Raw genomic sequence first — 144,179 nt, forward strand, 5'->3', positions numbered from 1 at the left:
TTTGAACAGTGCGGTCTTCTAAATCACCGATTAAGCAACGACCAAATGTCTATGTTAGCTAGCTCTGTCTCATCTGCTTTTTATTAACGCTGATTTGCAAGGCATGCAAGAACAGCTAGCTAGATGACGAAAACACAGACTGTAGCCATGTAAACTAGTTTACCTTGCTGATGAGCACCTCCCCGTCTCCAGTTCTTTCAATAGATAATCTAGACAGGTGTTAATAGGCAAGACTGCTATTCGTTTTCTGGCAATTTTTTCTTAAGCTTCCCCTCTCATGCTGACTAACAGCTAGTCTAGTTGAGTCCTTTGCTAAGTAAGGTATGTTTATGTGTATTTGAAACATATTTAGCATTCTACCTATGCTAGATACAGGAGATTTTAGCATTGCTAATAACTGTTAGCGACAAAATCATACTTACGGTGCGTTTACACTGCTGCGACGCGATGCGAGCGACAACATGTTTTCCATTCATTTTCAATGGAGCCAGGCGAATCGCTTGCGTGGTGCATTGTGGGTAGCGACGCGATCGAGTTTTTCTCAACTTTATGGTAAACATTTTTAGCTTTCATTTTTTAAGATGGAGGAGAAACTGATCGCCTTTGTGGCTGCATATCCAGTCCTGTACGATACGTCTCTGTATTTGTGCAAATACATTAATAAAAAGAATGAGGCCTGGCGCAGGGTTGCCGACCTTGCTCCTGGTGTTTTCTTTGTACATTCAAATTCAGTCTCTCGTCACATTACATAACTTTGTACTGTGGTAATTAGCTTGTTAGCCCGGCTGGAACCTATTCGTATCGACAGATTAGACTTAGAGTAATATAATTTAAAAAAAATTACACATGTCAACGTGTATGTCTATTAAACAGTTTAGTATTTTGTATACAAGTTGTATTTTGATCGATGTTGCGAGTACGTAAACCCAAGTTTGCACACTTGGCCATGACAACTACAACAGTGGACTTAAGAGAACTACGATTCTACACTAATCTGTTTGACACGCCCCCGAGCGTGGTGAACTGTGGGAAGGTGAGCGATGGCAAGCGATTCGCGTTGCTGCAGTGTAAACGTACTGTTACAGTTTCAGTTTGCGTTTGTGAAGAGCATACGGTCGGAACAGCACCTCTTTTCAGCAACAGCGACTAAGCAAATTCCTCTTTAAATTGTCCATTGTGTTTAAATCTTTCTTTTCAACTTCCAAACTTTCTTTGTAATTCCCGTGGAAGTACACAGCAGCGCGCAGATAAACTAGTGTCTGAGATCTAAATTCTGGGGCGTGACAAAAGTAGGCCTACAGACAGTGCCGCCGCTCCCATGATGCGCACTACGATCTGTGCGTAGGGCACCAAGCAAGCCCCCACCCCTCGACTCTCGGTTTGAGGCAACAGCCCCGGTGGATGTAGGTGGTATTGCATTTCCGATTTTCTACCCGACTCGTCCGGTCGTTTTTATTCTATTAACTCCAGTCAACATATCTAAAACTATCTCCCACAAATAAAATTGTTCGATTCTGGCTCATCCTTCTAGCTTTTTCTTAGAATAATTTTTCCTAAGATTGAAACCAATCCGAAATGGGTAAACTAGCAGCCCATTTATTTGCTTACGTCAAGAAAAGTTGCCTGGAAACGTGCTCGCGGATACGAACAATGAACGAGCACAAAAGGGAGCATCAGCAAATCGCTGATTAACCTGAGCTGAATGAGAACAAGGAGAAAGGATTTGATAATCTACAGCTGCCTGCCTTTATTGTAGCACGTTTTACAAATGGTTGCACATACATGACGGTTCCCAGCTAACACATGACGTTGCGGCAACGTTGCCAGTAAGTGCTCAGTTGGTAACCCGCGACGTTACCTTCTGGCAACGTCGTGGCAACGTCGTAGCAACGTTATAAAGGGAATGTTGCCAGTTGGTCCCATGGGCAACGTTGCCACGACGTCGTTCCTTGGTCGGCTGGTTACGTTATTTTTAGACCAGTGGGCAACGTTGCCGCGACGTCGTACCTTGGTCCGCTGGTAACGTCATTTCTAGGTCCGTGGGCAACGTTGCCGCGACGTTGTACCTTGGTCGGCTGGTTACGTTATTTTTTGGTCCCATGGACAACGTTGCCGCGACGTCGTACCTTGGTCGGCTGGTAACGTCATTTTTAGGTCCGTGGGCAACGTTGCCGCGACGTTGTACCTTGGTCAGCTGGTTACCTTATTTTTTGGTCCCATGGACAACGTTGCCGCAACGTTGTACCTTGGTCGGCTGGTTACGTTAATTTTGGTCCCGTGGACAACGTTGCCGCGACGTTGTACCTTGGTCGGCTGGTTACCTTATTTTTAGACCCGTGGACAACGTTGCCGCGACGTCGTCCCTTGGTCGGCTGGTTACCTTATTTTTGTCGCAGGACAACGGATCTTGAGTGCAATATAGTGGTTTATATATATAAATGTAGACACTGCATGTAATTCATGTGCTGCTCAGCCCCAGCAGGTCATTGGTCATCAATGTTCTCATATGCAGACACATCGTAAATTAAAAAAGACAGAATGTGGAATATAATTTAGTCTTTCATTCTTTACTATAAACATGTACAAAAGCAATCAATGTGTGATGAGTAACATGATTAAGCAAACATTATTTGTAGGCTATAGCACACCAAAGCTGTATGACATGCAAATTTGTGCTCCAATAGTTTTGTAATAGGCCTACAAAATTGTTAAATGTGACCAAAAGGTAAGCGACTCTTAAGAGTTTCATTTTCAAAGACAAGTCATCACAGAATATTACAATTCTTCCTTAGCAAACCTGCCCCTCAGTCTGCCCCTGAGCAACAACTTTGCGCATGCCCATTTCAAGGCATAGCTGAAACTGGGCTTCCTAAACAGTTTTTGCCGGGGTCCTACCGTCTTTCACACAATGGATTTTACCTGGAAATAAGTTACTTCAAAGGTGAGTTTCTTTACAGACATAGTTTTAAATATATAAACATATTTTTAGAAATTGGATGGGGCATATAGGTTTGAAATTGAGTTGTTTATAGCGTTATATCAGATTCACATCGTTTACTAGTAGGCCTACGTTAGAATTTCGCTAGCTAGGTTAAACCCTCCAGAAAGTTGTTTTGAAATACTGAAAATGCATACATGTTATCAAAGTTTAGAGTCTCAAAAATCACCCTCAAAAGAATCAGTGAAAATAAAAGTTCAGAACTGTTAGAAAACCTTGTCCCAAAATAGTTTATTTAGTTAGCTAGCCCTGAATTTTCAAAGACGCTAGCGCGTGGCTGATCACGTTCACAGTCGGTCATGGCATGCACAGCAATGGCGTCTGTAAAAGTATCATGTCACTAATTCTTCCAATTTGTACATGACATTTGTTTTTGGATAAGTGTATTCGTTTTAACCTTTAGATGCGTGAGTTCTAAATATTTCAGACACTTTCACCAGAGTACGTGAGTTATTTTTCCAAAACGGAAGGTATGTAGCTTTAATTAGCTTCCGTTACCTAGCAACCTAAGATAATACTCGTACCAATGCTACTACTTGCTAGTGTTACTTGTTAGCCTACTAATTGTACATTTTGAAGCCATACTGTAGTGTTTATCATATAGTTTCTGCCCATCGGAAAATAGTTGGTTGGAATGTTCAGAATCACACATGTGCGATGCTACGCTGTGGGGCCCTGCTTTCGAACGATCACATATGTGCGATGCTTCTTCAATATCAATATACAAATAGGCTACTATGTACGTAAACTACATTCCACTTTCATTTCTGTACAGGTGATCCGACCACCATCACAAGTACTGTGTCCCTTGGAAATTATGGTAAAGTAATGAATGACCGTTTATAACAGTGACAATAATTGTATGAGCCATGGCAACCCTAAAGGCTATGCTTTGAAGCAAAAGTATGACTTAAAACGTTTGCATCACCAGATGCCATACCTCTAGGTGTCAACTCTGGTCTGGTGGAGGAGAACCCATAGGGTGCCCCGGAAAACAGCTGGCAGCCAGGCAAGTGCAAATATAAGACACTCAAAAAAATACTCATACCATTGCCATTGTAAGGCATACCTAATTGTAAGGCATACTTAAGTTGTTCTGATCGTGGGGGAAACATATTTGTCAAAACAACAAATGTTGTCTTACTAATGCTTTGTACACCCCATTCAGCTGTACCATCTTGGGCAAAGACCAATCAAGGTAACATTTGTTATGTACATCAATGTTACAGCTAATCTAGAAGAACCACAGTGTATGCCAATCATGCAAACTCTTGTAAACTTGTTTTACTTGTCTTTAATTACAGACACATTACAGGTTATGCTCCGGAAGATGGAGACATTGGAAGAGAACCAGCGAGAGGCTCTCCTGTTCAGGCGACCACAGGGCAGACACACTGAAGAGGTGCCAGTGATGGACCTACAGGTGGCCCAAACACAGGCTGAACTTCAAGACCTTGAGGAGCGCCTTAAGGTGCTGGAGTTGCGAAAGAGAGCGGTAAGTGTTTGGAGATCCCACAAACTATGGCTTACACGCATTCAACGTTCACATTGGTGCTGACAATAAGTTCATGACTTCTAATTCCAGACGCTGTGATGAAGTAGAAGACGGGACTGGGAGAGAAAGCTGTGGAGCTCCGCATAGAGGAAACACTCAAACACACCCCGGCAGCCCATTCAAAACCAGCCAGGTGAATGAATCATGTTTTCAACTTCCATATCCAATCTTTCACATGGCTATGACACAAATCTAGAATCACATAATATTTTAATTGATGACGTATATTATTTTAGATGTGATTTTTTTAATGACTTGTATAGCCCCTTTTCACACGTGCGATTATGTTAATCGAACACTAACTTATTTTGTGCTTCCTTGTCAGGGCCAACAGACAGAACTCATAGCGGGGACTGGAAGAAGATTTTAATTCATTTTTTGCACTTTGTTTGTTTGGCACTTTTGTTTTGCAGTGTTTGTTTTGCAGTGTTTTTTTCTTTGCAGTGTTTGTTTTGCAGTGTTTGTTTTGCAGTGGCACTTTTTATCACGTATGTATATATTTTGGCCATTTTAGTTTTTTAATTGTAAATGTTACATGCATACTTTGTGCATTGTCATTTTAGCAGATGCTCTTATTTACAGTAAGTACAGGGATATTCCCTGGAGGAAAGTAAGGTGAAGTGCCTTGCCCAAGGACACATCATTTGGCAACCTTCTGATTTAATAGCCTGATTTCCCAACCGATCAGCCATCTGACTCCCCTTTAGTATAGGTAGACCACATATTTAGGATTCCTATATGGTGAATGTATATACCTTCCTGCCAAAGTAAATTCCTTGTCTGTGCAAACTTTCATGGCGATTAAAACACTTTATGATTCTGAAATGCTGCCTCGTTTATGATTTAGCTTGAGTCAGGCTACACATCACACAAACATATTCCTCCTAACGTTGGCTATCTATTATACCAAAACAAGTAGCCTTCTGGGCAAATGAGGTCTGCATATGAAATATAGGTTACTTCATAATTAAGTAAATTGTTGACGTTGCAGTTACGGACTAGCAACGTCACAAAATTACGTTGCTAGGAGGTCGCCGTTACGGACTGGCAACGTCACAAAACAACGTTGCTAGGAGGTCGCGGTTACCGACTGGCAACGTCGGAAAATAACGTTGCCACGCGTCGCGGTTACGGATTGGCAACGTCCCAAAACAACGTTGCTAGGAGGTTGCGGTTACTGACTGGCAACGTCGGAAAATAACGTTGCGACGACGTCGCGGTTACGGACTGGCAACGTCAGAAAATTACGTTGCTAGGAGGTTGCGGTTACGGACTGGCAACGTCGGAAAATAACGTTGCCACGACGTTGCGGTTACGGACTGGCAACGTTGGAAAATTAACGTTGCCACGACGTCGCGGTTACGGACTGGCAACGTCACAAGATGACGTTGCGGCAATCTACTGGCGCCCCACAGATGCACGGTCCCGCAACGTCGCCAAAGACGTTGCGGCAACGTATGTTTGGTCATCGCGTGACGTTGCGACAACGTCAGGGCAACGTAAATGTGTTAGCTGGGTTGTTTGTAGAGTTAATTTCAGTTATTTTAAAGCAGATTTAACCATTTTGTAATGAACGCTATTATGCTCACGGCATGACAAACGTAATTATAGCCCTAATATAATTAGTTATAATATCGTGGCATGTTACGGCGTCATTATATATTGTTGACATGTTATTCTGAGGCAAAGACAAAGATGAATAAATCATGTCTGATAACGTCAATATTGTTATGGTCATTATATTGTTAGAACTTTAAGTCAGTTAACACCACAACGATGGCATTAACAATAAGCTAGTAATAGTAAACAACACTCATCATCATTATCATAGTAACAAAGGTATAGGCTTAATTTGCTTTGCAAAGCTAGAACAACGACGGAGCCAGATATTCAGGTTTACAGTTTATTTATCCGACACAATACATAACCAGTTAAACTAAAATCACAAAGCAAAAAGAACAACGTATAGGCCCTGCACGTATAATACTACAGTACTAACAGTATTGATTTTCGTAAAGTTCACATGTAGGCTATCTTCTTCTTGATCGGACTTGTACCACATTCTGACAGTTTTCTGCAATGCCTTAGCTCTAGCTCACAAGCTCGCGACTGGTTGTCGCAAAGTATGACGTATACAGCTAGTTGCAAGCATGCACGAGTTTGGGAGCTAGGAACAAGCTTCTGCGCAAGACCGGACATGTCGGTCTGGAAAGATGGCGCGGTCCGTTAGGAGCTCTCGCTTGCCTCACTGCGCCACTGAGCACTTTTCATAGAAATGAATGTGGACGCCATCTTGGAAGACAGAAGTAGCTGTCTCTAGTTATATTAACTCTATGGCACCAAGTCCTGAGGGGGCAACAAAAAATAGCCAACTGAAAAATCATCATAGTTATAATAGTTATAATGCCGATATTATTTTAGTATATAAATATTAGGCGCCTTTTAGGCATGTATATCACAAAACTGGCAGAACAAGAGATTAAGAGAAAAAAAAGTTATGGTGGTGCCCCCCCCCCCCCCCCCCCCCCAAAAAAAAAAAACAACAAACAAAAACAAATACACACTCAACTTCGCAAGCTCGCATGGGTGCCATTTCCTATCTCAGGGGCCTGACGAAGTTTGACAGTAGGCTAGGTCAACCTTTTGAAAATGGCCTCAAAAAGACAATAGGAGTCAGGGGCAGAAAAAAGAGAAAGAAACTGCAAGATGATGCCAGTGAATCACTTTCAGAAAAGTCCATGTTTAATCATTGTTAAATACGGGAAATGTGCTGCTAATTTAATGGTTAGCCTATGCATTGACCTCGAAGAAGCTGACGTTATTGCTAATGTTAGCACACAAATATGTTAGGTGCATCATTGTTAAATACGGGAAATGTGCTGCTAATTTAATGGTTAGCCTATGCATTGACCTCGAAGAAGCTGACGTTATTGCTAATGTTAGCACACAAATATGTTAGGTGCAAGCTAAAGTGAGATTTTACTGTTAAACATTATCTATGCATTTTATAAGTAACTGACGCCAGCTAGCTGTTACTTTACTTTACATTCTATGTTACTTTTATATTCGATTTATCAAATAGTTTTTAAATGAATAATAAAGGAGGAGAGCTCCTTGGCTGCATGCTTTAGTTTTAACTGTTTATAATTTGGCAAACCAGGCTAAGAAACGTAAGGGTGGGGCTGAGAAATTAAGAGGCAAAAAGACCACCTTCACTAGATAAGGTTTTACCAATTGAAAAACTGCTGTTTTTTTTTACATGAAGCTCAAAAAACTATTTTGCGCTCCAATAAAGGCCTTTTTTTTTGCTTGGGGCAGGTTCTGGTGGGCCGGTCTGGATCAAAGTCCAGGGCCTAGGATGTTAATGGAATTATGCTTAGGGCACCAAAATGGGTAGCAGCGGCACTGCCTGCAGACCAGAGCCAAAAAAGGTGGAGCCCCCGTTGAGACGTTTTGTAGAAATTTTAGTCATATGTACAATGAATGTGTTTTAAGAGAAGTTTAAGAAGCTTGATACAATGACTATTGATTCAACTCCATTTGGTAGAGATACCATTTGGAGACGTGAAGTCTAGAGACGGGAAGTAAGGGTGACCTGATAGAGTTTTGACACCTGGGGGGAAGAGCGAGTCAGGGAGTCAGGTGGCTGAGCGGTTAGGGAAGCGGGCTAGTAATCAGAAGGTTGCCAGTTCGATTCCCGGCCGTGCCAAATGATGTTGTGTCCTTGGGCAAGGCACTTCAGCCTACTTGCCTCGGGGAGAATGTCCCTGTACTTACTGTAAAGGTCGATTTATGCTTCTGCGTTTTTCGAAAAACGGACACATGGGAACGCCCTCTACAACCTCTCCGTCAGCCCTCGTAGAGCCTCGGACAGCTTGACGTGCACATCCTTAATTTTGTAACTCTCCGTCGTAGCTACGGAGAGCTACGGAGAGCTACGGAGAGCTACGGAGACCCCCTTGGCTGTGATTGTTCAGTATTAAGTACCGCTTGCGTCAGGGGTAGGGGCGGGGTTGCCGTGATAGCAGGACGAACAGAATCCTTTGACCGCCATTGCGTGTAAAGTTTTTACAATTCATATTTCAGCTAAACGGTACATGTAAATCAGAATCTGAATGAAAATGTGATGAGAAATGGGCAGTGTAGTTGCTGAAAATGTGCGTATTTTATTGATGGAACGGCTAATTTGTAAATTTGCTCCGACTTTTCGGTAACCTAGGTAAATAAACACTCAACGACGTCTAAACAAAAAACCGTTGCGCCACCTACTCTTCTGGCAGTGAATTGTTTCCAGCACCCACAGCCTACGGAGAACCATAAACGCAGCCTATCCGTCCGTATCCGTGCGCCCGCCCATCCGTAAACGGAGACGCAGAAGCATATTTCGGCCTTTAGTCGCTCTGGATAAAAGTGTCTGCTAAATGACTAAATGTAAGAGACAGTTGGTCTAAGGACAATGTGGGTTCAGCTGTATTGTTCTTGTGACCTGGGGGAAGATAGATAAATGGATCAAGCTGCTCTGACCCTTCCTGTTTCATAGGTAATGTTAATTAAATTCTGGTTTGAAGATGGTCAAACAAAGGACAGTTGACCATTTGACTGGTCAACTCCCGTTGCTCTATTACCTATTGGTTTGGGGAGATATGCCACATCAAAGAACAGTGAGACAATTGGTATGGAGATGTATTGTTTCAAACTGTCACTAAGTTGAGTGAGCCAATCACAGAGTTTGCTACATTGATTGATTTACCTTATAGAATGCCATTTTATCTAAAGTGTATATGACGTTGTGATTTTTGGATGTTCGGGATCACTCTTGCGAACGATTTGTGACTAGCGCACCGTTCGTAATGACTGATCAGCAAAGCTTTGTTTAATCATATGTAATTGTATAATCTAAATAAATTATATTGAAACCGCCATCTTTGACTATTCAAATCTACACAGTCCAGCTAGAATTTTCTTGCACAGACGTCCCGATGTTTTTGTTTTTTTTAACCGTCGTGTGCTGACGTTGTGACGAAGGCTAGCACACAAAGTTCCCTTTGTTGACACAAGGCACTTTTTGCCATAGACATATATACATAGACGCCCCATTGTCTGCGTCAGAACGTTGCTGCGACGTGCCAACTAGCCGCTATCTTGGGGAGGTAATGACTCGCCTGTAAACAAACGCAAGTGAACGGTGGAGCTGCGGCTTTTCTGGTTAAAAAGCACTTTAGCGTTTACATTTCTTAAACAATTCCGTTGAGTCGTTTATATATTTAAGGGTTTATGATCTACGTGGAGTCCCTAAAAAAGTTTTGTGTCCATGTAACTTGGAATCTCGATAGTTAGATATTTTCCTGCAGTAGTAATATTGTACGATTACGGCTCAGAACAAGATGAACTAGAATCAGAGTGTAAGTAGCTAGTGCTAATGTGAATCGCGTATGGTTATGTTTAAAACAATTCTGGAGTCTTGAATTGGACAATAAAGTTAATGTTAGCTAGCTAACTTCAACTTTGTCTCTGGACCATGTCATACAACTTTATCATCTACTACTAATACCTTTATTATCAACCACTTAAGTAATACTAATTAATGTAAACTACTTGGTTAGTGTAACTGATATTTATACTCACCTGGAAGCAATATTGTCTGTACTATTTCAGTGAAGTGGAGGAGTTTGATAGGGGGATATCTAAACAATTGTGCACAAAAGGGAAACCATTCAACTAGTAAGTAGTGCTGTTACCAAGTTCACAATCTGGGGTTTGAATATTGAAGGGCCAGGAAAAGTCAAATATCCATAGTTTTTTATATTAGTTTTTTTTGCTTCTGTCTCATTGAAGGATGAAGTTATATGTAGGTCGATATGGAGGTCTAGATGGAGTGATATGGAGGGGTGATTGTCATTGTGACAATTGTCCAAAATAAACAATGTATATCTTGAATCTGCCCTGAGAGTCAACCTTGTGTCTCGCCTCTCTTTGTCAAGTTGTTTTTAGTCTGACTCTGGTAGCCAACTAACTGTCACTTAGCTCTCAACATCGATCATGTTATAATGGCAAAATACAACCAGAAACTATTGTTCAGACTTACTTGTGAAAGGTTATTCCACAAATTCTTGTCGTTATTGTTCTGCTGTTTGTACAGCCCCAAGCTGCACAATACTGAGGCATCTTGACTTCATGAGTTTCCGAATGTAGCGAAAATGTAACTCTACCGAGTACAGTAACGGTTTTGTGAGTGAGTTGAGTTTGTTTGCCTTTCTTTTTAAATTACCGGTCTCGCGAAATGACAGTTAGAGTTCAGATTCATAAAATGACATGAGAACACATCAAGAAGTGCACGAACCATAACTGAAACACTGTAGAACCATGAAATACCAACTTATTGCCATGTATCTTTTCCCATCCAGACACATTGTAACAAAAAAATGATTTTCCGATTGGCTATTGTGTAGACCCTTTCTTTTTTAGATTGGCTGATAAGTAGCAGGTTCGACTAAGAACTCCAGGGGAGACGTGCTTGATTCCTGCCGGTTCCATAGTGAGAGTGGCGTGGCCAGAGGAATTTAGGTTGGGTGCTGCGGCATATTAAATGTGTTTATATGTGTATGTGTGGCGGGAGGGCATGACAAAAGACCAACATTTGTGACTGTCACGCTCAATGCGTGACACTTGAGAGCCCTGTAGAAATACTGGCCCTACTGAGGACGGGATATTCTGACGAAATGCTTATCCAGAATGATGATAAGGTCTGTCTACATTTCAATGTCAAATTGCATGAAATTGCACATCGTACTACTTCAGAATGATGTCATCTCAAAGCCAATAAGGTTTGAAAAACCATCAGTCAAAAGGACATTTGATTTATTAACACAATGATATTGAGGCAATGTGGACATTTACATGAATACAACCCTTTCAGCCATTTTGAATTGCATTTCTTATTCCATTTCACCCTATATAAAGACATCTGCCCACACACAACTTCCATCCATGCTGTTTCCCTCTCTCCCAGCACAGGTCATGCCAAAGGAGAAATGCTGCGGCAGCCACATGAGGTTTAGGGGTAGTCAAAAACATGCCTCCCACAATTGACACATTTTCCCAAAGATGGCTGAAAAACAGCAGATATTTTTACTCTTCTTGAGTTGATCTCTTTCCAGAATCTCGGTCAATGCACAATTAACATTAGTCATGTGGGCAACCGGGCGAGGGCAGAGCTCATGTTTAGCTCCTAACGAGAATAGATTATGGCACTATAGCACCCGCCTCTTTGGTCCTATTAAAATACACAACATGCACAATCAGGGTGACCAACAAGATTATATTAACTGATTAACAATAACATTACAATCATCTAACTGAACAAACAACAACTGAAATCCCTCGCACGGCTGTTGTAACCGCACAATTTCTGTTCTATAGTCTTTGCCTTTTTGACATACCGCACTGCATGCTGGGTACCCAAGGGGCGCTGACGCTGATTATCTAGCTGTGCTCCGACTGTGACTTGAGTATTAGCTTTGGTCAGCTTTGGGACAAAGGTTAAGAAACGGTTGACATTTCAAGGTGAACTTGCACATGGTATATCAGAATGATGTCATCCTGTTTAACTAAACAGATAATCAAAATTATGACATGCCAAAAGACTACAGCTGGATTTGAACCTGTGACCTTGCTCCTTGCAGTGCACTGTCTTAGCCTACTGAGCTATTCTCAGTGTTGAGAACCATTGTGGTCAGTTACTGCATAGAAAAGTAAGCTATTTGTCCTGTGGCAAGCATCATAAGATTTTGCTGAAGTTTAAACAGTTGTAATTCAGTGATCTTTTGAGATATCAAGGCAGGGGCAGGCAAGCAGGGCAGACCAGCTGGATGAAGCTGTCTTGGGGGCAGGGCTGAAGAGAAGCTGTCCAGGTAGAGAGGGGTAGTCGAGCATCCTCTGTTGCATCCTCTGTTACACTCAGCATCCTCTCTTGTTGCTTTCAGCATGGTCTGTTGCACTCTGTTGAGCAGGCCTCTGCATGACCTTTAAAAGTGAAGAAAGGGTCCATGTCTGTGGTGAAAAATGAAGCTTTTTCCATCTACACTTGATACAGACTTCCGTTTTGACTGTGAAATGCAGTGGCAATACTTGAATCCAAATGTGTTGGAAACCCATGCAAAGTCACTCAAAACACAGGCACTAACTAAAGTATTTAGCTCTAAACTGGTCAATATATACACATCTGACAAAAGACCAACTCGACCTTTGCCTGTAAACAGTGATTCTGACTTCAGAGACCTTTATATAGGCTGACCGAGTGAAACTAGCCTGGCTAACGTAGGTCGCTTTATCAGGCAAATGACGAATGAAATAGGCTTGTTTTGAAAGATCCTATATACTGGCTATCTTCAGCAGGCTCTTGTCTACAAAAAGCAGCCCTCCCTGATGTTTTAAGAGTAGATTGAGTAAACTACAATATTGTTTACACACTGCCAGTGAGCGAGCCAAGTCTGTCTCTGAGGGAGGCTAAGTCAAAACAATGTACCCAGTCTCAGACGCAGTCTCACTCCACTTATAAGTTTTCCACAAATCACTAAAATAATCGGAGCATCTGGCTAAAAGCAGAATTCCCACATCTCCTAAAGGCTGCCCTCCTCGAGGTTTGGTAATAAACACATTTTTGGTGTCGGCCAAACTGTAAAATGGTGAACTTATGAACATTACGCGACCAAAACATGGCTGCCGCCTAAGCCTATGCGGTCTCCCTGGTGCATAGGCTTATTATAAAGACTTTCACGACCCAAATCAATATTCTGAGCCGACAGGTCTTTGGGGAATCGCTTGTTCTCCTAAAAGCTGCCCTCCTCTACCTTTTTGATGAATTCGCTGAGATGCTGCATGATTCACTACTTACACAGAGGGAAAAAGCTAGCAACTTTTCGTGTTCGGTTTTCCCTCACTTCAAACTCATGATCTAAAGGTCTCAAAGTGCTCAAACCTTCACCATAATTCAAGAGTAGTGTACTTTCACAAACCCAATCATTGATTCTAGCTTAAAATGTGTAAAAATGGGACTTACCGCACGTGGCTGCCTCCAACACGGCTATCAGGCAATTCCAGTTGAAAACAACAATGGCCGCCGAAAAATTATTTATATTCATAACGGCGAGCTGCGAATGGAAGCGAAATGAAACAGGAGCTAAAAACCGAGGGTGGGGGCTGTCAAGTAGGGTGACCACCTGTCCCGCTTTGCGCTGTATCGCAAAGCATTTTCAATATGCGACGTGCGGGGAAAGGAGTGATAATGCTGGGCGACACAACGCAAAGCGTGACAGGTGGTCTGTAGGGGGGTCCGGGGGCATGCTCCCCCGGAAGAACATTTCTTAAAATTTTAAGTAAAACGCATCATTAGGTGCGTTCGACATGACCCGACTTCATGCGGCGCCGCAGCCGGCTGCAGGCGGCTGACTTGAAACTGTGAATTCTGGTTAGACTTTTTGTCCGACTTGAGACGGCGCCGAAGATATGTCACTGTGACGTCGCCATCAATGTACCGTGAGATCGATTCGAGAACTGCCGACTGTGTAGCCGAGCGCATTTTCTCAAGAGCAACTGCACGGGTTCAAGTGACGACACAGCTATTTAATTGGCCAGACTCACACACGACAACTTTCGCGCGTGTTTTGTAATATTCAGACACCTTCAGTTTCGCCAACGCTCAAAAAAGTTTAATTGAAAAAAAAATGCGTTGAAGAAAAGGTTTTAGTCAGCCTCTTCACTAACGGAAAGACCAAGTTAAATTACAAATAAGTGAAGTAAGCAAACAGCGCTTGATCGGCCATGACTGACATCAACGCAGCAAACCACAAGAAGCTGGAATGTCTGACTTCACAGAGCCATTTTCAACTCCTCCCCGACTGCAAGCGGCCACTCTCGCCGGTCGTTTCATGCAGCCGAAGTCCATGTGGAACGCACCTAGTCTTAGTGCACTTTGAGAGCAAAATTAAGAGGCTAGATCAATGTAGAATCTGTGCTCTTCTTAACAATATCATGTTATTTTAACCCGCGCCTGATTGGCTGTGAGGTTTAGGCATTAGGAGTGACGATTGGTCCAACCCCCCCCCAAAAGTGAGGAGTTTGCATGCATGCAACATATTATTGATGTATAGTATAGCAATAGTCCATATTTAATTTCAATTTTTCAAAACAAAGAAGTAGACATTCTCAGTTTCAAATTTAAATATAACGTAACTCATTTGAACCAGACCAGCGATATTTACCTTCACAAATTCTTCTTCACGTCCTCCGCCTCAGCGGGTCGCCTGGCTAACTAGCTGTTGCTAGTGCCATATTTTCTGATTCTAAATCTCCAACTATTTGTAGTTTTTTGGTGGTAAAACCGAAACTTGTCAGGGCCAAATATTAATTCGACGCAGGGGGCCTTTTTTCGGTGGCACAACTGACGTATCCGGTTTGCTCACACAGAGCCTAGTGGTGGGGTGGTGAAGTGCAGTCATGCTGCGTTCATGAGCGTAGGCTCAGGTCTAGTACATCCCGTAGTATCCTATATTTTAATTTAACGTCTTTAATGGTAAGAAACTGCGGCGCACAGGGATGGATATTGAGCGTTGATCAAAATTACAATGCTACATATGATAGACACCTTAGAAATGAGAGACTCCCTCAGATTTTTGACTTTGTTGCTTTCAGATTGTTCAGTTCAGATTGTTCAGAAGGATTTTTATTCACCATGAATGTTTGCATAAACAAGGAATTTACTTTTGCAGGGAGGTGCATACATTAAACATATAGGAATATTGAAACTTAAATATGTGGACTGACTATACAAAAGGAGCAAAGTCTAGCTAATACTAAGGGGGGTCTAGCTAATACTAAGGGGAATAAAAAATAAAATATAAGTAGTAGTAATTTACAATCTAACCTAAAAATACAGATAGTGCAAACGATACAATAGTGCAAATTGAAATGTGCAGGGTGTCATTGTGCAGATTGTGATTTAAAGTCAGTGTGAGTCCTTGGCCAAGAGGCCAACAGCGGATGGGAAGAAACTGTTCTTGTGGCGTGAGGTTTTGGTCTTGATGGACCGCAGCCTTCTGCCGGAGGGGAGTAGCTGGAACAGGGAGTGTCCAGGGTGGGAGGGGTCGGCCACAATCTTCCTCGCTCGCCTCAGGGACCTCGAGGTGTGCAGATCCTCAAGGGAAGGCAGATTGCAGCCAGTCACCTTCTCAGCAGTGCGGATGATACGCTGCAGTCTGCTGTGGCAGCAGCGTACCAGATGGTGATAGAAGAAGTGAGGATGGACTCAATGATGGCTGTGAAGAAGTGCACCATCATTGTCTTTGGCAGGTTGAATTTCTTCAGCTGCCGTAGGAAGTACATCCTCTGTTGCGCTTTTTTGGTGAGGGAGTTGATGTTCAGTTCCCACTTGAGGTCCTGGGAGAGGATGGCGCCCAGGAAGCGGAAGGACTCCACAGTGCTGACTGGGGAGTCACTCAGGGTGATGGGTGTGAGTGGGGCTGTGTTCTTCCTGAAGTCCACAACCATCTCCACTGTCTTAAGAGCATTGAGCTCTAAGTTGTTCTGGCTACACCAGGTCACCAGGTTGTCCGCTTCCCACCTGTAGTCAGACTCGTCCCCGTCAGAGATGAGCCCAATAAGGGTGGTGTCGTCCGCAAACTTCAAGAGTTTGACAGACTGATGACTCGAGGTGCAGCTGTTGGTGTACAGGGAGAAGAGCAGAGGAGAAAGGACGCACCCCTGAGGAGATCCGTTGCTGATGGACCGGGAGTCAGAGACTTGTGTTTCCAGCTTAACGCACTGCTTCCTGTCAGACAGGAAGTCTGTGATCCACCTGCAGGTCGAGTCGGGCACGTTCAGCTGGGAGAGCGTCCTTGAGCAGGGCGGGGATGATGGTGTTGAAGGCAGAGCTGAAGTCAACAAACAGGATCCTGGCGTAGGATGCTGGGGAGTCCAGATGCTGTAGGGTGAAGTGGAGGGCCATGTTAACGGCATCATCCACCGACCTGTTGGCTCTGTAGGCAAACTGCAGTGGGTCCAGAAAGGGGTCTGTTGGATTTGAGGTGTGCCAGCACAAGGCGCTCAAAAGACTTCATTACCACAGAGGTCAGGGCGACGGGTCTGTAGTCATTAAGTCCTGTTGGCCTTGGCTTTTTGGGCACAGGGATGATGGTGGAGGACTTGAGACAGGCTGGCACATGGCATGTCTCCAGGAAGGTGTTGAAGATGTTTGTAAACACAGGAGACAGCTGGTCAGCGCAGTGCTTGAGGGTGGCAGGAGAGACAGAGTCTGGCCCAGCTGCTTAGCGGGGGCTCTGCCTCTTGAAAAGTCTGTTAACTTCACCCTCCTGAATGGAGAGGGTTGTCACTGTGGGGGTGGGGGAGGGGTGAGGCCTCACGGGTGGAAAGGGGTTGTTCAGGACTGTCCAATTGTCTTTCAAATCTACAGTAGAACTCATTCAGGTCGTTGGCCAGGTTTGGAGTCGTTAGTGGAGTGGGGGGCTCTGGGCTTGAAGTTGGTGATCTGCCTGAGGCCTCTCCAGACAGAAGCAGAGTCGTTAGCAGAGAACTGACGTTCCAGTCTCTGCGAGTACACTCGTTTAGCCTCTCTCACCGCCTTGCTAAACCTGTTCTTCGACTCCTTGAATCTGTCCCTGTCCCCACTCCTAAACGCGGCCGCCTTGTCCAGCCTCAGCCTTCTGAGTTTAGCTCTAAACCAGGGTTTGTCGTTGTTGTAGCTCACCCTGGTGCGTGTTGGTATACAGCAGTCCTCACAGAAGCTGATGTATGATGTCACAGCCTCCGTAAGCTCATCCAGACTATTGGTAGCAGTCATGAACATGTCCCAGTCAGTACAGTCCAAGCACGCCCGCAGTTCCTCCATAGCTTCACTGGTCCACTGTTTTGGTGTCCTCACAGCAGGCTTACAGCGTTTAAGCTTCTGCCTGTAAGCAGGAATCAGGTGGACCATGGCGTGGTCTGAGTGACCCAGTGCTGCTCGAGGAACCGCATGGTATGCTTTACTGATAGTAGAGTAGCAGTGATCCAAAGTGTTCTCTTCTCTGGTAGGGCATTTGATTAATTGTCTGTAATTAGGGAGTTTTTGAGTGAGATTGCCTTTGTTAAAGTCGCCTAGCACATTAACCAAGGAATCTGGATTTTCATGCTCCACGCACAATATCTGGTTGGCGAGGACACGTTGAGCCTCGTTGGCGCTAGCCTGAGGGGGCATATAGACGCCGACCAGCCTGAATGAAGCAAACTCACGTGGCGAGTAAAAAGGTTTACAGTTCATTAAAAAAAATTCCAGATCAGGAGAACAATGCAGCAGAATCACTGTCACATCTTCACACCAGCCTCTGTTAATAAAAAAACAAATATCACCGCCTTTCGTTTTGCCAGAAAGCAGGGAGTAACAATCCGCTCTCAGCGGTTTGAAAGTCTCTGTTTTTCCATACCAGTAGCTGAAGTTTGTCCAGTTTGTTGCTCAGCGAACGGTAAAGCTGTGCGCACTCCGCGCCGACGAAGTCGCACCAAAGCACCGGCCCGTTTACCTCGATTCTTCGCTGCTAGGACAAAGCCACGGGTGGCTTTGACTATAATTCCCACAAAATCTGCCGCTGGGAGCAGAAAATTAAGCAATAAGGCCCAAGAGGCCGTGGTTTACGCTGATTTTAGAACAGGGAAGGGGAGTTGTTAGGCACGACGCGAAGCGCCGAAACCCCCTTTTCTAAAACTGTTACTACAAATATTTGATATGATTTCATCAATAAAAACAATTAGAAACAAAATAGTTTAATAATAAACCATCATTCTTCCGCTACTACAAAGTATAGTTCCTACATAAATCGTTGCCACGCAACAGCCAGATGGACATCTTTGCCGTCTTTTTCTATTTGAAATATTCGATGCGCAGTAATATGGAATGTTAAAGAATGTTATGAGGAGAACCTGTGAGGTTATGCTGGATTTTACAACGGCATGGAATGCGACATAGCCAATCACAATCAAGGATGGGAACAACCAGTTTTAGAAGTGGGAAATAAATCCACAGGATTTGTAGTCCTGATGTTAAGAAGTGCTTCTCTTGTTAAAGAACCCCGGAAATCTTGGCAGAACACTGAATTAACAGACAAAACAAGACAAAACAGAGCACACTAAGCTACCGCGGCTGCCATCGTCGGCGCCATCTTTGTCTGTCATGGGAGCCAGTCCTCACTCTATGGGAGGTCGGCTTCCTCTGGCTCCCACGTAATTCGAGCACTGAATGAAAGGCAGCGAGCCAAACATTACAAATTTAAGCAGCCAAACGAACGGGCCTACTAACGTCATCTCCATGACAACCAGAAAGACGCCAAACCTAAAAGCACAAACGCCGGCTCCAAAAATACTTTAAATAAGCATAATGCACTTTTTCTTTTCAAGTGTTGTAGTACTTTTGTGTGGCCAAAGTTACACATGCTAACATCGCCTAATCAGCTGTGCAGTTATAACTGATGCTTGTCGCCTTACGTAGGGAGAGTGGTGGGGACGGATCGGGGTCGCTAGAAATCTAAGGGGGGACATGTCCCCCCCGTCCCCAGTGCAATCTGCGCGCATGCGCGGTTAGGGTTAGCCCTAACCCTAACTTTAACGTTTTGTTTGGTCTAGTAGTAGGCTAGTCAACGTAATTTCTTCTAGGAACGATAGGTCCTAGCTATAAAAACCAGAATAATGATATGGATATGACACTAAATTAAAATGAGCTTCTTAAATTAATTTGCTGAATTCATATATTTCATTGATAACTTAGCACTAGTTGTGTAGCTATGTAGCCTACTGTAACGTTGTAGTTAATGTGTAGAGCTAGTGTTAGTGCTACCTCCTGGGAAACGGTCTAACGTTAGGCTATTATAACGTTATATGAACTCATCACTTTATTCGTGTCACACTTACCCCAATGTAGAGGGTAATACAACTTATAAAATCCTTGAACTTCCCTGTCAATATAAGTTATTTGGATCACCTAGCGCTGCAGATGTGTACAGAAGTGAGAAGCGGAAACGATTACATCTGTTTTCCGGTTCGAACGCTTAGCGCTCCGCATAACCCCTATTGCCGGCTGTGTAGCCGAGCGCATTTTCTCAAGAGCAACTGCACGGGTTCAAGTGACGACACAGCTATTTCATGATTAGCCAGACTCACACACGACAACTTTCACGCGTGTTTGGTAATATTCGGACACCTTCAATGTCGCCAATGCTTAAATCTGGACCAAACAGTTGAATTGAAATACAAATGTATGGAAGAAAGGGTTTTACTCCGCCTTTTCACTAACGGAAAGACTACGTTTAATTATAAATAGAGTAAAGTAAGCAAACAGCGCTTAATCGGCCGTGACTGACGTCAACGCAGCAAACCACGAGAAGCTGAAATGTCCGACTTCACAGAGCCGTTTTCAACTCCTCCCCGACTGCAAGCGGCCACTCTCGCCGGTCGTTTCATGCAGCCGCAGTCCATGTCGAATGCACCTATTATTTTTACCAGTCACGTCACGTAACGTCATATCCGTAAACAAAGAAGTCCGAACAGCATGCGGAGCAGTGGACTCTGTTGGTAGAGGTGGGGAAGATGTTTCGTAATTTTTCAAAATTCCATTGACATACTACACTATTTATACTCTACTTTAAGACTGTTGCAATATTAAGGTGTATTAACAGGAATATATCAGTTTTAAATTGTAATTTTTATTATATGTGAAAACATACTTTCCCTTTGGAACATACATACTCCCCTTCTTAGAAATGGTCTAGCCCAGCTGCTCATACAGTGAAGAGTGTGTGTGTTTGTGTGTGTGTGTTAGGATCTTTAAACAGAACCTAAGCGAACTGTGATCCAGACGTACCAGTAAACACACGAACAAAATAGTTATTTCGCCAATCACCAAGTCTCCTTGGACAGAGATTTAATCAAGGTAAAGCATTTAGCTAGCTAGTGACTTTTCAACATTTCATACTTTTTTGGGGGAGAACAAAACTATGCTGTAGGCGCTTGGTGCAGTAGTACTAGTCACCAAACAACATGGAGGTAAAACTCGCTTTATATTTGGGGTTAGAAAATGCAGTTATCCATGAACATGTAGATAGCCTCCATTCGCTTTGTCCACTTAATTGCTAGCAAATCTTGATATACTTAATACCTGGATGTGCAAACGTTAACCAGCAGTACCCCAAACCACTCAAAATTTTATTTAATTGGTTCAGAGGTAAATTGTTTGGTCTGTGCTAGGTAGACTAGTTGTACTAATTGTCCTCTTAGGATGCAATTGCTTTAGCAAGCCGAGCGATATTCGATTAGTTGTTTGATCATTGCCGAGGCACGAGTGTATGACGTCATAATTTATGAACATTAAAATTCACACAATGCAACAGTGTTAGTTTTTTAATGTTGATGCGATCTGCAGTATTCTCAGATAGACTCCGAGCAGAGCTCATCATGTCTTGTTTTGGTTCTGTAATTGCTTGGGTCACGTGTACTGATCAGTGACGCGTGTGTGGATTTGTTTTTGTCCTTGTGCACAGCTGAGATCGTCTTCCCGTTATAACAAGCCTTGTAGGGAAGGCCGGGGACACACATCAGCCAATACAGAATGTTACCATGGAAAGCTATGAAGCTAACGACAGCCCAGTATCTAAATGTACATATTATTTCTCTTTAATATTTAGGCTACGGAACGGCCATTATAGTGAGCACTAATGTGAACACTAACGAACCAATTCATATATTATAGTACAATTAATTCTGTGGACTTGAATGTCAAGTCAAAATGTTTAATGTGCTGCTGCATTACACTGCTTCTTAATCTGTTTAATAAGAGACAGGACATGTCACCAGAGATTAGGCTATAACCATGGCATGCTGTCTAATAGGAACCCCATCTGTCAAGTCCCACGAGTGATACAATGACACAAATGTGACTGTAAAGGGTGGGGGTTTGGGTGGCTGTCAGTGGTGCCATTATTAGAACTTACTATGGTAAACCAGCACCACCCAATAAAGTAGTAAGGCCCATAACTCCATGCCAAATAGGTCTGTTTTGCTGCAGTCTACTCCCCATTTCAGTTGAATGCCCCTTAAGGCATAAAAGTATTTATATTAGTGATTGCAAATGTTAGGAACCGAGGTGAGTGTGACCCACCATTTGTTGGTCTAAGCCAGGAGGTCTTGTAAACCGATCTGTGTAATGTTATCAGGTTACCTAGGTGACTCATTTGATCCAAGCATAGAACAAGGTCTTTATTGTCCTATTTGTGAAAGTCAACAGGCTTCTAGGCCTAGGACTGAGCTGATTTGCTGATGGGTCTCCCCTCTCAGGTTAACTGAACTGAACCTAGATGGGTATATACCCATTATCATTTGTTTCCATGGTCACTGGCTCACCAACTGTTAATAGCCTGCAATGTTTTGTTGTATCTTGTGACTCCCTTAGCAACCGCAAAAAGACCCCCCCCCACACACACACACACAAAATGTTAACAGCAAGTTTCAGTTTAAAGAGCCATATGTGCTGCAAGGAGCTAATGTTGTTAAACACATAATTTTTGGGAAAAGCCTGATTAATATGCCTGATATCTGTTGGTGTTCTGGTTTTCAACTCAGGTATTGTGAAATTATGTGAGGGTATCAATTAAAAGAGGGGCATAAGGCTATATTATTCAGAAGTTGAGGCTAAAGTAATTTGGTTATTAAATTACTAAAACACACATACACTGAGTAGCAGATCCACACAAAAAATATTCTCTACTCAAATATACCGCTACACAAACAATTATAAACACAAGCTCCACAAACTCTCATGGCTAATCATTACATTGTGTAGTGGGTTTTAACATATGACTAGCAATGTAACAGTAAGTCACACAATGAAGTGTGAGACCCATCAAGCAAAGACTTTGTCCAGGAACTCCAGTCTTTATTATATGAGAGGTGGGGGCAGGGGTGTCTCCTTGCCTATGCTAGAAACCATTTCAAAACAATCTGGAAAGGTGCATGTTAAAGGTGGTTGATTTGTTTGCCCCAGACCATGTATTTAGCATACTGTAAGTAGGCTAGGCCTAGTCCTAAATATTAGGTACTAGAGTTGGACCAAAACAACTCTGGCTCTGCTAGTTTGGCTTCAGAAGCCTCCTTTTTGTCCTTGCTAAAGGGTACAAAGAAATGCAGAGAAAAACACATCTCTACTGTTCCCATGTCTCTGATTTGCCGTATTTTTCGGAAAATAAGCCGCATTGTGTAGAAACTGCACCTCCCCAGAATGAGCACTTTGTGTTTGTAAGTCGCACACGAAAATAGCACACCTTACCACTGACAAAAAGCAGCAATATTTTTATAAGATAGTTAGTTCAGGTTTTGATCCTTATTTACTGACAAGTGAACTGCTTACTCCACTAACGTATGGTAAAAACCTGGCAAATTGGACGTTTGCTGACATCTATACTTACCTCGTCCACAATCCCTCTCCATACACCGGGGAAGCCCTTAAGGCATTTAAAAGCACCGAAGCCTACCGCTACTTCTCATCAGGATGGGTTAAGGATCCCAAAATGTATCATTCTGGAGAAAATGTTCTTCATCATAGGAAGGGTCAGTGGCAGTCTGTTAATCAAACAATATTAACATTACACAAACAGCGTTTATATCACTGAACTGAATTTCCATCAGATTCTGTTGTAATATCAGTCACATCAGGATGTAACCGGTGTGAACTGGTGAAACTCACTCGTCAGGTATGTAATGGCCCACTGAGGAGCTAGTTTTTCTTTGGCGTAGCTGGTAGTGGTTGCGTTTGGAAGTCGAGAGGCGGCAGGTTCGACTTAGCCTGGCTGCCAGCCCAACTTCTCCCCGCCCAAAAAATAATTTGGTCGGGAAGTTGGGTCTGGAGGGTCTCGTATTGGGGACCAACTACAGAAAACCAGAATCTGGGCGAACCAATTAAATTGCCGGGCGGGCTTTATAGGATCATGGACAGATGATCAACAGTAACGTAATCACCCACGTCACAAAAGAGCGTTTAAATTGAATTCGTTTTGAACAAACATGGCTACCGCTGGAGATCTGGGATGTTATGATTCTGCAATCGAGTCTGTTTTAGAAGACATTTGACAATGCATTAATTTTGAAAGAGGAACAGAGAGACGCAATCAAGGCATTTGTCAATGGAAAATATGTTTTTGCCGTCCTTCCTACGGGATTTGGTAAAAGTTTAATTTATCAGCTGGCCCGGATGGAGTTGTAATCCTAAACGGAGAACTTGTTCGTATATGCATTGCCCTTTATTGTTTCGCTCAAAAAGGTTAACCGTGTGAACAAGTACTCTCCCTACCCTACCCTTAAATTAATTTTACAACACCGGCAAAAATCGTTTGTATTCATTCTTCAAGCATACTTCAAGTCTGCTTGTAGTTTAGTTCTGTTTAGTTCTGTTAACTATGCGGTGCTTAACATACGTCACATACTCTGTTGCTCTGATTGGTTGTAGATCTATCCAATTGAGCGAAGAGGCATTTGTTTTCCAGGCTCGTTTGAAACACGCCCTGTAGTCAAAGCCCAACGGAGAGTTCTCAGACTCATATTCTAGCCTGACGAGTATGACAACGTCAGGCTAGGTTCGACTCCCCGTGGGAGTGAACATTGGCCAGATATCTCTGACAAAGCTTGCAAGACCACGTCCGTTATATACCCGTTACAAGGACACCAAATGAAAAGTAGTTTAGCATACTAACGCCACTCCAACAAGTAGCAACATAACATAATTCAACCATATAACTGTAGCTGAGGGTTTTATGCTAAACTTAGGTTTGGGCTTTAAAAGAAGGACACAGGCTTCCAATGCCGGTGTTATCGCCCAACTGGTTTCCACGCTAACTGGTTCCCCAACTGTGCGTTCACCTATCAGTCTTCCTCTATCACCTGATTCGTCACAAATTCACAAACATTTTACTGGCGATTATCAAGTTGGATCTAATATTTGCTGCCTCGAATATGAAAGTATAGGCTACGTGCGCACTACATTACATCCATTCACAATGAAATAAATAGAGACAAAATAAAACATTTGCATGCTCGATGAAGTGGGATTCGATCGCACAACAGCAAAAACGCAACCTGCCATGTAGTCCACTACTTTACTATTCAAGCTATTTGACGGCAAAGACGGCACTGCATGTCTCACTTTATTTAACTCACTCCGCCAGACAGTCAGAACAATGACTCCCCTTGTGGTAACCACAGCCGGTGGTGGGGCTTGTATCTCCGGGAGGGGTCTGAAGTGTGCTTTGTGTGCTTCTGTTTCCACTACATACGAGCAGGGAGTGTCTTTTTTTCTCAGCACAGTGGCAGATTCTTTTGTGTTTGTGATCCAGGCTCGTTGACCTGCTTTTAGTTCAGGGGGGTATTCCAGGTAGTGGGTTTAACAAACTCTGAGATTAACCCTGAACTCTGAGTTGAGTTACTCTAACTAGGGATGCACCGATCTGACTTTTTCAGTCCTGATACCGATACTGATGCCTGGGCTTTGTGTATCTGTCGATACCCGATACCAATCCAATACCGTTGTTGAATTAATAATAAACTGTATACCTCCCACCTTATACCTTCCTTCCACCATGTGGAAAAGACTAAAGGCACCAGACTTACCTAACTGAGACAAAATAACAGGCGTAATCTACTGCATTCTTATTTATTTGTTATTTAAAAAACAATTGTGCATTCAAAATGCAAAAATAGAATGTAATCAAACATAGGGCCTATTAAAATAAATAAAATGTAGCAGTAGAAACTAAATAGTGTATTGGTCAAACATACAATAGTAATCAAACAGCAACCAAACATTGTAAACAATGTTTGTAAAAATATTTGAATTCTTATTTATTTGTAGTCGCTGGTGTGTAAACCATGGAAGTTTTTAGCTTAAAGCATTGCACCGTGCAGTGTAGGCCAACAGCTCATATCCAACCAGTGGACAGAAACTTAAAAGCAACATGGAGTGAGCCAAAGAATTGGCTGTGTGGAGATATTTCACGCTTGCAACGCCAACGAGTTTGTCGGCTGTTTGCAATGTCTGCAAAGTAAATGTTTTGAGGGGTGGTGGTAGTACTGCAAAGTACAATAATACCAATTTAATCAAGCACATCCAAAAGCACAATGCTAGGAGCACGCCAATTTCCTACAGCTCAACGACTCTACTATACTGTAGAATCTACAGTGTAGAATGAGTAGCGTTGCACATATGTGATCGTCCGAATGCGGGTCTCACAGCGTAACGTTGCATATGTGATTTCGAAAATTCCAACGGAATATTTTCCGATAGACAAAATCTATGCGACAAACGCTGTATGGCTTCAACATGTACCAATGAGAAGGCTAACAGGTAACACTAGCATGCTAGTAGCATTGCTTCGAGTATTATGCTTGCTGTGGGCACCGTCGGAAATATTTAGAACTCACGCATCTAAAGGTTGCATGGATCGGCCAGTGGATCGGCTACATTTTCCGATCCCCGATCCAGCTATTTTGTCAATATTGGGGCCGATATCCGATCTTTGTATCGGATCGGTGCACCCCTAACTCTAACATGGGAAACTCCCAAAATTTGGTTGCAAAAAAGCTGATATGAATTTGTTAACTCAACTCGGAGTACGGCAACTCTGACCCAGCTAACAAAATGACGTCCCCAGGACGTCCCCTGAACGTCCCCGAATGTTATCAGGATGACGCAAGGGAACGTCCCCAGGACGTTTTTTTGTAGGGTCCCCTGAACGTCCCGGGGACGCCGCAGACAAACGTCCCCGGGACGTCCATGTAACGTCCTCATAACATTTAGGGGACGTTCAGAGGCCGTTTGTCTGCGACGTCATGGGGACGTTCCCTAGCGACGTCCTGATAACTTTCGCATACCAAATGCATAATCAATTTCTCAACCTTAATTTACAGTCACATTTATGCATTTAATGAATATTTGTTGTATACATAGTATAAAATGCATATTAGCCTATAGTGCAAAACTAAACTGAATGTGTTCACTTAAACTCAACAAGGTAATTTGACATCTTTATTTTTTAAATCAACTTTAAGTATAACAGGCTGCTGCTAAGTATTGTGTATTGTAACTTATTATGTGTATTTACATTTACATTTACATTTATTCATTTAGCAGACGCTTTTGTCCAAAGCGACTTCCAAGAGAGAGCTTCACAAAGTGCATAGGTCACTGATAATAACAACAAGATAGCCCCACAGCATTGCGGGTAGTCAAAAACAAGAAGTACATATTGTGGACAACCAAAAAATAGTGCTAAAGGGAAGAAACCATAAGAGCATGTAGTTAAACAAGTTAAAATTACACAACATTGATCTCTAAGTGCAGGTGTACCTGTAGGAAAGCAATAAAAATAGGATTAACTAAAAAAAAAAGAAGAATACAACAGTTTAAATCAGCTACCACTAACCAACAAGAGCAACAGTCTAAGTGTACAGTAGTGTATGCTTGTAGAAGAAAAAACACGATTTATAGTATAAACAAACACTTTATTCAAATACATGTCAATAGGCTGAATTAATTTTCTTATATTTGTATTGTATCAACCCTTCCTCATTCCTTCCCTACTCCTCCTAATCGTCCTCCACCAATTCGTCCGGAATCAACACCTGCAACATGAATTAGCTACAATTAGACAGCAGATCAAATGCAAAGAACATTAAGTGGAAGTGTATTTTATCCATATGCTCCTGGAGTTATTTTTAGGACCGTACCAAGTGAAACGGAAAGCTTCCCTGACCTTCAGTATCCAGATATGTACAACCATCTAGCTAGTGCTAATCAACTTTCCTTCATCTAGCTACTCATCGTGAACATTTGTCCGACGTAGCATATCATTATGCTACTTTTCTTACAAAACGTCTTGGTTTATTGTAGCTCTAGTCTAACTGTCCAAAACGAGCTACTCTATAGTACAGTAGAGCTAACGCTACTTGAATAGCTAGAGCTGTAGCCTTCACCTGTCCAAAAGTAGCTTCAGCTGTTTTGTATTTTCTGTATCCTTAAACAGACGACACCACTAGTGTGTAGGCATCCGATTTAAAGCTAGCTAGTTAGTGCTATCGAGAACATTGTTAACTACTGTACAAATTAAGATGATACTGTACGACGTCTCAATTTAGCCGACTTAGAAAACTTTCTTAGTGCCAACTCAAATTGGCTAGTAATTAATACACATTAATTTTCGATATGGCTATTTCACGTTGGATAAACATACAAATACATAGATAGTAGAGCTAAAGTTTGTATTAAAACATATTTAACGCTACCTCAAATTCTGTCCTTCGGGTGGCCCACGTTCACAGGAGTGCGCTAAATTACTCTAAACTAGCCAACTACACAAAAAACACTATTAAAAACACAAAAACAAAGAACTAAACTATCAACACTAAAACTTAAGTTGAAGATATATCTACACGAAATGATTATCAAACGGTATTATAGCTATAAATGAAGGATGCGGGATCAAAAAGTTTAGCTGTCTCTCAACGACTTCGACTTCACTCAACAACAGGGTTCACGTCACGAGCGGTGACGTCCGCAAGGAACATTTCTAGAGACACAGCTGTTGCTTGGATAGGCTGGATCCAGCTTAGATGTTTTGTTTCAGGACATCCCCAAATTATTTGACTATAATGTGTTACTTCGCTCAAATGCAAGTTATTGGTACCATACATAAACAATTGATTTAATACTGTACAGTTTCCAGAGTGACAGTAGGCTATAGCTCGAGCAATTTCACATTACAGAATGACACACAAACGAAAATATCAGTTCGGAATTTAGATGGTTACGTTATGACCAACGAATGACGTTCTGGAACCCAGCGCTAGTTTCCTCAAGGATCACAATGACTCTTGCTTAGACTGTTGCTCTTGTTGGTTAGTGGTAGCTGATTTAAACTGTTGTATTATATTTAATCCTATTTATATTGCTTTCCTACAGGTACACTTGCACTTAGAGATTCATGTTGTGTAATTGTAATTTGCTTAACTACATGTTCTTATGGTTTCTTCCCTTTAGCACTTATTTTTGGTTGTTCACAATGTGTACTTCTGTTTTTGGCTACCTGCAATGCTTTGGGGCTATCTTGTTGTTATTATCAGTGACCTATGCACTTTGTAAAGCTCTCTCTTGGAAGTCGCTTTGGATAAAAGCGTCTGCTAAATGAATAAATGTAACCCCCCAAAAGTTTTAAACATAATGTCATATCATAACCAACCAGGGACGTTCCTGGAATGTCCCCTGAAAGTTAAAAAAATAAATGTCTAAATTGTGACCTTTTAGGAACTTTAATAACGTCCTAAGGACGTCGTCCTAGGGACGTCCTAAGGATAACGTCACGGTATGACCTATAGGGGACCAAATAGGAACGTCACCGAACGTCCCCAGGACGTCCCTTGTTAGCTGGGGAGTTTAGCGCGTGCATGAATATTACCAAAAGCCAACATCTATGGAGCTCCGATACTAGGATTCACCATGGCAACCGACGACAAAAAATGTCATACTTCACCACACTTTACATTTTCGTGTTCATGGTCAATCTGAGCACATATTCCGGAAAAAAGCAACACAGCTGTAGCAGCGTAGCCTATAGCTGGGGACAATTGCTGCCGAGTCAATGCATTACTATTTGAATGCAATAGCCAGTCCATACATTGAACATTTAACCCCACTGTCCGTTAATATTACAGGAGAAAAAGTGGTGGACTTAATAAAATAGCATGTTCAATGTTATAATACATTTAAAAACATACTACGAACAGGTAATGCATATTTTGCGTATAGGCTACGCTTGTGATTGTAGCCTCAACGTCACCATGGTTTTAATCATATTCGACATGATACAAAGTTTAAATATCAATTGGTGCCTATTTCAACTTGTAGTAGCAGTTTCCCTCTACAGAATGCTTTTTATCAAAGGATTATTATGATGATTACGTAAGATGACGAAGAGACATTAATGACTGCTGCCGCAGAAATGGATTTAGAGAATTATGTATGGTAGCTACTGGTAGTTATCTCTCCATGTACTTTTATTTACAGGCTTTGTTTGTAATTGTCAGTTACACTGATATTATGAGAATAATAAATATAAAAACGATTTGCACATTCTGACAACAGGGCATGCTGTATACAGTAAGATGTTCATTTAATGGCAGGTGAATTTTGCATGTGGAACAGTGAAATGTAGCTAATGTAATCTCATGTATACCCAGTTACAATTAAATTAGTTGTACAAACTGCACCTCGTGAAGAAAGTGCCAAAAACTGACCAAGAGATGGTGTAGGCCTACTAAGGGTAGAAGAAATAAAGGCTAATCTCGAAAATGATTTACTGGAACACCACTTACGAGAGGATGCATGGTCACAGGTCATGTTAATTGTAGGAACAATAACCTATATGAATATTAATAGTTACATTTTTTGAATTTCTATTTTGACCAAGAGATGGTGTAGGCCTACTTGGGGCAGAAGAATAAAGGCTGATCTTGTAAGGCTATCAACCTGCCCCCACCTCTCGTATGGTAAAATATGGAGTTACTGGATGGAGTCTCAACTTGATGGCTCTCACATCTCATTGTGTAACTTACTGTAGCATTGCTAGTCATGTTGATAAGTAAGGGTCAAGATTCTGGTGTGATTGTAGTTGTTCTCAAGGAATTGTGAAGCATTGTTCTGTGGATTATTGATCTCCTGAGACCCTCTCCTCAGCTGTAGGTTGTCCTACTCCTTCCTCACTCTTGCTTCCTATCTCTGGTTTACAATAATCATGGTAGAGTAGGCATAAGAGTTAACCTTCATTGATATCATTCATTTGCAATATGATAAAAACTATTTAACCTTAATTTGACCATTCTTGCTCTGATTTAACCCAAAAATCAAATAGTCAAATAACTGTAATTCCATTGGTATTGGCATTATTTGGTTAATGTTAATACACTGTTCAGTTTCCCATCTTCCTTCAAACCATAGGGGAATTAGTTTCGGTTGTTTGGCCAATATTGACCCCCTACAATGTTGAAATAGATTTGCTGAAACATCAGTTTCAGGATGGTACATCATGTAAATTGTAGGAATCATATGAATCATGTAAATTGTAGGAACAATAGCCAATAGAAATAGGCTAGGCTACTCATTGTGATTTCTATTTGTAGGCAATGAAGAAGACCAAACACAATGTCAATTATTTGAATTTATTTCAGTGCCCAAAAGCATTTGGTCAATTCTGAGTGCATGTCCACGGCATGTAACACTAGCGACGAAGGCCCAAGGGCTGAGAATGTTGCTAAAAGAAATTACAGATTGTGACGGAAAACGGCAACGTTATCTTAGGTATTCATCAGGGAATTAAAGCACATCAAATCGCAATCTTAAAATCGTCTCCCAGCGTATAACTAAGCAAATTCAATTTTGTTCGAGATCGCTTTGCTGAACCAGGAAATGATATGCCTTGTCTGCCAAAGCTATCGGGCTCATAAAGTGGGAGGGGATCGGTAGAAACGCAGAGTTTGGCATAGAAAACCTGCTAGCGAGCAGGTTAGTTTCACTGAGTAAGTTACCATGGAAACTTACCAAAAGGTTTTGTTACCTCTCTTTCTGGAACGTGGAACTCGGAGTATGCCTCTTTTCAGGGTTAAACAACTCCAAGTTTTCACTAAACCCGCTACCTGGAATACCCCCCAGGTCTCACAGTAGCTCTGTGTCTGTGGTTAAAGTCAACTGTCTGTGTGTGTTTCAACTTTTTGTCCTTGTCTGCAAAGGCCTACCTGTTTGGCCATTGAGGTTTGAGTTGAACAGGTGAGACTGGCAATGGTGAGCGCAGTATCCTGCCCATCAGGAATTCTGCTTGCGATGGTCCCTGATGCAGCAGTGTGACTCTGTAAGCCAACAGGGCTCTATGGGTCAGCATTTTTCCTCAATAGGCCCTTGACGGTTTTCACAGCTCTCTCTGCCTCTCCATTGCTCTGTGCAAAGTATGGGCCGCTGGTCACATGTTTGAAGTCGTAGTCCTTGGCAAATGAGGAGAAAGAGACTAAAGAAAACTGAGGGCCATTATCATTACTTCCGGAACTCCATGTTGAACTCCAAACATTTATTTAAAGCCATTGATAACTCCTGCTAATGTGGTTATTGGGTTTTTTATTACTTCAATGTATCGAGAGTCTATTAACAATAAGTAAGAGTAATTTTCCCAGTAAAACATATCAGCTCCTACTTTCTGCCAGGGCCGCTGTGGCAGCTCTGAGGGTATCATTGGTTCTGGGTGAAGTGGTTGATTTTTAGCATATACCTCACACTGGGCCACCACTCTTGTGATTTGCGCGCCCAGTCCCAGCCACCACACTGACTGTTGGGCCCTCAGTCTGCATTTGGTTGTCCCCATGTGTCCCTCATGTAGTCTGGCCAGCATTTCCTTATATAATGTCTCTGGTATAACAATCCGCTGCCCTTTCATCAGAAGGTCACCATTGTAGCTCACTGTGGTGGACCCAATAGGGCTTCAGTTGCTGGGGCAGCTCTTCTTGCCGTGGCCACCCTCTTTTGCACTGTGACATCAGCTGGCTGCAGATGGAATCCTGCTGTTGGTGCTCTGCTATCTGTTGAAGTTTACCCTGGGATGCAGGTAAGTTTTCACGTATCATATTGATAAATATCTGCACTTCAACTTCTAGCTGTGCCTCTTTTTTTCGGTCAGTGGGCATCTCACAGGAGCCCTGGAGAGTGCATCAGCTGTGATGAGCGCCTTCCCTGGCACGTAAGTTATCTTGTATGTGAACCTCAGCAGTCTGAGGCGGAATCGCTGCACTCTGGGAGGTAAATCATCGAATGCTTTTGTCCCCAACAGGGCCAGTAGTGGTTTATGGTCTGTCTCTATCGTGAATGATAGGCCTATGAGGTATGTACTCAACCTTTCAAATTGCCCAGGTGACGGCTAACGCCTCCTTTTCAACCTGGGCATAACATTGCTATGTTTCAGAGAGGCTTCGAGAAATGTGTGCGATTGGATACCACTCCATGTTATCCTGTCTCTGCATAAGGACAGTACCCAGGCCAAAGGATGATGCATCTGCAGACACTTTTGTTCTGGCTTGTGGTCTGTACTGAGCCAACACTCTGTGCCAGCTCCTTTTTTAGGTTTTCAAATTATGTCTGTTAAATGTGGCCCCAAGACCACTCATTGTTCTTTGATAACAAGTCTCTGAGCGGTTTGGTGGTGTCTGCAAATTTAGGGATAAACTTTGCAAAATATGTGACTTTTCCCAAGAAACGCCTAAGATCTGCTGTATTCTGTGGGATGGGCATGTCTGTGATAGCTCTGATTTTCTCGGGGTCAGGTTCTTAGGCTCCCGCCTCCTGGAGGCGTGTCAAAACAGCTGTGAGACGTTCATCATGTTGTACTCTATTTTCTCCACATGAGGATATCATCTGCACGGCATATCACTCCCCTTAGCTGCTCTAAGAGCTGGGCCATGCCTCTCTGAAAATGTTCGGGCCCTGAGTTAATTCTGAAAGGGAGGACATTAAAACAAAATTGGCCAAAGGGGGTGATGAATGTTGTGAGCTCCCTGCTCTCCTGTGCCAAGGGTATTTGCCAAAACTCACAACTTGCATCCAGCTTTGTGAACACCAGTGCACCATTCAGCTGGGCTAATGAATGGTCCACTGAGGGTAATATGTGTCTTTCTCTGCACACTCCCTCATTGAGTTTGGTAAGGTCAACGCGAAGAGTCTTATCTTACCATTGGGTTTTGGGACCACTACTATTCCTGCACATCAGGAGCGCATATAAACAGTGCAGCTCGACAAGCCCTATCCAAGAGATGAAAGTTTGTCGATGACTTGAATTTTTTGGAAACTAGAAACCCGTCATCACAACCTTTGAGCATCCAACAAGACTTGAGAGACTTGAATACATGGTCTCGGGAATGCCACATGGTCCTCCATCCGGGTAAATGTAAGGTCCTCCATGTCCAGTTCAGCACCCTCCCTCCTCGCTCAAGATAAATGACACTGTTCTAGAAGAAGTAGGAGTCATGAGGATCCTCGGTGTCTACCTGCAGTCGGACCTTAAATGGAATGCGCATGTCGACCAAAAGCAAGCCAGCGTCTATTTCTCCTGCGCAGACTGAAGCATTTCCACATTTCGAAGGAAGACCTTGTTACTGTACATACTTCCTATATATGCCTTGTGACTGAGTACTCAGCCCCTGTCTGGCACCCTGGGTTAACAACAAAGCTGCGCAACAAAATTTTACAAATCCAGCATAGGGCAGTGCGCATCATTATGGGATGTGACTACACCTGCTATTCGGATGCTTGTGCACAGCTCGGCATTCCATCTCTCCACTCCAGACGGTCGACTCTGACTCTTAAGTTCGCCAAATCACTCTTAGTGTCTGAACAGTGATTCAGCCACCTCCTACTGCCCACAAGAGTGAACTTCAGCTGCCGACAAACCCGCTCTGCTAACAATTAGGGCTGGGCGGTATGGCCTAACATTTTTATCACGGTATAATTCGTAAGCACTGACGGTGTCGGTATTTATCATGATATATTAATTATTCTTAAAATGTCACGACAATGCAATCCGCACTGCTGCGGATAATCTACTGCACTCGGACGGATTTGGATTGGTTAACGCTGGTGTGTCACTGTCACATGAGTTGAAACTTCCAAATTTTGCAGCGTTTAATTACCACGGAAGATGGACTTCTCAGTAGCCTACCCGTTCAACAGTAGCCTACGTTTATGGGATCGCAAAAAAACTGTTAAATATTTGTAGAGTTAGCCCTAGCTATAAACTATACTCGATTCTGTTGACCTACAATAAACATACATTTCACAATTCTAACCAACCAGGCATTGGATTTGTCAAACGCATTCTGGTGGATTCATTTTCGCGCACATGCATGGCTTTCAGGTGATGAAAGAGATTGCTAGTGTTTCTACCTTAGGCTAGCACAATTCGACGACACAACTTACAGAGTAGGCTACTGTTTGTTGATTGATGTTGGATAACTTGAAACCAAATCATTCCCAAACGACAGAGGATTTTTTTACCAATTCTTCTTTGTCCGGCAAATCAACCCCACTGGCGTTATTTTCAGACATCATTAACGCTTGCTTACACTTGCCAACAAAAGCAGTTTACTCATATGAATGTTTGCTTCCTCTGGAGTTGCGCTAGCTTGTTTGTTGACTTTCATTGGCTGGCACAATGCGTGCAGCGTCCATGCTGCATGTTTTTTTTGTAAAAGATACAAATTTGAACTAACCCACTAGGCAGTATCACTTGACTTATATTTTATACCAAACAGAAACACTTTACTAATACATTTATTAATATATCGTGATATACATGATATGGCAAAACCATATCATGGTCCAACGCAATACCGGTATTCGCGTTCATACCGGTATACCGCCCACCCCTACTAACAATCTGGACATTCCTAAGTGCCGAACTGAACGCTATAAAACCAGTGCCATCCCGCACATGGTCCGTCTAATCAACTGCTCAGAAGTATGTCTATCTATGTCCTAATTATCCAAGTATAAGTATGTCCTCAATATTTCTATTTTAAGAACTCGCTGGTCGATACTATGTGTATATGTATATCTATGTACCTGCCACGCTGATAAGTATTTTTTATGATTTGTCTGTTTGGAATATTGATCTTGTACATTTATTTTATATTGTTATGTCACAACACCAATACAGCCTTCGGGCTGTGATTGTAGTGATACAAATTTCTCAATAAATAAACCACAAATCAGTGGGTTTCTCTATCTTAGAAACGACCCCCATCTTTTCCATTCTTTCCAGCTCGTCCTTGACTTTGTCATTTAAGGGAAGTGGTATGCGACGAGGGGTGGACAGAGCATAAGGGACGGCTTCCTCATTCAGGCGGATTTGGTAATCGCCTTCAAGTCTCCCTAATCCACTGAACACCTTCGGAAACTTCTTTTTGAAAACTTCTCCTGGATCTTCTTTCTCCCCTTGATTTTCAACTGCATCCACTCGTTCAATGAGGGGCAGTACTGTAAGTGCTGGTAAGCCCAGCACTGGCCTGGCTAAGTTGTCAATGACAAACAGAGACTGAGTTGTGTTTTTATCTTTACTTTCTAGCTTACTCTGCATCTGTCCTACTACAGGCAGTATCTTGTTATTTGGGCCATACAGTCTCTTTGAGGTGTGAGGTAAAGGACCATCTATTTTGCACTTATATAATTTAGTGGGTATCGCTGTCACTGCTGATCCTGTGTCTAGTTTAAAAGAAACAACTTTGCCATTCATTTTGATGTCTGAGTACCAACCAGCACTGTCTGCCTTCACCTCACCCAGGAAAAGGCTGTCCTGATGAAGTGTCTCCCACATTTATGGCAGGTCCCTGATGTTCCAGCAGTACTATGTTTTGCTCTTCTTTCTGAATTCCACTCTTTCTTTCGAGTGGGCGAAAGTGCGTGCACTTTGTCACTGGGCTCGCGGTTTCCCGCCCCGCGCAGCACAACTTGCTGTTACCTGTGTAACCTGTGTAGTGCACTTTCAGTTAATCAAGTATACTTCCTAAAGTACTTCAAAGTATACCTTGGAATACTCTAAAGTAACCTGTGTAGTGCACTTTTAGTTCATGAAGTATACTTCCTAAAGACCCTCAAAGTATACTTTACAATACTTTCAAGTACACTTTCATTTAATGTAAGTACTTCTAGGAGTAAACTTCTAAATTTAATTTGACTATTACTTACTAATGTATTAAAATGTTTAGGGGCCCATCAAACGCCTCTGATGTTTAGGTCTCTTGACGAGAACGGGGCCCTCAGAACATTTCACTACTTATTCTCAGCTGAAAGAAGTTATTCACTGCATAAACATTAACATTATAGGAATCCAGCTGTTCTTATGAAATGTAACAGTCATTTAACTCATGGTTACAATGGTAATTCCCACGCAACAAAACACTACATTCTAAGCAGACACATTTAAAAAAATAAATTCATGAAGTTACATTTGTATTTCGAACAAACTGCAAACTTATCAGCAAATTTAAACACAATTTACCGCCTTGCATCATGGGAATTGACTAGCCAATGAGCCACACTATCTTCATTATTTCACGTAGTTTTTCGTTCTTCAGTCAGTTTGACAGTATAACCTTCAAATGCATAATGCAACCCTTCTGTCTGCTTCTTTCTCAAATAGCTTTTTCGTTTTTTTCCATTAATACTTCAATTGATAATTATAAGTGTAAGATTATAGGGCTTTCGAATGTTTTGGCAGTAATTAAGGTTACAGCTTCAATACCAAAAAAGATTCAATGTGCAATGCATAATAGATTTTCATAGACATTAATAATTAGAATGAGATGGATCTAAAAACTTTTACCTGTAATGTACTTAAAAATTATTTGGACTGCAGAAGAAATGTATACCAGTTTCTAAGCATACTTCTTAGAAGTATATCAAAAGTGAACTAAAATTGTACTATCCATATTTTAGTATACTTATAGTATATTTAATATACTTATTTTTTGTAAAGGACGGCATCTTGAAATTCGGTCCTTAAGATGCTGCCGCGACCACTGTGTGACGTCGCATGAAACCCTGGCGATCTTCCAGCATGCGTAACACACTTCGGTTGTGGATAGTATAAAGCCAAGTCACTCATTTAGTGGCAAAATCTATTGTTAGGTCTACAAAATTATTTTAGATATAGTATAAGTTTAGCTAGCTTGCAAATCCTGAGGATGGCTTACTGTAGCAGACCTTTCTATGTGACAACGGACAAGGGTGTTTTGTTCCTCGGGAGTTGCCGTAGACTTGATTCTGAAAGCGTTACGTGAAATCAGTGAGGGCTGTTCGAAAGGCGATGTCAAGAAGAGCATTGCTAAAATACAAGTTATGAAAAGAGACCGCGTCCGTGTCTTATGTCCACACGATCATATACAATTATATATAAAACAAACTTTCAAAGAGCTTGGTTACACTACCAAAGTTGAATTAGTAATGTTGTTAGTGATGCTAGTGTTATTTTTCCAGCTAGCCTATAACATTTCACTGGGTCTTGCAGCTGTTTGATTAGCTAACTGAAATTATTATGAAATGTTATGTTCTACTAGGCATTTGCCTAGCAAGTCACTGTATTTCCAAGCCTTGATAATGTAACTGAGACGACAGAGTAAATAACTCCTCTTTCAAGTAATAAGCCCCCATTCAAGTGTTGAGCATTAAATTAGCTGCAAGGTCTGTAGAGATCTTGAGACAAAGCCACTTTTTGGTTCTAAATCGGACTATATGCCGCTTCAAAATATAGCATAAGCCGCACAAGAAAACTGTAAAATCGGAGTACAAGCCGTGGCTTATTTTTCAAAAATTGCAGTACTTGAAAAACTTAATGCAGCAATGAATGTTATGTCTTCAGCACTGTCCTACCATGCCCCTCAATGACGAGCGACCAACCTCGACTTCCGCCGCTGCCAGCGAGGACCAGGGTAGCGATGGAGAGTCAATGTTGAGCCGCTGTGACAGCACTAACTCAGCCAGCGACCTGGACTATTCCCGCCAGAGCTTTACCAGCGACTGCTCCAGCAAGCAAAGCTCGCCTTCCTGTGAGTGTACTACCTCTTATATAGCAAAGCCATTTGTAGCAAACAAAACCATTTTACACAATCACAAAAGTTACCCCCCCCATGCAATTAAAGTGTCTCACTTAAAAGGTGTTAGCTTTTTGCATTGTTCAGCCTGCATGAGAAAGAGGGTATTTTGGAGGGCATATTGTCTTGCTAAGAGTGTCCTTTTGTTGTTCTCCAACTGGTATTTTTTCAAATGTCTCATTACCTTGAATTAAACCAGGGGTTTTCATCCGGGCGTCCGCGGCCCCTGGTGGTCCGCTGCGGCATTTCAGGGGGTCCGCGACACGAGCCAATGTTGATCAGTCCACCATTGATAAAAAAATATATATACATTTGCTACACAGATTTTATTAGATTTGTTTGAGGTTTTAAAATTGTATTTATATTTTATTAGTGTTCAGAATCTCACATACACATATTTAAATTTTTCAGATTCTATGTATATTGTTTGAGGTTTATAACTAGATTTGTTTGAGGTTTTTAAATAAAAGTAACATGGAAAACCAAATGTTAAAACGTCCTTCTATCCACATGCACGCAGGCACACACACGTAGGCACGCACACACACATAGGCACGCACACACACGTAGGCACGCGCGCGCAGGCACATCAGCGGGCCGCAGATTACTTCTAGGAAGAATGGTGGTCTCTGGGACAAAACCACAGTTGAAAACCCCTGCATTAAACACTTCTGCATGCTCGATGGAGACTAGATGGAAAAAAGAAAGAAGAACATTTTATTGATCTACTTACATCCCAATGTCACAGTGGGAATTCACATACTGTATTTCTTCGTATAAACGCTTCAGCGTTTATTACACAATGTTCATTTTTGGTGCAGCGTTTATTTGTGGGCGGCGTTTAATTGAGGGCGGCGTTTAATCAGTAAGAAAGATTTAGTGAATTGTAGCTGCAGTAGCGGCCATAGACAAACAAATAATAGACAAGGAGGTCGAACACAAAGCCTAGTGTAAAATTTAAGCCGCGCGTTTAGTCGGGAGTACAAGTGCAAACCATTCACAACGCTTTTACAAAGACCCCATTTACAATGCTTCGTGGTAAATTAGGTGTGCGTGGGTAGTACCTTTAACTGTCTCAAATACACGTGTTCTACATTGTGAAGAAATCTGTAGCAGCATGCCGACACGTTCTTATACTTTAGCTTTCAAACAGAAAGCTGTGCAGGGGCCTGTTCCATAAAGGTCACTCAAAAAAGCTAGACTTAAAGTCCTAAACCAGACTTGAATAAGTTTACTTAGTCAAGCGTGGCTAAAGCGGTTCCATAAAGGCTAATTTCATTTTACGCAGTCCTACTAATTCAAGTCAGATTTAAGTAGTCAAGCTAATTGCCCGTGCACCCTATTCTTAAGCAGCCCGAGAGGTAAAACATGGATCATACAATCCACCATGGCAAAAGCAATGCACACGGCCACGTGACTTCCTTCAGAAAGAACGTTCCCTTTAAATCGTGCACAATGACAGCCCACTCATCAACTGCTTCAATCAAAATAAAATGACACGCCATGATTGACGTTGTGGACGATAGGCTACATAGGAGGACCTTTTTATACCTTTACTTCGTTGATTAAAAAACACCCTCTAAACTAATCTAAATTGACTTTTTTGACATTGTTTAAAATAAATAGCCTACTATTAATCAATACATTATCCAGTAGCCTATTGTTAACAATTATATTGCTTTGATAATTATTCTCGGATCATTTAGATTGAGATATAGCCTATGCCTGATGCCTAAAATTTGAAATCTCAAACTAACATCCATACATTTAACGGCTATCGTGTAGCCTATCAAAGCATTGTTCATCCTTATTTAATGCATTAGGCTAAATGTAGCTATGTAGGCTATTTAAGTTGATTTTCTTTCAATGTTGAACCTATTGAACCGATGAGAATAAGAAAATGAGAATATACGTGGTAAATCATCGTTTTCCCATTAGGGTCAGTGTTACAGGAACGTCTGGTTAAGCACCAAGTCACGCTAAGCCTGACAGTTAGTCTGACCCTGACCAGACTAGTTTCGCAGCCTAAGTTGCCATAGTAACCGAGTTTGAACTACGCTGAGCTAGCTTTATGGAACCGAATGAACTAGAAATGAGTCAGACTAACCGACATAAGTCTGTCTTATTCTGTGAACTTGCTTTATGGAACAGGCCTCAGAAAGCACTCATCAGCAGCAACAGATCTGTAGCACGCGAACTTGGGGTTAATGAAAAGCGAATTCGCGAGTGGCGAAGTCAGCTACCTCGCTTTGATGAACTACCTGGTACACTAACCCTAACAAATATTGATTTAATTTAACCAATTAAATAACCGTTTTCTGACTTTTTGGGTGCTGCGTTTAATTGAGGCCCGCATTGAATCTAAGAAATATGGTATTGCTCTTAAATCCGTGCCCCCTCTTCCCAACCATCACCACCACCTGTAACAGCATTTTCTCCTGCATCTTATCAATGTAGCCAGCCCGCCAAAAACCATAACACTTGACGAGGTCATGACCACTGCACGGGACCTGTCCAACCTAAACCTTGCCCATGAGATTATTGTCAACCACAGCTTCCAAGTGGAGCAGCCAAACCTGCCAGAGAACAGGTACTGGTTACTACTAGATTCCTTTCATTTGTCTTGTATAGCGGTCAGCTATCTGATGGTCAGCCTACCATGCTATCTATTGTTCCCTGGAGAAGGAGACTGCTCTTCCCTGTTTGGTTGGAGGGGTCAGGGGGCTGAGTAGGGATGTTGTCCGTCTATGTTTTCCTGAGGTAACAAAGTTTGGGCTTGCCTTGACTTTCTTCTTTTCAAGTCTGGAGAAGCGGGTCAGAGACATGGTTCACAAGGCATTTTGGGATAGCCTGGAGGCTGAGCTAAATGACGAACCTGCAGAATACGAGCACGCCATCAAACTACTGGAGGAGATTCGAGAGGTGACTTACAGATCCATGGTCAAAGAAATGTATTTTCAGCTCACTTGAGTGAAAATACATCCAAACTACCCTGCCCTTCAAATGAAAATTCCCCTAGACCTGAAAACATGGTTGATTGTTAGTTTGTCATACAATATGATTTCTCCATGTTCGTCTCAAACAGATCCTGCTGTCATTCCTGAACCCAGGAGCCAATCGGTTGCGGACACAGATCCTGGAGGTCTTGGACATGGACCTGATTCGTCAGCAGGCCGACAAGGAGGTGGTGGACATCCAGGGACTGGCCTCTTATATAATCAGCATCATGGGAAAGCTCTGCGCACCCATCAGAGATGACGAGATTAAAAAGTTCCAAGAAGGCTCCTGTAACATTGTTCAAATGTTTAAGTGAGTACCGTACCAGAAAATAAGCCGCATTTTCTATAAGCCGCATTTTCTATAAGCCGCACCCCACCAGTATGGGAGCTTGGTGTTTGTAAATCGGAGTACAGGCCACACTGGAATATAGGCCGAACTTTAAACGGGAACAATGACACCGCAGCGCCGGCCCAATCAGGGGAAACAAGTTATCTAAACTACAGACATTACACAAATCAAAACAGAACGAACACAACAATAGAACTCCAAACAATGCTTATCTAACTAAGCTAATGCCCTTAACTTTGTAGCTTTTATTAGCTTGCCGGCGGGCATTCTGGGTACCAAGAACATTGTCGCTACATTACCAAGCAATGCACGAGTATAGGCGATCTTACAGCATTGTGTAACATGGTTTAGACCAGAGGTCTTCAACCCTGGTCCACAGGGACCCCCTGTCCTGCATGTTTTAGATGTTTCCCTGCTCCAACACACCTGATTCAAATGAGTATCTAGCTCAGCAGAAGCCTGGTAACAACCATTCATCTGAATCAATGTCCAAATAAATACCCTTCCCCATAATTCTTTTTTGTTAAGTGCAAAGCCTACAATTCTAGCTATATTTATATATGAAAATGTGCACATTTAGAACATAGTTTCGAGGACTACATTGACCATTTGAATTCACATCTAAAGGAATAGTGTCATTTCTCCGATACACTGCCTGCATTGTGACCACGTCAGTTTATGAGAAAACAGCGACTCCTGCTTTTATGAGGCTACTCGTTTTATTTGCTAACACATTTTGCTCGGTATTAAGTTAATTACTGTCTTAAAAAATACGCGTATGCTCGGCTGCTGGTCCAGTTTTCTCTGCGTTTTAGGCAGTGTTGGGTAACGTTACTTTTTAAACTAACTAATTACAGTTACTAGTTACATTCCTTTTAAAGTAACTAGTTACGTTACTTAGTTACTTGCTGTAGAGAGTAAGGCGTTAAGTTACTTTTGCGTTACATTAAGAAAAGTATTTTATTTCGAAGACAATTCACCTTGGTCACTCTTATGCCCTGAAGGCTAATTTAATGGGTTGACCTCAGCAATAGCACATATTGTACTGAATATTCAGTGTCACTCGCATATAACATGATCAATCCTCATTATACAGCAAGACAGATCAAGGTAATAATCCACTATAATGAAAAGCAATATTTGCATGAAGTTCTTCAATCAAGACACTCTTTAATCAATAAATAATGTTGTAAAATGTCAGGCAGAAGTCTAGTAGTTAGCTAGCTCTACAAGGGCTAGGTTTGAATCTAGGAGCAAAACAAAGCTAAGCTATAGCTAGGTATATGGTAGCAAAATGGTGTTCACTTATGTACTGAACCAGACTATTTTACTTACTGTAATATAATCCTAAACCGAAACCACTGAACGATAGAGCAACACATCACACAAGCTTGAGTTCAATACATTATTTAATGTGACATTACATAGGCCTGTACATGCAAGTCTTGAATAACTATTTAGCTGGGCGGCTCCATGACGCCGGGTAAATTGGGCTCGTGAAACTGCGCACCAAAAGAACGAAGGGGAACCCACCTGTCTAGCAGATTAAGACGTTTTATTAGGTACCCAGCGAAAAGTAGCCTCAACTTTCCTAGACTTTTAGCTACATGCTGAGTGCTCTCGACCAAAAGACTAAATTAAGTAACACGTTACTTGTTTGAACAAGGAACTAGTAACGGATTTATTCAATTAAATAAGTAACGCGTTAAGTTACTCGTTACCTAACAAAAGTAGTCTGACTACTGTAACGCGTTACATTGTAATGTATAACGTCAATAACAGGACAATGTAGGTATTTTTTTTTTGTTCAAACATATTTAACAGCATATTACCTACACAAAAATAAGTTAATTAACTAATGGCTAAGACCGCAGACCTTAGCCTCTCTCTCGCACACACGCTTTCTCTCTCTCTCTCCCGCACCGTTGTGCTCTCTGCGCATAGCGGTTTAAATGAACAACAATAAACAAATGCTGGGTTCTCATCAAGAGTTTTGTGCAAACAATTTAAGGTTGTGATTCTTGTCCCAAGTATGGCAGGTTTCATTCAGTGATTTAAACAAATATTATTTACATTAATTGCAGAGCTGTCAAGTAACGAAGGACAAATACTTTGTTACCTTACTGAAATAGAAATTTTGGGTATCCATACTTTACTGAATTAATAATTTTTCCGACGACTTTCTACTTGTACTCCTTACATTTTCACGCAATTATCTGTACTTTCTACTACTTACATTTTTTAAATAACCTCGTTACTCCAATTTCAGTTTGGCTTGTTTTCATTCCGGCTTCTCATCGTTCAAAAAAAAGGCTATTGATAACATGCCTCTGAAGTTTGACTTTTTGCACCATTACAATACTTATAGGCAACTAGTCATCATATATTCTGTCCATGAAACACATGTTAATGATAAGTAGTAAACATATATGGTTCTTTAATGTTTTTGCATTGTACTAAAATGTGTTCATTTTTAATGGGCATAAACAGGTGCAGCCCAAATTATTCAACATTGACATTTCAATATAACATTAGTCATTATGGCCTTTAGAAAAATTGTTTTTCAAATCAAATCAAATTTATTTGTATAGCCCTTTTTACACGCAAGCATGTCACAGAGGGCTTCACATGCGCCCATAGAACTGCCCCTCAACCAACCTAAACCCTCAAGGAAGACAAGGAAAAACTCCCAAGGAAAAAATGGAAGAAACCTTGGGAGGAGCAATTCAGAGAGGGATCCCCTCCTCCAGAGACGGTTGGTAAGAGAGAGGAGCAGAACACAAGCTAAACATAGTCATACAGTGTCAATGGGTTTTGAAACACCAAAATCCATTGTTCGGCTTTATAGACGTTGGATGGGACCGGGAAACTCGCTGTTGGCCGTCATGGAGACTGGATTCCGGGTGACGACCTGGTTCAGCGTTGGCAGACCGACGACCAAGCAGGTCCTGACAGCTCAAACCCCCCACACCACAGGGAATGTGTGGGGGGGGGACAGAGAGGAGAGCAGGGATTAGAGAATGCCAGGAGCAGCTAACAGTTACAGTCAAAATAGAATGAGATCCCCACCGGTCAAGTGTGGACTAGTGCAGCAATTTAACAGAGCAAAAAGGGTATTTGATGCAGCCCCACACACCAAAACAACGACAGCCCCCCTCAGTTGGAACATGAAATCTGTTCCAGGGGAAAGAACTCTAAAGTAGGTTATACTTATACGAATAAGGATGAAAACAGCCAGTCCCCCGTTGTCTCCAACTAGTAATAAAAACTATAACAGTAACAATATACAGCAACGGAACTATAATAATAATAGTACTAACAATATACAGTAACAGGTTTACTTTATTTTTAACATCTAGCTGGGCAATGTGAACATAAGCTATAATTAAAATTTAAAAGTTACATGTGATACACACATAGGCAAGCACACATCCCAGGTTTACATAGAAAGTACACACATACTTCCCTTTAACAATCATAGAATTGACTAAACAAGAACGTTTTTAATCTAGTTTTAAATGTCGAGACAGTATCAGCTTCCTTAATTGAGATGGGTAATTTGTTCCAAAGAAGAGGTGCTCTATATGAGAACGCCCTACCTCCAGCAGTTTTTTTCTTAACTTTGGGTATTACCAGATAGCCGGCATTTTGAGATCTTAGAGACCTTGCGGGGCAATAGGGTGCAAGGAGACCGGAGAGGTACAGTGGTGCCAATCCATGCAGAGATTTGTAAGTTAGTAGTAGAACTTTTTTTTGGGGAGTTGGGGGTCGTGCATTTTTTCTCTTACATTACTACTTTTACTTTAATACTTTAAGTAGTTTTGAAACCAGTACTTTTATACTTTTACTTGAGTAAAAAGCTTGAGTTGATACTTCAACTTATTTTTATAAATATAACAAAAGTATTTTTAAACCCCAACATCTATACTTCTACTTGAGTAATGAATGTAAATACTTTTGACACCTCTGATTAATGGTGAATTAAGTGATTAAGTTTTACAGTATTGAACCGACATTGAATGCTCCGAGTGAGCTGTGCTGTGGTAAACATGGAGATGTAGCCTCAAGTTGCTAGTTGTTGAATGGTAAGCTAACTCTAGTTTACATAGCTTACACACTACTTTAGCTGTAGGCTCAACAAGTTTACCATCAACTGACCAAAATCAGAAATATTTCCAGACATCACTCTTTAGATTTTTTGGGGTTACAATTATTTTCTCTGCTGCGGTCAAGCTGGGTTCTGCACTTTCTGCCATCTTCCACACAAGTCAACTGTCAGCAGTGACGCTCAGGCGTCCACCCTCAAAACAGACAGACGCGCCACTAGTGCCGCCGAATTTTTATTGAATTTTTTTACATTCGAATATGAATTCACATTTAAATTCTGTTTTTAACCACTATTCGAATATATATTCGAATTTAGAATATTCGTTGACAGCCCTAGTGGTTACGCCCTTGTGTAAGACACTTCGGTTGTGGATGGTATGTCCTGAAATAAAGTCACTCATTTGGTCACTCATTTGGTGGCAAAATCCATTGTTATGTCTACAAAATTATTTTAGATATAGTATAAGTTTAGCTAGCTTGCAAATCATGAGGATAGCCTACTGTAGCACAGTGGTTCTCAAAGTGGGGGGGTTGTGAGACAGCGAGGGGCAGGTACAGACTGGGGACAAAAAGTGGCCCGGGAGTTATACAGTCAGTAAATAAATAGATACATTTATTCATTTAACAGACGCTTTTATCCAAAGCGACTTCCAAGAGAGAGCTTTAAAAAGTGCATAGGTCACTGATAATAACAACAAGATAGCCCCAAAGCATTGCGGGTAGCCAAAACAAGAGGCACACATTGTGAACAACCAAAAAATAAGTGCCAAAGGGAAGAACCATAAGAGCATGTAGTTAAGCAAGTTACAATTAAACAACATGAATCTCTAAGTGCAAGTGTACCTGTAGAAAAAGCAAGCAACATAAAAAAAGAGAATATTTTGCAGCGAATACAACAGTTTAAATCATTTACCACTAACCAACAAGAGCATCAAGTCTCTTAGCAAGAGTCATTGTGATCCTTGAGGAAACTAGCATTGGGTTCAGCAAACCATTCCTAAGTACCGTTGTACTCCCGGAACAAGTGCGTCTTGAGCCTTCTCTTGAAGGTGGAGAGACAGTCTGTGTCTCTGATGGAGGTGGGGAGTTGATTCCACCACTGGGGGGCCAGGCAGGAGAAGAGCTTGTGTTGGGACCGGGCGGTCTTGAGCGGTGGGACCACCAGGCGGTTGTCTGAAGAAGACCGTAGGTGGCGGGTGGGGGTGTAAGGTTGCAGGAGAGACTTGATGTAAAATAAATACATAAATAAAATGGCTATGAAAAAAATTCTGAAATTAAAAAAAGATGGCAATAAATATAGCATTATATAATTATATAGCTGAACTCATTTACCGACATCAATAAATAAATACATGTATTTATTTCAAAATGAAGTTTTTGTAAAGACATTTATTTATTTCATGGGACTTTTGGGACATGGGAATTTTTTGAGACTTTTCCACACCACATTTATTTCCACATATTTCCACACCACATTTATTTCCACACCACATTTATTTATCTGCTGTATTTATTTCCGATCTCACATGCAAACGAGAGGGGCGTGGTTATCTTCAGGCCAAGCCACACAAGATCGAAGGCAGATAGGGACACCTAGATTCGGTAGATTATGGAAGACATTAGTCGTGTCAGAGATTGCATGCTGGCCATATAGATCAAATTGATCAGCATGGCTTGTCAGGATGTATTATTTTGGTACACATTGTAGATTTTGTAGAGGTACTTGGCGGATAAGTGCTCTACACAGAACATAGATATTGCAGTCTTAAATACCACCTAGGAAGACGTAGTGGTGGCAGTGATTGTTAGCTTTGCAGTCGAGTTACACGTCACACGAGCTAAAGCAATGTTTACAAAGGTAACTTCAGCGCTACGTCGCAGCTATCAAAGACCAAGTCGCTCACACGTAGGCTACTATAGGTCACCACCATCACTCCCATTGGGAACCAATGATAAAAAGGCAGAGACGACACAGACATTGTGGGCAAAGCTTGTCTACATTGTATGCTTTTCGGCAGTGCGATGCCACTGTAACCTTCCATACAGGTAGCTCTACAGCTATCCCCTTAGCACAGGTACTGGACACCCGCGGTGTTATCGTCTGGTTTCCAGACTACCTGTTTTCTGTAAGCATGCGAACTGTGCGTTCACCTAACATATGTGTGTATTTAACATTTATTATTACAATGGATTCTCTTCATATACTAGAAGCTGTTAATTCACTGTTGATTGGAGAAGGAAAGGTTTTCTATGCTTCTGTTGGGAGATTAAATATGCCGTACATGGTTTGACAGATTAAAGAATATGCTGTGCTTGTTATGTTGCAACAGGGACATCTTTCGCGTGCTGGACCTAATGAAGATGGACATGGTGAACTTCACCATCCAGAACTTGAGGCCTGAGCTGCAGAAGCAGTCTGTGGAGTTTGAGAGGGCCAAGTTCCAAACCATTCTGGACAAGACACCCAGTGAGTTGAGCTAATCTGAAACAGATTGATGCCCTGGAAAAACGATGATGCTAATAAGACGATGATAATATGAGAACAAACATTGGTATATGAAATTGAGAAAGGACTTCAATTGGACAATGTAATGTCTTTCTAGATGATGTACATGTTGTGGTAGAGTCACCTCCCCCACTGCCAGTTTACCAGTGACACTTCCCATATCAGCTATCACGGTGTACTTGTTTTCACCCTTGCTTCGGCAATGAATTTAGACTGACCATTCACTGTTGAACAGTGTTGTTAAATACTAATATGTTGATTTGTCAACAGTTTAATTGCAGGCCAGCATTTGGTGTGTTTGCACTTTGTTGGCTGAATGGATATTATGGTCAAAGATTAAAGAAAGTGCTCCTTGTAATGTACACTACTACTATCAGAGAAGGCAATTGCACTTTTGAATATCTTTGATTTAAGGCCCCTTCAGTTTGACTAGGTAATGTCTAACTAAAAAGTTATCTTATATGTTTTCCTACAACCTTGCCATGCTACCGTGTGAATAGTGTATCTCGTGTTTCCAGGTGCGTTGGACCATACTACTTCCTGGATCAAGTCGGCCCTGGAGGAGTTGATGCTGTCCATGCCTCCCACGGCCCAGACCAGCAGCCAGGGGAAGGGGGGGAACGCCCTGCCTGGACCTCTCCTGGTCATCAACACTGGGTTCATCCATATCCTGTTTTGGAACCACCAAAAGAGTCCACTGCCCGAGGTCTGTATGTGTGTGTATTTAACAATGAAAAAGCAGTGTCTGTGTGACACATTACTCTCCTGCTCCTCCTGCCTATCCTTCAGCACTCCCATTTATTGAGTGATTTTTCCAGAATCTTCAGTTGTAGGTATCTATGCACAGCTTTGTAGTTTGCTATAGCGGTACCAAAATTGCCAAGTGTACCAGTTAAGTAAAAATCCGGATTTTAAGTCACTTCCTGATTCGGTAGGTCCATACGACGCTACGGCTGTGAACTCTCTTCGCTCATATACACAGACACAAAAAATTCCAACCTCCCTCTCCCCCACCTCCTACAGACGCTGGTGACAGATGAGGTGCGTTTGAGGGAGCTCCAGCGCAGGCTCCAGCTGCTGCAGACAGTGGCCTCCGTACTGCTCATCGTCTACAGCGCTGTGGGTGGGGCCGTCTCTGGCCTGCCCGCGCTGGCCGACCGTCTCAAGAGGATGACCAGCATCCTGCTGGAGGGCATGCACAGCCTGTGAGCTCACCTGCACACACACTCATACGTACGCACACTGGAATACTCACATATTGAAGTATGTACACACTGGAATGCTCACATGCTTAAATACATACACACACTACACTGACTAATACGCATGCATAGTACTATGTACATACTGTAATACGTACACTGTAATGCGCACACACACTACTATGTACACACACTTACACAAAAAAGTATGTTTGGGTCCAACTCTCAGATTCTTCAGTCTTAGTTGGTTTCACTCAAGAAAATGACTTGTGACTTCAGTCAAAAGTGATGTGTAGTAGTTTGCCTTGCTGAAGGTTAAGTTGTGTCAAAAAACAATGTTTTTACCTACGAAGTTTAGTTTTCCCAATTTGGAAAATGACATTGCAGTATAAAAGGGGATCTTAGAAGTATAAGTCATCAACAGCAGCATGGACCCTTGTCAACAAGTTGATCTTTATCATATATAAAAAAAAAAGAAGCAATTTAGTGTTCCACTGTCAGTCTGGATCATGTCCATTGAGGAACAAACATCCCCTTTATTTCTTTTTCTCTTTTTCCTCTTGCAATGCAACTCATGATTATAAATGTAAGGCCACAACTTCACTTCCTGTCTTCCTGCAGTCATTTCAATCTGGAGGAGGCTCTGGAGGGTGTCAGTAGACAGATCTGCTGTGAGCTCAACAAGTCCCTGACTAAGAGGAACTACCTGGCTCTGCCCGTGGCCCTGCAGGCCACCCTCAAGGGCCAGATCTGTGCCCTCACTCAGGAGAGCAACCCCATCCGCACACTTGTGGGTGAGCATCGCACCCTGTGGCCCTGACATGTACTGAATCAACTGGAATTTTTTTGGGAGGGGTTAACATAAGGCTGTCATCCCGCAACATACAGTGAAAGAAAAAAATATTTGATCCCCTGGTGATTTTGTTTGTTTGCCCACTGACAAAGAAATGATCAGTCTATAATTTTAATGGTAGGTTTATTTGAACAGTGATACAGAATAAAAACAAAAAAAATCCAGAAAATTGCATGTCAACATAATATATTTTTAAATTGATTTGCATTTTAGTGAATTAAGTATTTGACCCCCTCTCAGTCAAAAGGTTACCTGTATAAAAGACACCAGTCCACAGAAGCAATCAATCAGATTCCAAACTCTCCACCATGGCCAAGACCAAAGAGCTGTCCAAGGATTTCAGGGACAAGATTGTAGACCTACACAAGGCTGGAATGGGATACAAGACCATCGCTAAGCAGCTTGGTGAGAAAGTGACAACAGTTGGTGCGATTAGTCGCCAATGGAAGAAACACAGAAACTGTCAATCTCCCTCTGTCCAAGGGCGCCATGCAAGATCTCACCTTGTGGAGTTGCAATGATCATGAGAACGGTGAGGAATCAGTCCAGAACTACAGAGGGGGGGTGGGGAGTCTTGTCAATGATCTCAAGGCAGGTGTTTACATGGTCACCAAGAAAACAATTGGTAACACAATACAACATGAAAGACTGAAATCCTGCAGCGCCCGCAAAGTCTCCCTGCTCAAGAAAGCACATGTACAGGCCTGTCTGTAGTTTGCCAATGGAAATCTGAATGAATCAGAGGAGAACTAGGTGAAAGTGTTGTGGTCAAATGAGACCAGAATCGAGCTCTTTGGCATCAACTCAATTTGCCATGTTTGGAGGAGGAGGAATGCTGCCTATGACCCCAAGAACACCATCCCCACCATCAAACACGGAGTTGGTAACATTATGCTTTGGGGGTGTTTTTCTGCTAAGGGGACAGGACAACTTCACTGCATCAAAGGGACGATGGATGGGGCCATGTACCATCAAATCTTGGGTGAGAACCTCCTTCCCTTAGCCAGGGCATTGAAAATGGGTCGTGGGTGGGTATTCCAGCAAGACAATGACCCACGGTGGGTATTCCAGCATGACAATGACACACTGCCAACAAAGGAGTGGCTCAAGAAGAAGCACATTTAGTCCCTGGAGTGCCCTAGTCTCCAGACCTTAACCTCTTTTTCCAAACACTGCCCCCTCCTCCCCCAGCTACTACGCATTAAGTATCAACAAATATATTTTTTAGACTGCTACACGTTATATATCATTGGAAAGCTACGATTCTTGTGCTTCCATTGAAATAAACCAATTCAAGATCAACTCGCAACAGCAAGTACCGTCAACGTCTTTGTCCGGTGACCGTTCCTTCAGCAAAGTCAGAGAAAAAAGTTACTACTTACCTACGATTACTTGGGAATGTTCCAGGTATGCACACAACCCATCAAAACCTCATCTGCGTATTCCCAAAGGTCCAAAGTATCTAACCATGTCGAGAAGTTGTCCAAACAATGAATTATAGCCACGATCTTGTTGCTTCATTCTTCCTTCGCCAATTTTTTTTTTTTCAGTCTCTCACGCACTATCGCTCATAGGAGGAGATGTGGGTCGAGTACAAACAATTGGATAGTCTTAAAATGGCCGCTACACTCTCCCCTTTCGATTGACACCTTGTTTCACCCAATAGGAGCTTCCATGCCCCGTTGACAGCCTTCTAAAGCCAACTAGGTCTGTGCGTCCTGCCCCCCCCCCCCCCCCACACTCGTTCTAAACCAATATCTCAAACTGCCTTCGACTGGCTCTGATATAAGCTTGTTAGCCTTGTAGCTTAGCGCTAGCTGTAAATGGCGATACCCCATTTGTTATGTTTTGGTGGAGCTGTCAGGCCAAATAGTGTCCTAGGGCCAAATAGTGTCCTACCTGACGTCACAATGCCGTTCCGAAGCAAGGACGCGTCCGTCGCCATGCCGACCTTAAATTCCTGAGATATTTACGCGTGCTAGCAGGAAACTGTTATGGTTGCTATACTGGTTACTAGGTAGGAAGTTTTGTATTTAGGCTTATTTAAACCAGTTTATTCTACTCTACTATTTAAAGTTTTCACACGTTCGACATTCCTGAGACAGCAACGCGCGCAGGTAGAATACTATACGTGTTGCCTTCCCGGTCTGTTAAAATTGATGCTAAATAAGTGAATTATTTTGACGAAAACAATTAGACAGCTAGTACTAGCTATCAAACGAGTGAAAACTTTAAATAGTAGAGTAGAATAAACTGGTTTACATAAGCCTAAATACAAAACTTCCTACCTAGTAACCAGTATAGCAACCATGACAGTTTCCTGCTAGCACGCGTAAATATCTCAGGAATTTAAGGTCGGCATAGCAACGGACACGTCCTAGCTTCGGAACGGCATTGTGACGTCAGGTAGGACACTTTTTGGCCCTAGGACACTATTTGGCCTGACAGAACCTTCAAAATAAAAGTCAATTTAACACAGAATCTGTGTTCTTTGTGCGCCAATCCTGGGAATCAGATAAAGCACTCCAATGTGTTCATGCTTCAGTTTTTGTGTTTCAGTAATACTAATGTGGGATTTAGCTATTATATATGATAGTTCTTAGTACCACCTTTCATTAGAGATAACAATTATACTTTTTTATCCTAATAATTTGACCTTGGTTACAAGGGTCATTTCTGGAGTCTCCAAAAGGCCCTTTTAGAAAACGCCTGGATGTACTCTTATAAAAACATGTGACAAATATGAATATATTGTGTTATTATGTTTGACTTTTGATTTGAATTAGGTAAGGCTTCAACCTGTGGTCTAATTCTGTCTTCCAGCTAATACCTTCCATCTCTAGGCCTCTTCAGGCCTCTGTTTTCAAAACAAAATCTAGGTGGAAATAGAAACTTTCACTTTCCTTGTGTTCAAGCTTCTATTACTGAAAACCAGTAGGACTGACAGGGGTCCTGACATCAGGGGAAATAACTTCAGAGTGTCAGCTTTCAAAAGAGACCATTTACATGCATGTACTCCAAATGGTTCAAGAACAGCTTTCAATTTACTTTGGGCATGCTGTTTAGGCGTTTTTAGGCACACTTAACAGGTTAATCCCATCAAAAATCTGTGGAGGGAGCTGAAGGTTCGAGTTACGTCAGCATCGGGACAAAAACCCTCCTGAAATGTGTGCAAACCTGGTGGCCAACTACAAGAAACGTCTGACCTCTGTGTTTTGACACCAAGTACCAAGTCATGTGCAGAGGGGTCAAATACTAATTTCACTCATTAAAATGCCAATCGATTCATAACAATTTTGACATGTGTTTTCCTGTATTTTCTCTCACTGTTCAAATAAATCTACCATTAAAATTATACACTGATCATTTCCTTGTCAGTGGGCAAACGTACAAAATCAGCAGGGGATCAAACACATTTTCCCTCACTGTCTTCAAGCCCATTCTGACCTGTTTATTTATTTTCCTTTTTCCTCTAGAGGGGCGGGTCCAGGAGTACCTCCAGGTGTTCCTGTCCACGCCCAACTCCAACGTTAACCCACCCTCAGTCCCAACCGGCTTATCTGCTGTCGAGCCTGAGTTTACTGCTTTAGGAGTCTCGTTTGTTTGCTTGGTGAACTACAACAAGCAAGTGTATGGCCCTTTCTACACAGGCATCCTCAAGAGCCTGCTCTTCAGCAAAACCTCACCCCACCCATCCTTCAGCTCAGGACCCCCCTCAGACCCACCTGTGACTTCCAGCTAGAAAGTAACATTTGAGTTGTTGGTCAGAAAACAGGGAGGAAGGAGATGTACAGGGAGGAAGGAGATTAACTAATCAGCTAATCCCAGACTCAAAGCTTTAGGTAACATAGTTGTCCTATCTACACATTTCTCTGGAGCATTGGAACACATGCAATGAAAGCGGTGCTTAAAATAATTAAAAAATATAAATCCATAGCCCAATGGTTCCTCCCTATTAAGTACAATTCAATATGTGCTTGGTAATTTCTTTAGTGAAAATTAGTAGAGCCCAGTCTAACGTGCTGAACCCAGTGTGGGGTTAAGAATTGATTTAGTTACCCTTGTATAGTGAATCCATATTTCCCTCTGTGATTTGACATGTGTTCTATTATATTGGAGTACATTTGCCTAGAAAGGGCTGAATGTTAAATGCTACTGTTACAAAGAACATTCATATATATTTTTGTCAAACTTAGTATGGTGCATTTATGAAGCAATTTATCAAACATTTGCCAATCAAATGATCTGTTTATCTTCATACATGGCTCATGGGTGTTGACCTACACGGGTGTTTTCCACAGAGACCTGTTAAGCTTATTAAGGGTTTATAAAGAGTGTTTGTCATAGTCATAGTTTTATGAATAGTCTATTTATGGATACTTGGTGGTCAACAATAGTTGTGGAACTGCTTGAAAAGGTAGTCAACAATTGTTGTGGAACTGCTTGAAAAGATGTATCAAAATGCTTGAGTGCACTGACATTTCTAAAGCAAATTCTTTGACTTACATAAAGAATATATTTATATAATCATGTCCCATTTTATAGAAGAAACATGTCAAACTATTTAGTACTGTTACATGCTGAGGTGAACAACACAAGAACACAACAATTATGGTATTGCTTGTAGAGTATTCATCAATAAGTACATTTTTTAGTTTTGTCCTGTGATGCATTTGTCATTGGATATGTACTGTTTGTTTTACTAATAATTATTGATTTCATGTCAATTTTTTTTTTTTTTACAAATGTGGGATGGGGGAAGAACATTTGGATCCTTGACCTGGGGAAGAATCTGCATGATTTTTTTTACATTTACGTACATTCTTGTTACTTATTATTTAGTAGTTCGTTGAATTGTATTGTTTCAGAATATGAAAAATATATTAAAAGCTTGCTTAAATACTTGAACCAGTCCTTTTAAACATGTTCTAAATACAAAACACAAGTCTTTTATTTGGGTGTAAATCCTATCATAAGAATGGGAGAGTTTTTAATTGACAACATTATGTATTGTTTACTGCAAGCTTACTTGAATTATTGGAGAATATGTTTTGATGTCTTCCTTATATGTACTGCATCTATAATACAATAAACTATAAACCAGGTGGTTGTGGTTGTATTTCATTGATTAATAGTGGTGGGCAACTGAGTAAAAAGAGAACTAGAATTTTTTTTTAATGTGTACTGTTTTCGTAAAAATGTAATTAGGCCTATGCCAAATTATGTACATTATAACAGCCACACATTATCAATAATGTTAGCAATGCTGGTACTACTATTTATATTTGTATACCACTTTTATAACATGCCACTAAAACCACATTTTTATCCACTTGACATTCACTAAATGTAAAAGTTAATGTTTTGACAAAACAATTTATGATTATGTTAACCTTTAGAGTAATTAAGGCATTCAGGCTAATATTAAACATAAGAATGACACAAATCACTTGTTAATATTTAGATGATCCTCTATATATGTTTATACATATTGTATGTCTGTGCTGTAACTTTGTACAGTACTGCTATTAGTAAAATCTGACTCACTACAAAATGCTACCAAATAATACACAATTAATTGAGAAAACTGGGAATATAGGCCCACAGTTGTACATTTTTTGGGGGGGGGGACATGACACTGACGTGAGACAGATACGCTCTACAGTTTGTCAGAGCCCCACCTCCCTTCAAGAAGGTGAAATGGACGGTGTTGTCCTACCCAGTCAAGGCACGCACTCTCCGTCAAAAGATGCAACGGTCAAGACCACTTACGGTCAAGACCTCTAATCAAGCAGTCGCACCAGAATCACTTGCCCTTTGCCTTCGAGGGTCAGGTGTACAAGCACACCAGCTTGCCATTCGGATACGCTCTGGCTTCCAGGACGTTCTTTAAGTGCAGGGGTGGGAAATTAACTTTCCCAAAGGGCCACATGAAAAATTGGGACTGTTGTGGCGGGCCGAACCAATAGCCTACCAACTATTACAGTACCGAATTTTTCGGAAATAAAGCCACGGCTTGTACCCCGATTTTACAGTTTTGCAGTGGTTGTACGGCTTATATTTCGAAGCGGCTTATAGCAATTTTAGAACTAAAAAGTGGCTTCGTCCCAAGATCTCTACAGACTGTGCAGATAATTTAATGCTCAACATTTGAACGGGGAATGATTTACTGCATCTCAGTTACACTATCAGGGCTTGGAAATATAGTGACTTGCTAAAGTAGGCAAATGGCTAACATTTCATAATAATTTCGGTTCAGTCAAGACACTCACGTGATTGATTTCACCATTTATTCATACACATGACAAATGGTTTAACATTGGCGGAATGGATGTACATGGGGAAGCGCTCCCTGCCTTCACTGCAGCATGCATGACATGAGGCAGGGAGCAACAAGTTAGATCCCCCACGGGGAGAACAGATAAACCACATGGGGGAGAAGGGGACGGTGGTGGGTGGCAGCAGCGCAGAACACAAGGGTAATCGAGGACGTGTGTGCGTGCATGTGTGCGACTTTATAGCACCGCCTATCAAGCTTACGCCTATGGGCTGAGAACACGGCGATGGGTGATATGGCGCGCGCTGCCCGAGTTCCATGCCTGAACTAGCTCCGCCCATTAAATCGAACAGCTGCAAGACCCAGTGAAATGTTATATACAGCTAGCAAACTAACGTTAGCTGGCATCGCTAGCACGACATTGGCTAATTCAACTAATTCAAGGCTGAACTTAATTCTGCTCAATATTAATTAAATTATCCATTTTATTCGTTTATTAAAAAAAACTGTAAATTATATGGTTTTGAGCTGCTACTGGTAATAAGTAAGTAAGTAAAGTTTATTTGGATAGCACCTCTCAGATAGTAATCAGAGAAAAAAAGTGCTTCACAGCAAAATGAAATACAACACCACAAATTTAGATACAATATTTTTTTTTAATGGAAAACATAACAAACAACCATAAAAACCATAGATTATCTAAAAGCCTGATTGAATAGCAGTCTTCAATTGCTTTTTAAAAGATTCAACATAAGTCACACAACGTAGAAAGGGAGGCAAGACATTTCACAGCTTAGTAGCCACTGCTCTGAATGATCGATCCCCTCTAGTTTTAAAATGAGTGCAGGGAGCCACTAATAGCTTCTGACCTAATGACCTCAGTCTACAAGTAGGAGTATGAAGCTGTATCAAGTCATAGATGTAGGGAGGATGCAGGGCTCTAAAGGTAAGGACCAGGATTTTAAATGTAATTCTATACTGGACTTGTAACCAGTGAAGTGATGCTAAAACAGGTGTGATGTGTGCTATTTTGATCATATGAGTTAAAAGCCTTGCAGCAGAGTTCTGAACAACCTGAAGACGGTCAAGCTCCTTCTCACTCAAACAGGTAAATAGACTATTACAGTACCGAATTTTTCGGAAAAATAGCCACGGCTTGTATCCCGATTTTTTGCTGTGGTTGTACGGCTTATATTTCGAAGCGGCTTATAGCCCGGTTTTAGAACTAAAAAGTGGCTTCGTCCCAAGATCTCTACAGACCGTGCAGATAATTTAATGCTCAACATTTGAACGGGCAATGATTTACTGCATCTCAGTTACACTATCAGGGCTTGGAAATATAGTGACTTGCTAAAGTAGGCAAATGGCTAACATTTCATAATAATTTCAGTAAATCAAACAGCTGCAAGACCCAGTGAAATGTTATATACAGCTAGCAAACTAACGTTAGCTGGCATCGCTAACACGACATTGGATAATTCAACTTCAGTTGGCTATCCTCAGGATTTGCTAGCTAGTTAAACTTATGCTATATCTAAAACAATTTTGTGTACATAACCATGGATTTGCCACCAAATGAGTGACTTGGCTCTATTTCTGGACATACTATCCACAAGCGAAGTGTGTTACACATGGCCTATTCAGCATTCAACCTTATTCCGCTCCACCCACTTTTTCATCTTTTTGCACTTCCGTTGTAACGGCACTTCCTGTTTACCGGGGATGTCATTCAATTCAATGGAGAACTGCCGAGAAGTCCCGCTGCAAAAATATTAAATCATTAGGTGGATTTGTGCCAGATGTGCTATGTTTGTGTGCCACAATAAGTCAACAAAACACCCTTTTACTGGATGGCTTGAAAACTACTTTTAAGTGTTTCTATAATTCATGAGACCCTGCAAACTCCGCAGGCATCTGGAAATGTGAGGGAATGATAGCATTATACTGCTGATCAATGCTGCTATACCAATCAATATCTAATATGAATATGTAAACACACATGTTTTGTAATGCTAATAACTAAGATACAAATATTGAATGTGATCAATTGATTTAATAAAGTAACAGATAAGAAACATTGAAATGTAACTTTGGTGTGTGGACAAGAATGCAGATGTCAGGCAAACTGACTTGGGAGGCGAGTTCGTGACACTCAGGGACTGGTGTGAGCACAATGAGCTAGTCAGCTCATGGGAGTAAAAGTGTCAACTTGGGAGATAAGGTGATGCTGGGAACATAACTCTTCTCTGCTTCAGGACGAGTCAGACCGGACAGTTCTTACTATGGATAATATGCCCCCTTCCCCTGGAGACCCTGCCCCCCCCCCCCTTCTCACTGGATGCCCCCCTTCTCCTTAGAGCCCATCTGCCCCTTTACATCATCTGACCTAGGAGTGGTCTTACCCTCTCCCCTTCCCCTTGAAGACCCCACCCCGTATATCATCAGGACCTCGAGATGACCTGCTCTCAACTCTGGAGAACTCAACCCCCCCCCCCCCCCCTTGGATTGCATCAGACCTGTGGGTCTTGTCCACCCCCCTCCATGAACAACACCAGACCTGTGGGTCTTCTCTGCCCCTTCCCTCTCCTAACATCACCAGGTCCGTGGACTGCCCACCTTGCGCCAGCATGAACGCCCTGGACATTTAATTGGTTAACAATAGCCACCCCAAGGTCTCCTGACCAATGGCCACTCACCAGACCTCCCTCTCTGGGGAGTACAAGATCTGTCTCCCAAGGGCGGGGAGACAGAACTTGGGAGGGGCAGAACTTTCTCTGATATTCTGTCACGACCACTTTCTCAACGAAGGCCTTCGTTCGTTCTAATCTTGTACTCTGTCTTGGTGGGACGACTGCTGTTGCATCATCGACTGATTCATTGTACTAGACTACGGACATCTTGGTGTGTTGTTTTCATTGTGTATCTTGTGATTGCATCATTACTAATTAAACTACAAATAACTTGGTCCGATGCTTAACCGTGTATCATTTTTCCTCTCAACACCCAGTTTACACTATCCTTAACAGAAACCAAGCACAAAAGTTTGGTGTTAAAGCCGCTGGAGTTTTTTTCTATTAAATTAAAGGAACAAAACAAGCAGAAGAAGACAGTCGAATCATTCAGCACTACCAATAGCAAGGCAACTGAGGCATCATATCTGGTAGCATTACGTATTGCAAAGGCGGGTAAGCCACAGCATCGGCAAAACCTTACTCCTACCTGCTGCAAAGGATATGTGCTCGGTGATGATAGGAGAAGCTGCTGCGGCCAAGTTGAATGTCATCCCCATGTCTGACAATACTGTCCAGTGCCGTATCTCTGACCTGGCATTGGATGTGAAGGAGCAGGTGCTGGACGGTATTCGTGAGAGTCCTTACTTCTCCATTCAAATTGACGAGTCCACCGATGTTGCTAACTGCGTACAGTTGATGACTTACGTGTGCTACATCAGAGAGCTCAATGTCCAGGAGGAGTTTCTGTTTTGTCATTCTCTGACAGCTCACAACACGGCAGAAGAATTATATTCAAGGCCTTAAATTATTTCATTGGGAATAACACCATTTATTGGAAGCGGTGCTGTGGTATATGTAGCGATGGGGCAAGGGCAATGACAGGTCGCCACAGTGGTCTGGGGAAACGAGTGCAAGATGTTGCTCCCGCTACTGTTTGGAGTCACTGCTTCATCCATCGACAGGCCTTGGCGGCCAAGAAGATGCCCGAGGAGCTGCATGCGGTCCTGGGTGAGGCAGTCAAAACAGTCAACCTGATCAAATCCCGCGCCCTGAATGCGTGTCTGTTTTCCATCCTCTGCGATGAGATGGGCGCACACTTTCGCCAGCTACTCCTGCAATCTGAAGTCTGCTGGTTGTCGCTGGGCAAGGTCCTCACTGCCTGTGTGACTTGCGTGAGGAAGTCCTCCTATTTCTCACCGAAATCAATTCTCCGTTGGTGAAACACATGGAGGACATGAACTGGGTGGCAAGGTTGTGGCCTTTTTGTCTGATATCTTTAAAATATAAATGTGCTCAACACTTCTCTGAAGGGAAAGGAGTGCCATGTCTTTTTGGTACATGATAAAGTCTCTGCATTCAGGAAAAAGTTGGACCTGTGGTGTGCTCGCGTGGAACAGGGCTCAGTGGAAATGTTTCCAACCTTGGAGTACGTTATGGAGAAGGCAGAACTGGCCGTTGCCTCTGTGCAGATAGTTTGGTTGCTATACTGTAGTTACCTTGGCCATGTGCTCTTCCTTGTAGCCTACATATCTCACGATTTGACCCTGCATTAATAAGATATACGAAGAAAAAGGATCAGTATAGAAAGAGACAAAATGTTCAAACAAAGAATCTTATACCGAAAAAAAATCTAAACTGAAAGCATGCAGCCAAGGTGCTCTCCACCTTTATTAGGGGCTATTTATTAACTATTTGATAAATCATATCTAAATGCATTATGTAAAGTAACAGCTAGCTGGCGTCAGTTACTTGTAAAATGCATAGATAATGTTTAAGAGTAAAATCTCAATTTAGCTTGCACCTAAGTTATAACATAAGCCTATTTGAGTGTGCTAACATTAGCAATAACGTCAGCTAGTTCGAAGTGTAGCCTATGCATAGGCTAAGCATTACATTAGCAGCACCTTTCCCATATTTAAGAATTAATTAACATGTACTTACCTGCAAGTGATGCATGGGCATCATCTTGCAGTTTATTTGTTCTTTTCTCTGCTCCGGACTACTGCTATCTCTTCGAGGCTATTTCCCAAAAAGTTTGTCAAACCTCATCAGGCGCAATCCAACAGACCACTGATGACCACTGGAAGAGCACACACGGGGAGCGTGGGAAGTTGAGTGTTTTTGTTTGGTGTTTTTGTTCTTGAACAATTAAATATATCTCTTGTTCTGGCTGTTTTGTGATATACATGCCTAAAAAGAGCATAATATTTCTATACTAAAATAATATCTGCATTATAATTACTATGACTATGATGATTTTTCATTAGGCTATTTTTGGTGCCCCCTCTGCACTTAGTGCCCTATGCACAATGTGCGTGGTGGGATCAGCGCAACTGCCAATGTTGATCCCGTTTGCTCGACAACAGAAGTGGGAACAACTAACGTTATCATTTCAAATGATGTATAGTCAATCTGTTGAAAACAGTACTGTGCAGACACAATAGGTTTATTTGTACGTTTTTATTTCAAGTCTCCACCTTCGATGTTTCAGTGAGTAATGTAGGCCATGTTGCGCTTTACTCCGCAGCTTCACTCGTTGTAAACCAACCAATCAGCGCGCAGCTCATCTATATGTTCATGAGCATACCATAGAAAGAAGTAACCCTTTCGTTTGATTTCAGGGCTATTTCACAGAGTGCATTAGGGGGCATAGACGAGCAACCGGGACATTTTCAGCACAACCAATGTTACATACCCTATTCGGAGACCTTAAGGAACAGTGTGAAATACCCCCAATAAATAATTCTATGACCCCGTTAACATGGGGGAGGCCCGGTGACTTGATGTTCTCTCAAGGGAGGCTCACTGTCTTACACTTTGAAAACCCCTGCTATAGACCAATTTTCACCCTACGTCACATGACTGTCAAGCAGGCTCAACTGCGCATGTCGGTTGCAAAAGACGAACTTCTCCCGTTTATAATACACTTGTAGTGTCGATCAGGTCATCATATATCTCTGGCCACTGGATTGCAGGGCTCAGTGTTCCCAATATAACAACTTTGTTGCTAGATCGGGCGACTATCCAAATCCTCCTGGCGACTTTAATTGTCAAAAGCGACTAGCAACAAATCTAGCGACTTTTTCCGGTATTTTGGAGACTGTGATGTGAAAGCACGGAGAGTTTTGCAGTACCGCCTCAATGATCAGCAGGTGCTGCCGTGAGATCCTTCTCAAAGCACTCGAAGGCGGCCAGTCTCACAATAGCCTCGCGCAGCAAACTGCAACAGAGCCACACACTCCGCATCCAGACTGTAAATGAATCACGCATGCGCTACGCCACCTTTGTTCCCGCCCTGGCTAACAGAACAAAATAAATACTGTACTTAAGTATAAATGTAATCGTTTTCTTCACTGTCACACTGAAATAGATCACCACATTTGACCTCACACAGCCTCAGTCACTTAATCACCTCCTCGAGAAAACCCTAGTTATGTCCTCAAAGTCAAAACTATACTCGCTAAAATACAGAAAGGAGTGGGAATCAAACACTGAGTTTAAAGGCTGGTTGAAACTGTGTATTGGTGATGATACACAGGCATACTGTCTGTATTGTAAGGCTGAGTTATACGCCAAACTAAGACATTAAAGAGGACTTGGCAACTATTTTAAATATATCCATATCTTAATGATCAAATTCCCCGGAGTTTTCCTTGTTTCTTGCCTTTCAAACCATTCAAATAGCCTATCTTGTTGCAATTTTGTGACAGCCTGACGTTGTCATACTCATAATTCTAGTCAGAATATGAGTCTGAAATAGTGATGTGTCGTTCGTGAACGATTCGTTCATTTTGAAGGACTCGGGAGTAACGAGTCCTCTCAACGAGTGATTCGTTCATTTCCCGACTCGGTCTTTCTACGAGTCTTTGGATCATTTTTCACGTGACCTGCATAGGCTCTGTAGCTAGAGGAAACAAACGATTCGTTCATTTCCCGACTCGGTCTTTCTACGAGTCTTTAGATCATTTTTCACGTGACCTGCATAGGCTCTGTAGCTAGAGGAAACAAACGATTCGTTCATTTCCCGACTCGGTCTTTCTACGAGTCTTTAGATCATTTTTACACGTGACCCGCATTGTATTTTTTAGGAGAGGAAACAGTTTCCTTATTCCCTTTCGCATGGCCGCCGTTTTAGTAAGACGTGAATGATATTCGCTCAAGTCACCATGGTTTTGTTATTTTCACTTTACATTTACACTTACATTTTAGTGCAGTGTTTGACGTGATAGTTAAATGCTAGTGTGATAATACATGACCAAATCATACAAACTCATGATACATTATTTTAATGCAGGAATTTCTTTTGAAATAGTATCTGCTGGTGCACATGTCATGCACTAACCTACATGAGAATATCATACATGTTTGCAGTACATCAGTCAGATTTACGTAGTCAAGCTAATTGCACGTGCACCCTATTTTTTAACAGCCCGAGAGGTAAAACATGGATCATACAATCCACCACGGCAAAAGCAATGCACACGGCCACATAGACTTCTTCCAGAAAGAACGTCCCCTTTAAATCGTGTACAATGACAGCTCCTTCATCCACCGCTTCAATCAAAGTAAAATGACACGCCATGATTGACGTCATGAACGATAAGACCTTCGTTGATTAATTACCCGCTAAACTAATCTAAATTGACTTTTTGGACATTTTTTAAAATAAATAGCCTACTATTAATTAAAACATTATCCAGTAGCCTAGTGCTACCTTTTTAACATAGGTTTTGTGTCGGGGAATTGGAGGGCGGATTTAGGTTTGTTTTGCAATTGTAGGCTACTGTCAACAATTATATTGCTATGATAATTATACTCGGATAATTTAGATTGAGATGTAGGCCTATGCCTGATGCCTAAACATTTAAAATCACAAACTAACATCCATACATTTAACGGCTATGGTGCGTAGCCTATCAAAGCATTGTTCATCATTGTTTAATGAATTATGCTAAATGTTGTAGCCTATGTAGGCTATTTACGTTGATTTTCTATCAATGTTGAACTGATGAGAATAAGAAAATGAGAATATACGTGGTGTAGTCGGTGAATCGAAAGGCCAGAGACGCTTGGTGTTTATCCCTGGCTTGGGAACCACAATTCACCTTAGGTTAGATTCTCAGGGAGATAATTGACTCGTTAATATCTGACTCCAATTTTAAGACACGTGCACCTGTAACCTCGAGCGTTAAACAGTTAATGACATGAAACTCTGACGTAGGTAAAAATCGTCTGCTTGATCAGAGCACCGAGCATCAGAGACCCTAAAGTATGCGTGTTCACTAAACAGTCGTTTATCTCTACTATAATATAGATTTAACCATAGTAGACCTAGTAGGATATGTAATCGATCACTCAGAGGCCCCGGTAAATTCCTTCGGAGCGTGGAGATCCACTGTAAGTGACTCAGAGGCCTTAAAGGGGCAATTGACTGCAAAACCGATTTTACCTTGTCATAGTTGAATAACGACAGTTCGGTGGGTAAACTGAACATACCGTGAATATCAAAGTCCATTGACACCTCTTTCCTATTCAAATCTCAAAAAGAAAAAATGTGGCTGTAAAACGCTAGCTTTTCAACAAAGCTACCGGTCCTACGTAGGACCGGTGATCGCCCTCTTATTGGCTCTGGTCCGTATCTTTGTCACGCCCCAGAATTTACATCCAGACCAGTCCGAGATAGCGTCTATCTCCGATACTAGTTTGGCTGCGCGCTGCTCTGTGTAGGCTACTTATAAGGAATTACAAAGAAGAACGTTTTGAATTATAATAAGGATATTGAAAATGGACCACGATCGTAAATGCTGTGTTCCAGGCTGTACAGGGAAGGCTAACACTCACAGTCTTCCCAAGGAGCCAAACATTCAACAGGCATGGCTGCTGTTGTCTATGAGAAGATCCCGGCGAAGTTCGACACTCAATCATTCATTTGTTCTGAACATTTCACCCAAGACAGTTTTGACAACCTTGGACAATTTCAAGCAGGATTTGCTAGGAAGCTAAACCTGGAAAGAGGTGCTGTTCCGACCGTATGCTCATTGCAACCGCAAGCTATAAGGACAGTATGATGTTGTGCTAACAGTTATTAGCAATGCTAACTTTTCCTGTATATAGCATACCAGGTAGAATGCCAAATACATTTCTACACACATCAAATGACTCTAGCTAGACTAGCTGTAGTCGGCATTAGAAGGGAAGCTTCCGAAAAATAGCCAGAAAACGAACAACAGTCTGGCTTATTACTAACGCCTATCTAGATAATCTATTTGAAAGAACTGGAGAAAGGCAGGTTCTAGATACAGGATACGTTAGCATTGCTAGTAACTGTTACTAGTAACACCTAGACTGTAGGCATGTAAACAAGTTAAGCTTGCTAACGCAAGAGCATAGGTAGAATGTGTGATAATTTAGCCTAGTTTATTGGCAATGGGGCTAACGTTGATTCATGTTCCTGACTGTGTTTCATTCAAATAAATAACCTGTGTAATGAAAATCTACAATTCACCATGCATGTTTGTCCAGATCTTTGTCATGTTATTTTACAGCAAGATATCTACAGCTAGCCTAGCTAGCTAACTGAAGCCGAGTAGAATCACGATATGGTTTGGTTGCTAAGCTGTAGCCTAACGTTCTACCCACCTAAGTCAATCCAGTTTGCTTCAACAACAGTGGAAACAAGTAATGTTATCATTTCAAATGATATATAGTCAATCTGTTGAAAACAGTGTTGTGTAGACACAATAGATTTATTTGCACGTTTTTATTTCAAGTCTCCAACTTCGGTGTTTCAGCGAGTGCTGCTGTTGGCCGTGTTGCGATTTTGCTCCCAGCTTCACTCGTTGATAACCAACCAATCAGCGCGCAGCTTATCTAAATATTAATGAGCATACCATAAAAGGAGAAAAGCTAGTGTTTTTTCCCGGGAACATTTCAGAGGATCTGTCAGAGGGCATAGAACAGCACCCGGGCCATTTTCAACCCAACCAATGTTACATACCCTATTCGGAGACCTTAAGGAACAGTGTGAAATACCCCAAAAACCCAGTCAATTGCCCCATTAAGTTAAAACCTACTCAAAAGTCTTTGTTTATAATCAGTTAGCCGCATCAACCAGACTAGATCTAAGTTTTCACCGCGGTAGCCTGATAGATACGTTTCAAAGAGAACAAGTAACGTCAAAATGCACAATAATAGTTTATTATCTAAATAGTAAGATAATCAATACAATGATAATGAAATATCATCAAATACAAAACATACCTTCAGAGCAATGGTTAACAAAGGTATGTCACAATGAAGACTAGGCGCCTAACGCACCTGAGCTGTATCGTAAACAAAACTCGAAGTGATTGGTAACACTTCTTCCTATATACACCCAAACCTGACTAAAGTGGGGACACCGGTCACATGACTGAAAAGTAGTCCAAACGCATACAAATTCAAATTGGATCATTAATCAAGGATACAGTAGACCAAGTGGTTCCCTTGCAAGACAGGGGAATATGTTAAACACATGTTGGTCTGCTGTAGGCACAAACTCTGTAAACCCTGTACATGTACATGTTACAGTATTACAATTATTACTAGCATGTAATACATAAAGTAAGAAACAAAAGCATATCAAACATGACATTAAAAGCTGTTTAGAACCTTATTTTCAAGAACACAACTTTTAATGATAATTTCAGAGTCTTCCTATGTCCACCTTCCTCTTCAACTGTTGAGATCACCTCTCCAGAGGTGTGTCATTAAGGTGTGATTGTCATTTTAGCATTCACACTGACAAAGGGGCTGCCAAAACAGCCCTACAGTGGTAAATCATCGTCTTTCCCTTGGGTCAGTGTTACAGGGACGTCTGGTTAAGCACCAAGTCACGCTAAGCCTGACAGTTAGTCTGACCCTGACCAGACTAGTTTCGTAGCCTAAGTTGCCATAGTAACCGAGTTCGAACTACGTTGAGCTAGCTTTATGAAACCGAATGAACAAGAAATGAGTCACAGACTAACTGACATAAGTCTGGCTTATTCGGTAAACTCGCTTTATGGAACAGGCCTCTGGGATCGCTCCATTGACAAACGTTAACTTCCTTGAAGGCGGGTCCTCTGTTGAAGTTTCAACTATTGGATCTGCCCAGAGCCACTCTGATTTGCCATAACCAATCGCAAGCGTTCGCCTTAGCCAACTCCTTCACCACTACTGTAACGGAGCTAGCTGCCGTAGCTGGAAAATCAAACTTTTCCCGAACCCCGGGGGAGGAGGGCCACAACATTATGGCCACCAACAAAACTCAGCAAGGAATGTTCTTGCTCCGGCTTTAACCTATGGATATTCGGCAGCGTTGCCACAACCGCAGAATAGCTTCGCTCGCATCTTTCTCCGCTGCCATTACTGAACTGCTCAAACTAGTGCACGACATTAACGTCATCGTTCTCAGCCACTCCCTCTGTTCGCTGATGGACCTACAAAAAGGTTTTTTTTGAAAACCGACTTCAAAGTCTAACTCCCAGACCTAGTACAGAAGCAAAATCCAAATTGAGCGGAAGTACGTAGGAGGGCAGAGCCAGGCTAGGCATAGGCTACTTATCGCAAAACTTTTTGATATTTTTCTACTTTCATTTATTTACCTAACAACAACTGCTCATGACGGTTTAAAAGCTGAACGCCTATGACTCGCGAGTCTCTGCTACGTCGATGAGCCGACGTATCTGCAACGTTTGAGATGGAGCACAGATATGAGAAGTAATCCGATCATTTGCCGATGCTTATACAACGTTATGAATAGAACACGTTTCGATCTTAAGCCGACGTCGGCGTGCTATCTGGGTATGTGATCGTTCGAAAGCGGGCCCCACAGAGTACCGTCACTCGTGTGATTCTGAACATTCCAACCGACTATTTTCCGATAAACAAAAACTATATGACAAATGCTTTATTATGCAGTTAAAATTTACAATTAGGAGGCTAACAAGTAGCACTAGCAGGTAGTAGCATAGCTACGAGTATTATGCTAGGTTGCTAGGTAACGGAAGCTAACCAGAGCTAGCTAGCTTCCGATTTACAAAAATAACTCTGGTGGAAGCGTCGGAAATATTTAGAACTCACTCGTTAATGCAATTGACTTTGTCAACGACGCAAGTATCATTCCAAGTTTGCACTCGACGCAAAGCTGACTTTTCCCTCCACAGACGCACGTCGGTAAATTAAGGAATAACTTAGCGCTCCCGGGGGCGGTTCAGCGAAAAAAGGAGACGTGTTCCGGCCCAAACGTTCCCTGGTGCTTTTTTGCAGTTTCAGAAAAACAATTCCTTCACTGACCAGGAAAAACTTACTCTAAAGTCAATGGCGCGTTATTCAGATACTGGGTTTCTTCTTCCATCTCCATCACAATCAGAATCAACTTTATTCTCCATGTAGCCTATGTTACACAAACACGGAATTTACCGCAAACAATAAACATACGGGTCTTAAAGTGGAACTGAACTGCGATTATATACAGTGATATTATAATAGTATATACATTTAATAAGATAAAAAATGTATATAACATCCAACTGTATGCCATATTCTATTACTAAATCGAAATTTCTAGTGTGTAAATTATGTTCTTAAAAAGAACTAGGCGCCGTCATGTTTAAATGACGTATACATCTGACGTCACGAGAATGGTTGGGCTCAATTTTAAAAAAAAATCAGAAAATCGACCCATCATACCTATCCCTGTTCATCCCATGGCGCATGCTTTCGAACCAATACCTAATTATGTACCCGCAGGACTGCAGTTGTTCCATATGATGCAGAATATGTGGTTTTGTCAGAAGATATAAATATAGTTAACACTGACAGGTTGAACAACACCGAGTGGTTTGCTTGTAGCTAGCTACTTGTCGTAACTGCACGACAATGCCAACAGACAGAATTGATCTGATCAAATAGGCAGACCTGCATGACCTGGGTGTTGGTGGTCCACCAAAATGATCGTTCATCATTGAGCACAGGCTCTTTCCCTGTCCTAAGAATATCAGTACTCGGTCTGACCCTGTGTTGTTCTGTGCATCTGACAATAAAAGACTTGAACTTGAAAGTTTGGAGCACACAAACAGTTTCTTCCCTTCCGCTGTTGGCCTCCTCAACAAGGCCAAGAGCTCACACTGACTGAATGTCTTAAAGCTATTTACATTTTGCACTACATTCAATTCCTGTAATATTTGTATTTTAGATTGTATTTTAGATTGTAAATTGGCAACTTATATTTTATTGTATATTTTATTTTAATTGTATTCCACTTAGTATTGCTAGTACTCCACTTAGTATCGCTAGCTTATGTATCATTCCACTTAGTATTGCTAGTTATGTATACTTAGTATTGGTAGACCACATTTAAATTTAAGATTCCTATATGTTTATTGTATGCACCTCCCTGCCAAAGCAAATTCCTTGTCTGTTTAAACATTCATGGCGAATAAATCCATTTCTGATTCTGACTTTTCACCTTGTTTTAGCTGGTTCGTTTAAAGACATTTCTACCTCTCATCTCCCTGACAATCTATCAATAGGTGCGTTCGACATTACCCGACTTCATGCGGCGGTGCAGCCGGCTGCAGGCGGCTGACTTGAAACAGTGAATTCTGGGTAGACTTTTTGTCCGACTTGAGACGGCGCCGAGGACACGTCACTGTGACGTCGCCATCAAAGCCCCGTGAGATCGATTCGAGAACTGCCGGCTGTGTAGCCGAGCGCATTTTCTCAAGAGCAACTGCACGGGTTCAAGTGACGACACAGCTATTTCATGATTGGCCAGACTCACACACGACAACTTTGACACGTGTTTTGTAATATTCGGACACCTTCATTTTCTCCAACGCTCAAAAAAGTTTAATTGAATAAAAAATGTGTTGAAGAAAGGGTTTTAGTCAGCCTCTTCACTACCGGAAAGACTAAGTTAAATTATAAATAAAGTAAAGTAAGCAAACAGCGCTTGATCGGCCATGATTGACATCAACGCAGCAAACCACGAGAAGCTGGAATGTCTGACTTCACAGAGCCGTTTTCAACTCCTCCCCGACTGCAAGCGGCTACTCTCGCCGGTCGTTTCATGCAGCCGCAGTCCATGTCGAACGCACCTAATATCAATCTTGATGACTGCTAGCAGGCGGCAGTCACAGTACCTAACCATTCTCGTGACGTCACAGACATGACGATTCAAAGATGGTTAAGTAAGCCCACTAGTTTAGTAGTAAAGTTTAAAACGTTTTCATAAACGAATGGAACATTTTGCTCTTTTAGTTGTCAGATAAAGTTTTGTGATCTTATTTTAATAATTATATGAGCCGTACCTCATAAACCAGTTCAGTTCCACTTTAAATTAAGTTAAAAAGTACAATAGTTAAACTAATTCTAAGAACTAAACAATTTATAATGAAATATATATAATATATATATTTTTTTTTTACAGAAAATATATATATGAATTTGAATGAGCACATTTTCTCATTGCAATTTAGTGCAATGAGAAAACTGCTCTGCCTTTCCCATACAATGTCACTTCTCTATCTTTTTCGGCCCTGACAAAAACGTTGGTCTCCTTGGCAGTGACCCTCTCCTGGCGTGCGCCTGGCAAATCCGCCATTATAATAGCAATCCGCCATGTAACAAGCGCGCCTGCTCTTAAAGGGTATGTGAGATGATGCTCTGATTGGTTTACTGCACGTTACGCCCCAACCACACCCATTAGCAATGTAGCTACCATGGAAGGGAATTTCAAATCATGCCTAGCATCAGTGGGGATATGTCCTGGCTTAGGTTACTGAAATGAATTTGAGCAACAGGCAAGGGGATCCACCTGAACAATTAATTTACTTCATTAGAGATAAACCAATGGCAAAATATTATAAAAATGTACATTGTAGAAGGTCAAGCATTAGCGTTATCTCTACCATGTGTAGACTACAAGTAGCTAGCTACTGTGGTGAACCTGGCTTGTTTTGCAGTGGTTTACACAGTCTCGCTAAACAGATGATCTGAGTGTTGTGATGGGCTCCAATAAACACGCATTGCTATGTTTTACAACCTTAGGATTGATCTGTTTTGTCAGAATAAGAACTAAAAAACTATGCAGTTGACTGGGTTTGAACCTACAACCCTTTGCTTACCAGCACTACGTCTCAGGCAATTGAGCTATTCCCAGACATGTATTAGTAAAGTTCAGTAACTGGATAAAAAAAAAGAAGCTATTTCTCCACTGGTCAGCATTGTCAGATTTGGTCCAAGTTCAAACAGCTGTAATTCAGTCATATTTTGACATCCGTCCGTCCGTCATCTACCGCTTGTCCGGGGGTCGGGTCGCGGGGGCAGCGACCTAAGCAGAGAGGCCCAGGCTTCCCTCTCCCCGGCCACTTCCACCAGCTCTTCCTGGGGGACCCCGAAGCGTTCCCAGGCCAGCCGAGAGACATAGTCCCTCCAGCGTGTCCTGGGTCTTCCCCGGGGCCCCTTTCCAGTGGGACGTGCCTAGAACACCTCACCAGGGAGGCGTCCAGGAGGCATCCTTATCAGATGCCCGAGCCACCTCAGCTGGCTCCTCTCGACACAGAGGAGCAGCGGTTCTACTCTGAGCCCCTCCCGGATGACCGAACTTCTCACCCTATCTCTAAGGGAGAGCCCAGACACCCTGCGGAGAAAGCTCATTTCGGCCGCTTGTATTCGCGATCTTGTTCTTTTGGTCACTACCCATAGTTTGTGACCATAGGTGAGGGTAGGAACGTAGATCAACTGGTAAATAGAGAGCTTCGCCTTTCGACTCAGCTCCTTCTTCACCATGACGGACCGATGCAGAGCCCGCATCACTGCGGACGCCGCATCTATCCGCCTGTCGATCTCACGCTCCATTCTTCCCTCACTCGTGAACAAGATCCCGAGATGCTTGAACTCCTCCGCTTGGGACAAGATCTCCTCCCTGACCCGGAGGACCCCTTGTAGCAACCGATAATGTAATAACGGCAAATAATGTAATAACGGCCAATAACGTAATAATTTAAATGTAATAAAACCAATAATGTTATAAATTGCCAGTAATGTAATAAAGTTGTTGAGCCAATAACGTATTACTTTTTGCCAATAATATAATAACTTATTACATTATTGGCTGGTTATTACGTTATTGGCCTTGCATTAAAAAAAAAACTTTGAAAGTGTAATAATTGGGCCAATAAGGTAATAACTGAGGAATCACTTTATTTTATCTTCATTTTCTGGAGAGAAAGTGTCACTCTTAGCCTTAATATTGCATCTTGCAACAGATGCTTAAATATCCGCCTTACAGATACCCTTCAAACCCCCTCCACAGGAGGCCTTAAAGGAGCAATCAAGATTCAATTTGGATTTATATCTCACTCTTAAGAGTTCCGTTATAGTACTCCGTGTATCCAACTCTGTGACCATGCAGGCGCTTTGATGGAGTTGTGAGTCTTTCTAAGTTCTGCAGTTTTTAGTATGGTTTTGCAATTCACCGCCGGACGCTAGGGGCTGTGGGAATGAGTTGTTATCTGACCAATGACAGCCACGCGGTCTCCGTTGGTCTCAGTCGCCTCGACTGGTAATTTTTTTTGGAGGCACACGTCGGGCTACCATAAGCAAAGCTTTACTTTTACTCTGGGATTCTTGAATCGGCCAAAACAGTGTTAGGGCCAGTCTGATCTACAAAGCAACATTAAATTGCTCGCAGATTCGGCTGAAAATGTAATAACTGAGCCGATAATGTAATAATATATAAATATGACTGCAGCCCCCTCATTCAATAATATAATATCATACTGCTTTAATCACCAAAATTTAAAAGCTAAATGTTTGTCTGAAGCGTATAATCTAGATGCTGCCCCTAAACTGATTTAATGTTTTTTTTTTATGACTAAATGTAAATGTAATGCACTCATTCATCCACATATGCACAACCATGCGGTTCTTGAATTAAAGAAATCTGTAAATTCCATAAAGATAATTTCACTGTAACTTAATGTACTGGGAACCTCTCTCTTTCTTAGGGTTAGCTTATTTATATTTGATCATTTGGGTCTTTAGTCATTACAATTCTTACAGATATTGTTGTAAATACAGTTGCTCATAATGGTGTATGTATGTAACATGAAATCATGTCTCGGTGAGGATCTTGCATTGTCAAATGAATGTACCACATTTTTTCATGGAAAACATTTTTAATTCAACCTTTTTCAATCTCTAAATGCCTATGGAACTTAGGCTGGTGTCAGGCTTTCCGGGTCGGGGATTGAACCCGGGGATTGAACACGGGCCGCTGGATCAATAAACCAGCGTGTACCCAGGTGAGCAAGTAGGACCCAATTGCAGGATGTAGTCAACTCTTGTTTTCTTTATTTTAGAAAGTTCCAAAACACAAGATTCTTCTCACAGAGAAAATCCAAAAAACACAGAAGATACAACCCAAAAACAGGAGAAAAAGGACAAAAGGAACTGAGAACCGCACTACAAAGGCAAGGCTCTAAACTTGAGACACACACAGTGAAAATAGAGACCTACTTGAGAGTACACACTTGCCTTGTGAGAGGAAATACCAACAAATGACAAACAACCCAATGATGTGCATGTGAACTAGCCAGGTATTTATACTCTGGCTAACAGAGTTAAGTGGGTAATTAACGAACGGAAAATGAGGCACAGGTGAGTGAACACAGCCAATTGGACCCAGGTAAGGGAACAATGAAAACAAAAGCACATGTGTACGACAAAAAACAATGGTGTCCAGAGGCCTGTTCCATAAAGCGAGTTTACCGAATAAGCCCCAGACTTATGTCAGTTAGTCTGACTCATTTCTTGTTCATTCGCTTCCATAAAGCTAGCTCAACGTAGTTCGAACTCGGTTACTATGGCAACTTAGGCTGCGAAACTAGTCTGGTCAGGGTCAGACTAACTGTCAGGCTTAGCGTGACTTGGTGCTTAACCAGACGTCCCTGTAACACTGACCCAACGGGAAGATGATGATTTACCACGTATATTCTCATTTTCTTAGTTCCATCAGTTCAATATGTTCAACATTGATAGAAAATCTACGTAAATTGCCTACATAAGCTACAACATTTAGCCTAATGCATTAAACAATGATGAACAATGCTTTGATAGGCTACGCACCATAGCCGTTAAATGTATGGATGTTAGTTTGTGATTTCAAATGTTTAGGCATCAGGCATAGGCCTATATCTCAATTTAAATTATCCGAGGACAATTATCATAGCAATATAATTGTTAACAGTAGCCTACAATTGCAAAACAAACCTAAATCTGCCCTCCATTTCCCCGACACAAAACCCATGTTAAAAAGGTAGGCTACTGGATAATGTTTTAATTAATAGTAGGCTATTTATTTTAAACAATGTCAAAAAAGTCCATTTAGATTAGTTTAAAGGGTATTTTTTTATCAACGAAGGTCTAAAAAGGTCCTCAACCTAGCCTATCGTTCACGACGTCAATCATGGCGTGTCATTTTACTTTGATTGAAGCGGTGGATGAGGGAGCTGTCATTGTACACGATTTAAAGGGGACGTTCTTTCTGGAAGAAGTCATATGGCCGTGTGCATTGCTTTTGCCGTGGTGGATTGTATGATCCATGTTTTACCTCTCGGGCTGTTAAAAAATAGGGTGCACGCGCAATTAGCTTGACTACGTAAATCTGACTTTAATAAGTAGGACTGCGTGAGCTGAAATTGGCCTTTATGGAACCGCTTAAGCCCCGCTTGACTAATTAAACTTATTCAAGTCTGGTTTAGGACTTTAAGTCTAGCTTTTTTGAGCGGCCTTTATGGAATAGGCCCCAGGCCTCCAGGGCCAAAGTCAGACAGTGTCACAGTGACTGTCCCTGACCATGACAGCTGGAGGTAATGTTCAATATCAAATTAAAAGTTCTCACTCATTTACTAATGTATATAAAACAAAACATTAACATAGTTATTCTTCACAGTTATTTTTTCAACTTTAAATACAGGATAATATAACTCGTGGGGTATACTACGAAGAGAGATTAGTGGGTTAGCGAAGTATGTTGTGCTCAAAGCAAGTGTATGCGTTGACACAAAAGTGGCTTTTTAACCTGGCTTTGGTTTCTCATCCTGCAAACTTAACCTGGAACAGGTTATGTCTGAGGTTAGAGCGCAAAACATGTAAAAGCACGGTCTACTGACCAATCTTGAAGTTACTTTATGTGAGAAATGTATGTTGCAAGGGAGCTCCTCCTATCCAAACATTTAATGTTCCTAGATGTGTAGAGTGCTAACGTGAAGATATAAATGCCTGCTGTGTTTGTCCCTTGAGGTTCGAGTCGGAGCTCTTGTCGACGCGGCCATCTCTTAGGCGCACCGGATTCTCTTGAGGGCCTCAAAATGGCTGAAAAAATGTTTGATCAAACATTCAGGCAACAATCTCATACTAATTTTAAATGAACCGGTATGTGACACATAGTTCTGAATGGCCAATATCATCGCAACACAGCCTCAACATGAGAACAAGCACAGAGTCTGAGCTAAAAGCCTGGTTTGACAGGTAAATATACTATGAACTCAAACCTTCAGGGTTTGCAGAGCTAACTCAAAGATTTCCAAGTGTCACTTTCTTCGTAATACACCCCACTGGCATGTACGACTGAGAATTTTAAATTAATTGCAATACAATATTCTATTGCAAAACATACTGAATAGGTTAGTACATATTATTCTCTAAGCAGTTATTTGTCATTAAGTTACATTTTCATATCAGGCTTAGCAAACACAATTTAATTCCTCAATCTACACTGTCAAGTAGTGGATAAAACTGAAATAAAACTAGCCTACTTGGGTATAAACCTCACAGCTGTCTTATTACAACATATATTATGTGCAGCAATACACAACATATTATATTTATTTATCTATTTATCTACTACAACATTTATGTAAATTATGTTAGCAATTTTACAGTTTTACAGTTGGACTAGCTATTTGTCTGTTAACTTTAACTATTCTCTCTCAATGTATATCTCTTCCCCCTATTATATAAAAATATACATAGGAAAATGAGAATTTATGAACAGGGACTTCATGAAAATTAAGTATGTTTATTGTAGTAAAATCATTTAATTTCCAACACATTTGAAGTATGGGCATTTGCAGACAACTTCTTCAGTCACATGGCTTAGCCACTTGTCATGACTTTACTATTAAATTGCCATCTAATGGTCAAATATAGGTGCTAATGCAAAAGAAGCGTTTCTTCGCGAAAATTAAAGCTCCTAGCGTTCCGGCGGTGAATTGTAAAACCATACTGAAAACTGCAACGCAGAACTAAAGACTCACGACTCCGTCAAAGCGCCTGCATGGTCCCAGAGTTGGATACACGGAGTACTAATACGGAACCCTAAGAGTGAGATATAAATCCAAATGGACTCTTAATTGCTCCTTTAAGGCCTCCTGTGGAGGGGGTTTAAGGGTGGAAGGGTATCTGTAAGGGCGGATATTTAAGCATCTGTTGCAAGATGCAATATTAAGGCTAAGAGTGACACTTTCTCTCTAGAAATTGAAGATAAAATAAAGTGATATCTCAGTTATTACATTATTGGCTCAGTTATTAAATTTTCAACGTTTTTTTTTATGCAGGGCCAATAACGTAATAACCAGCCAATAACGTAATAAGTTATTACATTGGCAAAAAGTTATTACGCTATTGGCTCAACAACTTTATTACATTATTGGCAATTTATTACATTATTGGTTTTATTACATTTAAATTATTACGTTATTGGGCGTTATTACATTATTGGCCGTTATTACATTATCGGTTGCTACACCCCTGAATAGACTTTCCCGGGGAGGCTGAGGAGTGTGATCCCCCTAAAGTTGGAGCACACCCTCTTTTTAAAGAAGGGAACCACCACCCCGGTCTGCCAGACCAGAGGCACTGTCCCCGATGTCCACGCGATGTTGCAGAGTCGTGTCAACCAAGACAGCCCTACAACATCCAGAGCCTTAAGAAACTCCGGGCGGACCTCATTCACCCCAGGGGCCCTGCCACCGCGGAGCTTTTCAACCACCTCGGCGACCTCAGCCCCAGAGATAGAAGGGCCCCCCCCCGATGTCCCCAGACTCTGCCTCCATGTCGGAAAGCGTGTTGGTGGAATTAAGGAGGTCTTCGAAGTATTCCTTCCACCAATCCAGGACGTCCCCCGTCAGGTCAGCAGCGCACCATCCCCACAGTATACAGTGTTGACAGAGCACTGCTTCTCCCTCCTGAGTCGCCGGATGGTGGTCCAGAACCTTTTTGAAGCCGTTCGGAAGTCATTCTCCATGGCCTCGCCAAACTACCCATCCCCGGGTTTTTGCCTCCGTGACCGCCAAAGCCGCGTTCCGCTTGGCCTGCCGGTACACATCAGCTGACTCTGGAGTCCTACCAGCCAATAAGGTCCGATAGGCCTCCTTCTTCAGCTTGACGGCATCCCTCACCTCCGGAGTCCACCACCGAGTTCGAGGGTTACCGCCGCAAGATGCACCGACCGCCTTGCGGCCGCAGCTCCGGTTAGCCGCTTCAACAATGGATGGCCCATTCGGACTCAATATCCCCCCCCCCCCCCCCCCCCCCCCCCCCCGAGACATGATCAAAGCTCTCCCGGAGGTGGGAGTTGAAGCTCCTTCTGACAGAGGGTTCTACCAGCCGTTCCCAGCAGACCCTCACATTGCGTTTGGGCCTGCCGGCGTCCTCCCCCACCATCGAAGCCAACTCACCACCAGGTTGACAGCTCCGCCCCTCTCCTCACCCAAGTGTCCAAGACATGTGGCCCCAAGTCCGACGACACGACTACAAAGTCGATCATCGAACTGAGACCTCGGGTGTCCTGGTGCCAGGTTCACATATGGACACCCTTATGCTTGAACATGGTGTTCGTTATGGACAAGCCGTGTCTAGCACAAAAGTCCAACAACAAAATACAAAGAATATTTTGACATATCAAGGTGAAACTTTGCATGGTACTTCGGAGGCACGTCACCTTAAAGCCTATTAGGTTTGAACCATCCTTCAAAAATACATTTGATTTAGTGACACAAACATATTGAGGCAAGGTGGACATTTACTTAAATAAACCCCTTTCAGCCATTTTGTACTTGATTCAATTGCCTTAAGTAAAACAATTTAATATGTCAATGATACATATATGTACATAATGTCAAGTCAATTAGACCTTTGGTTCAAGAAAAGAGGAATTTTGAATGTTTTCCAAAATGATCACCGTACAGGAAAATCCATCATGGCGGACTTTATGGGTCCTTGAGGCTTTTTTGTTCCTCATGAAAAATGAGGCATGCACACCAAGTTTCAGAAGAATTGGAGCAATAGGGTGGAAATGCCATCACTTTGAAGATTTGACTTTTGGGCGTGGCTTCTGGCGCCCCCTATGGTCTGATGTGGCCCATATTTGGTGTGGGGGTACCCACTTGGATGTAGTATCAAAGTGCCAAATTAGAAAAAAATTGACCCGTGACTTTCTGAAATATTGGGGCGCAAGGAGAAGAAAAATAATAATAAGAATACCAACAATAACAATAGGTTCCTTCCTACCGGAGGAACCCTAATAATAATACCAACAATTACAATAGGTTCCCTCCTACCGGAGGAACCCTAATAAATATAGCTGCAAGCAGCGATGCGGGTTCCTCCGCAAAATGGTAAAATATTATAACAATTTATAATGTAGCAGCAAAACGACTTCATGTTTGGCCAACAACAATAGGCTGAATGGGGATTTGAACTCATGAGCGTAAGGTGACAAGTCAGTCTGTCTATCCTCCCTGCTACACACCAACTGTTGAGTTTTTATGAATAGAAAGGGTATTACCTTTGGTCAGCTTTGAGACAAAAGTTAAGAAATTGTCTACATTTCAATGTCAAATTGCATGAAATTGCACATGGTACTACTTCAGAAAGATGTAATCTCAAAGCCAATAAGATTTGAAAAACCATCAGTCAAAATGATATTGTATTTATTGACACAAAGATATTGAGGCAATGAGGACATTTACATAAATACAACCCTTTCAGCCATTTTGTATTGCATTTCATATTCCATTTCACCCTATACAAAGGCACATCTGCCCACTCACAACTTCGTCCATGCTGTTTCCCTCTCTCCCAGCACAGGTCATGCCAAGGGAGAAATGCTGCGGTGGCCACATGAGGTTTAGGGGTAGTCCAAAAACATGCCTCCCACAATTGACACATTTTCCCCAAGATAGCTGAAAAACTGCAGATATTGTAACTGTTCTTAAGTATCTCTTTCCAGAATCTCAGTCAATGCACAATTAACATTAGTCAAGTGGGCAACCGGGCTAGGTGTTTAGCATGCTTGGCTTCTTGCGAGAATAGCCTATGTTAGTACAGCAGCCGACTCTCTGGTCCTATTAAAATACACAACATGCACAATCAGGGTGACCAACAAGATTATGTTAACTGATAAACAGCTGTTGTAACCGCACTATTTCCCACAAGTCTTGCTGGGTAACCACGGGGCGCTGATTATCTAGCTGTGCTCCGACTGTGATTTGAGTATTAGCTTTGGTCAGCTTTGGGACAAAGGTTAAGAAACGGTTGACATTTCAAGGTGAAATTGAACATGGTATATCAGAATGATGTCATCCTGTTAAACTAAACAGACAATCAAAATTATGACTGGCCAAAAGACTGCAGCTGGATTTGAACCTGTGACCTTGCTCCTTGCAGTACACTGTCTTAACCATTGTGGTCAGTTACTGTATAGAAAAGTAAGCTATTTGTTCTGTGGCAAGCTTTATAAGATTTGGCTGAAGTTTAAACAGCTGTAATTCTGTGATCTTCTGAGATATCAAGGCAGGGGCAGGCAGGCAGGGCAGGCCAGCTGGATGAAGCTGTCTTGGGGGCAGGGCTGAAGAGAAGCTGTCCAGGTAGAGAGGGGTAGTCCAGCAAGGAGTCTGTGTTGCCCTCAGCATTCTCTATTGCATCCTCTGTTACACTCAGCATCCTCTCTTGTTGCTCTCATTATGCTCTGTTGCACCCTGTTCATCAGGCCTCTGCATGACCTGTAAAAGTGAAAAAAGGGTCCATGTCAGTGGTGAAAAATAAAGCTTTTCCCATCTACACCTGACACAGACTTCAGCTTTGACTGTGAAATGCAGTGGCAATACTTGAACTTGAATCCAAATGTGTTGGAAACCCATGCAAAGTCTCTCAAAACACAGGCTCTAAACTGGTCAATATATACACATCTGACAAAAGACCAGCTCGACCTTTGCCTGTAAACAGTAATTCTGACTGTCAGAGACCTTTAAATAGGCTGACCGAGTGAAATTAGCCTGGCTAACGTAGGTCGCTTTCTCAGGCAAATGACGAATGAAATAGGCTTGTTTTGAAAGATCCTATATACTGGCTATCTTCAGCAGGCTTGTGTCTACAAAAAGCAGCCCTTGCTGATGTTTTAGGACTTGAACTGAGTGAAAGACAATATTGTTTACACACTGCCAGTGAGCGAGCCGAGTCTGTCATTGAGGTTAATTCAAAACAATGTACCCCCGGGATGTAGTCTGAATCCACTTGCAAGTTTTCCACAAATCAAAAAAATAATCGGAGCCTCTGGCTAAAAGCACAATTCCCACATCTCCTAAAGGCTGCCATCCTCGGCATTTATGGTGTCGACCGAACTGTGAAATGGTGAACTTATGAACATGACGCGACCAAAACATGGGTCTCCCTGGCGTATAGGCTTATTACAAAGACTTTCACGAGCCAAATCAAAATTCAGAGTCGACAGGTCTGTAGGGAATCGCTTGTTCTCCTAAAAGCTGCCCTCCTCTACCTTTTTGATGAATTCGCCGAGATGCTACATGATTCACTAATTACACAGAGGGAAAAAGCTAGCTACTTTTCGAGTTCGGTTTTCCGTCAATTCAAACTCACGATCTAAAGGTCTCAAAGTGCTCAAACCTTCACCATAATTCAAGAGTAGTGTACTTTCACAAACTCAATCATTGATTTTAGCTTAAAATGTGTAAAAATAGGACTTACCGAACGTGGCTGCCTCCAACAAGGCTATCAGGCGATTCCAGTTGAAAACAACAATGGCCGCCGAAAAATAATTTATATTCATAACGGCGAGCTGCGATTGGAAGCGAAATGAAACAGGAGCTAAAGACCAAGGGTAGGGGCTTGGTCAGCTCAACATTTCCAGAAAGGATGTGTGTGCGTCTCGCCAAGCTGGCGCTTGTGTTAAGTAGGTTGACCACCTTTCCCTCTTTGCGCTGTATCGCACAGTATTTTCAATATGCGACGTGCAAGGCAAGAGGTGAAAATGCTGTGCGACACAACGCAAAGCGGGACATGTGGTCATCCTATTGTCAAGGAGCAGGATGAGTCTGTGAGAATTTGGAGCGCTTGCTGTGGAGCAATTCAATTGAATTCAATCATATATAGACATACCAAGGTGAAATTGTTTATGGTACTTCAGGGTGATGTTGTCTTGAACCCTATTAGGTTTGAAAAACAATCAGTCAAAATTATATTTGATTTATTAACACAAAGATATTGAGGCAATGTGTACATTTACATAAATACACTTCTTTCAGCCATTTTGTATTGCATTTCTTATTCCATGTCACCCTATGTAAAGACATGTATTCTACACATCTGGAACACATTTCAAGTCGATTGGGTCTATGGTTTATGAGTAGAAGGGTTTTGAAGGTTGTACCAAATTTGGACAGTACAGCAAAATATATCATGGCGGACCTAATGGGTCCTTGAGGCTTTTTTGTTCCCCATGAGAAATAAGGCATGTATACCAATTTTCAGGCATTTTGGAGTAACGTGGCGCTGGGGAAATCACGTAGACTTTGGGCGTGTTTTATAGCGCCACCTATGGGCGCACATGGGTCACTAGCTGTCTGGGAGTAATGAGTGACCTGTTGTATCATTGGGCAAAATTGGAAAAAATCGGGTCCAGGACTTTTTGAGCTGTTGGGCCATTTAGCGGAGAAATATAATAATAATAGGAATACTAACAAAAACGATAGGTTCCCTCCTACCGGAGGAACCCTAATAATAAGAATACTAACAAAAACGATAGGTTTCCTCCTACCGGAGGAACCCTAAATATAGCTGCAAGAGGCGATGCGGGTTCCTCCGCAAAATGGCAAAATATTATAAAAATGTACATTGTAGAAAGTCAAGAGTTGGACAACAAGAGAGCAAAACTACTTCATGTTGGGCCAACTACAAAAGGCTGAAAGGGGATTTGAACTCATGAGCATAAGGTTACAAGGCAGCCTCTCTATCCTCTATGCTACACACCAACTATTGAGAATGTAAGAGTAGAAAGGGCAAAGTATTAGCTTTGGTCAGCTTTGGGACAAAGGTTAAGAAGCGGTTGACATTTCAAAGTGGAATTGCATGAAATTGTGCATGGTATTTCATAATGATGTCATCCTGTTTAACTAAACAGATATTCAAATTTAATACAGGCTAAAAGACTGCGGCTGGATCCAAACCTGCAACCTTGTACTTTGCAGGTCACTGTTCAAGTTCAAGTCTTTTATTTGTCAGGTGCACAGAGCAACACAAGGTTAGACTGGGCACTGAAATTCTTAAGACAAGACAACGCAAGCACCTGGCATAACATAACATATAAGTACACAGAACAAATTTACATCTATGCTGAGCTTAGATAAGTGAACTTCCTAAATATACAGATAGCAATAAATAAACGACTATACTAACCCTAACACTAAAACTTCCTAAATTACAGATAACAATAAATAGTATGCTATACTAACCCTAATACAAAAAAAAAAAAAAAAAAAAACTGTTACAACCCTATAACCTAATCTAACCTAAGTGGAGTACAGTGCAGTAGTGCAAATTTGCAGATCAATGACTATGTCAGTGACCAAACAGGAGCCTGGTGGCGAGGTACAGTAGTGCAAGGTTGCTGAAAGAGCAACCAGTAGCTGAAAGTGACAGAGTATAAGTGACTAGTGTGCAGTAAAAATGTCCATATCAGTGTCCATTGAGAAGCCTGATGACCCTTGGGTAGAAACTGTTGTCCAGTCTGCGTGTGCGCGACCGGATGCTGCGGTAACGCCTGCCAGAAGGCAACGGGGTAAAGAGACTGAAGGATGGGTGGGAACAGTCTCTTAGAATCCTGCTGGCTTTCCTTAGGCAACTTGTGTGGTAGGTGTCCTGTAGGGCTGGGAGCTTCCTGACGATGATGAACTCAGCAGAACGGACCACACTTCGTAGGGCCTTGCGGTCCCGGTCTGTGCAGCTCCCATACCACACTGTGATACAACCAGTCAGAATGCTTTCTATAGTGCATCTGTAAAAGTTAGTAAGGATGACTGAGTCCATACCAAACTTCTTCAGTCTCCTCACGAAGAAGAGGCGCTTACGGGCCGCTTTGACCGCCTTGTCCGTGTGAACAGACCAGGTGAGGTCATTGCTGATGTTCACCCCGAGGAACTTGAAGCAGCTGACCTTCTCCACTTCCCAGTGTCCCAGTCCATTGAGCTATTCTCAGTGTTGAATAATGTTAAGTTCAGTTACTGTATAAAAAATACGCTGTTTCTTCTGTGGTAAGAGTTGTTAGATTCAGCCAAAGTTTAAACTACTCAAATTCAATCATATTTTGACATGCCAAAGTGAAATTGTTGATGGTACTTCAGAGTGATGTCATCTTGAACCCAATAAGGTTTGAAAACCATTAGTCAAAATGATATTTGATTTATTGACACAAATATATTGAGGCAATGTGGACATTTACATAAATACACAAATTTCAGACATTTTGTATTACATTTCTCATTCCATTTCACCCTATATAAAGATACACCTGCCCGCACACTGTCCCAATCCATGCCATGTACCTCCCTCCCAGTGCAAGTCACGCCAAAGCAGAAATGCTGTAGCGGACGCATGAGGTTTAGATGACGACCAAAAATTGCCTCTTACAGTCAAAACACATTGGTCACAACATTGTTTCCAGAATTTGTCAAAGATGGCTTAAAGACCGCTTTCCAGAACCACAGTAAACTTACTATCAAGCATAGCCTCATTGGCAAAAGGTTTATGGCACATCCCAGGATCAACTCCTTGCGGACATTGATGTACAATAGCCGACTCTCACTTCCGCTTAAACCACACAACATGCACTCTCAGGGTGACCAACAAGATTATTTTAACTAACAAACAATAATATAACAAACATCTAACTGAATGTACGCAACAACTGAAATCCCTTGCATAGCTGTTGTAACCAAACAATTTTCCACAAGTTTTGGCGTTTTTTGACATGCTACACTGCATGCTGGGTACCCAAGAGCGCTGACGATCTAGCTGTGCTCCGACTGCGTAATATCACGTCACGCTAGTGACGCGCTAAGGTCTCGAAGTATCCTGAAATGGAACGCGTCTTTCTGCCTTGAAGCTGCGTGCGCATCATCATCAAGACCCCATGTATATGGCAACATAACATCAAAGCTAACAATTTCTCCAAATCTGACTGCAGCTTTGTATACCATATGTACTGTATCATGGTTGTTTGAGTTGAACAACTTGCTTAATGAATTAAATGGCTGTTAAATGTCAAATCCAACTATAAATGGATAAAAGAGAGAGTTCCAATCAAATCTGAATTCTTTTTAAACCTAGAGGTTAAAAAGACAACCTTTGCCTAAACTGACATGCACCAACTCAGAGAACTGAGTTTCAACATCCATTTACACATTTAGTCTCTATTTTTTACTCAACTCTTAAGGCATAACTATATTTAACTTAATGTCTGCACCTCTCTGTAACCAACTGTCTCTGGAGTGTGTGTGTGTGTGGGGGGGGGGGGCTTCACAGGGTGTCTACAGGTGTAAACAAGTTAAATGTAAGACTTTTTAAGACCTTTTAATACCACTTCCAATTGAAATTAAAGACCACATTTATGATGGAAATACAGATCAAAAGTGGAAATATACAGTAATCTTCCCAAACACTGATGTCTGTTCAATATGAACAGTATGGTAAAATGACAACAATCGGTTGAGTTTAAGAACATTGACTAAATGTGTGTAATGCGAAAGGATAACACAAAAATTGAACTGCTGTCCTAAATTATATTTTTTATTACACAATGTAGCCACTAGCAATTCCATGAATCCCATGGAAAGAAAGGCAAATGTGTGAGATGAACTGATGTGGAGCACCAATCATTCAAGAAGCAGTACTTCTCTTGAGAGGTATTTATTCAGATGACTAATCATTGGATTCAGGTCAAAAGTCTATAACTTGAACTGGTTTCATTACTTAAGACACTAAAAGTCAGCAGCTTGGCATGCTGGGACATGGAAAGGATACATTTTTTTGACTTTCATCAAAGTAAAAAATGCTGGTTTGTCTTTTTTCATCAATGTCCTCAAAAAAGCAGTCTGCAGAGCTACTGTGTCTGTGGGGTGACTGTCTGTCTCTCGAGGAATGGCAGGCAGGGACAAGCAGGGCCTGCAGGCAGGTAGTCAGGGCAGGCCAGCTCAATGAAGCTGTCCTGGGGTCAGGGCTGAAGAGAAGCTGTCCAGCTAGAGGGGGGTAGTCCAGCAAGGGATCTGTTTTTCTCTCAGCATTTCTCTGTTGAACTCTGAGCAGGCCTCTGCATGACCCTCCAGACCTGTAAAAGTGAAGAAAGGATCCATGTCAGTTGTGAAAAATTAAGCTTTTTACATCTACACTTGACATAAACTACAGTTTTGACTGTGAAATGCAGTGGCATTACTTGAACTTGAATCCAAATGTGGTGACCTGATGGAGACCCGGCCATGCAAAGTCACTCAAAACATTTGGTTCGATTCCAGGCTCTGGCAGGAGTATTTAGCTCTAAACTGGTCAATATATACACATCTGACCAAAGACCAGCTCGACCTTTGCCTGTAAACAGTGATTCTGACTGTCAGAGACTTTTAAATAGGCTGACCGAGTGAAACTAACCTGGCTAACGTAGGTCGCTTTCTCAGGCAAATGACGAATGAAATAGGCTTGTTTTGAAAGATCCTACAGTGCCCTCCAAAAGTATTGGAACAGTGAGGCGAATTCCTTTATTTTTGCTGTAGACTGAAAACATTTGGGCTTGACATCAAATAATGAACGTGAGACCAGAGATCAACGTTTCAGCTTTTATTTCCAGGTATTTACATCAGGATCTGATGCACAACTAAGAAAATATCACATTTTGTTTGAATCCACCCATTTGTCATGTGATCAAAAGTATTGGAACAGATATACTTAAAACATATTTAAGTGAATAAGACTTAATATTTAGTTGCAAATCCTTTGCTTTCAATAACTGCAGCAAGTCTGTGACCCATTGACGTCACCAAACTTTTGCATTCTTCCTTTTTGATGCTTTCCCAGGCTTTCACTGCAGCCTCTTTCAGTTGTTGTTTGTTTTGTGGGGTTCCTCCCTTCAGTCTCCTCTTAAGCAGGTAAAATGCATGCTCTATAGGGTTTAAGTCTGGAGATTGACTTGGCCAGTCTAATACCTTCCATTTCTTGCCCCTGATGAACTCCTTTGTTGTTTTGGCAGTGTGTTTTGGGTCGTTATCTTGCTGCATGATGAAGGCTCTGCCAATCAGTTTGGTTGCATCTTTCCTTAAATTGGCAGACAAAATGTTTCTGTAGACTTCCGAGTTCATTTTGCTGCTGCCATCATGTGTTACATCCTCAATGAAGATTAATGAGCCCGTCCTAGAAGAAGCCATGCAAGCCCAAGCCATGACATTACCTCCACCGTGTTTCACAGATGAGCTTGTGTGTTTGGGATCATGAGCAGTTCCTTTCTTTCTCCAAACTTTAGCCTTTCCATCACTTTGGTAAAAGTTAATCTTTGTCTCATCAGTCCATAAAACTTTGTCCCAGAATTTTTGAGGTTCATCTCTGTACTTTTTGGCAAATTCCAGCCTGGCCTTCCTATTCTTCTTGCTAATGAGTGGTTTGCATCTTCTGGTGTAGCCCTTGTACTTTTGTTCATGAAGTCTTCTGCGAACAGTAGATAGTGATACCTTCACTCCTGCCATCTGGAGGTTGTTGCTGATCTCACTAACAGTTGTTTTAGGGTCTTTCTTTACAGCTCTCACAATGTTTCTGTCATCAACTGCTGATGTTTTCCTTGGTCTACCTGTTCGACGTCTGTTACTTAGTACACCAGTAGTTTTCTTCTTCTTCAGGACATTCCAAATGGTTGTACTGGCTATGGCCAATGTTTCTGCAATGGCTCTGATTGATTTTCCATCTTCTCTAAGACTCACAATTGCTTGTTTTTCACCCAAAGACAGCGCTCTGGTTTTCATGTTGTTTTCACCTCTGAATACAGTCTGCATAGACAAAACCTATCTTACCCAATCTGAACCTGAGTGTAGACATTCAGTGGTATTTATTGATTGAATAATGTATGTAATAGGACACACCTGGGCAACAAAACACACCTGTCAGTCACATGTTCCAATACTTTTGCTCACGTGACAAATGGGTGGGTTCGAACAAAAAGGTGATATTTTCTAATTTGTGCATCAGATCCTGATGTAAATACCTGGAAATAAAAGCTGAAACGTTGATCTCTGGTTTCACATTCATCGTTTGATGTCAAGCCCAAATGTTTTCAGTCTACAGCAAAAATAAAGGAATTGGCCTCACTGTTCCAATACTTTTGGAGGGCACTGTATATACTGGCTATCTTCAGCAGGCTCTTGTCTACAAAAAGCAGCCCTCCCTGACGTTTTAGGAGTAAAATTGAGTGAAAGACAATATTGTTTACACACGGCCAGTGAGCAAGCAGAGACTGTCTCTGAGGCCAAGTCAAAACAATGTACCCCCGGGACGCAGTCTCACTTTCCACAAATCACAAAAATAATCGGAGCATCTGGCTAAAAGCACAATTCCCACATCTCCTGAAGGCTGCCCTCCTCGACATTTTTGGTGTCGACCGAACTGTAAAACGGTGAACTTATGAACATGACGCGACCAAAACATGGCTGCCGCCTAAGCCTATGCGGTCTCCCTGGCGCATAGGCTTATTACAAAGACTTTCACAAGCCAAATCAAAATTCTGAGCCGACAGGTCTGTGGGGAATCGCTTGTTCTCCTAAAAGCTGCCCTCCTTTACTTTTTTGACGAATTCGCCGAGATGCTACATGATTCACTAATTACACAGAGAGAAAAGCTAGCTACTTTTCGAGTTCGGTTTTCCGTCACTTCAAACTCACGATCTAAAGGTCTCAAAGTGCTCAAACCTTCACCATAATTCAAGAGTAGTGTACTTTCATGAACCCAATCATTGATTCTAGCTTAAAATGTGTAAAAATAGGACTTACCGAACGTGGCTGCCTCCAGCACGGCGATAAGGCAATTCCAGTTGAAAACAACAAAGTTATATATATAACAATAAGTCTGACAATATGGGTCCTTGAGGTTTTTTTGTTCCCCATTAGAAATACGGCATGTATACCAATTTTCAGGTATTTTGGAGTAATGGGGCGTTGGGGAAATCACGTAGACTTTGGGCTTGTTTTATAGCGCCACCTATGGGCGCAAATGGGCCACTAGCCGTCTGGGAGTAATGAGTGACCTGTTGTATCATTGGGCCAAATTGGAAAAAATCGGGTCCAGGACTTTTTGAGCTATTGGGCCATTTAGCGGAGAAATGTTATAATAAGAATACTAACAAAAACAATAGGTTTCCTCCTACCGGAAGAACTCTAAATAATACGAATACTAACAAAAACAATAGGTTTTCTTCCTACCGGAGGAACCCTAATAATAAGAATAATAACAAAAACAATAGGTTTCCTCCTACCGGAGGAACCCTAATAATAGGAATACTAACAAAAACAATATTATTAATTACTATTAAGAATACGTTGAAACACTCAAGGTGGCTTCGCCTCTTCGCGGCTTAGCCACCAATTAGCTACAAAAGATAACTATGCTACAGTACGTGAACATGTACTGCAGTGTTCCTCACCTGGCTCAAAAAACAAACAAAGCAAAATAAAGGATAGATTACTCTCCTATATTTCCATCACCCCTGTCTTGTGGATTTGGCCACAAGTTTTCATTGACATCGCAATAGATGTTTTCATTTGACAAACATCTCTGAAAGAATCTCCAGGCATAGCGAATCCAGGCCTGACACTGGTCTGCCGTGATGTAATTGTATCCCTCATCCATGGCCTGGAGAGGGGTAAAGGTGCCAGTATGGTACTCAGACTCCGTTACGGATGGGCGGGCCGCCGGATAGGACGGATTAAATTAGCATTTCTGTTGCCTTTATGGTTCTCCGAAGGCTGGGGGTGCTGAAAACAATTCACCGCCAGAACATTAGGTGGAGAAGCGTTTTTTTTTTTGAAAACACGTTGCTTTGTTGCGTCTTTATAAGTTAGAAATCGTCGTTGTTTATCTCCCACCTCTCATCACACGTGTGACCCGCCTACCAGCTGCCATTAGTCAGACGATGAGTGCAGCAGGTGCAGTCACATAATTTTATGTTAAAGACTGTGTCTAGTGCACTATAACCACCTGAAAGAGCAAACTTATCTCTATCATGGTAGGTATTATTTGTGGGGAAAATAGTAGCACTCTATAACAAAATGATATGCTTATCTTATATACACTATAGAAACTATTAAAAAACGATTACGTACTTTCTTTGGTATTTTTGTGATTAGCAATGATGATTGCTGGGTAATATGTATGTTGTTGTGCAATGGCAAGTCTCTATTTGATCATGTGACGAGACGATACGATATAGCACAGGTGTCAAACTCAAGGCCCGCGGGCCAAATGTGGCCCGCCACGTCATTTTATGTGGCCCGCGGAAGCTTAATGGGCTATTGAAATAAGTCTACGCTGCTTTACAGCGTGCATTGACCATAAACAACATCTCTCACCATGCATTTCGATTGTGTTACGGCAAAGTGACGACCTCCCTCCTCTAGAAAGCAGTGTATGCACATCAGTGTTAAACGCAAAGTTTAACTGGGTGAAGGCGAGCATGGTTTGAATGACAGCACTCCAATGCAGCCGGTTCTGCGAACGTACCCCATGTGCATTTTCAGCCAAGGTCCTCGGGCATTCAACCCAAGTTGGTATCACTCTCAAACTTGGTTAGAGTACTCAGCCAAGCTAGCATGTTTCTGCTTCCCTTGTCGACAATTTGGAGCCAGAAATTATGAAGACATCACCTTCATTAGACAAGGTTTTACCAATTGGAAAACGGCAATGTTTATTTTACATAAAGCTCAAAAAGCTATTCTGCGTTCAAATGAAGGGCAAAAAAAGTTTTGCTCTTGCGCTATGCACGCTTGCATTTTGTCACCAAACACTGAGAAAAATATGCAAATGTATCCTCCAAGAAAAACAGCAGATTGTCCAAGAATTAAAAGGCGGACTTCAATTGCAGCATAATAGGCCCTATGTTCACAAAAGCTACAACTAAAACACCATGTTTTTACATCGTTACTGCCGTTACATCGAAGTTACAACTGGCCCTTTGACGGCAACCATAATGCTGATGTGGCCCTCGGTGAAAATGAGTTTGACACCCCTGCGATATAGACAAGGCTCTGGTTTTGTGAATTCATTTCTCCACCACCAAGTGTATAATCCAATGTGAAAAATGATAAACAAAAAGACTGATATAATTGGGAATAAAAATATCCATACAAACTGTATGTCAAAACTACAATGTACTACTCTAGGTCACTAAACTGTGGCAGTCAGTGCACAGACAACAAACTCACGTTTCTGAATTCGCTAGAGTAGAGTATAAACTAGCTCACAATAAACTTTCTCTCCTGAAGTTCTCATCACAGACGTCTTTCAAAAAGACGACCTTAGAGAAAACGCCTTTCTGTCAAAGTCGGAAATGATGTCGTTTGGAAATGATGTCGTAGCGGACCAATCACGGCCAAGGGGTATCCGTCGCTGTACAGCACGGCATGACGGATCAACAGGAATTTCAACGGTGCACAGGAGAGCTCTCCGACGGCCCCGTAGACAACGGAGAGGGCGTTTCAGGGCGTTTCATCTATGCGTAGGCCCTTCCCATGTGTCCGTAATCGTGAAGTACGGAGTACCATATAACGGCCTTAACTTGTTCATGAGGGTGCCTATCTTACACCTCCATGTGAAGAACAATTCCTCAATAGGGTTGAGGAAAGGACAGTATGTGGTCAAGTACAAGGCTATAAATTGACAAAGCAATTACAGTACAAGGCCCACATACCTACAGGTGCTGCTGGTTTTCAAATCTGAAAACATGTTGGTTTAGTCCAATTTGTTCATGTTTCATAGTAATTTGTGTCAATGGATCTCATTATACTGAAACTTTCATGTTCTAAACTTGGAATATTGTTTGTCAGTTTCTATAAAACTATGCAATAAGAGAAATGCAACAGTTACTTATCATTTTGAGCAGTAGTATCAACTAACAGTTCAGTCAAGACATTTACGTGATTGATTTCATCATTTATTCTACACATGACAAATGGCTTTACGTTGGCGGAATGGATGTACATGGGGAAGCGCTCCCTGCCTTCACTGCAGTATGCATGACATGAGGCAGGGAGCAACGAGTTAAATCCCCCACGGGGAGCACAGACAGACATAATGGGAGACAAGGGCACGGTGGTGGGCGGCAGCAACGCAGACAGCAGGTTCGACAATGCGTGTGCCTGCATGAGCGACTTTATAGCGCCGCTTATTGAGCTCAGCCTATGGCCTGAGTGCACGGCGATGGGTGATCTGACGCGCGCTGCCCGAGTGCCATGCCTGAACCTGCTTCGCTCATTTAGATCATTGTAATGTAAGGAAATGAAATACATTTCAGATGTTATGTGTGAATTTGCATTTTGAAATGGTGATACTTTGATGTTTAGTTGTGTCATTTTGAACAGATGATTATAGTTCAATGAACAAATGATCTAAGGTGAATGTGTATTGTATCCAAGCAATTGAAAATTGTCTTAGCGTTTTGAGAAATGTGTATTTTGAGTTGAAAATGTCAGTTGAAAAGTTGAACATCAAGGTTCTGAAATTTGTGTCAAAGTGATTGTAAAAAACTGCAAGATTACAAGCTGTCAGAGTTATTTAATCTGCCGCACTCCAGATCGGACAATGTAAACTTTTGACCTAAAGTTACACTAAATTGTTTTACTATACTGCTAAGTTCTCAGGTTATTTTAGTATGTATCTATGTGTGTGTATGATTGGTTATCTGTATTTATTGCATTTATTTACGATGAGTAGTTAAGTTATTTATTTGTGAGTGGTTTTAACCGGACCTCAGTATTTAATTTCGTTCCAGCTCATGTTCCATGTTTTTGGAATAAATTTTGAATAAATTATCCTTATCCTTAAGATTAAGGTTCCAGTAACTAGCAATAAAGTAACAATATTATAGTTACATAGGAATCACTATGTAGTTACAGTTAAAAGTGCAAGTTATTAGTCAAGTGAAACTTGGTAAAGGTAGGTTGGATTTTCCAGGGTTAAGTGGATTTAAACATCGATTCTGTAAAAAAAAAAATAATAATTCAATGGCCCTTTTGCAAAATCCACTTACCTCTTACACCCCTCCCCCATAATGTGCCTTCTTACATTTTAGCAATAACCTACCCCACTAACACTTCAAACCAATTCATTACACAGCAATTCCTACATACCTACAATGTGTTTACTGTAGGCATTGCTATATAGTAAGATGGTAGATAATGTAACTAATGTAAAGCGGTGAAACACTTTCCTACGAATATCAATATGTTAGATTTTTTACAGTTGTTTTACATTTTTGTTGTGCTTTCAGTCAGGTTACAACATAAAAGAAGGCTTTGCAATTTGCCACTTCCTGTATTCTACCACAATTATTTTAATCAAATTATATTTAAAATGAAAACACTTGATTCAAATAATGCCTGCCATGCGTGTGGTTCAGCGCTATTGCCAAAAGCGACTTTCGACTTAGGTTAGGATAATTCCACTCTACATTGTTCACCTTTTTATCATTTTATCACCTCAACAGGTGATAAAATGTAATAAATACAGGCCACACCTTTCTTTTATTCAAGAGGAAGTGAGAATATTCCCATAACTTGTGCTCTTATCGCATTACTGAAATAGTGTGTGACACCCTAATTTTCAATTCTCCACCTCCTGGTAAGGTGAGTTGATGAAATGAGAGTTATTTGATTTGATATACTGTAAAGTATTTCTACCGATGGACGATCATCATAGATTAACTTTGTAATACAATTGGACCATGTGGAGGTACGGTAGCTCTTTATCAAGAGACCATAAAGTTATACATTACAGAGGTTGATAAGCAGGTTTTTTTTGTATAGTTTTGCGGATATGTCTATAGTTTACAAATACCAATCCAAAGTATGATAAATTATAAAAATGAATTGCAATTATGATTAAACTGTTAAAATGTTTCTATGTCAAACATTGTTATTGTATTAATTCAGTGATCTAAACAATTAAACACCTGGATAACTGTAACCAAGGTTCATGTTTTTTATGTCATCATCAACTTCCTTTTTGTTCTGTATAATGGGTCTGACTTGTGCGCCCCGGCAGCCCACGGAACGAGCACCGCTAATAGACGGTTTTCACCGACGTCACGTTCTGGGCGGTAACCCGGATGCACGGCCATATTGGAGGCACTCGGTGTAAACAACTGAACGGAGTACAACCAAAGAACGTATATTCTATACTCTTTGGTACAACTGTAGCCATGTCTAAACAACCAAAAAGCTAATCAAAATGCGTCCAAGATGCAAAGGCATATAGGGAAGGACTTGGACCACAAGAAAAGGGTCGATATTTTGAGAAATTTGGATTTATTGGCGGTGCAGATCCCTACCAGTTAGCCCCTACCAGTTAGCTCCCTCTACTTGGATCCGTGACGACCCGGTGATTCTGCCTTCAGTTGGATATCTCAATATTGTTAACTACCTGGTTTTCTCGCCGAACCCATACACATGCAGTAGTCTGATATGATTTGTATTATGTAAATGTCAGCTTTACAGAAAAATAAGCACACAGTAAAAACAATAAAAGCAGTCATTCTTTTTACTATTTACTATTAAAAATATTATCATTACAATAGAAAATTTGTTATGAGCCACTGAAATAAACATTTCACAATACCTGAAAAGAAATGTGCCGAACAAATACGGATGTTGTCCAGATTTTTCCCTCGTAGATCTTGGTTGAGTTTTGCCAACCACAAAGCGCCTCCTTTACTCAGATAATCTCTGGCATTCCTCTCCCTGGTTTTTAATAACTTTTGGAAGTCGATAATATACCAAATGTTTTTCTCGATCTGTCCTATTGGTACAACCTGAAACACGGCAATAATTCACAATTTTCCTTGACGACGTTCGGGATATACTTCAGTGCCAGTGCTTTGTTGTGATGCGGAGTGCCTCCAAGATGGCGAATTCCGGTCCGATGACGCGTCATGAAAACCCTCTATACCTGCCGGCGGCAAACAAAAATGCTGCACGGCACCGTCTCAGCAAGCAGGGGTGCCTGCAGCAGCCTGAAGGGGGCGCCAAAATGCCAATTCCCCACAAACTGAAATGATAAATAACAGAAAAACGCGCAGAGATTTCATTTTTTTAAATGCTCGTGCGCCCCCCACGTGACATGAAAAAATGCCGCCCCGGGCGGTTGCCCGGTCTGCCCGTGCCTAAAACCGCCCCTAGCAATAGGAGTCAGACTTGACAGAATTGTTTGTGTTCACCATGCATTTTAAATTACTTAATGACCAGTTTCGTGTGGCTAGTGGATAGTAACGTTGTGTTGTGTCTCTGTCCAAGACTCAATAGAACAAAAATATACAGTTAAAGGCCATAACTATAAACCTGACTGCTCCTAAGTATAGCATGTCAGAGAAATGTCTATGTGAGTCCAGATAAAGTAGAAAGCCTTCCATTTCAAACCATAGACTAACAATCTAAAATAAATGTTTTTACCACACAATTCTTTCTATGCTGGAATGTATCTGTTGATAATCAAATGTAGTATCATATCAGGCCACAATGAACTGTAGTGGTGAACAGTGTAGTTCATAATGTCAAGACATTAAACTACATTTGATGCAGGTGTTAAAACCCAACGATACTGATCCTTAGGCCTACTGGATTGCAGAATTTACTCCAAATACATAGCATCAGTCTTAATTTCTCCATATCACTCACCATCTGCAACAAATATTAACCAATATTGTGATGTATTGTTTTGAAGTTATCGATGTATTGTAATGGCTGTATTTTTTGACACACAGACATGATCAAGTCAACTTCCCAAGGGACAGTACTACGAACTGCATTGATTTGCAGCTTTGTGTTGGTGTGCTCCTTTGTTGTCTTTTTTTACGTACTACAAACCCAACATCAACTCACTGTTGTGCACGGACAGAGAATGAAATGAGAAAGCTATCTGTGTCTGCCAAGATGGGCTAAATCGAGAGTGGAATGAGACTGAGGTCCTAGACTAAACCACACCACAACCCCAGAAGACAAGCAAGCAGAACTCCCAAGTAATCCTCAGAGTTGACAATCCAGAACCGGACACTATTTTCCTGATCTGGATGTGGCCACTTGGACAATCTTTTGACCTTCATTCATGTGCTGATTTCAATGTTCAAGGTTGTCGCTTGACAGATGACAAAAACCTTTATAATAATGCACATGGAGTCCTCTTTCATCACCGGGACATCCATGAAGATCTGGGCAACATGCCACAAAATCAACGTCCCTGGTTCCAGAAATGGGTGTGCTTCAATGCCGAATCACCTGCCAACTCTAAAAGATGGCCCAAGTTTGATAACCTGTTTAATATGACCTCAAATTATCAACAGGATTCCTCTGTACCTGTTCCTTATGGATCCTTAGTTGAGGAAACAGCTGTGGAAAAACACTGAGCTGCAAACGAAGAATAACTTGGTGTGCTGGATTGTGAGCAACTGGCACCCATCCTTCAAAAGAGTTCAGGTCTACAATGAGCTGAGTAAGCATGTCAAAGTAGAGGCCTTTGGACGACACTTTGGTACATACGTAAACAACGAAGGCTATACAAAAAACATTTCTAGATGCAAATTTTACCTGTCCTTTGAAGATTCAGTCTTCAAAGACTACATATGCAGTCATTTAGCAGACGCTCTTATCCAGAGCGACTTACAGTAAGTACAGGGACATTCCCCCGAGGCAAGTAGGGTGAAGTGCCTTGCCCAAGGATACAACGTCATTAGGCACGGCAGAGAATCGATCCGGCAACCTTCTGATTACTAGCCCGACTCCCTCACCGCTCAGCCATCTGACTCACTACATCACTGAGAAGTTGTACAATGCCATGAGTTTGGGAGCTGTCCCAGTAGTTTTGGGCCCATCCAGGCAAAACTATGAGGAATTCATTCCAGCAGACTCTTTTCTTCATGTGGATGACTTCCCCAATCAATAGGAACTGGCAGATCGGCTGCTTTTCCTTGACAAGAATGATAAAGAGTACATGAGGTACCACAGCTGGAGGAAAAAATATAAAGTTAAGGGATGGTATTTTGGACTTGATGCATGCATGTCGATCATGTGACTACATTAGACGGGAGAAAAGATACAAAGCTATTAACAATTTAAATCAATGGTATTGGGGCTGACCAGGCTGTTTGTAGTATAATCAAATACTAAATCAAATACTACAAATATAATCAAAATGTTTAATCCATGTGCTGTGTTGCCAAATATCAGCACTTATTCAGCACATTCCGTGAAATCAGTGCTTAAAAAAAGGGGAAATCTAAATGATCTTAAATCATCACTTTAAGCATTGTTATAGACAAAAGACAGCTGAAAGTGACAAGAAACTGAATCGTGCCATCTGAGGCATAATTTCTAATAATTTATTATGTATTCTTTTCTTCAAAATGTTTTGGTTGTTGGGTCAATCCTGTTACAGACATATACATTCATATAGGATATATTTGTAATTAGAAATATGTGGTAGATTACACATATATGAAGATATAGTACTTCGGCCCCTCTTTGCAATGACATTATTTTCAACTCTGGCATTTTTCTTTTTTTTTCTCTGAAATTTTTATACTGATTATGCCAGAACACTCAACTTTTAGATGGCTATGCCGATCCATGATCAGTATGTGCAAATAGTTTTTCTGTTTATTATTCTTATCATTTCAGTGTACATTTACACTGTAAATAAAAGTAGGCCTACATGAGGAGAGAACTACCAGTAGCTACCATACATGTAGGCCTCTCTGCATCTCTCTCTGCAGCAGCAGTCAATGTCTCTTTATCACCATAATCATCATCATCCTGCGATGAAAATCATTCTGTTCAAGTTGAAACAGGTACTAACTGATATTTACTTTGTATCATGTCAAAAATAATAAAAACCAAGGTGACATAATCTACAATCACAAGCTAAGCAAAATATGCCTTAAAAATATACGCTCATAGTATGTTTTAATATTTCATTTTAAGCTGCTGCCAAGTGCGCTTTGCGCCTGTGGAAAGTACCTACGTGAACATGCAATTTTATTCAATTCCAGCACTTTTTCACCTGTAATAATAACAACAAGGGACAGTGTGGTTCAAGGTTCAATGTATGGACTGGCTACTGCATTCAAGGCAAGTCTGGGCAAGTCAGAGTTTCCCATTTTAGGGTAAATCAAATCAGAGTTCAGGGTTAGGCTTACAGTTTGTTAAACCCTCTTTCTAGAATAAGATGTGTTCTAAACAACAATCAATAATGATTGAATAATAAACCTTGGTTCACTATGGATCATTGGCATACCCTTGTAAATGATAGATTTTTTTGTGACATATACCAATTTTTTGGGGAGCTATAATGAGAATAAACCTGCCACCAGGCACATAAAAAAGCAATGAGTTCAACATTTATTCATTTGTTGACAGTGTTCAAACATATGCATGTTACACCCAGCTCATGGGATCTGTGAGTGGGGCTAAATGTGTGCTTTGGCTGAATGTAGGGGTGTGGCCCATTCGGGTAGGGTGGGTACCACTGTACAGCTGGAGAATGGGACCCAGTGGGGGCAGTCTAGCTGGGACAGAGACCCTCCCCTCCACCACCCTGTCCAGGGTACAGACCCGCCTCTCTTGTTGGAGCCAGTACAGCATCTCAATGCGATCCCATCGCATCTTCTCACAGTATGGTCTGCCCTGCGAAACAATGCACACAGCGTTTATCACAATTCTATAATTTGACATTTTTATCTGACACACACATGAACAATGTGACTTAATTAGCCTGGATTTTGTTTGTTTTTTTCTTCCCCCCTCCCCCCCAATCGTAACTTTGTTACTACCAAGCAGCTGTAAAAGCTATAGGGCCAGACTTTTCACTTGGCTACAAGTAAAGGTAGCGAAGAGGTGAACATTGTCAAGGTAACTGATAAAACTGATAAAAGTTTAAATAAAGAAAAAGCGACACAAAACCTCCTATTGTCTATGCTCATAACCAGTGTGACTGTGACGGATACAGATGTTGTCGTGGATAATTTTATAAGTTCCCGTGTATAGTGAAAATAAATCAGAGTCTCGAAGTGAAGAAAATCCGAAGTCCGTACAAGTCAAAAATAAACAAAGTCCAAACGTTGAAAATTATTCTAAGTGTTGACCCGTCAAAAATCAGGCTAAGTCCCAACAAGTGAAAATTATTCTAAGTCCCAACAGATGAAAAATAAACTAAGTCCAAAACAGACGCACTGGAACTCAGAGTCTGATGCAAAGGTTTATTCCAACACAGGGTAAAAAAGTGAGTGAGCTCCGAAGAGCAGACTGTCCGTTTCTCTCCGGACAGTCCCTTTTATACTGTATTTTCTGCCTATTATTTGTGTCATTTTTTGCTATTGGTACAATACAGTTGGTCACAGATACATTATGCATCCTCACATTATTGGTTCCTTTCTGTTGATGACCATTTCTACGCTTTGTCACCCAATTGGCCCCTATAATAGGGTTTCTGATTACAGAAGCTGGGTCACGTTGGCATCTCTGTCCTTACATAAATCTGACCATGTCCAGGCTCGTGTTGGGTGCACACATCTTAGACTTTCTTCTAGTTGGTATGGGATGCTTGTGCTTTATAAACATAGGAAACCCCTAGACACAGACCTAGGCCTGACCTGGGTGACAGCTTCAGACTTGGTTTGCAAGAGTTCCTGAAGCTCGGCCATAAATGTACGTTCTAATTTACGGCTAGGCCTCTGCATTCCTTTGAGTGGAACTTCCCCGTCTTCCTTTGCTAAAACCAATGTCTCGCACTTCTATTGTTTTTCCTCAGTCACAGCTTAGAATCAAATTTCCCATAATACAACTTAGAGTATAATATAAGGAATAACTGTGACATTCACTTTTCAATTAGATAGTTCCATAAGTGTAACCCATCTCCATCATTTCAGCAGGGTGACATAATTTTCTTCATCAATGTATTGTATACAGACACAGATTCATAATACTCACTTTGTAGGAGACCGTGTCATTGAAGCAGTCTGAGATGTGATGAATGGTCTTAGACAACAACTTCTCCAGAGATGTCAGCTGGCCATGGAGTTTGTCCCTGTGCTTGGACTCCTCCATCCTGGCTACTGAAGCTCCTTTGTAGCCTTCAAGAAATGTCATAATCACATTTAAAAATAACAAATCTAGCTCAGTGAGCAACAAAATATGGTTTTAAGAAAACCCAACACAAAGAGAAAACTTGAATCTTATCTAGACTACATAGATTAGATATCTGTTAAGTCACAAGATAGCATGAAGGTGTAAATGGTAAATATAAAACCTTTCTGGCTAATATTAAATATACTGTATTTTATGTATGAGCTACAGTATTTGTATGTTGCTTGGGTAAAATTATAAATTATAAAATAATTAAAAGAAACATCCAATGACGCAATATCAATGCTATCTAAACTGTTGACACAAGAGGAAAAAAGAGATTGTTATACCAGGCTGAAAGAACCTATTGGGGTCAGAAGCCTCACGCTCAAACAGTTCTAGGCGAGCAAGCAGAGACTCCCGTTGCTGGATAAGTCGAGCAACACGCTCCCATGCTGCTGTAGCCTTGACACACACACATAAATGTTATCACACTCTTACATGTACAACACATTCACACTCACAAATACACGTTGAAGCAAGATATCCCACAAATAAATTTTTCAACAATTATGTGTTTTTGTGTGAGAGAATGTCAAACCACAACCTCCTCCAGATGGTTCCTGTGGTTGTGGGAGCTGTATTTAATGGCCATGTCCAGTCTCTGGGCCTTGGGAAGAAACACGGCAGCCCAGATCCTCTCCAGTCTCCTCTGGAGTTGCTCCTTGCTGTCCGTAGGCCTGTTTCCTTTCGTCCCTGTCCTTGCCGCCTGCTTATGGCCTTTGTGTGAACCCTGTTCGGAAATGGTGGTGGTGGTTGTAGTGATATGGGTTGGGGTCTGATTTGGAATGTGTTCCTAAAGTGTAGTCCTACTTTCTCTCTGGATTCTCCCCACCATAAAATGTTACATTGACAGGACATTGACGAAAGCATACGTAAAGTAATAGGCCTATAAATTTGTATTCACATTCACTCAAATGTGCTTACTCAAAGGGACATACAAATAGTGAATAAAGTGAGTGCCGCAGATAATCAAGAACCAGAATTGCATAGTTAAACAATAATTGAGTTGTTAGTGCCAATGAATGGTATGTATTTGATATGGTAAGAAAATATAAGATATTAGGCTGCTGTGATAGCGATTACCCAGTAACTCGGCAAACAATCAGACAAGCACATGCATGTACTGCACCTGTTTAGACTTGTGCAAGGTCTCTTCATCTAGGCTCACTTCCTCATCTACAATCACAAATCAAATATTAACAATACCCACAGGTTGTCCTTGTCAATAGTTCCTTGAGCAGAATGTTACCTGTTGAAGTGAGTGTGTGCACGAGGGATGTGAAATTAAAATACTGTCAATAAATGTTGTGCTTGCAAATTCAGAGCTGTGGTAAGTAAGTAAACAGTCAGGGAGTGTGTGACAAATCAATTTTAGATCTGTGATTTTGGTGTGTGTGATAAAAGAGTAGGCTGTTGCAGTGTTTGGGGTTTATTTTTACCCTCCATTTCAGGTTCCTTCCAGAGACCCCCTAACATCACAGCGTTGACATTCCACACCCCTGCTACATACTCTTGTTTTGTTCTCTTCAGAGCCTCAATCTTCTCTCTTCGACGTCTGAAGATGAGAATCAGGCATGGAAGAGGGGATGGACTTAGTTGTTCTGCATGAAGCTGTAAATGTTCATGCTGATCATCATGAATAAAACTTACACCTGCTGGATCAAACTGTTACATTCCAAGAGACAGTGTATTGAGTTTTGGTTTGTGTTTTATGTCTTGCTGCTGGGCGCTACCCACATACCTTTCCACCTCCTTCTGTTGGAGTTGCAGCAACCTCCTCTTCTCATCCTCTTCATCATCTGCATCATCACTGTCGTACAGGTGAAAGACCACGCTCAGATAGTCAGAGTCCTAGTGACAAGAGTTAAGAGGTCAAATCTTCCTCCTTCCTTCTGCATTAATCCACAGAGTGTATGCGCCAAAGGAAATCAAATTGTCGTGAGTGTTGGAGGTTTGAATATAATTGGTGAAATCATCTATTATATTTCAACTTTGCATACATGCACGACTGCAATTGGCGGCGTGCGTGTATGCAAAGTTGAAATATAATAGATGACTTTTCACCAATTATATTCAAACCTTCATGCTCACTTTTGCTCATGCAGAAACAACGCATGCATGGGCCGGGGTCAGACCTGGTTGGAGATGTATTGAAGGTAGTCTTCTAGTGTGAGGTTGGTCTTCCACCACTGTAGCCACGCGTTATGGGCCCGTGAGTTGATGTCCGTTGGTTTCTTATGGTCCACAGGGCCGTCACACCTCTTTCTGATGACACACATGCAAGAGACCAGATGTGCATGCATTTGTTCTAGGGCTGGGCAATAAATCGATAAAAAAATATGTTGAAGTATGACTTCCCTCAATGAAGCTATCGTACCATTAATTCATTTTCAATATCGATAATGTCGATAGAGAATAATTAGGAACAGCAGTCCATTTAATTTCTGTGATGCAGCAGGAACTTGGGAAGAAATGGTAGCATAAGCACCTCGAGTGGAGTATATGTTAACCGCAGAAAATGATTCTTATTGCCGAAAACAGTGGCAGCAATAGCCATGGCGGGGGAACAACTTCTAATGAAGAAATTATTGATAAGGATCCGTCTTCTTCAGTTATTTTGAAGTGGTTTGGCTTTTTGAAATCCGACAAAGAGTAGAGCATGTTTGGTGCAAATTGTGTAGTAAACATACAGTTGGCTACTATTTCTGGTAATACAACAAACTGCAAATGTGCACTTCTCGACAGGTCTAAAAACGCCTTTGAAAGCAGAGATTTGTTAAAACGTGTTATACGATACCGTCCATATTTGGTTTCTTATATACTACAACAATACGTGGGGAAATCCCAAATCAAACACGACGTATCAGGAGCAGACAGCTGTCAACATCTCCAAGGCAACCGCTTGCTCTGGAGAGGTCCTCAAATGGTTTTGCCCGTAGATATATATAAACACTTCTTTATATATATCTATGGTTTTGCCGACTTCTTAGAACGTTTCTGGACCAATAAGAACAGCGTATACGTTGTCCAATTATAAAACTCGTATACCTAGACATATAAATATGTCTATGCTCTTATATAGACCTTTTTTGATGAACATTCTAGAACTTTCATTCGTCAAGTTTGGCCCTTGAAAGCCTCTGGTTTTCAGACGCGCGAATGATTGTTTTGATGGAAGTCAGCTAGTTTAGAAGCATAAGTGTACAAGTTACTGTGGCATTTTTTTGTTTGTTGTTGCTTTGTTTGGCTGTTCGTCGAGATTGGGGAAGAACAAGTTGTCAACACTAAACATTTCCTAGAAAAACGGGACAACGAGATGGCTGGGTTGCTGCTGTAAAGAGCTTGTTGATCTTTTATTTATTTTTTTAATGGTAATATTGGTGGAAATACCGTTACTATGGAATCGCGCAAGTTTTTCAACTTGTTTCAATATTAAATAAGGGTGCAAAATGACGATGGCTCAACATCAGAGTCTGACGTTGGTTCAATGACATTAGCGTTGAAAGCGGAATGTTGATTCAGCGTAGTTTCAATAAAGTTTGGTATCTGGGTTAGTGCTTTAAAAAGGTGGTTTGGGGTGCCATGACTTTTCATGAGGGAATTTCCAATCATGCCTAGCATCAGTGGCGATGTGTCCTTTCTTAGGTTACTGAAATGAATTTGCGCAACAGGCAAAGGATCCACCTGAACAATAAATATACTTCAGTAGAGATAACTCGGTTGTGGATCTGACACTGCATGCGTAGTCCTAGGACATGGCTAAGTTATATCCACCTGTTTTTAACCCCTCGACCATACACTGGGTTCAGAAATGACAGGTGGGTGATGTAAAAACAGCAGAACATAGCCTATTGAACATTCATCGGTGTGTTTATTATTGCTACAATTTCACAGTAGTTATTCAACAAGTAACCAGCTGATATATACCCCTGCACACCTCCCCGACCGTTGCTTTTAGTATGCAGGGCGGTCTACAGCTGGTCTAGCTGATTTTGACAGTGCGTTCACACTGCAGCGACGCGAATCGCTTGCCATCATCGCTCGCCTTCCCACAGTTCAACACGCTCGGGGGCGTTTCAAACAGATTCAAGTAGAATGTAGTTCTCTAAAGTCACTGTTGTAGTTGTAATGGCCAAGTGTGCAGACTTGGGTTTACATACTCGCAACATCAATCAAAATACAACTTAGACATACACGTTGACATATGTAAAAAAAAGTATTATTATATTACTCAAAGTCTCTGCTGATCTGTCGATACGATAGGGAGTTCCAGCCGGGCTAGCTAGCTAGTTAGTTACCACAGAACGAAGTTACGTAATGTGACGAGACTGAATTTGAAAGTACAAGCACAAACAACTTCGGCAACCTTGCGCCATGCATCGTTTTTTTTCCATTAACATTTCTGTACGAATACAGCTTTGTATCGTACAGGATTGGGTAAGCAGCCACACAAACGATTAGTTTCTCCTCCACCTTGAAACCTAAAAACCTAGAAATGTTTACCATGGTTGCTACATTACAAGAAACAAGAAAACCCTCCGATTGGCCATCGCTGGCGAACATCGGTCCTCAAATGCATAAACTTGAGAAAATCTCAACCAGAGCCTGTTTAAGGAGAGCCTGCCCGCTCCCTTTAAGCCCCATTGTACCGAATTTTGTTGCAGTTCCACCAAAGTTCCACTGGGAGTGATAGCGGTCGAGTGCAAAATGAATGGGAGTCTATGGAGCTAAACGGCTAAATTTGTCTCTTTCGCCTGATTGTCGTTGATAAATCTCAGATTTGATGGTAGTTTTTGCATGTTCAACATGGATTACAGGTCAAAAGTTGAATGTCCTTTCGATTTCTTACAGAACCAGAATGTCAGAGCATTAGCAACAACATTAGCAAGCCAAAATTCTTTCTAGCATGTGTATTGACAGGGAGAGCCTAAAGCCTAGTTTATACTTTTGTCGCCGACACTTTTGAAATGGTGGCCGACGAAAAAAAAAAGTGTCGCTCAGGCTGCTGCATTTTACTTCGGCAAACAGTCGCCTGTGCTCAAGGTTCGCGTGACGTAAACAGAATCATTTTACCGTTACATTCATAGCTATGGTTACATTGTTTACGCTTTGTAGCCTAGGTGATCGATCGGAGAAAATGGCTGTAGCTAATTTTGAGAGGCATTATAAAGGTGTGGATATGTTCTAACTTGCTCTGCCAATCTCTCCTTTATTCCTTCCATCTTAAACAGCTGTTGAGCGTTCACTGAAAATTTAAAACAAAGCAGTCAACGACGCGTGCCGTCTATCTAGCCAATCAAACTTGCGCGACACAATGTGACGACATCAGCGCCAGTAGAAATTTCTCCTGGTAGGCGACACTTTCAAGCGACGGTTAAAAGTGTCGACCGTGACGCCATTTCTGTCGGCGACCTTTTCAAAAGTGTCTGCGACTTAAGTATAAATTGGGCTTAACTTGTCAGCTGTGTTGTCGATGCCTCGAGAGAAAAGTGGAAGTAACCAGAGCTTGCCATCAGGCAGTAGCTCTGCTTGTACGATGTGTATGACGTCAATGACATTTTCAAAGGCTTTTTAGAACGGTCCTCCAGTTCCTCCATTCATTCTGCACTTGACTGTTAGCGCCCTTATATGGAACTTGAGTGGAACTGCAACCAGTTCAGAACCCGGAAGTTTCCCGAGAGTGGGAGTTCTCCCTTTATTAGACATTCTGTGGCTGTGTCTACTACCGCGCACTTTATGAAGTACACTGCAATACAGTGCCCTGCAAAACAGTGCACTTACATATTCAGTGCACTCTGTCGCTGATAAGTGCTGTCTCAAATGGAACACTGCTACGTTAAACACTTGGTGGAAGTGACGGACGCCACACCCGCAAAACCTGCCAAAATGAACGCGCTTCTCCACTAACGTGGAAAAAGCTGCCGAAAGGGCTCCTCTTTTTCCGCTACGTAGCCAAGATGGCGCCCGTTTAGGACGAGTAGTGTCCATCGTTGTACACTGTTTTTTTGGACCGTTTGCAGTGCGCCATCCTGGTACTTTCAGTGCACTGAATTATTCTGGTTGTGTGAGTGAAGCGTCCTAAGCACTGAAAGTCAGTGCTCGAAGTGCACAAGTGCGCGGTAGTAGACACAGCCTCTGTCTCAACTCTCTCGCGTTGCGTCGCTACCCACAATGCACCACGCAAGCGATTCGCCTGGCTCCATAGAAAATGAATGGAAAACATGTTGTCGCTCGCATCGCGTCGCTGCAGTGTGAACGCACTGTAAGCCGTCTGTCTTAATATGTATGTTTGTTAACTCCCATTTAAAAAATAGTTGTAGGCATCAGATTTTTATAGGCTCAAATAACCTCTTTACAGACTGTAAACACACTCAATCAAATAGCCTACTATTTGGTAGGCTAATATAGCTACTATTTGAAATAGTGGTAGACATTGGGATAGATTAGCTAGCTCTACTTTAAGTAGGCTATCAATTTCAGATCAGCCTAAAACAAATTATAGCCTAAAATAAATGTTCTGATCCAATGGGTCGGTTAGGGGACACTATTAGATGTTTCGCTGCTATTCACAGCCAGTTAATTGATGGTAATATGCGCTAGTCATGTTAACTCGATGGTAAAGTAGCTAGCGATAATGTAGGAAACGCGCTAGCCGGATGTAGTTCAGGGCCTTGCGTTCCAAACTCATCTGTTATAGGACATTTCAGCCTGACGTCACAACAACATATATCTTACTTCCGGGTGGATAACGTCGATCTTGGCTAGCGATAGTTAACCTTAACAAGCCATTGAAGCCAACAGGATTTTCCATGTCATTTAACCACAACCCTGTTTTATGATTATTATGATTATAACACGTTTCATGATTATGCTTGTGAACTGAAAAACGAGACGTTCCCGATGTCGTTGCTGTTGATATTGTTAGCGAATAACGGTAATATTGTAACGGTGTATCAAACTCGTAGTGACTGATATCGCTAGCTACTGCTGTAGCTACAATATCCAACTTAACGATTAAAGATTTTCTGGACTGCGTGAGCTTTCTAGCTATCTGTCTGGACACAATAATTTTCCTTCGGGGGTTAATTACGTACCTATCTATCTTATTGACTATGGAAACTTGATCATTGTAATGATGAGCAGTTTTGAGGATTTGTGGATCGATGAGCAAGCAGAGTTGACAGTAGAAAGGTAAATGTTGGATAAAGCAAACATTAAGATTTCTTATCAGTTAAATACTGATTGTTTCATATAGTAGGTATACGTTTGTATATAGCATATATATATAATTTTTATATAGTTCAAGTCTTTTATTTTCCGATGCACATTCTTAACAGCACTTAAAGCACTTGGCATTTACATCCCCAAGAAACCTCAGGGATAAAGATTCACTGAGATGTGAAAATAATTAGTAATAGAAGTAAAATGCTCGTGATTATAAATGATGAATGAATGTGACCGTGGTGAATACACGTTTTATAATGTGAAATAAAGTTATCCATGATTTTACAACCCATTAAATACACTGAATTTATGTTTCAGAATTAATGCATGAATGGAATTGGTTAAGTTGGTTTGTAGGCCTTTGATGCACCCCTACCTGTGTGACATGCATTGAGTTGTCTGCATTTTCAGCTCAGGGTTGATGAACCTCTCTTGATTTTTTCTTTTTGGGCTGTACTTGGTATTGGTCAAAACATGTTCTATCATTGGGTCCTGTAGGACACAGAATAAGTGCATTTATTTTGGAGACAACAGAGAGCTCACACTATTTTATCTATGTTTTTTTTGTGCTCACCTCCTCAAAGTTGAGGTACTGCGTTGATATACTTTTGGATAGTTCCCTGTAGACTTCTTTTATTTCTTCACTGGCAAATAGATTGCAATCCATCCATCGGACAGAGCTGAGTTCAAGCTGTTTTTGGAGTAAATCCACACAGACTGATCAAGCCACATTTTCTTACATGATCGTAAAACCTTAAATCGATTAATTCTCCATTCCTCATTTCAGGAAATTATTTAAACCTACTTTCACATCCCCATAGAGTCTAAGCCCCTGAAGAGTGACAGCGACACCAGCCGCCTCACGGCCAGGTTGTGGAAGACATATTCAGCCACTACTAATATAATGTAACCCTGTATGCCAAATTGGCCCTTTCAGAAACATACATGACTGCAACATCTGACACACTGTCTCTGTCCACCTCACGCACCAATAAAGAAACACACACACACATACAAAACACATACACACCTCTCCAGTGAGATCATTGTAGACAGGGGGGTACATCTGGATGTTGATGGTGTCTGGGAGCACCCTATGGGAGACTCGGGCAGTAGCTGTGAGTGCCAGCGCCCCCTGGTTCTGGGGATGGGCTACGTCAACCACAGTGGTCTGAGGGGGCAGCGGCTTCTGTTGGGGCGCCCTGCTCCTCTTCTTTCTCTCCTCCTCCTCGTCCAGTCTCTGAGAGAAAAGACATTTGAATGTGAAACTGAAAGAACTAGCTGGGATTACGACATGTGGGTTAAACCCACTTGACTTCTGAACATCACTTTGCATGTGTCTTCTGACATGCTTTAGCCATGGCCGTGCCAAGCAGCAAATGTCCTCATTGTGATGACATGGGGAGTGCAGACGAGCATGCACAGGTAAACTTGCGTTCTTACCAGGAGGGTCTGGAGCTTGGCTGAGCAGCTCCAGGGCAGGGCCTTGATGAGCGGGGGAAGATCCGCCTCTGGGTCTGTCGTTGTCTGGTCAACAACACTGTCCTGAAGCAGCCTAAACACACACACGCCAGACATGTACACTGGGCGCTCAAAACTCACTTACCAGGGGCGAAAATCTGATATCAACTTTGGGGGGGTGGGGCGGGAATTACATTGACATTTTCTCAAGAGCATTACCTGGGGGGGAACAAAAGTTGTAAAGTAACACATAGCCTAAATTAAACTTACGCTTATTATGTGTTTATAATCAGCACAAGTACCTTCACTGCATGTTATTAACAATGAAATTACCTATTTATGCTTACTGTGATATATTGAGGGTGACAAATGTATTTTTCCCAGGATTGGGGGGTTATGTCCCCCCCATCCCACCTGGGATTCCCACCCATTACGGTATAAGAAATGTAAAGAATCCCTCAACCAACTGACTTCCTACTTGACTTGACTCTAAATTAGGGACAATACAGGTCAGCATTTTGAAATTACTTAAAACACTTAAGATTAAGGTTCCAGTAACTAGCAATAAAGTAACGATATTGTAGTTACATAGGAACTGCTATGTAGTTACACTTCATTACAGTTTAGAACAGGGCTCCAGACTAACTTTTTTTTAACTTTAACTTTTTTTTTTTGTTGCAGATGGGTCTGTTTTTTTTACTGTCATTTTTACAACTGATATACAGCGACGCACCATATAAGCTTGAGTTTAAATATATTATTTAATGTGACATTACGTACTGTACATGCAAGTCTTAGCTAAATGACTTGTATGTATATGCACTTTTCGATCAGTCCTCAAGACACCACAACACATACTTGCTGAGTATAACAGCACAACAGCTCAAACACAGGCAGGGATACAGTAGGAACGCTAGTGCTAAATAAGTAGCTGATAAGACTCCATGACACCGAATAAGAAGGGCTCGTGAAACTGCTCACCAAAAGAACGAAGGGGAACCCACTTGTCTGGCAGATTAACACATGTTCGTAGGAATTTAGCGGAAAATAGCCGAGTTTAGACTTTAAGATACGGTACTAATGCTGAGGGCTTGCTGATATCGCTGTCTTACTAAAACATGTGCTGACATTGCACACCCAATAAATTCCAAATGTGTAGGTCGCACATGCGCGACTGCTTGTAAAAAATGCTGGCACTGTTTAAAAAACTGGTTGCAAAATGCGACCATTTGGTCGCAGTCTGGAGCCCTGGTTTAGAAGTGGGGTGCTGAGATTGCACGCACCCATTAGGTCACTGAGGTCTGCGGACAAGCTTCTTTTATATATTCCCCGATCACGCTGTGTACGTACAGGGGCCGGTTTTTCAAAAGTTTTAATCTGGATCAAACTGATCCAGATTTGGAAATCTCTTTTTCTGTTATCCAGGATCACGTAATCCATTTGATTTTTATTCTGGTTTTTCAAAGCAATGTGGGATTGGATTACTCTGATCCGGATTCTAACTTTTCAGGATTACCAAATCTGGATTACCTGTGGTCTAAATGGGACTATCACAATTTAGTTATGTAAAGAACAACAGGTAGAATAGTGTGGGGTCCCTCCAATATGCTTTATTTGAACAGAAAATAGGACTGAACGGAACAGCAAATAAACAATATAAACATCCCCCCTCCATTGTCCATGTCTTGGAAACAGGCAGTCCACTCATACATGGTTGTGAAAAAATCTACTGTTTGTGATGTTCTGAAAAGTGTTTCAACTGCATTGGCCAGCCTGATTAATGAGTTTGTTAAATCATCATAACATTTTAGATTTTCTTACTGTGACAGTATGGGTTATAGTAATTAATATGGGTTTCTGCAGCAGACGTTCTATGGTAATAGTCAGTAGTCAAGAGATATGTATGATGAATATAATGGATTAAGATACCTAAACTTGGGTATAATCCTAATGAAAGGTTTTGCAGTCCTAGACTCCTAGTTCTAGACTGCAAATCGCTTTCAAGCAAGATCCTTAATTTTATGTAACCCCCAAAATCCCACAGAGATTTACCCTCATGGGCCTTCTTTGTTTTTTTTTCCAAAGGATGACCAGATCATCCAGGCCAAGCGGAATTTTTTTCTTTTGGGGAATATGCCCAATATTATTGGAGCAATCGACTGCACCCATGTGCACATACAAGCACCTCATGAGAATGAGTGGGAGTTTGTAAACCGAAAGGGGAGACACAGCATCAATGTTCAACTTGTGGGCAACTGAGCTCCTCATCACAAACTGTGTTGTGAAGTGGCCTGGGTCTGTCCATGATGCGCGCATCCTGAGGGAGAGCGCTCTATATAGAGAGCTCAAAACCAACCGACCAAATGGTATCATATTAGGAGACAGTGCCTACCCTCTTCTACCATGGCTGATTACCCCTTTTCTGGCTAAACACACGCCTGAGCAGGCACGCTTCAACACTGCTCATTGCAAAACAAGATGCACCATTGAGCGCTTAATTGGAGTTCTGAAGAGGCGCTTTGCATGCCTTAACTACTTGAGAGTGGAACCACAGAAAGCATGCAACATAATACTTGCTTGCATTGTACTACACAACATCGCGACCAGGTGCAAAGTCCCTCTCTGTGATGACGTCCCTGATGCACCTGAGCCCATTTGCCGTACTGAAAGGATGCTAGTCTACATAGCCTACCTACTTTATGTACTTCCTGTTGAACAATTCAAGTGAAATTGATAAATAAATATAAATACTGTAAAATGCATGATATAAATGTTGTATTATTTAACTAACCAAGTTTAGTTACCTGATATCCTCCATGAATCCACCCTCCTGCTGGGATCAGTTTAATCCTGATTTTTGGGATCAAAATGATCCCGATCCTACCAAAAAGTTTTGAAAAACCCAAACTCAAGGTTTGATCCGGATCAACAACAAGATTAGATTACGTGATCCAATCCAATTTCTGAATCCTTTTTTTCTTCTGAAATACCAATTTTCAAGATTTGATCCAATCCGATAGCCGTAATCCAATCAGATTACTTTTGAAAAACTGGCCCCAGGTGATAGGGCCTTTTCAGTTGCTGGTCCTAAACTGTGGAATCAGCTTCCCCTATCTATTAGGCAGGCTCCTTCATCGTCTGTTTTTAAATCCAGGCTTAAGATCCACCTTTATGTTCTGGCGTTTCCCACCACTTGACTTGTGCTGTTTCTTGTTTTCTGTTGTTGACTGTTTTGAATTTTGTTTTACTGTGTTTTTTATAGTTTTATATTTTTTATATTGTTTTAAAATTGTATTTGGATTCTGTTTTTGTGCTTTGTTCGGCACCTCGGTCAGCCTTGCTGTGTTTTGAGTGTGCTTTATAAATAAAATTTACTTACTTACTTACTAGAAGTGCAAGTTAATAGTGAAATGAAACTTTTTAGAGGGAGGTTGGATTTTCCAGGGGTAAGTGGATTTAACATTGATTCTGTTTCAGTAAAACAAAATTCAACGGCCACTTACCTCTTACACCCCTCCCCCGTAATGTGCCTTCTTACAATTTAGTCATAACCTACACCACTAACACTTCAAACCAATTAATTACAAAGCAATTCCTACATACCTACAATGCGTTTACTGTAGGTATTGCTATGTAGTAAAATGGTAGATTATGTAACTAATGTAAAGCGGTGACACACTTTACTCTGAATATCAATATGATTTTTTACATTTGTTTTACATTTTTGTTGTGCTTTCAGTCAGGTTACCTCCATCAGGGACACTGACTGTCTTCCCACCTTCAAGAAAAGGCTCAAGACGCACTTGTTCAGGGAGTACAACGGCACTTAGGAATGCTTGGCTGGACCTGATGTTAGGGTCTTCCCTTTTGGCACTTGTTTAGTTTTTTCACTATGTATCCTTCATGTTTTGGCTGCTTGCAATGTTTGGGACTACCTCGTTGTTATGATTAGTGACCTATGCTCTTTTGTAAAGCTCTCTCCACGGAAGTCGCTTTGGATAAAAGCGTCTGCTAAATGCATAAATGTAAATGTAAACATAAAAGAAAGTTTTTTTTTTTTTTGCAATTTCCCACTTCCTGTATTCTACCACAATTATTTTAACTAAATTATAATTAAAATTAAAACAATTGATTCAAATAAAGCCTGTCATGTGTGGGACGAACAAGGACATCCCTTGATATAATTAAATTAATGGTTTTAAAGTGCAGAGCTATTGCCTGTTTTGGGACTTTAGACTTTACTAAAGATAAGACTTTATCTTGGATAGTCTGGATGGTTTCCCTTTTCATAATCACAACCCCCAACACACACACCTGCGAAGGTCATCCTTGGGGTTAAAAGGCTTGTCTGAACTACAGGAAGGCCCAGAGTCTAGCAGGACCAGAGGGGACTGGAAACGAGCAGGAACGGCCTCCATCTCCATCTCCTCCAGGAGAGTCTCCCTCTGCAGGTCTGGCATGGAACTACACCCCTATAGAGAAAAAATTAAAAACATGTGACTGGTATGTGTGGGTGGCAGGGCTAGAAATGAACTTTTAGCCAAAATGGCTGGTAGATGAAAAGAATTACCAACCAATAATATTTTCTAACAGCCATAATTAAACCTGGCATTTCAGACGTACTCTGTAATAGTTTGACATAAACAAACTTTACCTATGATTTTAATACAGTGGCGGTTCTAGATTTTTTTTACTGGGGGGGGTAAGGAGGGGCACTGTTACAAACGGAAACAAATGATATTGAAACATTAAATCATTTTTTGCTTTACATTTAACATTTCATTAAAATCATACAAACGGCTCTGGCTCTCCCTCTTTGAGCTCCTCAGCCTCCTCAATACCTTTATATGTTTCTCTAACTTTTTTATTTACTGGGGAAAAAAAGGCTGCAATGTCCCTTTTTGTCTTTTTTTCCAGCTCAGGGGGGCCACAGGGGGGGGGGGCAGGCCCCTGTTATATAATAATAATATTGTAAATCACTCTCAAAATGGATTGCACAAAATCAACCAATTTTACTTTTTGAAATAATGTATTAATTTAGGGGGTTCCAGGGGCCTACTACTCCTCTTGCTCAATGTGAATTGGGTTGTCCTTGTCCATGAAGTTTGGTTTTCGCATCGGACCAGCTGACTAAAAGCAGAATTCCCATATCTCTTGAAATGCCCTGCTTGACTTTTATGGTGTAAAACTTTTATTGTAGAATTGATCGAACTGTAAAATTATGAACTTTGTGACATGACGTGACCAAGAAAGAGACATGGCTGCCGCCTAGTAAGACTATGCGGTCTATCTGGCGACGCAGTCACAAAAATGTCAAGACTTTTGTGACCCAAATTAAAACGGGCGCGGTAGTCGGGGGCTGTACTCCGAAATTTCACTCGCCAAATGGCGGACCATCGGACACAATTTAGTCGCCAGCCCAAAGATCTACACGACATTGGCGCTTGGCGGGTGCCAATTTCGAGCCCTGGTGGGTGGCAAGTGTGTGTGTTTGTGTGGGTACATAATCATACCTTGAGTCTAGTGTAGTACCGGTAATATATATTCCCATCCTCATCCCGTTCCTCATTTGTCTCTGAAGTAACAGGTGATTTGACGGATACTAAATACACACACATACACAGCATATCAGACACTGCAATATCTTAACCTTCAGTGTGCATATTTATACAGTAGAAAAAAAGAGTGAGAAAGAGAGTGACTTACAGTCCCCTACTTTTCTTGAGACAACCTCTAGGTTATAGGGCATCAGCTCATACACCCACTCAAGGTCCAAGTCTCCCATTTTCTCAGTAATCTGCCCAAGAGGTAATTAAACCATATAAAAGCAGCAGACAGTTACAAAGATACACCAACAACCATGCAAGTTGAATAGAGGTCTGTGAAAAGTTTCTGCCCAAATGGGACTCCCACAGACACACTGTCCCTCTTCAAAATAATTAACTACCGGTATTACTGTGTATACAATATCTGCTGAGACTAAAAGATAGCTTGTTAGACACACACAACACACACTTTACACAAACCTCTCGGATGTCCCTCTCAAGCAGAATTTGGTTCTTCTTACATCCACTGTTGGCCTGTGGAATGAGATGGCCGTTTGTTTTTGGCACCCCCTTCAGGCTACAGTCATCACTGGATCTTGACCTGGCTGTTCGCGTGGACTTGATCCCTGCTGCGATGTTCCGTCGGATAGAGTAGACATTTAAACTGCAGGCAAGTTGAACAATGACTTGACATTAGTGATGTGTGCGGAGATTTAATAAAAGGTCATGTAGGGAGCAGGCCCAGCTAATTCCGATGTAGCCATTCCATTCCATACCTGTAACTATAAATGCCAAATAAACATGAAGCTATCTCATATAGGGTTCCTCCGCTAGGAGAAAAGCTATAAAACACGCCCAAAGTCTACGTGATTTCCCCAGCGCCCCATTATTCCAAAATGCCTGAAAATTGGTATACATGACTCATTTCTCATGGGGAACAAAAAAGCCTCAAGGACGCATATTGTCAGACATATCAATTTTCTTGTACTGTCCAAATTTGGTACAACCTTCCAAACCCTTCTCCTCATGAACCATAGATCCAATCGACTTGAAATGTGTAACAGATGTGTAGAATACATGTTTCTATAAATGGTCAAATTGAATAAGAAATGCGATACAAAATGGCTGAAAGGGGTGTATTTATGTAAATGTACACATTGCCTCAATATCTTTGTGTCAATAAGTCTAATATAATTTTGACTCATGGTTTTTCAAACCTAATAGGGTTCAAAACGACATCACTCTGAAGTACCACAAACAATTTTACCTTGGTATGTCTATATATGATTGAATTCAATTGAATTGCTCCACAGCACGCGCTCCAAATTCTCACAGGCTCATCCTGCTCCTTGACACTAGGGTGACCACCTGTCCCACTTTGCATTGTGTCGCACAGCATTTTCACCACTTGTCCCGCACGTCGCATATTGAATATACTGTGCGATACAGCGCAAAGAGGGACAGGTGGTCAATCTACTTGACACACGCGCGAGCTTGGCGAGACGCATACACATGCTTTCTGGAAACGGTGTGCTGACCATACCCCACCCTTTGTCTTTAGCTCCTGTTTCATTTCGCTTCCAATCGCAGCTCGCCGTTACGAATATAAATTATTTTTCGGTGGCCATTGTTGTTTTCAACTGGAATCGCCTGATAGCCACGTTCGATAAGTCCTATTTTTACACATTTTAAGCTAGAATCAATGATTGGGTTCGTGAAAGTGCACTACTCTTGAATTATGGTGAAGGTTTGAACACTTTGACACCTTTAGATCGTGAGTTTGAAGTGACGTAAAACCGAACTTGAAAAGTGGCTAGCTTTTTCCCTCTGTGCAATTACTGAATCATGTAGCATCTCGGCGAATTCATCAAAAAGGTAGAGGAGGGCAGCTTTTAGGAGAACAAGCGATTCCCCACAGACCTGTCGGCTCAGAATTTTGATTTGGGTCGTGAAAGTCTTTGTAATAAGCCTATGCACCAGGGAGACCGCATAGGCTTAGGCGGCAGCCATGTTTTGGTCGCGTCATGTTCATAAGTTCACCATTTCACAGTTCGGTCAACACCAAAAATGTAGAGGAGGGCAGCCTTTAGGAGATGTGGGAATTGTGCTTTTAGCCAGATGCTCCGATTATTTTTGTGATTTGTGGAAAACTTGCAAATGGAGTGAGACTGCGTCCCGGGGGTACATTGTTTTGACTTAGCCTCAAAGACGAACTTGGTTCGCTCACTCACTGGCAGTGTGTAAACAATATAGTAAATCACTAAATTCTAGTCCTAAAACGTCAGGGAGGCCTGCTTTTGGTAGACAAGAGCCTGCTGAAGATTTCAAAACAAGCCTATTTCATTCGTCATTTTACATTTACATTGTCATTTTAGCAGACGCTATTTTTTTCCTGAGAAAGCGACCTACGTTAGCCAGGCTAGTTTCACTCGGTCAGCCTATTTAAAGGTCTCTGACAGTCAGAATCACTGTTTACAGGCAAAGGTCGAGCTGGTCTTTGGTCAGATGTGTACATTTGACCAGTTTAGGGCAAAATACTCTTGCCAGAGCCTGGAATCGAGCCAAATGTTTCGAGTGACTTTGCATGGCCGGGTCTCCATCAGGTCAACACATTTGGATTCAAGTTCAAGTAATGCCACTGCATTTCACAGTCAAAACTGTAGTTTATGTCAAGTGTAGATGTAAAAAGCTTCATTTTTCACAACTGACATGGATCCTTTCTTCACTTTTACAGGTCTGAAGGGTCATGCAGAGGCCTGCTCAACAGAGTTCAACAGAGGTTGCTGAGAGAAAAACAGATCCCTTGCTGGACTTCCCCCCCTCTAGCTGGACAGCTTCTCTTCAGCCCTGACCCCAGGACAGCTTCATCCAATAATTAGTCATCTGAATAAAAACCACTCAAGAGAAGTACTGCTTCTTGGATGATTTGTGCTCCACATCAGTTCATCTCACACATTTGCCTTTGTTTCCATGGGATTCATGGAATTGCTAGTTTCTGCTCCACCATTGTGTAATAAAAAATATAATTTAGGACAGCAATTACATTTTTGTGTTATCCTTCGCATTACACACATTTAGTCAATGTTCTTAAACTCAACCGATTGTTGTCATTTTACCATACTGTTCATATTGAACAGACATCAGTGTTTGGGAAGATTACTGTATATTTCCACTTTTGATCTGTATTTCCATCATAAATGTGGTCTTTAATTTCAATTGGAAGTGGTATTAAAAGGTCTTAAAAATTCTTAAATTTAACTTGTTTACACCTGTAGACACCCTGTGAAGCCCCCACCCCCCACTCCAGAGACAGTTGGTGGCAGAGAGGTGCAGACATTAAGTTAAACATAGTTGTGCCTTAAGAGTAGAGTAAAAAATAGAGACTAAATGAGTAAATGGATGTTGAAACTCAGTTCTCTGAGTTGGTGCATGTCAGTTTAGGCAAAGGTTGTCTTTTAAACATCTAGGTTTAAAAATAATTCTGATTTGATTGGAACTCTCTCTTTTATACATTTATAGTTGGATTTGACATTTAACAGGCATTTAATTCATTAAGCAAGTTGTTAAACTCAAACAACCATAACACAGTACATATGGTATACAAAGCTGCAGTCAGATTTGGCGAAATTGTTAGCTTGGATGTTATCTTGACATATACATGGGGTCTTGATGACGATGCGCACGCAGCTTCAAGGCAGAAAGACACGTTCCATTTCAGGAGACTCCGAGACCTTAGCCCGTCACTAGAATCTCGTCATATCACGCAGTCGGAGCACAGCTAGATCATCAGCGTCAGTGCTCTTGGGTACCCAGCATGCAGTGCGGCATGTCAAAAAACGCCAAGACTTGTGGTAAATAGTTTGGTTACAACAGCTATGCAAGGGATTTCAGTTGTTGCGTTCGTTCAGTTAGATGTTTGTAATATTGTTGTTTGTTAGTTAAAATAATCTTGTTGGTCACCCTGAGAGTGCATGTTGTGTGGTTTAATGGGAAATGAGACCTATTGCCAATGAGGCTACTCTTGATTGTAAATTGGCTGTGGTTCTGGAATGTGGTCTTCAAGCAATCTTTGAGAAATGTTGGAAACAGTGTTGCAATATGTTTTGATTGAAGGAGGCAATTTTTAGTCGACATCTAAACCTCAGGCGCCCACTACAGCATTTCTGCTTTGGCGTGACTTGCGCTGGGAGGGAGGTAAACGGCATGGATTGGGATAGTGTGCGGGCAGGTCTGTTTTTATTTAAGGTGAAATGGAATGAGAAATGTAATACAAAATGTCTGAAATGGGTGTATTTATGTAAATGTCCACATTGCCTCAATATCTTTGTGTCAATAAATCAAATATCATTTTGACTGATGGTTTTCAAACCTTATTGGGTTCAAGATGACATCACTCTGAAGTACCATCAACAATTTCACCTTGGTATGTCAAAATATGATTGAATTTGAGTAGTTTAAACTTTGGCTGAATCCAACAACTATTACCACAGAAGAAACAGCTTACTTTTTTATACAGTAACTGAACATGACAATATTCAACACTGAGAATAGCTCAATGGACTGGGACAGTGACCTACAAAGTATAAAGTTGTAGATTTGAATCCAGCCGCAGTGTTTTAGCCTGTATTAAATTTAAATATCTGTTTAGTTAAACAGGATGACATCGTTATGAAATACCATGCGTTATTTCATGCAATTCCAAAATGTCAACCGAAGCTGACCAAATAATTCTAGTCAGAATATGAGTCTGATAACTCTCCGTTGGGCTGTGACTATGGGGCGTGTTTCAACCGAACTCGTAAAACAAATGCCTCTTTGCTCAATTGGATAGACCAATAACCAATCAGAGCAACGCAATATGTTGTTTGTTGAAAACGAATTCAACCCAAGCGCTCTTTGGTGACGTTGTTGATTACGTTACTGTTACTGTTGATCATCTGTCCATCATCGTATAAAGCCCGCCCTGACAATTTGATTGGTCCGAACAGCTCCTGTTCGGATATAATTTTTCCCCAAACGAGCTACTCCAGACCCAACTTACAGACTTTTTTGTGGGCGGGGATAAGTTGGGCTGGCAGCCACGCTAGTATCCTTATGCTCATGAGTTCCTGAATCCTCATTCAGCCTATTGTAGTTTGCCCAACATGATGTAGTTTTGCTGTCTTGCTGTCCAACTCTTGACCTTCTAGAATGTAAATTTTTATAATATTTTGCCATTTTGCAGAGGAACCCGTATCGCTGCTTGCAGCTATATTTTTCAAACTATTTTCTTGTCCGGATGAAGAAATGTCCTTTTGTTTGTTTTTTCACAGGTCCCTTCTGGGGCTCCATAGTCATGTGATACTAAGGAACCCAAGGATTTTTGCGGTCCAATAAAGATTTATACCCCTCATAAACATGTTCGGTAAGGAAATTAGGCCCTCAGGCCACACAGACAGCTCAGTGTCAATGGCAAGTAATTGTATAAATTTGGGAGGGGCCAGTTAGTTTCCAACCAATTGTTCCAGCCAGTCGCTTTCAGCAGGACGTGCCTTAATCCTTGGTTTATTTTGTGTCAATAAAACTCTTAACTGGAGGAAAACACAGAAGTTTAGACAAGAACTAGAGAGGTTACAATTTCTGGGGAAATTGTAGGGTGTGCTTGCTTGTGTCGGTTGCAGGTGGGTCCATGCCCTTAAAGGTCACATGATATGCTGTTTTTGGATGCTTTTATATAGGCCTTAGTGGTTCCCTATTACTGTATCTTTCCCGAAATTCAGTCTTGGTGCATAATTACAGCCACTACGAGCAGTCCCACAATGAGCTTTCCTCAAAACGCGCTGTTTCTGTGTCTGTAGCTTTAAATGCTAATGAGGAGGAGAGGGGCGGAAACATGCGCTCATATTTACAACGGATGTATCGCAATGACTCGTAGCCCCCGTTGCTGTAAGATGCCTCGAATTTAGGCACAAGGCTGCGGGACCAGACAACATCCCTGGACGTGTTCTCAGGGCATGTGCAGAGCAGCTCGCTGGGGTTTTTACAGACATTTTCAACTTGTCTCTTGCTCAAGCAGCTGTACCAACATGCTTTAAACGCACTTCCATTGTGCCAGTGCCAAAACACTCTAGCCCGAGGTGCCCTAATGACTACCGCCCTGTAGCACTCACACCCATCATTATGAAGTGCTTTGAGCGGCTGGTCCTGGAACACCTAAAAGACTCTCTACCATCCACATTGGACTCACACCAGTTTGCCTACCGTAGCAATAGGAGCACAGAGGATGCCGTTTCCATGGCACTCCACACTGTGCTCACTCACCTGGATAATAAGAACTTTTGTGCACGCATGCTGTTTGTTGACTTTAGCTCAGTATTCAACACTGTCATCCCAACCAAGTTAATAGCCAAACTTGGAGACCTGGGCATCAACACCTCAATGTGTAACTGGATTTTGGACTTCCTAACTGACAGACCCCAGAATGTTCGATCAGGACTCACCTGCTCCACATCCATCACACTTAACAATGGTGAACCACAGGGCTGTGTGCTAAGCCCATTTCTCTACTCCATCTTCACTTCCGACTGCAAGCCTGTGTATGGATCTAATTCCATCGTCAAGTTTACGGACGACACTACGGTGATTGGATTGATCAGCAACAACGATGAGACGGCCTATATGGAGGAGATCCAGCACCTGGCCACATGGTGCACCGAAAATAACCTGCTCCTCAACACCACTAAAACAAAGGAGCTCATCGTGGACTTCAGGAAGAAGTCTGGAGGCACGCACGACACCATCTACATCAATGGAATGGCTGTTGAGCGTGTCTCCAGCTACAAGTTCCTGGGGACCCACATCTCGGCGGACATGTCGTGGACGACCAACACCTCCAGCCTGGTCAAGAAGGCTCACCAGCGCCTCTTCTTCCTGAGGACACTGAGGAAGAATCAGCTCTCCTCGGCGATCATGGTGAACTGCTATCGCTGCGCAATAGAAAGCATCCTGACCAACTGTGTCGCAGTGTGGTATGGGAGCTTCTCTGTTGCGGAGCGCAAGGCACTGCAGCGGGTGGTGAAAACTGCCCAGCACATTATAGGGACTCTCAAGGACTCCTCTCACCCATCCTACACACTGTTTTCTCCACTGCCCTCCGGCAGGCGTTTCAGGAGCCTTCGGACTAGGACCAGCAAACTAAAGAACAGTTTTCTTCCCAGGGCTGTTTCTTTACTGAACTCGAACCCCCATTGATCCACCCCCCTCATATACAGCTAACGCTCCTCTTCTACCTCACATCTGCCTTCACTTTGTTATCTGCACTACTGGAATGTCAATTACTGTCTGTTTATTACAGTAACAACTGTTTACTATGGAAACTGTCTACATTTGCATTTTGCACCATACTTCTAACTGTAATATGCAATCACTTTCCACTGCACTTTTAAACTTTTTAGGATAGCTTCTATCCATACTTATTGCACTACACTGTATATCCTGCTCTTACAGTTATTGCACTTCTGGTTAGACCTAAACTACATTTCGTTGCCTTGTACCTGTACTTGTGTAATGACAATAAAGTTGAATCTAAGCTAATTTAATCTTGAGCCTTCATTTTCTCAAAGGCGGAGAAGAACACCCAGGGCTTGGTTACACCTATCGAAAATTCTAGTCACTGGGGGACCAAAGGCAAGCTAGGGGAACTCATATTAATGTTAAATAACCTCCTAAAGTGAAGTTTTCATGTCATGTGAACTTTAAGTTTTTCTTTTCTAGTGACATTTTTCAAGCATTTAGCCTACTCATATTGCATAATTCATTACCGAGGTGAAGTTAGTTTCATATTCGACATTCGTCTCACATTCGGAAGACGTTACTTTTCAGCGTTGAGTTAGGGACCGGGTGAAAATTACCCATACCATTTTGAAATATTATGACTTTTATGATATCTTTATGGACATAAAACCTCAAACTGTCACCAGATTATTCTAATAATGTCTGGTCTACTTCCACACCTTTTACTTTTTCAATAATGTTTTTAAAAGAATGATAGAAAATCGCTAATCTCCGAAAATAGCATGAAATCCATGCTAATCTCAATATCTTTTTCAAATGTGTGTCCAAAAATCTCAAAGATACACTAGATTATTCTAATACTGTCTGGCCTATGTCCACACACTTTACTTTTTCAATAATGTTTTTAAAAGAATGATAGAAAATCGCTAATGTCTGAAAATAGCATGACATCTTCACTAATCTCAATATATTTTTTACATTTGTGTAAAAAAATCTCAAATATAGACCAGATTATTCTAATACATTACATTGACATTTACATGCATTCATTTATCAGACACTTTTATCCAAAGCAATTTCCAAGAGAGAGCTTTACAAAGTGCATAGGTCACTGATAATAACAAAATGATAGCCCCAAAACATTGCGGGTAGCCAAAACATGAAGCACATATTGTGAACCACCAAAAATAAGTCCCAAAGGGAAGAACTATAGGATCATGTAGTTAAGAAAGTTACAGTTAAACGACATGAATCGCTATAAATGCAAGTGTACCTGTAGAAAAGCAAGCAACAGTAAATATATATATATATTTAGCGAGTGCAACAATTTAAATCAGTTAACACTAACCAACAAGAGCAACAAGTCTCTAACTAATAATGTCTGGCCAATTTCCACACCCTTTACTTTTTCAATAAAGTTTTTGAAAAAAATTGAAATGATTCGCTAATCTCTGAAAATAGCAGGAAAACGTCATTAATCTCAATATCTTTTTCAAACTTGCATCAAAAAATCTAAGATATGCACCATATTAATCTAATAATGTCTGACCTACTTCCACACCTTAAATTGTTTTCAATAAAACTTTTTTTAAATGATTGAAAATCGCTCATCTCCGAAAATAGCATTAAATCCTCGATAACCTTTAAAACTTTTTCAAAAACGTACTGAAAAATTTCAAATATACACCAGATTAATGTCTGGTCTATTTTGACACCTTTACTTTTTCATTTTTTTTTTTTTTTTTTTATGAAATAAATTGCTAATCTCTGAAAACATAGCTGCAAGTCAACCAGGAGCTAGTCTGTGGTTTGATTGTGACAGCATAACCAACGTGTATTTGCAACCAATATGCTTTCCACCAAATGCGTCAAAGGACAGCCAGGGAGATGGACAGGACGGGACCAGAACTCCGTCATAGGATATCAAAGTCCACTTGGGGACTAGGTCCAACATTGTCACACCAGCATCCAGGCCGATGTTGACAGCTCAACCCCCCCACACCACAAGGGAGGTTAAATGGGCAACAGAGAGAAGAAAGTATAATTTGAGAATGCAAAGCGACAAATAGCAGTTACAATAACAATACGGTTGAGGTCCCCACCAGTCAAGTGTGATTTAGTGCAGTAGTTAAGCAAACTAAAGAGTTTTGATGTAGCCTTAAACGCCAAGACAGTACAAGCCACCCTAGATTAGAAAAGGAAGTATGTTCCAGGTAAGAGAAACTGTATACACAAATGCTCAGTAACCTGATGCATTTGTCTTTTCAAAAACAATTGAACGTGCTGTATCTAAACAACTGTAAAACTTTCTCTCTCAGAACAACCTGCTTGACCCTAACCAATCGGGCTTCAAGACTGGCCACTCCACATAGACTGCCCTCCTTTCAGTCACCACTGCCCTCCAGTCTGCCAGAGCGGCTTCCAGGTCATCAGTATTCATTCTGCTGGACCTTTCTGCATACGGTTAACCACCAGATCCTGCTCTCCAGACTTTCTGAGATGGGCATCACTAGCACTGCTCTCCAGTGGATCTCATTCCTGTCGGGAAGATCCTACCAGGTCTCCTGGGGAGGCAAACTGTCAGGCCCTTGCCAGCTCTCCACTGGTGTCCCACAGGGCTCCGTCCTTGGACCCCTCCTATTCTCTCTGTACACCACCTCACTTGGACCAATCATCACCTCCCATGGCTTCTTCCATTTTTTCTCCCGGTGGGAGTTTTTCTGGGAGTTTTTCCTTGTCTTCCTTGAGGGTTTAGGTTGGTTGAGGGGCAGTTCTATGGGCGCATGTGAAGCCCTCTGTGACATGCTTGCGTGTAAAAAGGGCTATACAAATAAATTTGATTTGACTTCTCCTACCACTGCTACCCTGACGACACGCAGCTGTACCAGTCGTTCCCCCTGACTGATCCGGGAATCTCAGCTAGGATTGAGGCCTGCCTCACAGACATCTCCGCCTGGATGACCGAGCACCACCTCCAGCTGAACCTAGCCAAAACAGAACTTCTCATCATACCGGCTAAACCTTCCATCTCCCACGATCTCGCAATCACCCTGGGATCGGCGACGGTGACCCCTTCATGCTCTGCCAGGAACCTTGGGGTTACCATGGATGACGAGCTCTCCCTCACGGCCCACATTGCTGCAGTCTCCGGGTCGTGTAGATTCACCCTCTACAACATCCGGAAGATCAGGAAATACCTGTCTGAGCACTCTACCCAGCTGCTAGTCCAAGCACTGGTCCAAGTTGGACTACTGCAACTCGCTGCTCGCTGGTCTCCCAGCATGTGCAACCCACCCTCTTCAGAGGATTCAGAACGCAGCGGCCCGCCTGGTCTACAATCTACCCAGACGCTCCCATGTTACCCCGCTCCTCATCTCTCTCCACTGGCTACCCATCACAGCCTGTATCAGATTCAAGACCCTGGTACTGACCTTCCGAGCAGTGAATGGGACTGCACCCGACTACATCAAGTCTCTCCTGCAGCCTTACACCCCCACCCGCCACCTACGGTCTCCTTCAGACAACCGCCTGGTGGTCCCACCGCTCAAGACCGCCCGATCCCAACACAAGCTCTTCTCCTGCCTGGCCCCCCAATGGTGGAACCAGCCCCCCACCTCCATCAGGGACAATGACTGTCTCCCCACCTTCAAGAAAAGGCTCAAGACACACTTGTTCCGGGAGTACAACGGCACTTAGGAATGCTTGGCTGGACCTGGGGCCTGTACTACGAATTAAGATCAACATGCTCTGGATTACTTTCAGTTACCCGGCTACGCGAAGCCTAACAATCGCAGTCACGATAAACGGTACTACGACGGCAGTTATCAACTCTCTAACTGAACCCAGATCTTTCCAATCTAGAGACGTGCGCGTTCACATAAAGGGGCAGTGTTTGCATCGTATGTCCAATTGCAAACATGGACAAAACAAGAGACGCATATTTCACGCAGGAGGAGCAGACAATAATCTTCAAAACTTTGTCTACTCCTCCTGCGTGAAATATTGTAATACAAGCATATCAGGAAGACAGACATATATAATACAGGCAAAATTAAACTAAGTGCTGCTGCCAAGCTGGCATTAAATAGCAGACGCTGTAAATGCGTAAGCTACATGACTTATTGAAGATGTGACCATAATTACACGTGTGCATTCAATCCACAACGTTAAACTTTTGTTGCTGTATTATTTTAGTTGCAACCCTGCAGTGGCAAACGATCGTGGGAGCAAATTAAATATAAAACCATAATTCAAAACGGTAAGTAGCAGTAGCCAATACTTGCACATATTTTAAGGCCAACAAGTACAAGGCTGAATTGCCTGAATTAGTCCCTTTTGTAGGATATTGTATAGCTACAAAAGCCTATAGAACAATGACATTGTTTGCAGACAACAGGAAGAAAAATTAGGCACCTGGGGGGGGGGGGGGGGGGGGGGGGGGGGGGGGCTGCCAAGGAGCTGTCCCTCTCCAGCAATCAGGGTCACCCCATGATGGAAGGAGTGGAAGGGGGCATTTCTTCAGACTGGTGGCAGCAGGTTGGAAGCCCAGGCATATGTATGTTTCAAGTAATCAAGTAATGTGACCATGTTCATTCAACAATTATTTATGAATATTGTAGGAGTGAAATGTATTGCTGTTCTCTGCAGTGACAGGAAATACAGTGGTGTTGCTGCCACCACCCACTGTCTTCCCACTGTGCCATACAGAGGTAACAGTGAAACTAATAGTCATACGCCAGTATGTATGCCATATGTGGATGCTGAATATTGATCAAATATACTATTTACTTTCTCAAGTGGAGGTCCTAGATGATCAGGAAACTGTGTCTGCCTGCTCATTTGGGGGGTACTTTTGAGTTTTATTTACCACTTTCAACACAGATGGTGAGAGTGTGTGAACGTGTGGTTGTGATTGAAGTGTCTGTAATGACTTACTTGTGGTGGTGGTCTCAACATAAGACTTAAGTCCTTAAAGTGCTCATTTCAAATATGACTAAATTGATTAAATTGCTATGGTGTTAAACTCAGCAGGAAGAGGAATTTCTTCCTCTCCCTGAGCCTAGGGCCTCCACTTCAAGGCCAAGACAAAGACACAAGGTATAGCAATGAACCTTGAAACACAGTAGTCAAATAGACACCTTCAACTTTGTCCAAGTATGCCTTGGAAAGGGACAATGTTCTTTATTTGTTTCAGGTTGGAGCAGACACTGTGAGGGCCCTGTATAAAAAAAACTGGAGCTCGATTAAAAGAGGATTTTAATGATAAAAAAAAGCAAGGCTGGAGACAGAAAAACTGGAATATGAGAAGAGATAGTACATGACTGAATGAATGACACTAAACTTAGTTACACTGACATATTTTTCTGTGTTCCTAGAAGGTAAGGGAGAACACATGAGGATGTATTTGTTAAACTTTTTTCTATGATTTGGTCTTTTTATAGGCCTATCTTTTTTGTGGCTTGTTGTGCCTTTTGAATCTTTTCTGGGGGGTTTCATAACTTCTCTTTCAATGTCCTATTTTTTTATTTTTTTTTATGCTATAATAGTGAATGAAACATCAAAATTCAATGAAAGATGTGAAATGATCATTTATGTATCACTTGTGAAGAGCTTTGTACAGATACCCATTGTTCTTTTTGGTTTGAAAGGTTTTGGTTGAAAAAAAACTCAATTTCTGATATGGACATGATTAGAAAATGGCTCAAAGCAACCCAAGAAAAACCTTGTTTCATTTTGTCAACATATTAGAGTCCAAGGTTTTAACAAAGGCAAAACTGGGTTCAAACAAAATAAACTGGTTTATTTACCAAAAACAGGTCAGGAAGAAAGTTCCGTCAAACACAAAAACGTTGCTCCGCGCCTTGGATCCTACCAAGTATCAAAAACTCAGAAGTCTGGCACCAACCTCTGCTTATGCCAGGTACACTCTCCTTCTCTTGGTCTCTGTATCGAGCCTTTTGTCCTCTCTCCCTCCCTCGCCTTTGCTCCTGCCTTAATCAGAGGACTGAGGCATTTGCAGCTGTCGGCGTGGTGCATTCTGGGAGGTGTAGTTCTCGCGTGATGCCACACATCCCACCCCCGGGCCTGACGTCCTCGGCAGGACGAACAAGGACCAAAAGGCATCACGGCGGGATAGTGCATCTGCGTTTCTATGACTACGGCGGGCCTGTGAACGACAGAGAAGGTAAAGGGTTGGAGCCCTAAAAACCACCTGGTTACTCTACTGTTAGACTCTTTGTTCTTGGCCATCCACTGCACGGAGCATGATCCGTTACTAGAGTCCCAACAGATAGTATCGGAGTGTGTCCAAGGCCCACTTTATCGCTAAACCCTCTTTCTCAACCGTGGCATAGTTCCTCTCCCTTGGCAGCAACTTCCGACTCAAATAAAGAACTGTATGTTCCTCACCCTCCTGGACCTGGGACAGGACCCAGCCCCACCTCAGAGGCATCTGTCTGGACCACAAACTCCTTGCTGAAGTCGGGAGCCATGGCTGGTTTCGAACATAAGGCTCTCTTGAGACTGCCAAATGTTTCCTCGGCTTCCGGGGTACACTTCACCATCCTCGAGTGCTTCTTTGTGGTAAGTTCTGTGAGAGGGGCAGCTATCCCAGCAAAATCAGGAACGAACCGTCGGTAATGGCCTAAGAATGATCTCACCTGCTTCTTGGTCAAAGGCTTCGGCCACTTCTGGATGGCAGCAAGTTTCGCCTCCTGTGGCTTGACGAGGCCTCTGCCAATGGTATACCCCAGGTAGTTTGTCTCACTGTAAGCCAGCTTACACTTTTTGGGGTTCGCTGTCAAGCATGCTTCTCTTAGGGACCCCAGGACGCTCTCCACCCGAGGTAAGTGACTATCCCAATCCGGGCTCTGGATTACCACATCATCTAAGTACGCAGATGCATAGTCTTTTTGAGGTTTCAGTACCTGATCCATTAAGCGTTGGAAGCTCGCAGGCGCTCCACACAAACCGAAGGGCATCATCAAGAGACCTCCCGGGGTGGCGAAGGCCGTTTTCTCCTTTGACTCTGCTGCCAACGGAACCTGCCAATAGCCTTTTGTAAGATCGAGAGTAGTTATGAATCGGGCATTACCCAGGCTTTCAATGAGTTCGTCCACCCGAGGCATGGGGTAGGCATCGAATTCAGACACAGCATTCAGCTTTCTGAAGTCATTACAGAACCGTACAGTGCTATCCGGCTTGGACACAAGGACAATAGGGCTTGACCAGGCACTCTTTGACTCTTCGATCACATTAAATTCCAAAATTTTGCTTACCTCCTCCTCTATTACTTTTTTGCGGGCCTCTGGTACCCAATACGACCTTTGGTTTACCGTTGCTCCCGCCAGGGTGCGGACTTCATGCTCCACCAGGTGGGTGTAGCCCGGGAGGGTGGAGAAAACATCTTGGTTACTACCAGCTCCTTAGCTTGCTGTAGCTGGTGAGGGGACAGTTCAGGGCCAAAACACATTGCTTCCCGGACTAATTCTCTTGGCTCCCTTGGGGAAAAGGCGGTAAACAATGTCTCCTTGTCATGCCATTTCTTCAAGAGGTTAACATGGTGTATATTTGCTCCCCTTTACGTTTTCTGGGTTGTCGTACCTTGTTATTAACTGCCCCCACCTTTTCGATGACTTCGCGGGGTCCTTGCCAGGTGGCCAGGAATTTACATTCTACGGTGGGTACCAGTACCAAGACCCTGTCCTCGGGGTGGAACTCCCTGGGTTGGGCCGTTCGGTCATACACAGTCCTTGGATCTCTCTGTGCTTTCTCCCTGTGCTCCTTCACAATGGGAAATATGGCAGCCATTCGCCTGCGCATTGCCGTCACGTGCTCGATCATAGTCCTATGGGGACATGGTTGTTCCTCCCAAGTCTCTTTGGCTATGTCTAGCAGCCCTCAGGGTTTGTGAGAATACAGAAGGTCAAAGGGCGAAAACCCAGTGGAGGACTGGGGAACTTCTCTAAATGCAAACATGAGGTAGGGAAAGAGCTGGTCCCAGTTTCGTCCATCCTGGCCGATTGCCTTCCGTAACAAAGGGCAAGTGAATACCGTCAACCCCTGCCTAGCTTTGATATTCTTGTACATACCTTGATGCGTTCTCTATGAGCCCTCTGCCTGTAAACATGTCTGTGCTGTGCCCTTTGCAGGGTGCACCGTTTCGAGTCCCGCAAGCTGCAACCGTGTCCATCAAAGCATTGGTGGCAGGTGTCCAGTTGTACGTTCGGTGTGCGGATCTTCTGGGGAGCCCGTCTCTCCGTCTTGTAATGAGCGGTGCACGGAAGCAGCGGGCTGAAAGCAGACAAGCGTCTTCCTAACACTCCACCTTTACTGCACAAACTACCACTAAGACAGGGGTGCTTCGTGCTAAGTCGACACCCTGCTCGATAGTGTTTCTCGGGTTCTGCGGTGTAAAGGTACCCCCACTGTGATGGTCCACACTAACTACCTTTTGTCCCCTCTCCTTCATGTGCAAGTACCTGCTGTACCGCCCTGGGCGACACCTAATGAGCCCCTGTTTACCAGTGACGCAGCTGGCAAGGCCACAACCAGATCGTGGCTCACGCAAGAAGCAGCCGCGCTCAACCAATCAGTGCAACGTAATATGTTGTTTGTTGAAAACACTGTAGGATTATTGGATGTACCACCTTATGAAGCTAAGGTCAATATGAGTAAATATCCAGTTTACATTAAACAGTATCCTTTATCCAAAGAAAAAGAAGAGGGGATTAAACCTGTCATTGACAGTTTATTACAGCAAGGTGTTATATGTAAAGCTCAGTCCCCAAATAACACTCCTATTAATCCCATTTTGAAACCAGGTACTAACAAGTATCGCTTTACACAAGACTTGAGAAAGATTAATGAAGCAGTCATACCTATTTCACCTATAGTACCTGACATTAATTCAATATTAACAGCATTACCAGCTGACTCTAAGTGGTACACAGTGGTGGACCTCTCCTCTGCATATTTCTCAATTCCAATACATAAAAATACCCAACCATTATTTGCATTCACATTTCAACAACAACAGTATATTTGGACATGCCTTCCAATGGGTTATGTTGACTCAGCAGCTGTCTACAGGGCCATGGTAAATAGACATCTGGCCCAGTTGTCCCTTCCTTGTAACTCGACCTTATTGCAATATGTGGACGACATTCTGGTGGCGGCCAGAAATGAGACAGAATGTGTCTCAGATTCGATAGCTCTGCTAAAACACTTGGCAGCAGGTGGACACCGGGCCTCACTTGCTAAACTTCAATTCTGCCAAGAATCAGTAAACTACCTGGGATACATCTTAAAGGATGGCTGTCGATTTTTGTCACAAGAAAGAGTGAACAGCATTAAGGACATTGTACGACCGAGGAACAAGACTGAGATGTTGTCTTTCCTAGGACTGGTGAACTATTGTAGGTACTGGATAGCTGAGTATGCCGTCCATGATGCAGAATTGCGCAAAGCCACACTCAAAGACTCTCCTGAAGTCATTCAATGGAATGAGGAAATGAAACATGCCTTCCGTCACATCAAATATCTCTTGTGTACTGCTCCTGCACTGGGATTACCTGACTACAAACTAACTTTTCATCTCTATGTTGCAGACAATGGTGAAATAGTATCCGCAGTATTGGGACAGGAACATGGAAACGGAATCAGGCCGGTAGCCTATTATGGTAAAATGTTGCCATTAATTGTCAAGGGCATGGTTCCCTGTTTAAGAGCTGTTGCATCCGCCGCTTTGATGGTGGAGAAGGCACAAACTATAGTTTTGGGACATCCCATGGTGTTACATACTTCACATACCGTAAACATTATCTTAGTAAATATCACAACACAACACATGACAAGCCAAAGACGTAGTAATTACGAACACATTTTGACAGGAACTCAAAATTTAACTATTTCCACGGCCACACACACAAATCCAGCTGTGCATCTAAAAACATTATTGCATGGAACAGAACCAGAGGAAGTAGCTCCTCATGATTGCATGGATATTATTAACTCCACATCCAGTGTAAGGACAGACTTGCAACAAACAGCTTTGGAACATAATGCTTTTGTCTTATTTTGTGATGGTTCAGCAATGCGTCCAGATGATAAAACTATTCTTTCAGGATATTCCATAGTGGATAATTTAGGAAATTGTATCGAAGCCTATAGATTACCTGTGTCTTCTGCTAAAGCTGCCGAGATAGTTGCTTTGACTAGAGCATGTCTATATGCCAAAGATAAATCAGTTACCATATATACAGACTCCAAATATGCATTTTCAGTGGCACATGACTTCAGTAAAATTTGGGAAAACAGAGGTTTTGTAACTACTGCAGGAAAACCCATACAACACGCAGATTTAGTAAGAGGTCTATTGGATGCTATGATGCTACCAACTAACCTTGCTATAGTAAAATGTGCGGGTCATTCAAAGGCAGATTCTGATATTGCTAAAGGTAATAATCTAGCAGACAAACATGCAAAAGATGCAGCGTTAAATTATTCCTTCCTACCATGGATGAATCATTCTTTTGTGAATATTCAAATTTCTGATCCTCCGTTTACTATTGATGATTTAATATTGTTTCAGAATCAGGCGAAACCATCTGAAGTTCTACTTTGGGAGAAGAAAGGATGTGTAAAGCACAATGATGGTTTATGGAAAAATGTAGATGATAGAATAGCATTACCAAGAATAGCGTATGAATCCTTAATCTCCTATGTACATGGTGTTAGTCATGTAGGGTATAAGAGCATCATGCACTATATTTCACAACTGTTCTTTACAATAGGACTAGAACAACAAATTAGAGAATTTGTAAAGAGATGCTTAATCTGTGCTCGTTGTAATGCACACGTCAATCCAGCTAAAAGAGATCATTTGCCAAAACCTGAAGGTCCTTTCCAACAATTACAGATAGATTTTACTCACATGCCCAAGTGCAGAGGATTTTCGTATCTTCTAGTGATAGTGGATCGATTTTCAAAATGGCCAGAAGCCTTTGCGACAAGAAAAGAAAACGCTCAAACAGTAGTCAAGTGTTTGATGGAGCATGTTATTCCTCGCTTTGGGATACCAAATGGGATAGATTCTGACAATGGCACTCCTTTCACATCTAGAGTAACTAAAAAATTGGCCGCTGCATTAGGGATTAATTGGACATTTCATATTCCCTATAACCCTCAAAGCTCAGCACAAGTGGAAAGAAGAAATAGAACCATTAAAGACAAATTGGTAAAATTACATCAGACTAAACAAACAACTTGGATAGACGCCCTTCCACAAGTACTTCTATCAGGGCGATGGCAAATTCGGGTACGGGTTTGGCCCCTCATGAAGTTTTGATGGCTAGACCTTTTCCTCTAGGTGTGCTGATGGACAAAACACCGGCGAATGATTTAACCTTGTTGCAGGAGACTCAACAAAATTATGTGAAACAGTTGTGGTCTTTTGTGTCTGAAAATAATCAACAAGTCACAGATTCTCTTCCCACTCCAGGTGATCAGAGTTTTCATAGTTTTAAGCCAGGAGATTATGTTTTAGTACGCAGTTTAAAAACATTGGCTCAGCAGGATCAACCGAGGTTCGGACCTCCGACTCAGGTTCTTTTGGTGACCAGAACAGCTGTTAAGGTTAAAGGCCAACCACAATGGATCCATGCATCTCGACTACGACAAGTACCTCCTATAGCAGATGCAGTATAGGACTTGTGGAGTGAAGCAGACAGAACCTCAAAGGATGGGTAATATTTCTCTCCTCAGCATAAATATTTCATTATCTTGAGTTTGGATATGGTGTTGTTTTTCTCTTTCTGTTTCATGTTATATAGAAGTGGTGACATTGGCGATAATACCGAGCAGTGAGCACCATGAGACCAGAAAAAAGGATGGGGGATCCTCCACAGAGAACTCGAATCAAGTTCATGGTCGTGAGGAGCATCATCTCACTTCTAGCGTTGATCACGGTCAATTATGCGGTCATGCTCGAACACCCTACTAATTTGAATGATGTTTCAGGGAATGATACCAAAGCCGGGATAGAACTGATTGAACATTCTAATTCTGATCAGCATGTTCGTGTACGTCGTAACGCTCCAACACCTGCAAGCATTCTTGGAGTGGAAATACAGAATCATATTCCTATGAATGAATCAGATATGATTTGCTTATATTATCCGTTGATGGCAACAGGGAGGAAACCATTCTATGTTCAGCAAGTCAACTTTGTTACTATGACGGAAAGTATGATATCAATTGAAGCACAATACGAATCACTCGAAGATGAAGAAGTGTTGATAATGATTCAAACACTCATGTTTTCCAAGCCCAGCACAGTCACTGTTGATTACTGTAATAAATTCTGGAAAACATTGACTCCTAAACTTCTGGTTCAGCGAGATTTAGACGCATATGATAATATTCAACCAGTAGTTATTAAGGCTACACAAATGAAGGCACCTGTAACTTGTCTCAGCTCTACTGAGGGTATTAAAACCATGCATCGTGTGGGTTTTACTCAGGGTTGTCCAGATAAGAGGATCTGCATGGGAACACCTTTTCCGTGGCCAGCTACTGATCTTTTGATCTGGCTTTGCGATAACAATATTTACACTTATCTTCCAGTTTATTGGAGAGGTAGATGTGCTCCTTATTGGATACCACCTAGTACTGTATTTGGGAAAGTGACTATTCCCACCGCATGGCCAGAAATGTCACCTAATGATCTATCTGGAACTTTTAAAGAGAATGATTAAAAGTATGCCAGTCAATAAGGATCATCCTTTTGCATCTAATCTATGGTACAGCGCTCTCAAGGGTAGGGTTCGAAGATTGACTCCCAATTCTTGCTATGCATGTTCCATGTTACCTCAATCAACAGAAGAATTGTTTCCCTATTGGACAGTTCCACTTCAAGGTTCTGGAGGATTACCATCCATGTGCCTTCTCGCTTATCAGTATGTATTCCCTAAAAGCATCCCTTGTTAGGAGAGCAACCTAGTTCGAAGACTCCTGTACGACTAATTATTTTGCTGAATAACATCTACGTAGCCAAAGCTAGTAACCTGGCAGTCAAAGCCAAAGGATTGTTGAACATGATGTCACAGTATATAATCTATTCAAATATTTCCATAAATCAGGGAAATGAGCCGGATTTACTGAATTCTCATGCTACTATATTCTCTGTACCTAAGGATTTGCCATCATTGGTAGGATGCACAATATTCTACAAGAAACATATGGTTTCTTTACCTAATGACTTGTCTGTAGTTCCTACTAAAGTTACAGCTAATATCAATTCGACCTCAAGTTATGAAGTTTGCATTAGAGGAGTAGAGAAGGATTCTGTTGGTGCAAGGGACGTAGGTTTCTTGCGAATCACTCAATGTCAGAGCATCTTTGAATATCCGGGTTTGGGATATTACGTTACAACAATGGGAACTCCGCCCACCCCAGGCTTTAATTGGTGCTGTGGTGAGAATGTATGGACAAGTTTACCACCATTATTATATAGAGGACTTTGTGGAGTGTGTACGTTGAACAATTTATTGTATGTGGTCGAACCTATTGAACTGACACATCATCGAACTGGTTTTAGAAATAAGCGTTCCAATACTGAAACTATGGGTTACGTACATTTGCAAAACACTGATGCAACTGATTTGGCTAATAGATATGATGCGCTACCTCGTGATTTCAGGATATTTACACGTACGCAGCTAGTGTTCAAAACCATCTTTTGGAATACTGAACTTCAATATTCTAATCATTACATGATAGCATTGACTCGTCATGATGTGGCTAGAGTGGCTAATGCTACACTTATGGGATTCCAGGCGTTGGGAGCTGAAGTTGCTGCAATTAGAGAATTTACTATAAATAATAGAATTGCTTTGGACGCAATCACCGCCGCTCAGGGAGGCGTTTGTGCTATTGTAGGTGACGATTCATGTTGCACATATCTTCCATCAGAATCCGAAGGTCTTGGTAATTTGTCGAAAGCTATTGACAACATTAGAGACATACAGGAGAATATTGTTAGGACAAATCGGGATGCCAGAATGTTAGGAGGATATCATAATAATCATATCTTGGACGTCGTAGCTAACATGTTCAAGGGCAATTCTCTAGTGACATGGATTGTAGGCATCTTGGCACCAGTGTTTATGGTAATCATGATTGTTGTAGTGATCATGGGTTGCTGCTTTCCAATATTTCGAGCACTTATGGTGAGATCTCTGCACTCCATCACTAACATGCCGGTCATAACCACAGGAAATATAGCGGTTAACATCAAATCTATTAGAGGACGTTCTGATACTTCTTCTGAAGACTCATTCTCATCAATTGACTCCATCGACAATGTTGATTAGGAAAGATAGTGTTGAATGCCATGCAATGTCTAATTATGGATAAACTGAGTTGAACAGATGGAGAAGGAGAGGAGAAGGAGAGGCCATACCTAAAGAGGAATTCGAGTTCGGCTGAATCTCGGATGAAGACATCCTCTTTCTTGAAACTTGTTTGTGTGTGATGTTGATTTAGATTCATAAGTTCAGAACCTTCCTCCGTTAGGAATGTAATAAGGAATCATATTAAAAATTGTATTGAGTGTTATGTATATTTAGCATGTGAGTGTTGTAAACTTAGAATTGTCACACGGAGATGACGCTTGGGATTTTACCCGTATGATAAGAGGGGTTTTGACCAAGTGAGTGTCTGTGTGGAGTGTAGTGTAGATTAGCCGCATGATCTTTTACTCATTCTTTGCCAAGTGTGGAGTGGGGTTTTGGTTGTGCGAGTATAGAGTAGAGGTGACTGATAACTCATGCATCATTGGTAATTGTGATGGGAATTCAAGTTGATTCCAGATTGATTAAAGGGGTGCAGGCTTATCAGATATTTGTTCAGTGATTTAGTGTGTTGAAAATGGTAAAACCATTTCCAAAGACAGAAGAGGGGGGACTGATAGGCAGATTTTCTGTGTACAGAGAAGCTTGAGCCTCTTGCTGTGGTCAAGAGGTCACGCAGCAGGTCTCGGACAATACACATATAGATAGGAGAATGTGCACTTTAACCTTTGGACAGAGTAACATGCAGAAAATAGTATAAACGATGAGTGATTGCTGCACCACCTGTGCGTTGTTCTTCCTATGCCTTAAGTTGTGGAATGTCTACCGTTTAAGGATATGTTTTGGTGGTTACTACAGTGCCCTCCAAAAGTATTGGAACAGTGAGGCGAATTCCTTTATTTTTGCTGTAGACTGAAAACATTTGGGCTTGACATCAAATAATGAACGTGAGACCAGAGATCAACGTTTCAGCTTTTATTTCCAGGTATTTACATCAGGATCTGATGCACAACTAAGAAAATATCACATTTTGTTTGAATCCACCCATTTGTCATGTGATCAAAAGTATTGGAACAGATATACTTAAAACATATTTAAGTGAATAAGACTTAATATTTAGTTGCAAATCCTTTGCTTTCAATAACTGCAGCAAGTCTGTGACCCATTGACGTCACCAAACTTTTGCATTTTTCCTTTTTGATGCTTTCCCAGGCTTTCACTGCAGCCTCTTTCAGTTGTTGTTTGTTTTGTGGGGTTCCTCCCTTCAGTCTCCTCTTAAGCAGGTAAAATGCATGCTCTATAGGGTTTAAGTCTGGAGATTGACTTGGCCAGTCTAATACCTTCCATTTCTTGCCCCTGATGAACTCCTTTGTTGTTTTGGCAGTGTGTTTTGGGTCGTTATCTTGCTGCATGATGAAGGCTCTGCCAATCAGTTTGGTTGCATCTTTCCTTAAATTGGCAGACAAAATGTTTCTGTAGACTTCCGAGTTCATTTTGCTGCTGCCATCATGTGTTACATCCTCAATGAAGATTAATGAGCCCGTCCCAGAAGAAGCCATGCAAGCCCAAGCCATGACATTACCTCCACCGTGTTTCACAGATGAGCTTGTGTGTTTGGGATCATGAGCAGTTCCTTTCTTTCTCCAAACTTTAGCCTTTCCATCACTTTGGTAAAAGTTAATCTTTGTCTCATCAGTCCATAAAACTTTGTCCCAGAATTTTTGAGGTTCATCTCTGTACTTTTTGGCAAATTCCAGCCTGGCCTTCCTATTCTTCTTGCTAATGAGTGGTTTGCATCTTCTGGTGTAGCCCTTGTACTTTTGTTCATGAAGTCTTCTGCGAACAGTAGATAGTGATACCTTCACTCCTGCCATCTGGAGGTTGTTGCTGATCTCACTAACAGTTGTTTTAGGGTCTTTCTTTACAGCTCTTACAATGTTTCTGTCATCAACTGCTGATGTTTTCCTTGGTCTACCTGTTCGACATCTGTTACTTAGTACACCAGTAGTTTTCTTCTTCTTCAGGACATTCCAAATGGTTGTACTGGCTATGGCCAATGTTTCTGCAATGGCTCTGATTGATTTTCCATCTTCTCTAAGACTCACAATTGCTTGTTTTTCACCCAAAGACAGCGCTCTGGTTTTCATGTTGTTTTCACCTCTGAATACAGTCTGCATAGACAAAACCTATCTTACCCAATCTGAACCTGAGTGTAGACATTCAGTGGTATTTATTGATTGAATAATGTATGTAATAGGACACACCTGGGCAACAAAACACACCTGTCAGTCACATGTTCCAATACTTTTGCTCACGTGACAAATGGGTGGGTTCGAACAAAAAGGTGATATTTTCTAATTTGTGCATCAGATCCTGATGTAAATACCTGGAAATAAAAGCTGAAACGTTGATCTCTGGTTTCACATTCATCGTTTGATGTCAAGCCCAAATGTTTTCAGTCTACAGCAAAAATAAAGGAATTGGCCTCACTGTTCCAATACTTTTGGAGGGCACTGTATATTTGTATGGTCCAGCTCATATATAATGTCTACCTGAGAGACATGTTTGTCAGTCATGCCAACCACTTTGCCTGTCGTGGTGACCTGATCCGAGCAGCTCGATTAATAAACAAAGTCAACTCTTTTTCATTGTGGTATGTTCCTTGGCCCATCCTCCGACAGAATATCATCATAACAGGTAGTGTCTACGGTAACAAGTGGATTCAGAAGAAGCCAAATCAACATGTTGCCTGAGGGCCAACGTAGTTAATAAATTCATGACAGACTTGCACCTCATTCCATGTGCTTCAGTAGCTCGCGGTGTAAGGCATATGATTGCAATAATGCACGTTGTTTTGCTCGTGGGATCGAATCCCACTTCATACGAACTTCTAAATGTTTTATTTTCTAAGCTTCCATTTAGTATGGCGTGAATGGCTGTAATGTAGCCTAGCGCTCACTACATTTGATCGGAATATTACATTATGAAATGAATTGATTTCAAAAGATGTAGTGAAGAAACACTCAGCCTTACACAAAATTGCATAGGAAACGAATAGACCCATGTTGTGTTTCAAAGGGTTACGCGTATTTTGATCGTATTGTCTGGGATAGCAGCGACGTTCTTAGTATGAATTTTTAATATGTGGTGACAGAAGGAGTTTTGATGTCGGGGTAAATACGGCTATTGCCTCGGAACAAACCCCAAAAACGTGATGAGTAACCTACATTCGGGTAGTGTCTGGTAACCAGTTGTTCCAGAAGAAGCCAAATCAACATGTTACCTGACGGACAAGGTGGTTACTAAGTACGTAACTGATTAGACGGATTTCCATGAACTAGAATAGCTCGCAGTGTAAGGCAGTTGCCTTTGGTGTGTTACGTGTTTTGCTCTGATAGGTGCACGCACCGTTGGCAAACTGGTTAGCTTGGAAACCAGTAGGCAGAGAATGTTTAATAAAGGGATAACTCCCACTCTCGGGAAACTTCCGGGTTCTGAACTGGTTGCAGTTCCACTCTAGTTCCATATGAGGGCGCTAACGGTCGAGTGCAGAATGAATGGAGGTCTATGGAGCTATACCCCTCAAAATCCACTTTTCTCAGGATATAATTTTTTTCTAGTAATTTGAATTCTGAATTCAAAAGGGGAGGAAAAAAAAAACACAATGCCGGGTTTTAGTCGCCTTTCTGTTCTAAAAAGGCTTTTAAATGTCATTGAGGTCATACACATCGTACGACCAGAGCCTCTGCTTGACGGCAAGCACTGGTTACTTCCACTTTTCTCTTGAGGCATCGACAACACAGCTGACAGGTTAGGCTCTCCCTGTCAATACACATGCTAGAAAGAATTTTGGCTTGCTAATGTTGTTGCTAATGTTGCTAATGCTCTGACATTCTGGTTCTGCTTCGGATGCCATCAAGCGGGAGCTCTTGTCGTAGTCAGTCCTTCACTCACAAATCAGAATTCGTTAACAGGGTTAGGGTTAGGTATCTCCTGATCTTCTGGATGTTGTAGAGCAGTGGTTCCCAACCCTGGTCCTCAGGGCACGCCTGTCCTGCATGTTTTATATGTTTCCCTGCTCCAACACACCTGATTCAAATGAATGGGTCGTTATCCAGCTCTGCTGAAGCCTGTTAACGACCATTCATTTGAATCAGGTGTGTTGGAGCAGGGAAACATCTAAAACATGCATGACAGGGTGTACGGAGGACCAGGGTTGGGAACCACTAATCTACAACATCCAGAAGATCAGGAGATACCTGTCTGAGCACTCCACCCAGCTGCTAGTCCAAGTACTTAAAAAAATAAACCGTTGTTGGCAAAGTTTGCATTCAACGTTTTTCAAGTCACCCGGTACTTTGTAAATGTACTTTAATGAAATGCTGCCATACCACAGATTTATTTGCCAATTTGACTAATAACACCGACAAAGTAGGATATGGCAGAGTTTGTAGTTCGGTAGCCAATTGTGTTTGTTCCGTGTGCAAAATACCAAACCAAAACAAAGCGCAGATTGACGAAAGGGAAAACAGTAACACCTTTTCTTTTAAATAATATATTTTTAGAGTTGCTTTATTTGTCTTGAATAATATAATCTACAATTTCTGTAGAACATTTCATTAATTCAGCAATGATGACACAAGCGGGAATCAGATCTCACACTGCCATTTGGCAGCACAACTAAAAAAATCTTAGTCGACCAAGAGCATATCGACCAGAAAATCGACTAGTGAGTGGGGGACAGCCCTAAAAGGGCACATTTGGGCCCAGACCTGGACAGTATCTCTCTCATTCTTTCTGCAAACCCCACAGCCACCCTCCTTCTATACTCACATGTTGGTACAGTCCATGGCCATTTGGGCCTCCAGGCGACTGCGATTAGCCTGGTCGGTGAAGACAGCTCGCCTCCTAAGCGTGTGCAGCAGGTGGAGATAGTTGAGGTAGAGTTTCTCACAGATGCGCAGTACTTCTCCTATCGTTTGGCTGTAGAGCTGCTTGTTCTCTTCCTGGGTCAGCGTGAAGTCAGTCATGAACCCATTCACCTCACACCAGATCCGACTCAGCTCAGAGGTCATCACTACCACCTTAGTTGTGGGAAAAGCATTTGTTTAGAATATAATACAAATCATTTAATTAGGGCTGGGCAATATGGGTAATTATTCGATAACGATAATTAAGACGATAGACCACAGAACCATAGTAGTAGCAAAATAAGTTTCTTCCTCAACTTTTTCCCTACACTCGGCATAAAGTTTAGGCAGCACGGTGTGAGAGAAATTTTTACGGCCAGGGAGCACATACCGGGGGTCAAGTAACTTAGGCTTTTTATAACCTTTATTTGTATCAATACCTTGGCGCAAACTCACACTTTTTGCATGATCTAACGAGTGATTTTGCTTCAGGTGGTAAAAAAGGTTACTTTTAGAACGCAAGGCGGATGAACTACATCCGGCTAACGCGTTTCCTACATTATCGCTAGCTACTTTACCATCGAGTTAACATGACTAGCACATATTACCATCAATTAACTGGCTGTGAATAGCAGCGATACATCGAATAGTGTCCCCTAACCGACCCATTGGATCAGAACATTTATTTTAGGCTATAATTTATTTTAGGCTGATCTGAAATTGATAGCCTACTTAAGGTAGAGCTAGCTTATCTATCCCAATGTCTACCACTATTTCAAATTGTAGCTATATTAGCCTACCAAAAAGTAGGCTATTTGGTAGAGTGCGTTTACAGTCTGTAAAGAAGTTATTTGAGCTTATAAAAGTCTGGTGCCTACAACTATTTTTTTATTGGGAGTTAACAAACATACATATTAAGACATACGGCTTACAGTGCGTTCACACTGCAGCGATGCGATGCGAGCGACAACATGTTTTCCATTCATTTTCTATGGAGCCAGGCGAATCGCTTGCGTGGTGCATTGTGAGTTGCGACGCGAGAGAGTTGAGATTTTCTCAACTCTTTGGCAAATGATGAGCGATTTTCGCTAGCGATGGCCAATCAGAGGGTTTTCTTGTTTCTCGTAACGTAGCAACCATGGTAAACATTTCTAGCTTTCAAGGTGGAGGAGAAACTAATCGTTTGCGTTTTCCAAGCGTTTCCCCCAAGAAGAGGGATCTAACTCGTAGGGATCTGCACCGCCAATAAATCGTTTTTCGAATTTCTCAAAATATTGTGCCTTTTCTTGTGGTCCGAGTCCTTCCCTCAATGCCTTATTTGCATCTTGGACGCGATTTGATGAGCTTTTCGGTTGTTTAGACATGGCTTTATTCACTTAAAGTATCCAAAGCGCACAATACTCCATGCACTCCGTTCAGTTTGTTTACACCGAGTGCCTCCACAATGGCCGCGCATCCGGGTTACCGCCCAGTACGTGACGTCAGTGAAAACCCTCTATATTACTATTGAAAAAACGTTGAAAGATCAACAAGCTATTCTTGTCAGGGTTGTGACCCTTTGTTGGCCACCAGAGGCCCTCGCTGTGTTCTTGTTTTTGGTTCTGTTAATCTGTTCACATTATGACATATTGTTTTCACCTGTGCCTTGTTTGTTCTGTGCTTTTTAAGTGGCTTGGATTTTTAGTTCTGTGCTTAGTTTTTCTCTGACCTGCCACAGAGTGAGAGTCATGCTTTTTGATCTACTTTTGTAAGTTATTTTCTGCTTCCAATAAAAGGAGGAAACACACATCTTTTGGAGTCTGCTTTTGGGTCCACGTTTGCATTCCTGACAATTCTTTACAGCAGCAACCCAGTCATCTCGTTGTCCCGTTTTTATAGGAAATGTTAACGTGTTGACAACTTGTTCTTCCCCAATCTCGACGAACAGCCAAACACAGCAACCAAAAAAAAATCGCCACAGTAACTTGCACACTTATGCTTCTAAACTAGCTGACTTCCATCAAAACAATCATTCGCGCGTCTGAAACCGGAAGCTTTCTAGGGCCGAACTTGACGAATGAAAATTCTAGAATGTTCATCAAAAAAGGTCTATATACGAGCATAGACATATTTATATGTCTAGGTATACAAGTATTATAATTGGACCAATACGCTGTTCTTATTGGTCCAGAAACGTTTTAAGAAGTCGGCAAAACCGTTTGAGGGTTGCCTTGGAGATGTTGACAACATGCTGTCTGCTTGACCAAGGAGAATGTGCATGTTGTGATCAGGGATAATGCACGTAATATGGCAAAGGTTATGGGGGAGAGTGGTGTTACTAGCTTGGGTTGCGTGGCACACACTTGGCAGCTTATTGTGAACGAGGGCGTGTTAAGCCAACGAAGCATCTCTGATTGTGTTGAAATCGGTAGAAAGATAGTTTGCCACTTCAAGCACTCAAATGTTGCCACCTGCCGATTCAAGGAAGTGCAAACCCAATTAGGAATGAAAACAAATATGCTCAAACAAGACGTGTCAACCCGCTGGAACAGCACGTTTTATTTGTTGCAGTCTTTGATCGAACAGAAACGGGCAATAGCGGCATATGGAGTCGATCAGTGGACTCTGATGGAGAACCATTTGAACAGTTGACCAGAGACATGTGCTCTGCTACAGCCACAACAGCCGAAGTAATCCCTTCAGTAGAAGCTTTGAAACGACTGTTGAGGAAAAAGACATCATCAGACCACTGAGTCAAAACTTCTAAGCAGACACTACTGGAGGCGGTAAACAGGCGTTTCAATGACCTCAGTTCAGAGGCCCTGTATTGCTTTTCAGCAATACTTGACCCAAGATACAAGGACCGCTACTTCGATCCAGGCGTAAAAGTGTCATCTGTGGAAATGTTTCGGCAGACAGACACACACGACAGTCTTGAATATTGGATGTTATTGAATGTTATTTGCTTTGACTTGTTATTGAGAATACAAAGTACTACACGTTAAGTGTTGTAGTGCATCATGTTAAGTATTGAGGGCTCCAGCTATCAAGTGTGTTGCTTTGAATTTGAATTCGCATTATGTGAAAGTTACTTTGAATTTGTTTTTTTATCTTATCTACTTATTACTTATCTATCTATCTGCCCCTCCTTGAGTCACCACCTTACCGCGGTGGAGGGGTTTGCGTGTCCTAGTGATCCTGGAAGCTATGTTGTCGGGGGCTTCATGCCCCTGGTAGGGTCACCCAAGGCAAACAGGTTCCAGGTGAAAGACCAGACAAAGCGTGGCTCAAAAAACCAACCATGAAGAAATACAA

The 144,179-nt window shown here is 41.8% G+C and overlaps 2 protein-coding genes and 1 pseudogene across 5 annotated transcripts in view; 2 read left to right on the forward strand and 1 right to left on the reverse strand.

The window, feature by feature from the left end:
* The first annotated feature begins 20,389 nt into the window (after positions 1–20,389).
* On the forward strand, positions 20,390–55,424 carry tcp11l2 (t-complex 11, testis-specific-like 2). 4 transcript variants are annotated; one of them, XM_047022726.1, is made up of 13 exons: positions 20,390–20,523; positions 32,108–32,272; positions 32,345–32,404; positions 32,495–32,545; positions 38,072–38,258; positions 40,761–40,893; positions 41,105–41,225; positions 41,389–41,612; positions 48,089–48,225; positions 48,783–48,970; positions 49,288–49,469; positions 50,088–50,260; positions 53,796–55,424. In XM_047022726.1, exons 5-13 carry the CDS (start codon positions 38,084–38,086, stop codon positions 54,059–54,061), a joined length of 1,599 nt encoding a protein of 532 aa, XP_046878682.1. In that variant the 5' UTR covers positions 20,390–20,523; positions 32,108–32,272; positions 32,345–32,404; positions 32,495–32,545; positions 38,072–38,083; the 3' UTR covers positions 54,062–55,424. The 4 variants fall into 4 exon arrangements, with proteins under 4 accessions (XP_046878682.1, XP_046878683.1, XP_046878680.1 ...); XM_047022727.1 differs by lacking the exon at positions 32,108–32,272; XM_047022724.1 differs by lacking the exons at positions 32,108–32,272; positions 32,345–32,404; positions 32,495–32,545 and adding an exon at positions 21,131–21,246.
* A 4,417-nt stretch (positions 55,425–59,841) lies between these two features.
* On the forward strand, positions 59,842–97,075 carry LOC124469780 (annotated as a pseudogene).
* Positions 97,076–140,804: 43,729 nt separating this feature from the next.
* The window catches only part of ccdc87 (coiled-coil domain containing 87), a 21,623-nt gene continuing 18,248 nt past the window's right edge, over positions 140,805–144,179 (reverse strand). The window contains exon 4 of the mRNA XM_047023278.1: positions 140,805–141,059. Within this exon, the coding sequence (XP_046879234.1) occupies positions 140,805–141,059 (255 nt within the window). The remainder of the gene's footprint in view (positions 141,060–144,179) is intronic.

This window comes from Hypomesus transpacificus, chromosome 7, assembly GCF_021917145.1.
Source record: "Hypomesus transpacificus isolate Combined female chromosome 7, fHypTra1, whole genome shotgun sequence".
In the NCBI taxonomy this organism is placed as follows: Eukaryota; Metazoa; Chordata; class Actinopteri; order Osmeriformes; family Osmeridae; genus Hypomesus; species Hypomesus transpacificus.

Excerpts from the sequence above, each read along its gene's own strand:
- tcp11l2 (XM_047022724.1), top strand. The coding sequence starts at position 21,199 with ATGTTACCATGGAAAGCTATGAAGCTAACGACAGCCCAGTATCTAAAT. Across the intron at positions 40,894-41,104 it reads CCAAACCTGCCAGAGAACAG|TCTGGAGAAGCGGGTCAGAG; the intron begins GTACTGGTTACT and ends CTTCTTTTCAAG. Across the intron at positions 41,613-48,088 it reads AACATTGTTCAAATGTTTAA|GGACATCTTTCGCGTGCTGG; the intron begins GTGAGTACCGTA and ends ATGTTGCAACAG.